General features: G+C 43.5%; 1 long non-coding RNA gene across 2 annotated transcripts; it reads left to right on the forward strand.

Moving 5' to 3' along the window:
- Positions 1 to 2,724: 2,724 nt before the first annotated feature.
- On the forward strand, positions 2,725 to 80,149 carry LOC140096773 (uncharacterized). Of its 2 annotated transcripts, none has more exons than XR_011850076.1 (3): positions 2,725 to 2,787; positions 78,515 to 78,735; positions 79,594 to 80,149. It is a non-coding gene; the product is annotated as an uncharacterized lncRNA (long non-coding RNA). The 2 variants fall into 2 exon arrangements; XR_011850075.1 differs by lacking the exon at positions 2,725 to 2,787 and adding an exon at positions 4,131 to 4,229.
- The last annotated feature ends 64,030 nt before the right edge of the window (positions 80,150 to 144,179 follow it).

A 144,179-nucleotide genomic window follows, 5' to 3' on the forward strand; every position in this document is an offset into this window, starting at 1 on the left:
ACTGGCTACATGCTTTGTCGAACGGAGGCTATCCAACCAGCACCGTAAAAGCTGCCCTCTAGAAAGCTGCTGCAGTTCCCTGACGGAGTTTATTTTCCAATGGCAAATCTCATAAGAAAGGAAATGAGATGAGATTTGTTTTCTCTTGATTTTTGAGGATGCAGCCATTTTATAGCTCAACGCTCAGCCCCATTTTTTGTATTCTGACTTGCGTTGCTTTATATGGTTATAACTTTTGAACACTGTTACTTATCAAAGGGATTCTGAGAAAGTTTTTTTCCCCACATGTTGTACTTCATTTTAGTGGTAAATTTTGGCTGATAAGTTTTGCGATTATTTACAGAAAAAAAGAAAAATTTATGAATTTTTAAAAAAAAATTGCCATTTTTGAAATTCGAAATCATTGCGTTTTCAGGCAGATAGATTTACCACCTAAGTTGCTGAATAACATTTCCCATATGTCTACTTTACATATTCATAATTGTTGAAATGTCTGGATAATTTAGTTTGATGTCACACGGCTTACAAATCGAATATTGTTTTTCTGTATTTTCAGAATTGACTAGTTTGGGGATAAATACCGTTTTCAATGAAATCAAAACCTCCTATGTAATCAACCCATTTTCAAACATGCACCCCTCAAACTATTAGAAACTATATACTGTCTCTATATGTTATGGGGCTTATGGGCATTTTTATTTATTATTTTTTATTGAATAACATTTTTTCTTTTACTTTTTTACTTTTATATGGGAAAAATCATCTGATTGCTTGTTCATGATAATATTGGACGCAGAGAGCAAAGGGAACATTGGAACATCAACCAAAATTGACTGACCTTGTATCATGTAGACCTTTGGTCACTTTCAGACGTTGCCTCCCTTTTGAAAACTGAGCTAATTCGGAGTAGGTACTCTGTCCCAAGACAGAATTGGCTATGTGATATTATTCCTAATGGAAACCACAAATGTGGACACTGCAACTTCTGCAAATATAACATGCAAGCTAAAACGCTGTAACTAGGAGGTATTAGAGTGGATGTCAGAGATTTTATTACTTGCAGAACCATCTTTCCAGTCTACGTCCTCTGCAATAGGTTTTACATTGGGAAGACAATTAGAAATATTCTTGTTAGATTCAGAGAACATCTTAACTCCATCATACAACACATTAGAACACATCATCCCAGTGACCTTACACTGCTTTGCTTTTCTGGCATTGAAAGGGTAAAAAAGGATCCTAGGGGGTGGAGACCGCCAGAAGGACTTACTACGCCATGAAGCCAAGTGGATTCTAAAATGTGATGCACTGGGTGTCTTGGGATTGAACGATCGCAATGATTTAAGTGTGTTTCTGTGAGTCTTGGGTTCCTTCTTATCTAGTGATATTGTCATAATGAATTGTTGTTTAAAAGTTCTGCTGTCTCTGTGTAGTAACGGATTATTCTGCGATTCCCGTTTATTATATTTTAGTATGTCACTTCATGTATAGGTATTTTTATATTGTTACTTTATACCTAGACCCATGTATCCATGATTGTAATACTGATGTTGTGTTTCTATGACAACTTTCCTTGAGCTGTGCTTAAATTGCACATGCTCCGGGGAAGTGACGTCAGTGGCTCGAGAAAGCACTTTGCAGCGCGAAATGGCCCCTTTGTCTTAACGCATGTTGGCGTCCTTTACCTGCTCTTACACCAATTAAAGTTTTATAGTACTGCATCGGTGGGTGCCGCATCTCTTCTTTACATGCAAAATAATCCTGGTCCAGACTATATCCAGGTATATTTTGCATAGGCCAGAATATATCCCGGGGTATAAAGTAGCCTAGCTGCTTTAGTGTGTACACACTTGAAAACAAACCCGCTCAACTCCAGGTACACAAGCCTTTCTTTCCCCGGACAACACAAACTCGAAATGGGTGAGGTTGGCGCTCACTTGTTTTTAAATAAATGTGAATGCTTTATTGGTCCACGGTAAAACAACAGTTACAGGTTCATACAGATGGATAAAAAAGCTTATTTGAAAAGTTTCAGACCTGTTCAGTCTTTAGTCATAGTTCTTTAGTTAGTTCTTTTCCTCTCCTCATGATGGTTTAGTATATTCTATCCCTTCATTTATTTTGTTTTTTGCCTGGTACCAGCACTCCACCCCATTCGACCCAGGTGCTTTTAAATTAGCAGGAGACTGCATGTAGGGGCTGCCTACTTCTTCTCAGCTAGCGCCTGAGACTACATGGAACAGTGAGTATTCAACTCCTGTTCACACATGGTGAGCCTTTTTCCTGTTCACATGGTGCGGTGTTGCATGGCGTTCGCTGCTTCTGTTGTGCGGTGCTGGTGGGGACCTGGGCCTGGAGCCATGGGGGCTATGCCTGCCAGTATGGGTGCTGGGGGGCAACCAGGTCTTGGTCCCTGCCGGCGCTGTGCTGCAGCGGTGGTGGACGCCATGTGATGCTGCACACAATAGCGTAGGGACCCACCAAAAAGAGGTCACCTTGAAGTGGTTGGTGGGCTTATATAATTTAATCAAAATGTAACTAAGAACCTCGAGTTCGTTATATAATGTAGCCTAGCGGCAGTAGATCATTGTGTGATGTGTGGATGTGCGGTCCAGTTCTTTTTCTCTCCTCATGTTGGTTTAGTATATTCCATCCCTTCATTTATTTTGTTTTTTGCCTGGTACCACCACTCCACCCCATTTGACCCAGGTGCTTTTAAATTAGCAGGAGACTGCATATAGGGGCCGCCTACTTCTTCTCAGCTAGCGCCTGAGACTACATGGAACAGTGAGTATTCAACACCTGTTCACACATGGTGAGCCTTTTCCTGTTCACATGGTGCGGTGTTGCATGGCGTTCGCTGCTTCTATTGTGGGGTCACCTTGAAGTGGTTGGTGGGCTTATACAATTTGATCAAAATGTAACTAAGAACCTCGAGTTCGTTATATAATGTAGCCTAGCGGCAGTAGATCATTGTGTGATGTGTGGATGTGTGGTCCAGTTCTTTTTCTCTCCTCATGTTGGTTTAGTCATAGATAGCATTCGTAAAAACATTCAGAGTGAATATACCTTGTTCACCGTTTTTTTCTTAAATCTCCACCCCTATTGTTAAGTTTAAGCTTTTCCAGGCCACAAAAAGAAAAACTGGATAAATCTCTTCCATGATGTTGTATGAAGTGTCTGGATGCAATAGATTACTGTGTTCTATATTAGTGACCCCACTAAAATGTTCTCGTATGCATTCTTTAAGCGTCCTGCTAGTGCAGCCAACATAATCTTGATAACAGATCATACTGGTGATACAATAGACCACATTTGTAGTATTGCAATTTATAAAGTCACGGATAGGCAAATTTACAAGCTCATGCAAAATGGCAACACTTAGGCCATTTTCACACTTGCGTTTTTCACACGCGTGTTCTGCGCGTGCTTTCGACGTGCAGAACTTGCAATGCACTCTGACCCATTGTAATCAATGGGCTTTTTCAGACTTGCATTTTTTTTCGCGTGCGCACGCACCAAAAACACATTGCACTCTGGGACACATGCAAGTGCAATGCGTTTTTCACGCATCAATTGCCATAGAAAAGATAGAGCTCAGTCCTGAGTACTTTTCACGCGCATTATCTGCGCGTGAAAAACGCATTGAAATTGCATTGAAAACGCAACCTGAAAACCTTGATCAAACTCTGACGTGATCTGCAACGCAAATGTGGAAGGGGCCTTACAGATGTTGGCCCCACATTTGAAGAAACCACTGGTAATGAGCCATGTGCGTTTATGCTGTTTTGTGCTTATATTTCTCAGGGATAACATTCCTCCTATGGTGGGAGCTCTTCTAGTGGAGAAAGAGTAGCCTTCTTGTAAAATTTCATGTAACTCATCGTCTTGATGTAAAATTGGTAAATGTGTTCTAATGATACATTGCATATGTTTAAGTTCTTCACTATAGGTAGTTACAAAGGTAGGTCTAGATTTTTCTGCATGTATGAATGGGGGTTTATCAGAAGCAGAAAGCAGATCTGAACAGATCTTTCTAGCTCTATCTAAGTTCCATTTAGCATATCCTCATTCTCAGTGTATTTTCTATAAGGTCCACCTCCCTTCTGAAATCTGTTTCAGTAGAGCAGTTTCTCTTTGCTCTTAACATTTCTCCTGTAGGTACTCCCTTGATTGTATGTATAGGATCACAAGAGGAGTTATGGAGTGTTCCTAGCAGTTGTTTTACGGTATGTTGATCTATAAATACATTCTGACAGTTGTTTTACGGTATGTTGATGTATAAATACATTCTGGCTTGTTATTTTGCGTTAAGAGTTTTACCTTTTCAGGTTAAAATAGCATAGTGATAGAAACTTTTTCCTGTGGGTGAACGTGATTACATTGGTGATTCCCCCACTTATTTAAAATTAAAAAGTTTATGCAGTTCACTGTACATGATCAAAAAACATGCTAAAATTATTCTGTAAGTAACTATGATTTGGCAAAAAAAAACACCTCTTTGAGAAAACTGGATAACTCATTGAGGGTCATTTACTAAGGGCCCGAATCACGTTTTTATAGCGGGTTACCCGAATTTTTCCGTTTTGCAACTATTTTCCCTGAATTGCCCTGGATTGTGGCGCATCAGCGCCGGCATGCCTGGGACAGAAATGGGGGGGCATGGCCGTACGAAAACGCAACGGATTCGGAAAAACCGCCACATTTAAAAAAAAAAAAAAAAAAAAGTGTCGCTTGACACACACTTACCTGCACCCGGCCTGGCTTGGTGAACTTCAGTGCACTCCGATGGAATTCAGCGCAGCAGTGACACCTAGTGGACATTGGGGGAACTACCTTAGTGAATCGCTGGAAGACCCAAATCCTCCACACAGAACACGCCGCTGGATCGCGAATGGACCGGGTAAATAAATCTGCCCCATTATGTATTGCCATATTCTTTTTTTTATTCCTCAATTATAAGAGCATTATTAGGGTTTAACTTATTGTGGTAATGGTAAGATAGGGTAGGTAGTATTTTTAATTATTTCATTATTTTTTTATTGTTAAAAACTATCTTAACTTTATTTTTGTGTCCCATTAGGGATACCTTGATCTCTTGTTCAGATCTTTGGCAACTCCTGCCACAAAGGTGGGGGGGGTTTGGGAAGGTGGACTATAAGAGACATCTCTCTCCTTAGCTGACGCAATGATGCTTGATCAGTTAAAGGGTTAAACTGTCCTGCATGGAATGACGTAGCAGGGGCCAGGCTGTGTGAAACAGTTTGTCTCCTGCTGTTGATGGGGCTGATACTCAGGGAGATTTATCAGGCATGTATGCCCGTTTTCTGACATACAAGCCCTGAATTAAATGCAATATGCAATGGGGGTCATTTACTAAGGGCCCGATTCACGTTTTCCCGACGTGTTCCCCGAATATTTCCGATTTGCGACGATTGTACATGAATTGCCCCGGGATTTTGGCGCACGCGATCGGATTGTGGCGCATCGGCGCCGGCATGCACGCCACGGAAATCGGGGGGCGTGGCCGAACGAAAACCCGACGGATTCGGAAAAACCGCCGCATTTTTTAAAAAAATTGTGTCGCGAAAATTTCACTCACCTTCATCCAGGATAGGCCGGTGTATTTCAAGGCATTCCAGCGGACTTCAGCGCAGCAGCGCCACCTGGTGGACGGCGGAGGAACTACCATCATAAATCCCGGCCGGACCCGAATCCACCGCAGAGAACGCGCCGCTGGATCACGAATGGGCCGGGTAAGTAAATCTGCCCCAATATCTCCAGCAATTGAGATCATTATCTCCTTTATGTAAGCTCTACACCAGTCACGTTAATGCCTTCATGGAGGGATTGGCTGCAGATGAAGGTTTCTCCCTGGGGCAACCCTGATTTAGAGATAGGGATCCCAAGTGGTGGTGAATGCGGTGACGTGATGGTAATAGCCTTGCAGAAGGACTCACTCAGAGACAGAGTTTGTAAAGCATTCAACCTACAGTTCATTTATTGGAACTTAGCAACGGCCACAACAGCAGTAATATCAACTGGATCAAGATGGATGGTTGAATATATAGTTTCACAGGAGGTGCTCACAGCCTGGTAAAGGTAGCTTCAGGAGAGGATAGTTTGCTGCTTCAGCATCAGGATGAGACAGATTCCTGAAGGTAAATGTCTGCTGGGGGCCTGGTCTCCAGATAGGCCAAGTAGGAGTTCAAAGGTTATCCCACCAGCAAACATATGCTGAAACTAATATGCTGAAACAAACATTACATCTGATTGGTCCTGCCTCTCAACTCTTAGCACTTCTCTAGGTATTTTTCAATATCTAATTTTACCAAGTCTTCCTTTCCACTTTCAGACTTTATCGTCCTTTCTGTTACTTTCAATAATTCTTCACCTTCTCTCACCTTCGGTGTGGGTGTTTATGAGGACAGGCATGGAGATCAATCTGTCATGATTAAGTAAGAATCACACCACTGGACACTTTAAAAGGAGGCTGGTGCTTGGCATCATTGTTTCTCTTCTGTTAACCATGGTTATCTCTAAAGAAACATGTTCAGTCATCATTGCACTGCACAAAACTGGCCTAACAGGGAAGAGTATCGCAGCTAGAAAGATTGCACCTCAGTCAACAATCTATCGCATCATCAAGGAATTCATGGAGAACCGTCCCATTGTTGCCAAAAAGGCTCCAGGGCGCCCAAGAAGGACCAGCAAACCCCAGGAATGCCTCTTAAAAGTGTTTCAGCTTCGGGATCGGGCTACCAGCAGTGCAGAGCTTGCTCAGGAATGGCAGCAGGCATCTGCACGCACTGCAAGGCCTGGTGTCAAGGAGGGCAGCAAAGAAGCCACTTCTTCTTTCCAGAAAAAACACCAGGGACAGACTGATATTCTGCAAAGGTACAGGGAGTGGACTGCATAAGGCTGGGGTAAAATCATTTTCTCTGATGAATCCCCTTTCCGATTGTTTGGAACATATGGAAAACAGCTTGGTCGGAGAAGACAAGGTGAGTCTTGTCTCATGTCAACTGTAAAGCATCCTGCAACCATTCATGTGTGGGGTTGCTTCTCAGCCAAGGGAATTGGCTCTCTCACAGTCTTGCCTAAAAACACATACATATAGCAACACGGAAAATACACGTATGTACAATATCAAACGATTAGAGATGAGCGAGCACTAAAATGCTCGGGTACTCGTTATTCTAGATGAACTTTTCCCGATGCTCGAGTGCTCGTCTCGAATTACGAGCCCCATTGAAGTCAATGGGAGACTCGAGCATTTTTCAAGGGGACCAAGGCTCTGCACAGGGAAGCTTGGCCAAACACCTGGGAACCTCAGAAAAGGATGGAAACACCACGGAAATAGACAGGAAACAGCAGGGGCAGCATGCATGGATGCCTCTGAGGCTGCTTAATCGCACCATTACGCCAAAATTATGGGCAACAGCATGGCCATGACAGAGTGACCGAATGAGGCTAGATAGCATCTAAAACATGCAATAATTGACCCTGACACTATGGGGGACGGCATGCAGAGGCAGCGGCAGCAGCGGCAGGCTAGAGAGTGTCATGGCGACATACGCTAAATGGACTCAGGCTTCACCAAAGGAGGTGAGCAAGAAGTGCTGAAATGATTTCCTATGTGAACAAAAGTTTGACGGTATATTTAGTCGATAACACAGCATGGTGGCGACATAGTGACCAAGTTCCATAACGTATCTGGTGAAACACCCGAAAAATGAGCCTGACACAGTTCTTTTGATAAGGGGACGACCTGTGGAGGCAGCCATGGAGACGACTTCCATGATTAAGAGCGACAGTATGGGGCATTCATATTGCGCTGCTATGATTGCAACTTCAGGTCTCCAGCATGGCGGCGACAGATGGGCCGAGTTCCACTATGTATCTGGTGAAACACCTGAAAATTCTGCCTGACACAGCTCGTTTGATAAGGGGATGATGTGCTGCATATCCTCTCGTGCTCCAGTGTTTGGGGTATAGAGAGTTGAAATGAGACATTGGTGGACGCTGTGGAGGATCGTGGAGGCAAAATGGACAGGAAACAGCAGGGGGAGCATGCATGGATGCCTCTGAGGCTGCCTAATCTTGGGATGGAGCTGGCGGTCCACTGCCAGGCGAGCTTTCGCCTGTCCAAGCCCCTGTCTCTCGGCTCCTCCCCACCCAAAATGGGCCTGGGGGCCAGAAGCGTTTACTTTGAAAAAATTATAATTTTCAAAGCAGGCCGGGTCGTTTGAATATTTCACCTAGGAATAATGGAATAGCATAGTGGTTCTATTTTCAATTGTTTTTACGGAAATGGTTCCATGATTAAGAGCTACAGTATGGGGCATCCATATTGCGCTGCTATGATTGCAAGTTCAGGTCTCCAGCATGGCGGCGACAGATGGGCCGAGTTCCACTATGTATCTGGTGAAACACCTGAAAATTCTGCCTGACACAGCTCGTTTGATAAGGGGACGATGTATGGAGGCAGTGAACTAGTAGTAGATTAAAGGTGCTGCAGTTAAAACTATGTTAGTTGGATCTTGGGATGGAGCTGGTGCTCCGCTGCCAGGCAAGCTTTCGCCTATCCAAGCCCCTGTCTCTCGGCTACTCCCCAAACAGCACTTCTAAGAACCTTTTGTATAAGATCAAGTGTAGTAGCGTTCTTATAAGTTTGGGATATGGCGGGTGAGGGGAATGTAAACAGATGCGCAAGAAGCGCTGAATTAATATCGGTAAATGATAAAAGTTTGCCAGTATATTTTGTGGATTACACAGCTGGGTGGCGACAAAGTTAACAAGTTTGATGTGGAAGCCATGAAAACAACCCAAAATTCTGCCTGACACAGTTCGTTTGATAAGGAGACCATGTATGGAGGCAGCTATATGGACGACTTTTGGAGGCAGCTATGGCGATGACGTGTGGAGGTAGCAATGGAGACAAGGTGGGGAGCCAGCTAAAAAGACGACATGTGGAGGCTGCTATGGAGACAATTTAATTTGGATAGTGCCTGTATGTGGCAGTCCAAAAAAGTTTTCAAACCAGAGGAGCAGGTAGGTGGTCCTCCAGAAAAATTACATAGATTGAGTGCCTGTATGTGGCACTCCCAAAACTTGCTTAAAACAGAGGACCGGGTAGGTGGCCCTCCAGAAAAATTAAATACATAGAGTACTATAGCTGGAGCCAGTTGGCCCTGGCAAAAAATAGCCAGTTTCCTCTGCTTTACTGTACAAAGAGGAGGAGAAGGAGGACAATGAGGAGGAGGAGTGCATACATTTATTCAGGTTCAGCTTCTTTCACCTGGTGGAGAATGAAAATCCGGAGAAATCCAGGCTTTATTCATCTTGATAAGCGTCAGCCTGTCAGCGCTGTCCGTAGACAGGCATGTATGCTTATCGGTGATGATGCCACCAGCTGCACTGAAAACCCGCTCGGACAACACGCTAGCGGCAGGGCAGGCAAGAACCTCCAAGGCGTACAGCGCCAGTTCGTGCCACATGTCCAGCTTTGAAACCCAGTAGTTGTAGGGAGCTGTGTGATCTTTTAGGACGATGGTATGGTTAGCTACGTACTCCCTCACCATCTTTCTGTAAAGATCAGCCCTACTCTGCCGAGACTGGGGACAGGTGACAGTGTCTTGCTGGGGTGACATAAAACTGGCAAAGGCCTTGTAAAGCGTACCCCTGCCAGTGCTGGACAAGCTGCCTGCTCGCCTACTCTCCCTCGCTACTTGTCCCGCAGAAGTACGCCCTCTGCCGCTAGCGCTGTCAGAAGGGAAATACTGTTTCAGCTTGTGCACCAGGGCCTACTGGTATTCATGCATTCTCACACTCCTTTCCTTTCCAGGGATGAGAGTGGAAAGATTTTGCTTGTACCGTGGGTCCAGGAGAGTGAATTCCCAGTAATCGGTGCTGGAATAAATTCTTTGAACGAGAGGGTCACGGGATAGGCAGCCTAGCATGAAATCTGCCATATGCGCCAGAGTACCAACGCGTAAGAATTCACTCCCCTCACTGGCCTGACTGCCCATTTCCTCCTCCTCCAACTCCTCTTCTTCTGCCCTTACACGCTGAACAGTGAAGGACTGAACAATGGCCCCCTCTTCTGTCTCGCCAACATTCTCCTCCTCATCCTCCTCAGATTGGGGTATATCTTGAGGAAACGCTGAACTATGAGATTTAACACATGGGCCAGGCATGGCTCATGTGTCAGTCTGCCGAGTTGCAGAGCCGCCACCAGGTTACGGCCGTTGTCACACACAACCATGCCTGGCTTCAGGTTCAGCGGTGCCAGCCACAGATCAGTCTGCGCCGTGATGCCCTGTAATTGCTCTTGGGCGGTGTGCCTTTTATCGCCTAGGCTCAGTAGTTTGAGCACCGCCTGCTGTCGCTTAGCGACGGCACTGCTGCTGTGCCAAGAGCTACCGACTGATGGCGCCATGCCCACGGATGGTCATTCGGAGGAGGAGGTGGAGGAGGGGTGGGAGGAGGAGGAGGCATAGTAGGCCTTTGAGAACTGGACCGAGGTAGGCCCCGCAATCCTCGGCGTCGGCAGTATAAGACCAGCCTCAGGGTCAGACTCGGTCCCAGCCTCCACCAAGTTAACCCAATGTGCCGTCAGCGATATATAGTGGCCCTGCCCAGCAGCACTCGTCCACGTGTCCGTGGTCAGGTGGACCTTGTCAGAAACGGCGTTGGTCAGCGCACGGATAATGTTCTCTGACACGTGCTTGTGCAGGGCTGGGACGGCACATCGGGAAAAGTAGTGGCGGCTGGGGACCGAATACCGAGGGGCGGCCGCCGCCATGAGGTTTCGAAAGGCCTCGGTCTCTACCAGCCTATAGGGCAGCATCTCCAGGCTAAGCAACTTGGAGATGTGGACGTTGAGGGCTTGGGCGTGTGGGTGGGTTGCGCTATACTTCCTTATGCGCTCCAGCGTCTGGGGTACGGAGAGCTGAACGCTGGTGGATGCTGTGGAGGATCGTGGAGGCGAAGATGGGGTTTACGCACGGGAGGTGTTTGGGCCGGGGTCCTGGGCAGGGGGCTGACTAGCAGATGACACAGGGGAAGGAGCAGTGGTGTGCCTGGCCGGAGGTGAACGGGCTTGGTGCCATTGAGTGGGGTGTTTAGCATTCATATGCCTGCGCATACTGGTGGTAGTTAAGCTAGTAGTTGTGGAACCCCTGCTGATCCTGGTTTGGCACAGGTTGCACACCACAGTCCGGTGTTCCGGTGTTTCTTTAAAGAACCTCCAGACTTCTGAAAATCTAGCCCTCGCCACGGGAGCTTGACTACGGGAAACATTTGGCGCTGATGCACCAGCTCTGGCCCTGCCTCTCCTTCTGGCCCCACCACTGCCTCTTTCAACCTGTTCTGCTATAGGACTCGCCTCCGTCTCAGAAGCACTGTGTTCACCCGGCCTATCAACCCAGCTTTAAATTTTTTTTTTTTTTTGTTTATTTTTTTTTATTATTTTTATTTTTTTAAACAAATGCAAATTATTTTTTTAAACAAATGCTATGGCTAGTTTCTAACCTACGCTGACAGCACACAACTGGATTTTGTGCTGTGCCTGATGACTTTGAGTTATAAAAAGAAATAAACGTAAAAAAATATAAATCAGCAGACTGTGCCTAATTCAAATCAAACCCCTAATAAATTGTCCCACTTCGGTGTTTGAGGTGGATATGTGTGTCACTAAGAGCTAAACACAACAGTAGCAAGTCTCCCTGCAAATTCCTCACAATATGGTACTAGCTGCACTACTAATGGCAGCAAGCCCAGCCACAGGCAAACCAAAAAAAAGTAAAATAAAACGTTATTGTAGCCCTAAGAAGGGCTGTTGGGTTCTTGTAGAATCACTCCTGCCTAATAGAACACCCTAACGCTTTCCCTGACCAGCAGCAGCTCTCTCCCTAGCGGCATCCAGACAGAGAATGATCCAAGCAGCGCGGGCAGGGGCTAGTCTATTCCAGGGTCTCCTGATCTGGCCAGCCAACCACTGCTATCGACGTGTAAGGGTACCACGTCATGCTGGGTGGAGTGCAGAGTCTCCTGGCTTGTGATTGGCTCTGTTTCTGGCCGCCAAAAATCACAACGGCGGGAGATGCCATTTTCTCGAGCGGGCGAAGTATTAGTCCGAGCAACGAGCAGTTTCGAGTACGCTAATGCTCGAACGAGCATCAAGCTCGGACGAGTATGTTCGCTCATCTCTACAAACGATACATTAATTGCAGTAGCATGTTTGTTATCTACATTATCAAGTGTACAAAATGTCAGAAATTATATGTGGGCAGCATGATAAGACAACCTAAAAAGAGATTTCTTGATCATCTAAATGATATTGGTTTTCTTAAGAGACATAATACCGAGGAAGACATAAGCTATAATGGCAAGAAAATTTATCTCCAATGTAGCCAAACACTTTTATGTGGAACATGAGGGCAACACGGAGGGATTACAGGTCTATGCTGTATAACAAGTTTGTATGAATAAGACCGGTGGTGATAGAGAAAAGATACTAAGAGATCGGGAAGCCTTTTGGATCTTCCATCTCAATACGAGATTCCCAAAGGGATTGAACTACAAGAATGAAATTATGTTTCATTAGAATACAGCGTAATTTATATTCGTACCTATTATACATCTATTTCTACTATAGCCTGTAGACTTACCGTGCTATACTTCTGGTGAAACCTGAGTAATAATGTATTGGAAGCTTACGTGTGGATAGATATGCAATTATTTAGGGAAGTTCCCCTGCAATGTGGTATAGGATTGGTGCTTCCCAATCTGCCTCTTGATGTATCGGGCTGCCAGTAGCGCAGCGTTTATACTTTTCGTTTGAAAAGTTGCCGGCAGCAGCGAGTGCGGAGGCGCGGGGACAGTAACGCCCTGCGCCGGCCCACTCCCGTTCAGCCGCGCCCCCCCTCTTCACGCCCCACTGGTGTGAAGGTGGCGGATTGAGGAAAATAATCGCAAAAACTAGCAATAAGCTAGCATTTGCGATTATTTCAGGGCCTCTGCGCCAGTGGCGGTGCGCAGAGGTCCTGATAAATATGCCCCTTTGGGTCCATGGCCTGGAAACTCCCCAGATCTTAATCCCATTGAGAACTTCTGATCAATCATCAATAGACGGGTGGACAAACAAAAACCAACACATTGGGGGTCATTTACTAAGGGCCCGATTCGCGTTTTCCTTACGTGCTACCCGAATATTTCCGATTTGCGCCGATTTCCCCTGAATTGCCCCGGGATTTTGGCGCACGCGATCGGATTGTGGAGCATCGGCGCTGGCATGCACACGATGGAAATCGGGGGCGTGGCCAAATGAAAACTCGACGGATTCGGAAAAAACGCCGCATTTAAAAAAAAAAAATCTGTCGCGGAGCTTGCACTTACCTTCACTCAGCCTGGCTCGGTGAACTCCAGTGCGTTCCGATGCTTTTCAGCGCAGCAGCGACACCTGGTGGACAGCGGAGGAACTACCTTAATGAATCCCGGCCGGACCGGAATCCGGTGCAGAGAACGCGCCGCTGGATCGCGAATGGACCGGGTATGAAAATCTGCCCCATTGTGACAAAATGCAAGCATTGATTGTGCAAGAATGGACTGCTATCAGACAGGATTTGGTCCAGAAGTTGATTGAGAGCATGCCAGTGAGAATTGCAGAGATGCTGAAGAAGAAGGGTAAACACTGCAAATATTGACTTGCCACATTAACTCATTCTGTTGTTACTCATAATATGATTGCACTTGTATTTCTGTATGTGATAAAAACATCTGACAAACACACATAAAAACCAGAGGGCAACAGATCATGTGAAAATATAATATTTGTGTCATTCTCAAAACTTTTGGCCATGACTGTAGATGAGATGGCACCACTCACTATCTGAAATTTTTAACACAGACGCGGGCAACCTTTGCACACCCAAAAAACTTGTTTTATTTGTCAGTGCTTCAGGATTGCTGAACGTCTGTGGCAAAAATTGCGCACATCTGCAGACTTTCTACACTCCAAATTTATGCTAAAAACCTATAACTCTGCCCTTCACCTTGCTGCACAAGTCTATTTTACCAATGTAATATCCCTTCTCTCTAACAACCCCAAAAGGCTCTTTGATACTCTTTACTCCTTACTAACACCAAAGGTGCAGCCATCAGTCACACACATTTAGGTTGAAGATCTGGCCACCTACTTTATAGATAAAATTGATTGCATTTGTCAGTAAAAAAGTGCTCAATGTCATGGCCGAACCCGCAATCCTCGTTGTGGAACGCGGGTACACCCATGTGGCTTAAATAGTCTTCTAGAAAATGGGTATCACAAAATAACGGCGCTGGCCCTTTAAATCTTCTAAAGCAGGCGTGCGCGAGCCCGAGCCCTAGGAGTCGGAAATGCGCATGCCTGGAGCTAGCAACGTGCTACGAGCAGAGAGGGGCACGGGTGAGCCCGCGACCCGCGATATGGGGCCGTGACAACTTCTCAAAGTTGCTCCTAAAGAAGTGAAAGCCACCAGCATTCCTACGCACCTGTTTCTCCTTGGATCTTCCAGGGTTTCCAGACCTAGCTTTCCAAAGCTGCTCCTAAAGTGAAAGCCTACAGCGTTCCTACGCTCCTATGTCTTCAGCGTTCCTAGGCTCCTGTTTCTTCAGCCTGCCTCCACGTTCCTCTCCAGCGTTCCTGTGTCTTCAGCCCTCCTCCGTGTTCCTGCTGTTCCTCCCAGGGTTCCAGTCCAGCGGTGTCTCCAGTCCATGCCAGCGTTACTAGTGTTCCTTCGTGTTCCTGAGTTCCAGAGTTCCTCTCCAGTGCTGTAATGTCCTGCTGTCTTCCTAGGCTCTGACTGTTTTCTGCATTGTTACCTTGGCTGCCATCGCGGGCATAGAACAAACCCCCACGGTGGTCCAGATGGTCCACAGACTCTTTCGAAAGAGACTCCTGGCTACTCTCCTAACAGTAGCCATCAATCCTGTTGACTACTCCAGTATTGTGACTAACTCAATCCTTCTGACACTCAATTCACGCACCCCACTAATCCCCATTCCTCCAGTACTTTATCTTGTTCAGTCTCTTCCTTCAAGCCAGTCACAGAGGAAGAATTGTCCAGGCTCTTTTACCCTGCTCGGACCACTACCTGTATCGGTGACCCCATCCCCTCACATCGCATACAGTCTCTCTCCCCAGCATACACTTCTCACCTCACTAAAATTTTCAACCTCTCTCTCTCTTCTGCTCTCGTCCCCTCTTCTTTCAATCAGGCGGTTGTTACCCCATTACTAAAGAAACCTTCCCTGGACCCATCCAGTGCTACTAACTACAGACCAGTTTCTAACCTTCCTTTCATCTCCAGACTCCTATAATGTCTGGTCTATCCTCGAGTAACCCGCTATCTCTCAGCTAACTCCCTCCTTGACCGCCTACAATCTGGTTTCCATACAATGTGCTCCACTGGAACTGCTATTTCAAGAATCTCCAATGATCTCCTCACTTCTAAATCCAAACGTTGACTATTCACTCCTAATTTTTCTGGATCTTTCGGCAGCGTTCCATACTGTGGACCACCAGCTCCTCCTCAGGATCCTTTGCTCCATTGGCCTAAAGGACACCGTACTATCTTGATTTTCTTCCTATCTCTCTTGTCACAGTTCGTAGGGGCAAACTGTCAGAGAGTCTCTTAAGGAAGAGTCTGTGGACCCTCTGGACCACTGCGGGAGATGATGGCACTAGCCAACACCAGGGACCGGAGTCTAAGTGGCACATGGTCTTCACCAGAACACGCCGCAAAGCGGGATGGTCGTGCTGTGGCGGGGTGCCACCAGTTCTTTCCACGGGTGTGACTAGGCCCATGCTGGCAGCCGAGGTAGTACGGCAGGAAATGCAGGAAACAATCCAAGCCTGAAATGACAGCAGGAACACGGAGGAATACTGGTAACACAGGAACACAGAGGAACACCGGTAACGTTTGGCACTGAAGGCACTGCTGGACACAGGAACTGGCACGTGGTAAAGGACCGGAGGAACAGGACCATGGGAACACAGCAGGCACAGGAAACACAGGAGCAGGAATACTGGAATCACAGGAACACTGGAGGGCTTTCACTTATCAGGAAATGATGCCGAAGATCCGGTGAGGCAGGAAGGGAGATGCTGGATTATAAGGCAGAGCCGGATTAACAAGCGGCAATCAGGAGGACGCTGGCCCTTTAAGCCTTGAAGAGCCAGCGTGTACGCTCGCCCTAGGGAATCAGGAGAGTGGAGAGATGAGTCCGGACCTGGGAACGGGAATGCAGGAGCGGGGAACGCGCCACATAGAGGGGCACGGGTGTGCCCGCGATCTGTGACATGAATCGTGGGTGCATTCGTGACATCTCTGACTGCACTTTCAGTGTCTCCTTTTCTGGATCTTTTTCTTCTCATTTTCCTCTGTGTTGGGGTTCCTCAAGGCTCAGTCCTAGGTCCTGTTCTTTTTCCTCTATACTGCCCCATCAGGCAAACCATCAGCATATTTGGCTGATGATACCCAGCTTTATACTTCTGCACGTAAAATCACCCCTGGCTTAATCCAGAACACTAGTGAATATCTCTCTGCTGTCTCAAACATCATATCCTCTCTCTTCTTCAAACTTAATCTTTCCAAGACTGAACTTCTTGTCTTTATACCATCTACTAAGCAACCCAACCATGATTTCTCCATCTCGTTCTGTGGGATCACTATAGCACCGAGGTAGCAGGCCCGCTGTCTTGGGGTTGTGCTGGACTCTGACCTCTCCTTTTCACCATGTATTCAATCTCTTGCTCTCTCTTGCCGTACGCATCTCAGAAACATCTTTAGAATCTGACTATTCTGGCAATTGAAACTTCTAAAATGCTAATTGGTGCGCTGAATTACTCTCGACTAAACTACTGTAACTCCCTACTAATTGGTCTTCCACTCAATAAACTCTCTCTTCTACATTTTATTCTTAATGCAACAGCCAGGCTTGTCTTTCAGACCAAATGCTACACGGATGCCTCCAGTTTGTGCCAATCCCTACCCTTCCTTTGTTGAACTTGATGGACAAGTGTCTATTTTCAACTGTATAAACTATGAAACTATGAAACTAATCACTGCACTGGCTGTCTGTTTTCTTCTGAATTCACTTTAAAATAATACCCTTCATCCACAAAGCTCTGAATAATGCTTCACCTCCCTATCTCTCTTCTCTCATCTCAGTCTATCCGTCCAACCCATGCTCTTCGATCTGCCAGTGATATTAGATTAATCTCTACCTTAATTCAAACCTCTCATGCATGTCTCCAGGACTTCTCCCGAGTTGCACCAATTTTCTGGAATGCCCTTCCCCGGACTCTGACTAATACACCCTCCAAAGTTTCATGCTCTTAAAACCCATATCTTTAGGCAGGAGTATCATACTGGCTAACTGCATGACATGTCAACTCTCTCTTCATTAATCCATCCTATGTCCTCCTCCCATCTGTCAACCACCAGATAAATCCCAAGTTCCAGGCTTCTCTTCAGTCACTTTTACCTTGGACTCTGTATATAAGATGGTGGCTAATGGCTGGTTCAAGCTGAATTTTTATTTATTTTATTATAATGGTCCCTAATAAATAATGGCTAGCCCAGTGATGGTGAACCTTTTAGAGCCAGGGTGCCCAAACTTCAACCAAAAGCTTACTTATTTACTGCAAAGTGTCAGCGCAGCAATTTAAGCAGTAATTTATTTCTCCTTTTTCTTTGACAATTTTCAATCCTTCTGCCTTCCAAGGACACCAATGCAGTTGAAAGGAGGAGGGCAAATTCATCTATTATTGTAGGAAGATTCTCCAGTAAGATTCTTTGAGTTCTGTCTGGTGAACTTCATTCTGGGGTAATGGCCTGGGTGCCCACACAGAGGGCTCTGAGTGCCACCTCTGGCACCAGTGCCATAGGTCCGCCACCACTGGGCTAGACCATTATACAATCTCTTTTACCTCTTGTGTGACCCCTCATCCTCATAGGTCATCCTCATAGCTTTTGTGAGCAGGGCCCTCACTCCTATTGTTCCATATGAATGTTTGTACTTTGTAATGCAATATTACATATGTATATTTACCTTGACTCTGATTCTGCCTGCTGATTCTGTAATTCGCCTTGGCCACCACCGCAAGCAAAGTCACACCTGTGGAGTGAGTTGGTGGATACCAGCTGCAGAAAGCCCAACTAGGTGCCACTTAGACACTGCTCCTAGGTGTCGACTTATGTCATCACTCGTGGTGGTGGTTCAGTGGGTCAATCACCACCGACCCTGACAGTAAGAAGGGCCATGGATCCCACCAAGGTTCCGCTACCTGAACTGGCTGATCTCACCACCATCGTGGCTCAGCAGTCCCAGCATATTGCCTTGCAGGGCCAGCAACTTGGCCAGCTCACCACCGTCAAGCAGCAGTTGTTGGCTACCCAGCAGCAGCATCCATTTCCTGCTGCACCTTCCGCTACACCGTCTTCTACACAGTTTGCCACAGAATGGTCTAATGTGGCATCCATGATCAGTCTTCTCTCCGGGAAAACCCTGGCATAGGCTTCCCCTCTCTGGGACAGGAATGACCCTGTCACGGCTAATCTCACCATATTCCTCACTGAATTCCGGTCCGTCTTCGAGGAATCAGCCCAGGTATCTTCTGCTAAAACCGCCTTACTGAATCTACATCAATGCAACCTGTTAGTTGGTAACTACGTGGTTTAATTCTATACTCTAGCCTCCAAGCTTTCTTGGAATAAAGAGGCTTTGGCCGCCACCTTTAAGAAAGTACTGTCAAGCCGTATCAAAGATGCGCTGTTGCACGGAATCTGCTGTCTTCTCTGAGTGACCTCATCTGGACTCCAGTTTTCCAAAGACCACCACAGTTGCCTTCCTTGTCTGCTGCAGAGGAGGCCATGGAGTTGGATAAAGCTCGTCTGACACCACAAGAGCGCTCCAGACAATGACAGGAGAATCTATGTCTCTTCTGTGTTAGAACGGAGCCCTTTCTCAGGACTTGTCTACTTCGTCATCAGCATCCGGAAAACGCGTGCACCTAGGTCTCTAGGAGACGCTTCACTAGGTTAGAACAAAGCTTCTCCATGCCTTAATATTCCTGTTCTACTTATCTCCGGAACAAGTTGCCAGTTTCAAGCTCCCGCCTTCCTGGATTCTGGCTCTGCAGGAAACTTTTGTCAATGCTGCCCTGGTCTCCCAGCATCATCTTCCTGCGGTCAGTCTTGAGAAGCCACTGGTCATCTCATCCGTCAGTGGCCAGATTCTCTGCAACCTGGTCCGATACCACTCCAAGCCTCTGTGCCTCCAAATTGGGGCATTACACAAGGAAAGATTTTGCTACCTCTGTATATGACTTCAGTTCTGTTGGGTCTCTTATGGTTGCAAAGTCACGCTCCTGTGCTCAACTGGCAGACTGGGGATATTCTTTGCTGGGGCCCAGAATGCCAGTCACGCTGTTTGCTGGTACCTCAGCCCGTATCCACCACAGCTTCTCGAGTGTTCTCTAAGCCTCTGGTGGGTCTTCCTGCTTCGTATATGGTCTTTGCGGATGTCTTCTCTGTGAAGCAAATGGAGGTAGAGCTGTTGCCGGGTACATCTCCTGCACGGGGTTGAGTGTACCCACTTTCTGTGCCTCAAACTGCAGCTATATCGGCCTATGTGAAGGAGACTCTGCAGAAGGGGTTCATATGCAAGTCCTCTTGCCCTGCCGGTGCTGGATTCTTCTTCGAGGACAAGAAGGACGGCTTACTCCGTACATAAATTGACTGTCACGTCTTAACAAAATTACTGTGAGCGACATGTCAGGGTCAGTGGTAGTGGATCCTCTGTACCACCGTGGACGACGATGTAAGCCAACACCTGGGACCAGAGTCTAAGTGGTACCCGGTTTTCCCCAGAGCCTGCTGCAAAGCAGGTTGGACTTGTTGCGGCATGGTACCACCCGGTCGTTCCACAGATGCAACTTTGTCCGCGGTGGTGGCCAATACGAAGTGGAAAATCCTAAGGCAAGGTCGTGGTCAGGGACAGGCAGGAGGTCAAGACAAGCAGCCCAGGATCAGCGTTGGGGACATAGCGATAGGTCACAATGGGAAATCAGAATAATCGCACAGGGCATCAGACAAGCTTTCTCTAAGGCTATGAGGCACAAAGATCCGGCAAGGGAGACAGGGAGGGGCTGGAATTTATCAGCAATTATCGGTAAGCTGGCCCTTTATAAATTTTACAGAGCCGGAGCATGCGCCCTAGGAGATGGGGGCGCACGTAACGTAATGTGGCCACTGCAGAGACCGCGGCTGGCGCCGGGAAGGGTAAATTTACGTACAGACTGGCTCTGGGGCCCATGGATGTACACGAGTCACAGGGGCACCCATTATAGACCGCTACCCAGTACCTCTGATCACAAAATTCTTCGACAACTTACGTGGAGCCAAGGTCTTCACCAAATGGGGCGTATAATGTCATCTGCGTTCGCGAAGGTGATGAATGGAAGATCACCTTTAGAGATGAGCGAGCACTAAAATGCTCGAGTGCTCGTTATTCGAGACGAACTTTTCCTGATGCTCGAGTGCTCGTCTCGAATAACGAGCCCCATTGAAGTCAATGGGAGACTCGAGCATTTTTTAAAGGGACCATGGTTCGGGAATAAAATGTGTTAATTAATTGAAAAAGAATGTCTTCTGATAAGTTAGCAGATGTGAAGAATAGAATAAAAACAGTGAACACAGTGACCACAGGATCATTTAAGTGAAAAACACAGTGAAGAATAGATTGCAGATGTTCGGCACATCTGCTTACTTGTCGGGAGATACGCTGTCCCGGGATCCGCTGCTCTTCTTCCACTGAAGTCTCCCTGATGTCTCCGTGCCCCGATGTCACCGTGCCCCGATGTCTCCGTGCCGCTCCGTGCCACTGCCCGATGTCTCCGTGCCGCTCCCCGGTGTCTCTGTGCTGCTCCCCGGTGTCTCTGTCCTGCTCATATATATATTGTTCTTCACATACTATTTTGTTCGCACCGTTCCGCGCGTATCTTCCGACAAGTAAGCAGATGTGCCGAACATCTGTAATCTATTCTTCACTGTGTTCTTTACTGTGTTTTTCACTTAAATGATCCTGTGTTCACTGTTTTTATTCTATTCTTCATTGTTCTTCACTGTGTTTTTTTAATTAAATGCTCGATCTCGAGCAGGGGAAATACTCGTCCGAGCAACGAGCTGTTTCGAGTACCTTAATACTCGACCGAGCATCAAGCTCGGACGAGTATACTCGCTCATCTCTAATCACCTTCAATACTCATGATGGACACTTTGAGTATCTCATGATGCCATTTGGATTCTGGAATATTCCAGGAATTTGTCGAAGAAATTTTCAGATACTTGCTATATACACTCACCGGCCACTTTATTAGGTACACCATGCTAGTAATGGGTTGGACCCCCTTTTGCCTTCAGAACTGCCTCAATTCTTCGTGGCATAGATTCAACAAGGTGCTAGAAGCATTCCTCAGAGATTTTGGTCCATATTGACATGATGGCATCACACAGTTGCCGCAGATTTGTCGGCTGCACATCCATGATGCAAATCTCCCGTTCCACCACATCCCAAAGATGCTCTATTGGATTGAGATCTGGTGACTGTGGAGGCCATTTGAGTACAGTGAACTCATTGTCATGTTCAAAAACCAGTCTGAGATGATTCCAGCTTTATGACATGGCGCATTATCCTGCTGAAAGTAGCCATCAGATGTTGGGTACATTGTGGTCATAAAGGGATGGACATGGTCAGCAACAATACTCGGGTAGGCTGTGGCATTGCAACGATGCTCAATTGGTACCAAGGGGCCCAAAGAGTGCCAAGAAAATATTCCCCACACCATGACACCACCACCAGCCTAAACCGTTGATACAAGGCAGGATGGATCCATGCTTTCATGTTGTTGACGCCAAATTCTGACCCTACCATCCGAATGTCGCAGCAGAAATCGAGACTCATCAGACCAGGCAACGTTTTTCCAATCTTCTACTGTCCAATTTCGATGAGCTTGTGCAAACTGTAGCCTCAGTTTCCTGTTCTTAGCTGAAAGGAGTGGCACCCGGTGTGGTCTTCTGCTGCTGTAGGCCATCTGCCTCAAAGTTCGAGGTACTGTGCGTTCAGAGATGCTCTTCTGCCTACCTTGGTTGTAATGGGTGGCGATTTGAGTCACTGTTGCCTTTCTATCAGCTTGAACCAGTCTGCCCATTCTCCTCTGACCTCTGGCATCAACAAGGCATTTCCACCCACAGAACTGCCGCTCACTGGATGTTTTTTCTTTTTCGGACCATTCTCTGTAAACCCTATAGATGGTTGTGCGTGAAAATCCCAGTAGATCAGCAGTTTCTGAAATACTCAGACAAGCCCTTCTGGCACCAACAACCATGCCATGTTCAAAGGCACTCAAATCACCTTTCTTCCCCATACTGATGCTCGGTTTGAACTGCAGGAGATTGTCTTGACCATGTCTACATGCCTAAATGCACTGAGTTGCCGCCATGTGATTGGATGATTAGAAATTAAGTGTTAACGAGTAGTTGGACAGGTGTACCTTATAAAGTGGCCGGTGAGTGTACTTGTGTTGTGGTCTGCCTGGATGACATCCAAGTGTTCCTTTCCTCTGGTATATCATCTCTGACAAGAACTACAGATGGATCCCATGAAACTGTCTGCGGTCCATCATTGGCCTCGCCCAGTGGGACTTCATGCTATCCAGAGATTTCTTGGGCTCTGCTAATTTCTACCAGCAGTTCATTCCACATTTATTCTCCCTCGTGTCTTCCATTGTGGTACTGACCAAGAAAAACGCCAATCCTAAACTGTGGCCTCTGGCAGCTGAAAAGGCTTTCTCCAAGCTGAAGTCTGCCTTTGCTTCTGCTCCTGTACTCACAAGGCCTAATACAGAGAAACCGTTCCTGCTAGAGGTTGACGCCTCATCGGTGGGAGCTGGAGCCATTAGTATCATAGTATATATAAGGCCGGAAAAAGACGCAAGTCCATGAAGTCCAACCTTTAAGCATTCAATAAATGTTTTATCCCCATACCCCGTGATATTTTTTCTCTCCAGAAAGTCATCCAGGCCTCTCTTATACATGTACATAGGGTCTGCCATAACAACCTCCTGCGGCAGAAAGTTCCATAGTCTCACTGCTCTTACAGAACAGAACCTTTGTCTATGTTGATGGTAGAATCGCCTCTCCTCTAGGCGTAGTGGATGCCCCTTGTCCTGGTCACAGGCCTAGGTGTAAAAAAATCTTTGGAGAAATCCTTGCACTGTCCGTTCAGGTATTTGTACATTGTAATGAGGTCTCCCCTCGGTCGTCTTTTTTCTAAACTAAATAATCCCAAATTTTATAATCTGTCTGTCAGGGCTGGGAGTCTGTGGACCCTCTGGACCACCGCGGGAGATGGTACTAGCCGACACCTGGGACCGGAGTCTAAGTGACACCTGGTCTTTACCTGAGCCCCCCACAAAGCGAGCTGGTCTTGCTGCAGCGGGGTACCACCAGGTCGTTCCACAGGTGCGACTAGCCCGCAGTGGCTACCAAGGTAGTAATGCAGGAGACAGACTATATCCGGGGTGATAGCGGGACTCACGTCAGGAATCGCAGGAGCTGGCACTTGGTTCAGGAACACAGCAACAGACTGGCACACGGATCAGGAACACAGGATCAGGATGACTTGAAGATCTGGCAAGGGTCACAGGAAGGCGCAGGCATTTTGCGACAATTATACGCCAAGAAGTTACATAGGACTAATGATAAATCGCCCCCTGTGTGCCTGGATATTCTTTATAGATAATTAAGTAAATGTTCTCTAATTTTGGTCTGTGTTCTTTTACAATTATCTAATTTTTATTCTGCGCTTTAAAATTTGTGCAGTTTCTAAAATAAACTTAAAATGCTGCTATTTTACTTATGCTAGGATATATTCATAAAGGACTGCCCAATGATATTGACATTTAGGGAATTATGTTTTGGTTGATTGCCAGTCTATATTTACAGCTGGTTGGTAATCAGCTATGCCCCCTCACTTCTTGTGTGACATAATGTTGCCATGGATGCTGTAAATAATAGAGTTAAAATACATGAATAAAAACAATTCCAACAAAAATATCTGTGTATTAAGGTGGGACTCCAGTACTCCTGTATTCCTGTATGGCAATGATGTAATAGCCGGATATGTCTCTGTAAACTAGTACACGTTGTTTTTGTTTTGAGACTTTATCCCTGCGAAGGGTGAAAATACATACACCCTGGAGATAGAGCTTACACTGATGAGTGAAGTTATTGTTTACCTACATATAACCCCTACTTTTCATCCATTTGAGGGGTTAAGCTGTTCACACCCTGAAGGTGGAACCAGTAATGAAAAGTGGAGCAGTGGAGCGGTGGAGCTAGTGTTTATCAATATATGTGATTGCAGAAGCACATACTTCCCAACTTTTGGCAGAGAGAAAAAGAGGCATTGTGTATGGCGCAGTGCAAAGAGCATTTTGTGCCCTGGACCACGCCCATTACCCACCCTTAATCATAGTATTCTATTTACCTTAATGGCTCCCCACATAGTATAACAACCCCCTTTTTGTGGCCAACCTCCCTCTGGAGCCATATAATACCGCTTCTTTATTTGATCACCCTTTGTATGTAGTCCCACACACTTATAATAGGTCTTCTGTCCTCTCTCCTCCATTCTTAATGGACAATCTCCCAACCGCCCAGGATGGCAGGACAAAGGTGGAAAACTTTGCCTCCGAATCCTGGACAGTTGGGAACTATGCAATCAGGCTATTACATCCTTTCCATATAGAGATACAAAGGAATGGGAGACTAAATCCCTTCTTTTTAAATAGATAATTTTGGTTGAATTATTTTATTCATGTGTAATGTCCTGCCGGTTTACTCAATTCAACACCCAGTTGGTTGAGGCTGGGAAGGTACTAGAGACCTCTCAAAGTCACCTTTAATCTTTCAACCCATTTTAGAGTCATTTCCGCGATTTATGACCTGCTCAGCTACCCCATAGTAATGTATTGCTGTCATCTACTGTCTAAAGGGTGCATGTACAAGTACTTCATGTTGTGTTTGCCACTTAGGATTAAATGATTTTGTTTATCTTATGCCTAAAGTTAATGTATCCTCCCTGCATATTATCAGGCTAATGATTGGTTGACAAGCCCAGAGTGTAGATGGACCAAACCTGTAAATACAAGGTCTGTCTAGAGCTCTGGTCCTTTTGCATTTGTCTCACGTATGAGATTGTCTTAGTCTCTGTCTTGAGTGTTGTGCTGTGAACACACTGCCAAATTGTATGCTAATCATCAGCCAGCTAATGCAGCAGAGCCCACCTGGCTCCCAGTGAAACTGACGCTGGTCTATACTGAGGTTCCCAAAAGCCACAAAAAGAACAGAGGCATGAAAATTAGATCAAGCAAATAATATCTTTATTAATAGAAAAATACACCACAAAACATGCTGAACACATGATAATGTGCACTGTTCCCGGAACTCCATCTCCCCCTACTGGCCACAATATAGTATACAACAATGTACAGAAATAAATATTATAAATTGTGAGCTAATCAAATCTTTTGACAAGTCCATACAAATGCAAGATAACAACAAGAGGGGTGAAACACAATAATGGATGGTCACACAATTCAAGGATCAGCACAAAACCATGTACAAATTGTATACCCAAATGCTCAGGCCCTGAGAGCGGGGTGCTGGGGATAGATGCCCCACGCGTATCGCTACCTCGTGGTAGCTTCCTCAGGGGTAATCTGTCGATTTGATGCTAGCTTCTTTTATGCTCCCACTCGTAGCATCAACTTCCGGTATTGTGCTCATTAATTCAGTCCGTGTAGAAACAGTGATGCCTGCACAGTGCACATTTGGATTGCCGTGACATGATAGTACCTAGCTCATGCGCAGTGAGTGTGTTTCACACAGATGTATCAGTCACAAATAAGAGTAAGAGCGCATACATGGACCAAGATACAGATAATTATAGGTGACCAATTAATAGTGTTTTTAAAATATGCAAACCAAATTATGATGAGGTGTTCATGACAAAATGAAGTCCTCTAACACTACTATAAAAATTGTGTATGCACATAAACCAATATAATCATAAAGTGTGAACTCTACCATAGTGTGAAAAATTCATATCTAAATTATATATATTATTGAGTAAAGAATTTTAGCAGTAAAACATGAAAGTGCTGGTGCTTCTTAAAGTTATAAAGTGTGTGGGAGATTTGGCCCAGTAGAGACCGTGGTGATGCAGTTCACGACAGTGACACCAAAGTACAGTCCAAAACAGGTCTAGCCTGTGTTTATTTCAGCAGGAAAAATAAAACAGCCTTTACATTCAGGCATCAAAACAAAATAATATCCTACCCGTCAGGGTGCTAACTAAACAATGGTTCTCTGACTCCCCACTAACAAAATCACTTGGCTGCTCCAGGCACAGAGGTCAAGGCTGCGTGCTCTCCAGCCTCCTTCCAGAGATACAACCCTTTCAGGTCTGCTCAGCGGCTTTATGCAAAACTGATTAGGCTGCTCCCATCACCTGTGTCCAAGGTGCTGGACAACACAACCTCAGCACTAAGGCCTTGCATAATAGCAAAACCTAGGGGAAACATACCGCCCATCCACAGTTAACCCCTTCAGTGTCTCACATACCCTCCCCCTCTGTTTGACCCTGTGGGGGCGAACACTTTTGGCCATCAGACAGTGGGTACGAGACAGGGCATCGGCATTCCCATGCAGCTTTCCTGCTCGATGTTCCACCGTGAATTTGAAATTCTGCAACATTAGGAACCACCTTGTGACCCTGGCGTTCCTCTCTTTGGCCTGACTCATCCAGGTGAGGGGAGAGTGATTGGTCACTAGTGTAAACTGTCGCCCTATCAAGTAATACTTCAGGGATTCCAGAGCCCATTTTATCGCCAAGCACTCCCTCTCAACTATACTATAGTTCTTCTCAGGGGGTGTGAGCTTGCGGCTCAGGAATGTCACGGGATGTTCCTCACCCTCCACTACTTGGGACAGTACAGCCCCTAAACCCACGTCAGAAGCGTCAGTCTGCACAATAAAAGTCTTGGTGAAGTTAGGGGTGATCAGTACCGGTCCCTCGCACAAAACCGTCTTAAGTCGCTGAAACGCCCCCTCAGCCTCTTCACTCCACTTTACCATCACCGCCCTGCTACCCTTGGTCAGGTCAGTCAGGGGTGCCGCTATGGTAGCAAAATCGGGGATAAATCGTCGATAATAGCCCACTATGCCTAGGAAAGCCCTCACTTGCTTTTTGCTCATAGGTCGTGGCCACTGCTGGATCGCCTCTACTTTATTTACTTGGGGTTTGATGACACCTCGCCCAATACGGTACCCCAGGTAACGGCCTCTTCCAGACCCAGTGCACATTTTTGGGGGTTCGCTGTCAACCCTGCTGCCCTCAGGGAGTCTACCACTGCTTGCACCTTGGCCAGGTGACTCTCCCAATCGGTATTATAAACTATGATGTCATCCAGGTAGGCCGAGGCATATCTCCGGTGAGGTTTTAGCACGAGATCCATTAACCTCTGGAATGTGGCGGGAGCCCCATGTAGCCCAAAGGGAAGTACCACGTACTGAAAAAGCCCATCAGGAGTAACAAAAGCGGTCTTCTCTTTGGCCCTGTCAGTAAGGGGTACCTGCCAATACCCTTTCGCCAGGTCAAGGGTGGAGAAGAACCTATCCTGTCCAAGTCGTTCTATCAACTCGTCAACCCTGGGCATGGGATAAGAATCAAATTTGGACACCTCGTTCAACTTCCTAAAATCATTGCAGAACCGTAGGGAACCATCAGGTTTGGGAATCAACACAATAGGACTCGACCAGTCACTTTTAGACTCCTCGATAACCCCCAGGTCTAACATCTGCCTGACTTCTTCGCATATGGCAAGCCGGCGCGCTTCAGGGACCCGGTAGGGTTTTTGGTGTACCCGGATGTGGGGTTCGGTTATGACGTCATGCTTGATGACTGAAGTACGTCCCGGTAACTTAGAGAACACATCCACATTTCGGAGCACAAACTCCTTCGCTTCCTGAATCTGGGCCCTGGAGAGGGACTCCGAGATCCGTACTTCAGGCACCTTGCCATCGGGTACACCTACCTCCGGTGTCCCCTTCTTGGGGACAGACGCTTTTTCTACTCCCATGGCCATCAGGGACTCTCTTTCCCTCCATGGCTTTAGGAGGTTCACGTGGTATATCTGTTCGGGTTTCCTCCTCCCCGGCTGAGATACCTTGTAGGTTACCTCCCCCACTTTCTCCATGACCTCATATGGTCCTTGCCATTTTGCCAAGAACTTGCTCTCAACGGTGGGCACCAGAACTAGCACTCTGTCGCCTGGGTTAAAGGTCCTGAGTCTGGCTGACCTATTGTAGACCCTAGACTGGGCCTCTTGTGCCCTTATCATGTGCTCCTTTACAAGGGGCATTACCGCCGCTATGCGGTCCTGCATAAGGGAGACGTGTTCTATCACACTACGGTGGGGGGTCCTCTCCTGTTCCCAGGTCTCCTTGGCTACATCCAAAAGCCCACGTGGGGAACGGCCATATAACAGCTCAAAGGGTGAGAAACCCGTGGAGGACTGGGGAACTTCACGTATGGCAAACATCAAATAGGGCAACAAACAATCCTAGTCCTTCCCATCTTTGCTGACCACCCTCTTTAGCATCCCCTTCAAGGTCTTATTAAACCTCTCGACCAGGCCATCTGTCTGAGGATGATACACAGAGGTGCGGAGCTGTTTTACCTGCAGTAACTTACACATCTCCTTCATTACCCTAGACATGAATGGGGTACCCTGGTCAGTCAAGATTTCCTTGGGGAGGCCTGTGCGTGAGAACACCTGGAACAGCTCCCTAGCAATATTTTTGGAGGAGGTGTTCCTTAATGGTATCGCCTCGGGATACCGCGTAGCGTAGTCCAGGATAACTAGGATGTATTGGTGCCCCCTTGAGGATTTGACTATGGGGCCAACCAGATCCATTGCAATCCGTTCAAATGGCACCTCTATGATTGGTAGCGGGACCAAAGGACTCCTGAAGTGGGAGACCGGGGCAGTAAGTTGACACTCAGGGCAGGAGCTACAATACCGGTTTACCTCCTCCCACACCCCGGGCCAGAAAAATCGCTGCAGGATCCTCTCTCGGGTCTTCTCAGCACCTAAATGCCCTCCCAGCACATGTTTGTGTGCCAACTCTAGCACCAGCCTATGGTGAGATTGGGGTACTACAAGTTGCTCAACCTCCTCACCCCGTATCTGGTCGACCCTGTACAACAGTTCCCCAACAATCACCATTCGGGGGTATATTTTGTCAGCCCCTGGTATTTGGAGTACCCCATTTATCACCTTAACATTCTCCCGTGCTTTAAACAAGGTAGGGTCCTGTAGCTGTGCAGCCCCAAAATTTTCACGGGAAATCTCAAAGTCCAGCATGTCGGCCACCTCCTCGTGGCCCTCGACCTCACCAGCTAGGACCTCTAGGGGAGAGAATTCATCACATGGGGTCACCCCTACTGCTGGTGTGGGTACATCGGCCTCAAAGGGTTCAGGGGCCAAGGCCGGACATACCTGATGTCCATTATCTGCAACAGCACCTGAGGTGGGTGTTCGTCTCCAGAGATCCCAAAACACCGGTAAGTCTCTGCCGATAATAGCTTCATGAAACAGGGTCCCCACCACCCCCACTTCATGGGCAATAGTACCACAAGGGGTATGAAGGTTGATGACAGCAGTGGGATATTCGCGAGTGTCCCCATGTATACACAACACTCCCACTGTATAGTCCAGGATCAACCAAAGTTCCCCGCACCAGGGTGACCAGACTCCCTGAGTCTAGCAAGGCTTCCACTGTGTGACCACCGATTGTGACCATGCACACTTGGGGTTCTGCATCCGTGACTGACTCGGCCGCCAGAACCGGCCGGGCAAACAGTGACACTCGCCGGGTCTGGTTGCAGTCCATTGGCTCCACTGACAGTGGACAGTTGGCAGCAATATGGCCCATTTCATGGCACCGCCAGCACTGGATACGGCCATGACCTCTGTCATGAGCCTCACTGGGTTTCTGGGTATCCACGCCCCCCAATGAACCCCCTCCCAACCTGACATGTCTCCCCTTTTCCGCAGTAGCAGTCTTACCAGCTGGTTTGGTGACCCTGTCACTGGCACTGCTTCGTGTGGGAGAGGTAAGTAGAAGGTCCTCCGTAGCCCGATACCTCTCTACTAGGGACACGAGCTCCTCAGCTTTTGTGGGACCGGCCTGTCCAACCCACCGCTGGAGCCGAGAGGGCAGAGAACGGGTGAACTTGTCGAGGACCACTCTCTCCACCATCTGTGCTGGGGTGCAGTCCTCTGGTTGTAGCCACTTCCGGACAAGATGGATTAGGTCATGCATTTGGGAGCGTGGGGGTAGTTTTTCTGAGTAAGCCCACTGGTGGACCTGGCTGGAGTGAACTTGAACGGTGACCCCAAGACGAGCCAGAATCTCCGCCTTTAGCTGGGGGTACTTACGGGCCTCCGTTTCACTCAGGTCGTAGTAAGCCTTCTGCGACTCGCCGGTCAGGAACGGTGCCAGGACATCTGCCCACTGCTCAGCCGGTAACTCCTCTCGCTCAGCTACTCGCTCGAACACAGTGAGATACGCCTCCACGTCGTCGGTCGTCACCATTTTTTGTAAAGCTTTTTGTACTGCAGCCCGTGCGGAACGCTGGACAACCGGGTACCCTTGCAGACCAGTATGGGACCCCTCAGTAGTCGTCGCTTGCGGTGCTGCCATAATGCCAGAAAGCTTCTCCATCATCAGCTGGAACATGGCTCGGGACTCTTCCTGCTGCTGGCGGGACCTTTCCTCCTGCAGCTGGAACATGGCTTGCTGCTGGCGGGACCTCTCCTCCTGCTGCTGGAGCATGGCTTGCTGCAGCTGCCGATTCGCCTGGGACTCTTCCTGCTGCTGCTGCCGATTAGCTCTGGCCTCCTCTTGCAGGTATTTAATAAAGTCCTCCATCTTGGCTGTATCCTGCAATTTGCCTGCTGCTTTCACCCAGGCCATGCAATGTTGCAGGATGTAGCAAGCCTTTCAGGTGTATGTCTTTTTGAACTGCCCGCAATCCGAAGCAACATATGTGGGAGATTTGGCCCAGTAGAGACCGTGGTAGCGGGGTGCTGTGATGCAGTTCACGACAGTGACACCAAAGTACAGTCCAAAACAGGTCTAGCCTGTGTTTATTTCAGCAGGAAAAATAAAACAGCCTTTACATTCAGGCATCAAAACAAAATAATATCCTACCCGTCAGGGTGCTAACTAAACAATGGTTCTCTGACTCACCACTAACAAAATCACTTGGCTGCTCCAGGCACAGAGGTCAAGGCTGCGTGCTCTCCAGCCTCCTTCCAGAGATACAACCCTTTCAGGTCTGCTCAGCGGCTTTATGCAAAACTGATTAGGCTGCTCCCATCACCTGTGTCCAAGGTGCTGGACAACACAACCTCAGCACTAAGGCCTTGCATAATAGCAAAACCTAGGGGAAACATACCGCCCATCCACAGTTAACCCCTTCAGTGTCTCACAAGTGCTAATTATTATGTATATAATGGATCACATATTGAGGGCCCTTGATATTAGCATAACATGTCCCGACAGACATGGGCAAACCATTATTGTATATGCATCAACTCTTAAAGAGCGGGAGCTTGAGAAATATTTTTTTAGGAATGAATTATAAACAATAGAGATGAGCGAACATACTCGTCCGAGCTTGATGCTCGTTCGAGCATTAGCGTACTCGAAACTGCTCGTTGCTTGGACGAATACTTCGCCCGCTCGAGAAAATGGCAGCTCCCGCCGTTTTGCTTTTTGGCGGCCAGAAACAGAGCCAATCACAAGCCAGGAGACTCTGCACTCCACCCAGCATGACGTGGTACCCTTACACGTCGATAGCAGTGGTTGGCTGGCCAGATCAGGTGACTCTGGGATAGACTAGCCGCTGCCCGCGCTGCTCGGATCATTCTGTGTCTGGATGCCGCTAGGGAGAGAGCTGCTGCTGGTCAGGGAAAGCGTTAGGGTGTTCTATTAGAATAGTGTTAGGCAGGAGTGATTCAACAAGAACCCAACAGCCCTTCTTAGGGCTACAATAACGTTATACTTTTTTTTTTTTTTGTTTGCTTGTGGCTGGGCTTGCTGGCACTAGTAGTGCAGCTAGTACCATATTGTGAGGAATTTGCAGGGGGACTTGCTACCGTTGTGTTTAGCTCTTAGTGACACACATATCCACTTCAAACACCAAAGTGGGACAATTTATTAGGGGTTTGATTAGAATTAGGCAGAGTCTGCTGATTTATTTATTTTTTTTACCTTTATTTCATGTTATAGCTCAAACTCATCTTGCAAAGCAGTGTGCTCACATTGTAGGCTACAAAATAGCCATAGGAGAACCCCAACGGCTTACTTAGGCCTACAATAGCGTTATATTTTCCTTTTTTTTGTTTGCTTGTGGCTGGGCTTGCTGGCACTAGTAGTGCAGCTAGTACCATACTGTGAGGAATTTGCAGGGGGACTTGCTATCGTTGTGTTTAGCTCTTAGTGACACACATATCCACCTCAAACACCAAAGTGGGACAATTTATTAGGGCTTTGATTAGAATTAGGCAGAGTCTGCCATTTCCTTTTTATTTTACGTTTATTTTTTCATAACTCAGCGTCATCTCATCAGTGTGCTTTCATACTTGGCTAGAAAATAGCCAAAGGAGAATCCAAACGGCTTACTTACGCCTACAATAGCGTTATATATATATTTTATTTCTGGTTGATCTGCTGGTGGCTGTCCTTGCTGCAGTGCATCTACTAGCCAATTGTGAGGAATTTGGAGTGAGACTTGCGACCGCTGTGTTTAGCGCTTAGTGACGCACATATCCATCGCAAAGACCGAAGTGGGAAAATTTATTAGGGGTTGGATTTCAATTAGGCACAGTCTGCCATTTCCTTTTTATTTTACGTTTATTTTTTCATAACTCAGCGTCATCTTATCTGGCATAGCAGTGTGCTTTCATACTTGGCTAGAAAATAGCCATAGCAATAGGATAGCATCGTTTGGTTTTAAAAACTAAAAAACACAAAAAAAACCTAAAAAACACAAAAAAACACAAAAAAAAGTTAAAAAAATTAAAGTTATAACTTTCATTTTCAAAATGTTTAACCCGAGGGCTAGGGGTAGAGGATGCGGGCGGGGACGTGGGCGTCAAACTACTGCAGGGGTCAGAGGCCGTGGTCCTGGGCGGGGTGAGACACCACCTGCTGATGAGGGAGCAGGGAAACGCCGCAGAGCTACACTCCCTAGGTTCATGTCTGAAGTTACTGGGACTCGTGGTAGAGCACTGTTGAGGCCAGAACAGTGCGAACAGGTGATGTCGTGGATTGCCGACAATGCTTCGAGCAATTTGTCCACCAGTCAGTCTTCCACGCAGTCCACCCATGTCACCGAAATCGGCACTCCTCCAGCTCCTGCACCTCAGCCTCCTCCCCCCCAGTCTGCCCCCTCCCATGAAAATTTGGCATTTGAACCGGCATACTCTGAGGAACTTTTTTCTGGACCCTTCCCACAGTCACAAACCACTTGTCCGGTTGCTGCTGAGCAATTTTCCGATGCCCAGGTTTTCCACCAGTTGCAGTCTGTGGGTGATGATGACCTTCTTGACGTAGTGGAAGAAGTGTGTAAAGAGGTGTCCGACGATGAGGAGACACGGTTGTCAGACAGTGGTGAAGTTGTTGTCAGGGCAGGAAGTCCGAGGGGGGAGCAGACTGAGGGATCGGAGGATGATGAGGTGACAGACCCAAGCTGGGTTGAGAGGCCGGGTGAACACAGTGCTTCTGAGACGGAGGAGAGTCCTCGACCAGAACAGGTTGGAAGAGGCAGTGGTGGGGCCAGACGGAGAGGGAGGGCCAGAGCAGGTGCATCAGCGCCAAATGTGTCACGTAGTGAAGCTCCCGTGGCGAGGGCTCCCGCGGCGAGGGCTAGATTTTCAGAAGTCTGGAGGTTCTTTAAGGAAACACCGGATGACCGACGGACTGTGGTGTGCAACCTTTGCCAAACCAGGATCAGCAGGGGTTCCACCACTACTAGCTTAACTACCACCAGTATGCGCAGGCATATGAATGCTAAACACCCCACTCAGTGGCACCAAGCCCGTTCACCTCCGGCCGTGCACACCACTGCTCCTTCCCCTGTGTCAGCTGATAGTCAGCCCCCTGCCCAGGACCCTGGCACAAAAACCCCATCGTCGCCTCCACGATCCTCCACAGCATCCACCAGCGTTCAGCTCTCCATACCCCAGACGCTGGAGCGGAAACGTAAATATAGTGCAACCCACCCGCACGCCCAAGCCCTTAATGTCCACATCTCCAGATTGCTTAGCCTGGAGATGCTGCCCTATAGGCTAGTAGAGACCGAGGCCTTTCGCAACCTCATGGCGGCGGCCGCCCCTCGGTATTCGGTCCCCAGCCGCCACTACTTTTCCCGATGTGCCGTCCCAGCCCTGCACCAGCACGTGTCAGACAACATCATCCGTGCCCTGACCAACGCTGTTTCTGACAAGGTCCACCTGACCACGGACACGTGGACGAGTGCTGCCGGGCAGGGCCACTATATATCGCTGGCGGCACATTGGGTTAACTTGGTGGAGGCTGGGACCGAGTCTGACCCTGCGGCTGGTCATATACTGCCGACGCCGAGGATTGCGGGGCCTACCTCGGTCCAGGTCTTTCAGGCCTACTATGCCTCCTCCTCCTCCCACCCCTCCTCCACCTCCTCCTCCGAACTACCATCCGTGGGCATGGCGCCATCAGTCGCTAGCTCTAGGCACAGCAGCAGTGCCGTCGCTAAGCGACAGCAGGCGGTGCTCAAACTGCTGAGCCTAGGCGATAAAAGGCACACCGCCCAAGAGCTATTACAGGGCATCACGGCGCAGACTGATCTGTGGCTGGCACCGCTGAACCTGAAGCCAGGCATGGTTGTGTGTGACAATGGCCGTAACCTGGTGGCGGCTCTGCAACTCGGCAGACTGACACATGTGCCATGCCTGGCCCATGTGTTAAATCTCATAGTTCAGCGTTTCCTCAAGACATACCCCAATCTGTCTGATTTGCTCACGAAGGTGCGCCGCATCTGTGCGCATTTCAGGAAGTCCAGCACAGATGCTGCCACTCTCAGGGCAGCGCAGCGCCGCCTCCAACTGCCCGCTCACCGACTGTTGTGCGACGTGCCCACGAGGTGGAATTCAACATTAACCATGTTATCCAGAGTTTACCAGCAGCGCAGAGCGATTGTAGACTGCCAGATGTCAACTTCCACCAGAACTGGTAGTCAGGTCAGTCAGCTTCCTCAAGTCTACAATGAGGAGTGGACGTGGATGTCTGATATCTGTCAGGTGCTGAGTAACTTTGAGGACTCAACACAGATGGTCAGTGGCGATGCCGCCATCATCAGCCTCACCATCCCGCTGCTTGGCCTGTTGAAAAACTCTCTGATCAGCATGAAGTCGGAAGCTTTGCGCTCGTCACAAGAGACGGGGGAAGAAGATTCCCTTGTTGATAGCCAAAGCACCCTTAGGTCTGTTTCTCAGCGCATATCGGAGGAGGTGGAGGTGGAGGAGGATGAGGAGGAAGAGGAGGAGAATGTTGGCGAGACACAAGAGGGGACCATTGTTGAGTCCTTCACTGTTCAGCGTGTATGGGCAGAAGAAGAGGAGTTGGAGGAGGAGGAAATGGACAGTCAGGCCAGTGAGGGGAGTGAATTCTTACGCGTTGGTACTCTGGCGCATATGGCAGATTTCATGCTAGGCTGCCTATCCCGTGACCCTCGCGTTCAAAGAATTTATTCCAGCACCGATTACTGGGTATTCACTCTCCTGGACCCACGGTACAAGCAAAATCTTTCCACTCTCATCCCTGGAGAGGAAAGGAGTGTGAGAATGCATGAATACCAGCAGGCCCTGGTGCACAAGCTGAAACACTATTTCCCTTCTGACAGCGCTAGCGGCAGAGTGCGTAGTTCTGCGGGACAAGTAGCGAGGGAGAGTAGGCGAGCAGGCAGCTTGTCCAGCACTGGCAAGGGTACGCTTTACAAGGCTTTTGCCAGCTTTATGTCACCCCAGCAAGACACTGTCACCTGTCCCCAGTCTCGGCAGAGTAGGGCTGATCTTTACAGAAAGATGGTGAGGGAGTACGTAGCTGACCATACCATCGTCCTAAATGATCACACAGCTCCCTACAACTACTGGGTTTCAAAGCTGGACATGTGGCACGAACTGGCGCTGTACGCCTTGGAGGTTCTTGCCTGCCCTGCCGCTAGCGTCTTGTCCGAGCGGGTTTTCAGTGCAGCTGGTGGCATCATCACCGATAAGCGTACACGCCTGTCGACTGACAGCGCTGACAGGCTGACGCTTATTAAGATGAATAAAGCCTGGATTTCTCATAATTTCCAATCTCCACCAGGTGAAGGAAGCTCAACCTGAATAATTTATGCACTCCTCCTCTTCCTCATTTTCCTCCTTTTCCTCCTCTTTGTACAGTAAAGCAGAGGAAACTGGCTATTTTTTGACAGGGCCCACTGGCTCTAGCTATAGTACTTTATGCATTTAATTTTTCTGGAGGGCCACCTACCTGCTCCTCTGGTTTGAAAACTTTTTTGGACTGCCACATACAGGCACTCAATCTATTTCAATTTTTGTGGAGGGCCACCTACCTGCTCCTCTGGTTTGAAAACTTTTTTGGACTGCCACATACAGGCACTATCCAAATTAAATTGTCTCCATAGCAGCCTCCACACGTTGTCTCCATTGCTACCTCCAAAAGTCGTCCATATAGCTGCCTCCATACATCGTCCCCTTATCAAACGAGGTGTGTCAGGCAGAAATTTGGGTTGTTTTCATGGATTCCACATCAAAGTTGTTAACTTTGTCGCCACCCTGCTGTGTTATCCACAAAATATACTGGCAAACTTTTACCATTTAGGGATATTATTTCAGCGCTTCTTGCGCATCTGTTTACATTCCCCTCACCCGCCATATCCCAAACTTATAAGAACGCTACTACACTTAACTTGGTGCAGGCTGGGACCGAGTCTGACCCTGGGGCTGGTCATATACTGCCGACGCAGAGGATTGCGGGGCCTACCTCGGTCCAGGTCTCAAAGGCCTACTATACCTCCTCCTCCTCCCACCCCTCTTCCACCTCCTCCTCCTTCGAATTACCATCCGTGGCCATGGCGCCATCAGTCGGTAGCTCTAGGCACAGCAGCAGTGCCGTCGCTAAGCGACAGCAGGCGTTGCTCAAACTGCTGAGCCTAGGCGATAAAAGGCACACCGCCCAAGAGCTATTACAGGCCATTCCACATCAAACTTGTTAACTTTGTCGCCACCCTGCTGTGTAATCCACAAAATATACTGGCAAACTTTTATCATTTACCGATATTATTTCAGCGCTTCTTGCGCATCTGTTTACATTCCCCTCACCCGCCATATCCCAAACTTATAAGAACGCTACTACACTTGATCTTATACAAAAGATTCTTAGAAGTGCAGTTTGGGGAGTAGCCTAGAGACAGGGGCTTGGATTGGCGAAAGCTCGCCTGGAAGCGGAGCGCCAGCTCCATCCCAAGATCCAACTAACATAGTTTTAACTGCAGCACCTTTAATCTACTACTAGTTCACTGCCTCCATAATAATAATAATCTTTATTTATATAGCGCCATCATATTCCGTAGCGCTTTACAAATCATAGGAAACAAATACAAATGTAATGTAACAGAGCACAACATTTGTATGGAACAACAGGAGTGAGGTCCCTGCTCGCCAGAGCTTACGGTTTATGAAGATGATGGGGTAACACGAGGTAAAAGAATATTTAATGGTCAAGCCATTCTTCTTAGGGAATAGAACAAAATATAATAAATGGAATTGCTGTCGCTTGAACCACTCAGCCGTCATCTTATATACCAGGTCCAGGGTGAATGGGACTGCAGAGAAGTCTGGTGCCTGTTGGTTGCTGGATAACAGATGGGAGGACGACACAGGACGGGTTAGTAGAAGAGTTAAAACTTCATGCAGTTAATGAGTGTTATAGGCTTGCCTAAAGAAATGGGTTTTAAGAGCACGTTTGAAACTTTGGAGGTCAGGTATTAGTCTGATAGTCCGGGGCAGAGCATTCCATAGAATTGGTGCAGCTCTAGAGAAGTCTTGGAGACGCGAGTGGGAGGTCCGCACTAGGGTAGAGGTTGATCTAAGATCACTGGCGGATCTAAGAGCACGGGTTGGGCGATAGACTGAGATAAGAGAGGAGAGGTAGGGGGGTGCAGCATTATACAGAGCTTTATGGATGAGGGTTATTATTTTAAACTGTATTCGAAAGGAGACTGGCAGCCAGTGCAGCGACTGGCATGAACTGTAGGCATACATGGTCCCCTTATCAAACGAGCTGTGTCAGGCAGAATTTTGGGTTGTTTTCATGGCTTCCACAACAAACTTGTTAACTTTGTCGCCACCCTGCTGTGTAATCCACAAAATATACTGGCAAACTTTTATCATTTGCCAATATTATTTCAGCGCTTCTTGCGCATCTGTTTACATTTCCCTCACCCGCCATATCCTAAACTTATAAGAACGCTACTACACTTGATCTTATACAAAAGGTTCTTAGAAGTGCTGTTTGGGGAGTAGCCTAGAGACAGGGGCTTGGATTGGCGAAAGCTCGCCTGGCAGCGGAGCGCCAGCTCCATGCCAAGATCCAACTAACATAGTTTTAACTGCAGCACCTTTAATCTACTACTAGTTCACTGCCTCCATACATGGTCCCCTTATCAAACGAGCTGTGTCAGGCAGAATTTTGGGTTGTTTTCATGGCTTCCATGTTAACTTTGTCGCCACCCTGCTGTGTAATCCACAAAATATACTGGCAAACTTTTATCATGTACCGATATTATTTGAGCGCTTCTTGCTCACCTCCTTTGGTTCCTCTCTGCCACCCATTGGTTTGAAGCCTGAGTCCATTTAGGTGTCAGGGTCAATTATTGGATGTTTTAGATGCTATCTAGCTTCATTCTGTCACTCTGTCATGGCCATGCTGTTGCCCATAATTTTGGCATAATGGTGCGATTAAGCAGCCTCAGAGGCATCCATGCATGCTGCCCCTGCTGTTTCCTGTCCATTTCCGTGGTGTTTCCATCCTTTTCTGAGGTTCCCAGGTGTTTGGCCAAGCTTCCCTGTGCAGAGCCTTGGTCCCCTTGAAAAATGCTCGAGTCTCCCATTGACTTCAATGGGGCTCGTTATTCGAGACGAGCACTCGAGCATCGGGAAAAGTTCGTCTCGAATAACGAGTACCCGAGCATTTTAGTGCTCGCTCATCTCTAATGGTGAGGGAGTACGTAGCTGACCATACCATCGTCCTAAATGATCACACAGCTCCCTACAACTACTGGGTTTCAAAGCTGGACATGTGGCACGAACTGGCGCTGTACGCCTTGGAGGTTCTTGCCTGCCCTGCCGCTAGCGTGTTGTCCGAGCGGGTTTTCAGTGCAGCTGGTGGCATCATCACCGATAAGCGTACACGCCTGTCGACTGACAGCGCTGACAGGCTGACGCTTATCAAGATGAATAAAGCCTGGATTTCTCCGCATTTCCATTCTCCACCAGGTGAAAGAAGCTGAACCTGAATAATGTATGCACTCCTCCTCCTCATTGTCCTCCTTCTCCTCCTCTTTGTACAGTAAAGCAGAGGAAACTGGCTATTTTTTGACAGGGCCCACTGGCTCTAGCTATAGTACTTTATGCATTTAATTTTTCTGGAGGGCCACCTACCTGCTCCTCTGGTTTGAAAACTTTTTTGGACTGCCACATACAGGCACTCAATCTATTTCAATTTTTGTGGAGGGCCACCTACCTGCTCCTCTGGTTTGAAAACTTTTTTGGACTGCCACATACAGGCACTATCCAAATTAAATTGTCTCCATAGCAGCCTCCACACGTTGTCTCCATTGCTACCTCCAAAAGTCGTCCATATAGCTGCCTCCATACATCGTCCCCTTATCAAACGAGGTGTGTCAGGCAGAAATTTGGGTTGTTTTCATGGATTCCACATCAAAGTTGTTAACTTTGTCGCCACCCTGCTGTGTTATCCACAAAATATACTGGCAAACTTTTACCATTTAGGGATATTATTTCAGCGCTTCTTGCGCATCTGTTTACATTCCCCTCACCCGCCATATCCCAAACTTATAAGAACGCTACTACACTTAACTTGGTGCAGGCTGGGACCGAGTCTGACCCTGGGGCTGGTCATATACTGCCGACGCAGAGGATTGCGGGGCCTACCTCGGTCCAGGTCTCAAAGGCCTACTATACCTCCTCCTCCTCCCACCCCTCTTCCACCTCCTCCTCCTTCGAATTACCATCCGTGGCCATGGCGCCATCAGTCGGTAGCTCTAGGCACAGCAGCAGTGCCGTCGCTAAGCGACAGCAGGCGTTGCTCAAACTGCTGAGCCTAGGCGATAAAAGGCACACCGCCCAAGAGCTATTACAGGCCATTCCACATCAAACTTGTTAACTTTGTCGCCACCCTGCTGTGTAATCCACAAAATATACTGGCAAACTTTTATCATTTACCGATATTATTTCAGCGCTTCTTGCGCATCTGTTTACATTCCCCTCACCCGCCATATCCCAAACTTATAAGAACGCTACTACACTTGATCTTATACAAAAGATTCTTAGAAGTGCAGTTTGGGGAGTAGCCTAGAGACAGGGGCTTGGATTGGCGAAAGCTCGCCTGGAAGCGGAGCGCCAGCTCCATCCCAAGATCCAACTAACATAGTTTTAACTGCAGCACCTTTAATCTACTACTAGTTCACTGCCTCCATAATAATAATAATCTTTATTTATATAGCGCCATCATATTCCGTAGCGCTTTACAAATCATAGGAAACAAATACAAATGTAATGTAACATTTGTATGGAACAACAGGAGTGAGGTCCCTGCTCGCCAGAGCTTACGGTTTATGAAGATGATGGGGTAACACGAGGTAAAAGAATATTTAATGGTCAAGCCATTCTTCTTAGGGAATAGAACAAAATATAATAAATGGAATTGCTGTCGCTTGAACCACTCAGCCGTCATCTTATATACCAGGTCCAGGGTGAATGGGACTGCAGAGAAGTCTGGTGCCTGTTGGTTGCTGGATAACAGATGGGAGGACGACACAGGACGGGTTAGTAGAAGAGTTAAAACTTCATGCAGTTAATGAGTGTTATAGGCTTGCCTAAAGAAATGGGCTTTAAGAGCACGTTTGAAACTTTGGAGGTCAGGTATTAGTCTGATAGTCCGGGGCAGAGCATTCCATAGAATTGGTGCAGCTCTAGAGAAGTCTTGGAGACGCGAGTGGGAGGTCCGCACTAGGGTAGAGGTTGATCTAAGATCACTGGCGGATCTAAGAGCACGGGTTGGGCGATAGACTGAGATAAGAGAGGAGAGGTAGGGGGGTGCAGCATTATACAGAGCTTTATGGATGAGGGTTATTATTTTAAACTGTATTCGAAAGGAGACTGGCAGCCAGTGCAGCGACTGGCATGAACTGTAGGCATACATGGTCCCCTTATCAAACGAGCTGTGTCAGGCAGAATTTTGGGTTGTTTTCATGGCTTCCACAACAAACTTGTTAACTTTGTCGCCACCCTGCTGTGTAATCCACAAAATATACTGGCAAACTTTTATCATTTACCAATATTATTTCAGCGCTTCTTGCGCATCTGTTTACATTTCCCTCACCCGCCATATCCTAAACTTATAAGAACGCTACTACACTTGATCTTATACAAAAGGTTCTTAGAAGTGCTGTTTGGGGAGTAGCCTAGAGACAGGGGCTTGGATTGGCGAAAGCTCGCCTGGCAGCGGAGCGCCAGCTCCATGCCAAGATCCAACTAACATAGTTTTAACTGCAGCACCTTTAATCTACTACTAGTTCACTGCCTCCATACATGGTCCCCTTATCAAACGAGCTGTGTCAGGCAGAATTTTGGGTTGTTTTCATGGCTTCCATGTTAACTTTGTCGCCACCCTGCTGTGTAATCCACAAAATATACTGGCAAACTTTTATCATGTACCGATATTATTTGAGCGCTTCTTGCTCACCTCCTTTGGTTCCTCTCTGCCACCCATTGGTTTGAAGCCTGAGTCCATTTAGGTGTCAGGGTCAATTATTGGATGTTTTAGATGCTATCTAGCTTCATTCTGTCACTCTGTCATGGCCATGCTGTTGCCCATAATTTTGGCATAATGGTGCGATTAAGCAGCCTCAGAGGCATCCATGCATGCTGCCCCTGCTGTTTCCTGTCCATTTCCGTGGTGTTTCCATCCTTTTCTGAGGTTCCCAGGTGTTTGGCCAAGCTTCCCTGTGCAGAGCCTTGGTCCCCTTGAAAAATGCTCGAGTCTCCCATTGACTTCAATGGGGCTCGTTATTCGAGACGAGCACTCGAGCATCGGGAAAAGTTCGTCTCGAATAACGAGTACCCGAGCATTTTAGTGCTCGCTCATCTCTAATGGTGAGGGAGTACGTAGCTGACCATACCATCGTCCTAAATGATCACACAGCTCCCTACAACTACTGGGTTTCAAAGCTGGACATGTGGCACGAACTGGCGCTGTACGCCTTGGAGGTTCTTGCCTGCCCTGCCGCTAGCGTGTTGTCCGAGCGGGTTTTCAGTGCAGCTGGTGGCATCATCACCGATAAGCGTACACGCCTGTCGACTGACAGCGCTGACAGGCTGACGCTTATCAAGATGAATAAAGCCTGGATTTCTCCGCATTTCCATTCTCCACCAGGTGAAAGAAGCTGAACCTGAATAATGTATGCACTCCTCCTCCTCATTGTCCTCCTTCTCCTCCTCTTTGTACACTAAAGCAGAGGAAACTGGCTATTTTTTTGCCAGGGCCAACTGGCTCTAGCTATAGTACTCTATGTATTTAATTTTTCTGGAGGGCCAACTACCCTGTCCTCTGTTTTAAACAATTTTTGGGAGTGCCACATACAGGCACTCAATCTATGTAATTTTTCTGGAGGACCAACTACCTGCTCCTCTGGTTTGAAAACTTTTTTGGACAGCCACATACAGGCACTCAATTTATTTAATCTTTTTGGAGGACCAGCTACCTGCTACTCTGGTTTGAATACTTTTTTGGACTGCCACATACAGGCACTATCCAAATTAAATTGTCTCCATAGCAGCCTCCATGCGTCGTCTTTTTCGCTGCCTTCACACGTTGTCTCCATTGCTACCTCCACATGTCATCGCCATAGCTGCCTCCAAAAGTAGTCCATATAGCTGCCTCCATACATGGTCCCCTTATCAAACGAGAATTTTGGATTGTTTTCATGGCTTCTATGTTAACTTTGTCGCCACCCTGCTGTGTAATCCACAAAATATACTGGCAAACTTTTATCATTTACGGATATTATTTCAGCGCTTCTTGCGCATCTGTTTACATTCCCCTCACCCGCCAGAACCCAAACTTATAAGAACGCTACTACACTTGATCTTATACAAAAGGTTCTTAGAAGTGCTGTTTGGGGAGTAGCCTAGAGACAGGGGCTTGGATTGGCGAAAGCTCGCCTGGCAGCGGAGCGCCAGCTCCATCCCAAGATCCAACTAACATAGTTTTAACTGCAGCACCTTTAATCTACTACTAGTTCACTGCCTCCATACATGGTCCCCTTATCAAACGAGCTGTGTCAGGCAGAATTTTGGGTTGTTTTCATGGCTTCCTCATCAAACTTGTTAACTTTGTCGCCACCCTGCTGTGTAATCCACAAAATATACTGGCAAACTTTTATCATTTACCGATCTTATTTGAGCGCTTCTTGCTCACCTCCTTTGGTTCCTCTCTGCCACCCATTGGTTTTAAGCCTGAGTCCATTTGGGGTATGTTGCCAAGACACTCTCTAGCCTGCCGCTGCTGCCGCTGCCTCTGCATAGTTCCCTATAGTGTCAGGGTCAATTATTGGATGTTTTAGATGCTATCTAGCCTCATTCGGTCACTCTGTCATTGCCATGCTGTTGCCCATAGTTTTGGCATAATGGTGCTATTAAGCAGCCTCACAGGCATCCATGCATGCTGCCCCTGCTGTTTCCTGTCCATTTCCGTGGTGTTTCCATCCTTTTCTGAGGTTCCCAGGTGCTTGGCCAAGCTTCCCTGTGCAGATCCTTGGTCCCCTTGAAAAATGCTCGAGTCTCCCATTGACTTCAATGGGGCTCGTTATTCGAGACGAGCACTCGAGCATCGGGAAAAGTTCGTCTCGAATAACGAGTACCCGAGCATTTTAGTGCTCGCTCATCTCTAATAAACAATTATCAAACAATGTCTATAGTAATGAATCATAATATAAATTAAACTGGAAGAATCATGCGCTGAGAAGTAGATAGATGGATGGAGAGCCAATTCGATCATGGATGCGAAGATAAATCCCATTTTTCTTAGCCGACCAATACAAGAGAAGAAGATCATAGGCCAAATCTAAACTGGTGGTAAGGACATCTAGTAAACAAGGAATTACAGAATAATAGAAATACCCAACCTGTATTAATTTAAGCATGCGCCAAAAACTATTGAGGCAGTGGGTGGTAAGCCCCGCCCAGTGCACAGTGAAATGTGACCCCAGATTGTGAAGTGTGAGTGTATATACTCATCTGTAAGGGAATACTTACTAACCCTTAGTCAAGAAAACACATGACCCAAAAAAAAATGCATAACCTGTTGGGGTGACCAAGAACACACAAATTATACAGGAATAAGGGTCGCCAAGAGCCAGTGAGAATGAGGTGAAGAAAAGAAACCTCATCTAGTGCCCCCCAAAAGTGGAGAAACGAAAATCGAATGTGTGAAGTTAAAAATAGGATATACCAACCCCAGTGAAAGTAAAGAAGTGAACAAGTTTAAGATTGTGAAAAGCTTTTATTATACATGTCAAACACCCAATAGATCTGGAGAAAAGTTAAAGCATGCATCAATACCGTTTATAAAAACCTGTGAACAGAAGGTCTTCATTTATGCCTTGTGGGGCTATACTTTCCAGTCGGAAAATCCACCTGGATTCTGCCCGCAACAGAGCAGGTGTGATGTCACTACCACAAATATTAGACTGTAATTTCTCCAAACCAAACACCCGGAGGCCCCTCGGGCTTTAGTGATGATCGTAGACATGTGTTTCTGGATCCGTTTACGAAGTTCTTGGGTTGTCTGGCCCACATTCAGTTCCTGACGTTCCTGCAAGCAAACAGCAATCATTATCACCATATACCTAGCAAATCTAAGGCCTGATAGCCTCTAAAGAAAGGACTTATTGCCACCCTGCAGTTTGCTGCTGTTTAGAGCATATAGATTCTACACACTGTCTCCCAATATTGTTTCTACTGACCTGCCAGCACAGGTGGGTGCAAAAGAGGACTACTACAGAACCCAAGGATTTCGCACCTGCGGCTTAGATGCAATCATAGCCAGGATTCAAGTTCCTGCTTCCCCTGGATGCTGATAGCCCTGGAGGGGATGCAAGTCGTGCCACAAATGCTGCTGCTTTGGGAGCAGTAAAAATATTAACGTACGCAGCTAAATTTCTTTCTCCCAAAACACTGCAAACGGGAAAGACTGTTGCAGTTGCTTTACCAGAGAAGAGTTTAATTGGCCATCCTAGATTTCCTACATGTTGAATCTCCCTCACCCAATTCAGCAGGATCCTTTCATCATACTTGGTCTCAATGGGGCACAATGGGGACCCGGTCCTGTCGCGATCCCCGATCCGGATGGTCTGACGAAAATGAAGTCCGGCGCGATTCACCAACATCGTGAGCCCCCTGCATGTGTCGCTTCCCCGCTGAGGACCGCTGGAGTTTACTTTCTTCAAATAAGCTGAACACGACTGCCATGACTGAAGGATAGTCAGAAAAGGGTCTGGCTCCACCCGCTGCTCCTGTAGTGGTCTCTGTGGGACATACAGCGCCATCGTCAGAACCCTCTGGCTCAAGCTAAAGCTACAGATTCTTGGAGTCCCTTGCCAGCTGTTCGAGATCCTACCGGTTCCTGAAGTCCCTCCTGTCCCTGCTGACATTTCCCCTACAGTAGATGATTTCCAGGTGGTGAGAGTTCCTGAACAGCACCAGCCCTTAAGGAGTCTACATTTCCAGAGCCTGGTCCAGATGCCCTTATTGGGTAAGCTAATATCAGGTACTGTGAATATGACATTTCTATTTTTAGCAGGTTGGTCTTATTTCCCATTCTGTTGAGCCAGAAACTTTCCTGGACTAAACCTAGTTATGCTTTTGGACACTTCTCTACTTAAAGGACACCTGTCATCAGGTCTGTGTCACTAGTCCTGTCACTACTACCTGTTGGAGCAGCTCACAAGGATCCCATCCCAGCCTTTTATCTAGTTATTTCATACATTAATCATTGTAAAATCATCTATTCTTTATTATGTAAATGAGGCTGGTCACATGGTCAGAGGCAGTGATGTCACCCCTGTTACCCCTCCCCTCTCCTCCCCCCGCTCATGTCTGTGTGTAATGTATAGTAAAGCATGGCTAGTGTGTGTGCTGCATCTGCTGACATGCTGCATCCTCCTAATATACAGGTGAGAGACCCAGACATCAGCTACACATGAATCTGACATGTTCTGCTGTAACATGGCTGCCTGGAGCTGCTGTATCTTTCCTATACACACACACATGCACACACAGGCTGCAGGGGGTGTGGCCACCAGCACCAGGAAGCACATCATTATACAGCCTCACTCCATTATACAGGCTGTCAGTCATGCACTGCGGGTGTGGCTGTACCTCCCACTTATGAATAGAGTGGACAGCTTGAATATGCTAATGCTTCATTGGACATTTCACAGGTCATTTGCATACAGCTTTAGGACCTCATTGCTTAGGTTTACAGGCATGTAGAGGGACAATGAAGGGATAGAGGCAATGCTCTCTAATGGCAGTTTATGAAAATATATTTAGTTTATTTATTTTGCATGACGGGTTCTCTTTAACACTGAGTATCGTATTAGTGACTTTGCAAAGATCTTTATCCCTTCTCTCCTGTTATACATCCGGACTGTGCCCAGGTACTCTATCTTGTAAGAGACCCCAAGAAATTTTTGTTAAAAAGAAAAAATGTTTGCTTTTAAAGTAACATTTGTTTAGGATATTTTTACACATTCTTCTAGGCTAAAACGGCTTGCACAGTTATTTAAGAAGTGTCTTTGCTGATTTTGAGCCTTTTGTGGTGCAGCTGCACTGGCTTCCATGTGACACAAATAAGAGGGCGTGCCGTTGGTCGGTCCAACTTATTCAGACCGAGCGCTGTATTTAACTTGCAAATTGTGTAGGGGCACCACAAAAAGATGGTGAACTCTGTCAGGCCAGGGAAGATCTTTCGGGCACAAGATCTTAGTGAATCGCAGCAGCATTATACACCAAAATGGCACTTTTAGTACATTTTCCGAATTTCTAAGTAAATGTGCCCCATTGTGCCTGTTGAGGAATATATAACTGATAAAATTTCACCTCCATTTTGTTTTAATCTCTCTGAAAATCTTCCTGAACAGTGTTTTCTTTGAGGGTTGCAGATTTGAAAATGGGGTTTTCAATAAACTGCATATACTCGAGTATAAGCCAAGATTTTCAGCACAATTTTTATGCTGTAAAAGCCCCAATCGGCTTATACACTAGTATATAAAAAGAATATAAACTTAGTACTCAACCTCCAAGCGCCGTACCGGGCGTCCCTTTTCTCCCCACAGCAAGTCTTCAGGTTATAGACATGCATCTGCCATGCCGACCAGGAAGACCTGTTGCGGGGAGAAGAGGATGCCAGGGGACAGCACCGGAGCATAAGTACTAACCTCCTTTTTTGTTGAGTACTGTGGGCATTACACTGTGGGCATTACACCCTGCTGTGGGCATTGCACTAGGGGTGGGCACCTTGCTGAAGGTATTACACTAACATGGGCACCCTGCTATAGGCATTGCACTAGTGGGGTCACCATCCTGTAGGCATTACACTAGCGTGGGCACCCTGCTGTGTGTATTACACTTGTGGGGGCACCCTTTTGTGGACATTTTTGTGTAGAGTAGCGGCTGCATTTCCCACCCTTGGCTTATACTCAACATGTATTGCCAGGTTTTTTTGTGGTAAAATTAGGTACCTCAGCTTATACTGAAGTATATATTTCAATATATATTTGCACTTTCCAGACAGCCCTTTTTTAAAATCGGACATGTGTCACTATATATGGTCATAACTTTGGAATGCCTTAATGTATACAGGTGATTTAGAGAATGTGTTTTTTTTTCCGTGACTCATTCTACTTCATGTTAGTTGAGAAATTTAGCCAATGTGTTTAGTATTTATTTATGAAAAAACTGAAATTTGCCGATAATTTTGAAAAAAACAATGGGGCAGATTTACTTACCCGGTCCTGTCGCGATCCAGCGGCGCGTTCTCTGTGGAGGATTCAGGTCTTACGGAGTTCACCAAGCTATCCTTGGTGCAGGTAAGCGTGTGTCAAGCGACACTTTTTAAAAAAAGAAAATACGGTGGTTTTCCCGAATCCGTTGTGTTTTCTTACGGACACGCCCCCTAATTTCTGTCACGTGCATGCCGGCGCCGATGTGTGTGCCAAAATTCAGGTAAAATCAGCGCAAAATGGTGAAATTCGTGTAACCCGACAGAAAAACGCAATTCGGGCCCTTAGTAAATGATCCCCAATGTTTTCCAACTTCAAAATTTTCGTACTTTTTGGAAAGTTAGTCATATCACCAAAATAGCTTGAGAACTAACATTTTCAATATGTCTGCTTTTACTTGACATAATTTTTGAAACATAATTTCCTTTTTTAGGATGTTAGGAGGCTTATAACTTTAGGTGCGTTTTTTCAGATTTTCCTGAAAATCCTCAAAATCTATTTTTGTAGGGACCAATTTAGTTAGGAGTAACTTTATAAGGCCTAGTTGATATAAATCCCCCACAAATTATGGAATGGAAGTCTATAATGGAATTCAAAACAGAGGAGAACCCCAACAAAGGACACCAATTTGGAAAGTACACCCCTTGGAGAATTTAGCAAGATATATATAATATGTGTTATTGCATTACAAGTGTAGTATCCAATAAGGTCCCAAGCCACAAGGGAAAAGAATTAAACACAGTATGGGTGCACAGTAGAGGGAAAGAGGGATGTTGGCCTTTTAAAAGCCATATTTGACAGAAATCCTTTTTATGTGTCAGAATGCATTTAGAGAGCCCTAGTGGTACAAAACAGAGACAAACCCCAAAAGTGACCCTAATTTTGGAAAGCAAACCCCTTGGAGAGTTTTGCAAGTGTAATATGTTAATTATCAAGTGGTATATTGAGCATTTTAAACATACAGGTGGTTTCCAAATATGATGTGCAAAGGATGCCCAAAATGGAAATTACAATTATTTCTGTAAATACACAAGTTCAGTGCCCATTATGTGATGCCCAGTTTGTGCCATTGTGAAATGTCAGCTCTCTTGTTTAAAATCATGTTTCCTGAGGTGAAAAAGACCCAACATGTAATCGTAAAGGCTAGCCAAAAAATACAACAGGGCTCCACAATGATAAAGCACCATGTGTATTTAAGGTACAACTTGAAGAATTATGAAGGATGTACTAACAAATCCAGAGGCTTGGAGGGAAAATACTTCATACAGGTGTGAGGGTGCTGGAGTCCCAATGAATTGTGGTAAGAATAATATACTTGACCAACATCATGATTGCAGAGTGTCTTGATGTGCCCATTTTCTAAGTGGCTGCCTAACAAAGTATCCAGGGAGGCCCCTTTGGTTTTTGCGTAAAGTGCTGCATGCTACAGTACCTTTAGAACTAAAGGATTGGAATAATGGAACACTGGTATAAAAGTTATCCATATACATGTGTTAACCCTGCAGCAGTGAGTGCACAGATTGGCATATCTGGGAATGTGTTTTAGACAGCACCAGGCAACATTGTGTTCTTGCCCCCATTAGTCCTGTGATGCCCATTGTGCCAAGTATTGCTGGTGGTATTGGCTGGTCTGTATCTACCAGCCAATAGCACCAATTTGATGAAACAAGTTTTCCAGGTTTTTTTCACAGCTTTCACCGAGCAAGTCCAATAATGATTCTGATTTATTGTACAGATTGTTACAGATGTGGAATACCAAGTACGTGTTATTTTGTGACTTGGTGTTTTTTGTACTTTATTAGTTCTGTATAGAGAATTGTGGTGTTTAGGTGACTTTCACTATTTCATTTTATTGTTTAATTTTATTTTAAAAAAAACTTTATTGTTTTAAATGTGTTTTTTTTACATGTTGGCTTGAACAAGCGATCTTCTGATCTTCTTCATGCTCAAATAGTGGTAACACAGTGCAATACAGAGGTTCTGTTTTCCACTGAGCATGCTGCGCATGCTTATTGTATTACAGCTGGGTCCTACCAGGAAGCCAGAAATCTCTGGTCTCGGGTGTTACAGAAGGGTGCATTTTGCAGCTGGCACCGGTTCTGTGTTTGTGAGCCATCACACAATGGGGCAGATTTACTTACCCGGTCCGTTCGCGATCCAGCGGCGTGTTCTCTGCGGTGGATTCGGCTCCGGACGGGATTCATCAAAGTAGTTCCTCTGCCGTCCACCAGGTGGCGCTGCTGCGCTGAAAAGCATCTGAACGCACTTGAATACACCGAGGCCGGCTAAGTGAAGGTAAGCGCGTCCCAAGCGACACTTTTATTGTTTTAAATGCGGCGTTTTTTCCTCGGGTTTTCGCTCGGCCACGCCCCCCGATTTCCGTCGCGTGCATGCCGGCGCCGATGCACCACAATGCGATCGCGTGCGCCAAAATCCCGGGGCAATACAGGGGAAATCGGCGCAAATCGGAAATATTCGGGTAACACGTCGGAAAACACGAATCGGGCCCTTAGCAAATGACCCCCAATGTGTACCATTATAGTACGGTGCTCGAGGCATGTATTTTCTTGCCGCGTCGAGAAGGGGTTAACAACAAAAATTACATGCAACATCAAAATATAATATCCAGATGTATTAAAAATTATTAAAACTTAAAGCAGACATATGGGAAATGTTAGTTAGTTTTACCACCCAAATTAGGCACTGTCTGAAAAGGAGATAATTTTGAAAATGACACATTTTTCTAATATTTGGTCAATATTTAATTTTTATAAATAAATGTTAAACTTATCAACCAAAATGTACTTTTAACATGATGTACAACAATCTCAAAAACACTTTGGTAGGTTAAAAAAGTGTTCAAAAGTTATAACTATTTAAAGTGACACATCAGATTACAAATAAAAGGGCTGAACCTTAAAGGGAACCTATTAAAAGGGAGCCCTATTAACTAACTTACAACCTTCTTTTAGCTGAAAATGATTTCATTACATCCCCATAAATCAACTTTATGTTCTATTACCTGCTCGGCCAGCCTCTCTACTTCTCCCCATCTCGCTATGTCAGCATTCAGAAGAGACCAGAGTGTCCTAAGGTTCTTTACCCAGTTACATTTGCCATCCATTTAGGGATAAAGGCAATACTTTTAAATCATAGTTTTTAATTAGGTATTTATTTTGGGTGGGTTAATTTAAATGGCAGGTTCTCTTTAATCTACAAAATGACTGTCCTTAAATAAAATCACTATCACGACCTATTTAATTACAAATACTTACCTATGCTCCTCTTCATGTTGATCCTGGAGGTGTCCTTCTCTAATCTTGACACTAGTTTCTTTACCTTGAAAAGAAACTTATTATGATGAGATGTCCGCTGCTCCGGCCTGCTAATTATGCATGCCTCCTGCTTGACGTCACCTTCTTCTCCAACATAGTCGTGCATACTGGACATCTGTTCCCGGCGCTATGGGCTGTTAATTATAAGTTTTAAACGGCCCCCTGCATCTGAACTTTTGTGGGCAGAGGATGTATTGCTCTTTTAATTATAATCTATCTATTGTTTATCTACCTATCTCATATTATCTATCAATCGATATTCTATCTCTCTTCTACTGTATCTTTTTCATCTATCTCTCATATATCCATCTATAATTACTTATGATCTATGCATCTTAAAATCTATAATTTATCTCTAAATCTATATCTTTCATATTTGTGTGTAAACTACATGGTGTTATTATTGTGCAGGACTAATGGATCTCTTACTGACTGTAAATGTTCGTAAAATAGTTTCATTTTGGGGCCCCACTTTAAGTTTTGCCCAGGGCCCCACTTTGTCTATCACCGGCCCTGTCTGTATATTTGTGTATTGTACAGTATAGTGGAAAGAATGGCCTCTGAGGATTATTGTACTTAGCTTTTAGGCATGGAAACAGTAGTGCTTCTCCATTTAAGCCATAGCATATTGCAAATGGGCGTTTCAATCTTCCTTGTGTAGTTAGCTGATTAATACTGTGGCTGCAGAGCAATTTAGATACAGGCGGTCCCCTACTTAAGAACACTCGACTTACATACGACCCCTAGTTACAAACGGACCTCTGGATATTGGTAATTTATTGTACTTTAGTCCTAGGCTTCAATAAACAGCTATAACAGTTATCACAGGTGTCTGTAATGAAGCTTTAGTGTTAATCCTGATTCTTACGACAATCCAACATTTTTAAAATCCAATTGTCACAGAGACCAAAAAAGTTCTGGCTGGGATTACAATGCTAAAATATACAGTTCCGACTTACATACAAATTCAACTTAAGAACAAACCTACAGACCCTATCTTGTATGTAACCCGGGGACTGCCTGTATTTGATATCTCCTTAATCATATTTGTTCATTGAATAAAGGGAATGGGTCTTTCGGATAACATAGTGAAAGCAGTATGACAACTGTTTTTTATTGTGACGATTTCACTGCATATGGAGTTTTTCTCCCAGCTTCCTACTACATTGTATGGAATATTGAAATGAGTCACTGGAATGTATGTGCGAGAATAGAAAGACTGGATTGACAAAATAGAAAATGTATGACATATGAAATGTGGTGGAAGACAGAAACATAAAAGCAGTAATTAGTTATATCCTTGAGTGGTTAGGGATCCTTAAAAGATTAATTGCATACATAAATAGTGAAGATTATATTGCAAAAACTAAAATAATTAACAATATTCTAGCAATACTACATGCAACAAGGTTTAAAGAAAGATTTTAACAGTACTCTCCTAAGGGATAATTTCACCCTTCCCCCTTTGAGCACCTGTTGCTCTATGTCTGAGTTAGTGACACCAGCTCTGAATCACAGAAACATTTGACTTGTGGAAGGGGTTATGGTAAAGAGGTGAATGTTATTTAACCCCCAATCACTAACTAATTTGCAACTGTCAACAGCGGCTGAATCCTGTGTGATTCCAATCTCTGTATGTTTATGTTTCTTATTTTTATCCATAAACTTTGACAATATTTTATCTTATTTGGGTGCCTAAAATGTTATACAGTAATTAAATCTATACATTTATAAGGAGTGATTCACTTAACATTGGTTAGATTCACTTCCCAATTCCTTTACTTATATATTTAGTTTTTGACCCCTTACCTTATGATTTCAATAGTCTTTTCTTACCTTAACATATCCAAGGGATTTTGAGATTGATTTCTCATGACACATAGTACTTGTATTAATTTGAAAAAGGGGAAGTGGCCTCATCTCCACGCCAGCCAGGATCTCAGTCCTGCAAGCCGCGCTGAACATAGTCGCTGCACATTCCCCACTCCAAGAGAAACTATAGCCTCCAGGTTGGCTTTATCGCCCGATGACTACAAAGCTCCCTCCCAGATGCCGCTATTTGCCTTGCATCCCCGGCTCTCTCACCATCCAGGATGGTGGCACCCAAGGCTCAGAGTACAGCTGCATCAACACTTTCCCCCATGGAAAGCAACTCGCTGCCCTGGCCCCTGGTGAATTTATCTTGCCCTCGAAGGGCATCAGGGGGACCAGGGCCCTGCACAAAGTCCTTTCTCCCATACCTGAGGACAGAGAGGCCCGGTGTTCAGCCATAGAATCCTGGCTACCGTCACCTATCATACAGACCTCCACCCTCTATTGCCCTATATCCCAGTGAGCATTGTGACGTCATAAGCACTGTCCGCAAGAGTCACTAACCACCCCCCTCTGGGCTTAACCTGGGGCAATTGTGCACGTCCTGGCAGAACTATACAATCTGTGCTCTCACCTGCACACCATTCCAACTAGGGAAGATATGGAGAGTTATGTTGCCAGATTGGAACAATCCTATAGTGTGGAACTGTCTGATACATGAGGATGACCAAACTATCCACCTACTCCTTTCAGCTTCAATTTTTAGCAGATCACATGGATGACCCAGAAAATACAGGGTGGCGCAACAATATACAAGTGCGGGGCCTCCCTGAATCAGTTGAGAAACCTGTGCAACATGGGGCACAATGTGAAATCTTCAACTCCTTACTTGGGGCTGCACCTGAGAGGACCCACTGATCCTTGCAGGCTCAACCATCTCTGCAGGACCCACCAAGGGACATGATTTGCAGGGTCCATCACTTTCAACTGAAGGACACTATAGTGTCTAAAGCCCATTCAGCAGGAGATATCTTATACCAGTATTCAACTACTTCTTGACTTATCCCGCTTAACCCTTCTTTAAAGCAAAGTGCCAAAGCCACTGCTGCATATGCTATGGCAACACAATATCATTTACACCTGGGGGGCCCTTCCATGATGCCCATGAAGAGCATCCTCCAGGCTAAAATCCTGGGCTTTCCGAGGCTGGGGCTGGCTCTTTATATTTGTCTAGGGATTTGGGAAAGATATCTCGGTTCCCAGCCACTGGTGGGGATGTCCCTTAGTTGACCTGTTTGTCCCTTAGTTGACGTGGATCCTGTTTATGTTTTTCTCTCTCCTTTTCTGGTTATCTTGTAAGAAAGACTTAGAGTCCACGTGTTTAGGTAGAAGATTGGAGCCCTGTTGGCTGCTTTGTTCCTCCTATATCTCCCCTTGTCTCCTCTGCTCCTCCTTAGCTGGAATTTCATTACCTTCAGCTGAAATAGATTTACGGGACTAGGCTGCCTGAGTTGGGTTGGTGTTGTTCGTAGTCAGTCTGTCTCCATTGAGGCCTATGCGTCCAGCTGGTCTGTTCGCAGTTTATTGGAGTTGCCTCCCATGTTCTTATTGGCCATTTGACCTACTTTGGGGTTTATTCCCACGTTTTCCCCTCCCTTTTCTTTCCCTGAACTATATTCAACATCCTGTTCTAAGGCTCTTCCCTCTTCCTCCCAGACACACTTCCTTTTCTTAGTTACACTCATGACTCCTATCATCTTTTGCTCTCTGAACTCCAGAGATCCGATTGCACCACAAAAACGCAGATATACAAATTACTGGCTAACTTTCTTTTCTTACAGGGAACCCATTTCAGCTTTGTCCACATTTCCAACATCAAGGATAGAAACTACAACTACTGGTTCCATACGAATTCTGACAGCAAATCTAAAGGAGCGTCTATCACAATCCATAAATGGTTCCCCCTGGGTCAGCTACTCACTCAAGCCTCTCTATACTTACCCAACTGCGACCAGATTTGGGAGTGCAAGACCGATTAGACCTACTACTCCCTATCCCATAGCTCCTATAGCCGCATTGACATGTTCCTGATTAGTCATCATGCCCTTTCATTATATCCCAATCCTTAATTTCCCCCGCACTGTGCTCAAATGATGCTCTGATCTCTCTCTCTCTCTCTCTCTCTAGATGTCCCTGGAGCTTTCTCCTCACCTTTTGAAGTTGCGATTGACTGATAATTTGCTCAAAGACTTGGTTTGTATGGCTGATTTACGCAAACAAATCACTGAGTTTCTTTCTACTCATACTGAGGCTTCTAGGCCACATGCTGATCCTTTAGAGAGGTTCAGAGAGGTTTGACTGTAGTAACAGTCACCGTTACCTCCAAGTGGTGTAACTAGGAATGAGTAAGCCCCACCCATAGCAAACTTTTGGCTGGGCCCCAGCGACGACAGCACTTCCTCCAACCCCCTGCCCATTTTGAAAATATACAAAGGTTTTTTATTGAATTATACAGCTTTAAAAGTAATTACAATAAGGGGTTAGGAATGATGCACTAAACACCTAAAAGGACCTCCCTTCACAAATAAAATGACCAGCAGCGGCCGCCCTTCACTAATAACATGTCCAAGCAGTAGCCTCCCATTTTAAATAAAATGCCCCAGCAGCAGCCTCCCTTTACAAATAAAATGCCCCAGCAGCAGCCTCCCTTCGCAAATAATACATTTATATACTCGCCAACCGGTGATTGTGTCTTCTTCCCTATGTCTTTACTCCCACCAAAATGGCGGCTTGGCTCCTCTAGGCTGCACTGCACTCCTCTGGTCCAGTGACTGACCTCAGGTCGCGTCGAGTCACGTGACAAGCGGTGCATAGTGAACCCTGGAGGAGCCGAGCCGCCATTTTGTCTGGAGGAGCTATGGACAGTGGGCGGACCGGACTGTCAGAGGGGGCAGGAACAGAGGGGCAGGGGGCAGGAATAAAGGGAAAGGGGGGGAGATGATTGTTTATACAGCATTGCGCCATATAGCAGGGTGGCGGCCGGACTGGGTTGGGAAATGCAGTGATTGAGTCGCCGCCACGGGCCCTGCGGCAGTAGTTACGTCACTGCTTACATTTGCAACATCCCTGCCAATACATAGGCAGGCTGGTAGTTACAAATAGCGCCCTCTCCAGGTCAGGAGCTGTTCGGGGGAGTTGCGAACTGTCTATGAAGATTCCAGAACCTGGTCTTTATGTAATAGCAGCTGTAGCCTCTGCCTGGAAAGGCAATAAGTAAATGGGTATAAGATGTTATTCAATTATGTGGCTGTATTGTAAACTGGAGTGTGATTGGAGAGGTGCTACCACCTGACCAGGGGGTATAAAACCCCTGTCCAGTGGGAGCACATGGTCCAGTCAGCTGTTCTGTCTGACCTCATGGTCCTTCTTTGCCTGTCAGCAGTCTAGACCGCATGGTCTGAGTGGAGCACACCTTCAGTGCTGCCACAGATACCAATCCCAGGATCTGACTCAGGAGACTCTAACCCAGAGCTGCAGCTTCCACAGTTTGGACTCAGCTCCATCTCCATTATCCCAGCCTGCATCTATCATCAGGCTGGTGCCTTATCCCTCTCCATGACCACTCCAGTACCAGAATCCAAATTTTCTGTTTGAACATTTTGGCCCATTACCTACTACCCGTTGTTCAATAAAGAACTGTGAGTTGATTTGCACAACGTTGCCTCTGTCTTATACCTGGGTAAAGCTGTCTACCACCACGGCTTCCCTATTCATTAACCAGGGACCTACCTTACAGACACTCAGGGGTTGCCCCACAGAGAAACTAGTACATCAGCCTCTCCCTCCATATTTCTTACACACACCACCTGCTGGAGACCTGCCAGGTTGTAGGACAGCCCTCCTGTCCCCATGGCAAGCACCATCAGCATGCCCTAATCCACAATCGCCTGCCACTCTGGCATTCTGGGCCTCGGCTGCCTCCAGGCCCCAAGAAAAGGCTAAGCCCCGGTGGGGGATGTTGCACATCCCTCCTCTTTTTCTCTTTCCTTAGCCTTTCCCGTCCCTCCCTTTCCTTCTTTCATTTTCTTTCTTGATCTTTTTTTTTCTCTTCTTCACATTTCACTTTTTTTTTTTTTTTTTTTGAGATTTCATTAACTAATTATTGTAGGAGTTAAAGAAAATCATCAATTCCTTGTTTTGATTGTGAGCATCACCATACTATAAAAATATTATGTTATCTTTATTTTTTGGGTCACTATAATTATGGTGATACCATATACTTATATATTTATACTGTATATTTGCCCAATTTTAATGAATAAAAATGCAACATCACTGCAGGTCTTGAGCTGCTAGAACTGATATTCTTCTGCTGCTGATCCTGAGAGTGCATGTGCTAGTAACTCATCCCAAAAACACTCACCCACCTTTCTCACCTCAATCTAGCTACGAATTCCCATGACAACCAACCAAGTGAGACAGCCAGAGGGAGAAGGTAACTGCTAGCTTCCAGCCTGCTAGCTGACAAATGGCTGCAGATAGCTAATTAGTGTGAATTAGAGAATTGCTTAATTTGGCGTAGTGCTGACCTAGGCAAAAGGTTTTATACTTTACAGTTGTATTTTAAAGGAAATCTACCATGAAAAATCAAGCATGATAAACCAGGGGCACTTACTCATAATTCTAAGCACAGTGACTTTGGTAATGTTCTTTCATTTGTTATCTGTAGCCTTCTTCCTTCTAAAATTAACTAAAATAATGCTAATGATACCAAAATGCAAGGCACTACCGTGCTGTAGCTTCATAGGCTGTTGAATTGTGCAGGATCATCCCCCTTCCCACTCTGCTCATTGTGTACTGAAACTTCCTCTGAGGGGTCTGAGGGAAAGGGACTGCTGTGCCACAGTGTAACAACATGTGAAGACAGAGTGCAGAGGGGCTGTTGTAATGCACCCAAGAGCTCTTCTGGCTCAACAGTATCATTTTAAAATTTGGTTTTAGAAGTTTGGCCATAAATAATAAATTGAAATAATTGGATCCGATGGATCCGGACTGAGCGCTGGATTTAACATTTGAATTTGTGTCGCAAGTCATGCACTTACATGCACTGGGAAGAAGATGGTGAATGGTTATCGTCCATGGTTATCGTCCACAACTGACGGAGAAGGAGGATTGGGACTAGATATAACTGGCTCAATATACCGTTTAAGAACTTTTGTGAAACGTGTTGTGTACCGGCCACCCTGTAGGAAGAGAAATCTTAAAAGAAACCGGATTAATCACCTGGGAAACAACGAAAGAGCCAACAAACCTGGGAGCACATTTTAGAGAAGGAACTTTCAGTTTTAGGTTTCTTGTAGAAAGCAAGACCTTATACCCCACCACAAAAGGATATAGTGCGTTTTTTTCCAAGTCTGGTTGACCATCTGAGTTTGTGCCTTTAGTAAACACTGCTGGACCAGTAACCATAGATGTTATGGATTCTGCCCAGGGAACATCAGATGGGTACCTAGATTACTCCAGTGCCCATTGCCCATTATAAAAAATGGATCCAGAATATCCCTTTTTTTCTCAATACAAGAGAATAAGAAAAAATTGCACAAACATACACAACCACAAACGTTTATAACACCCAAGCAAAAGTGCTGAAAGATAGGTTTCAGGAGAAAGGATACCCCGATGGTCTCCTGAGAACAGCATATAACAAAGCAAAATCACAAAGTCAAAAGGAATGTGTAACACTGAAGAATAAGACAGTGTCCAATGTCAAGTATGAAACTAACTTCATCACGAGATTTAATTCCCAACATAACAACAACATAAGAAAAATTTTAAAAAACCATTGGCCAATTCTCAGAAGAGATACTTATCTAAAAGAATACCTCTCTAGTTGCCCCAAAGTTACCTACAAGAGAGCAGCTTCAATTAAAAACATTATAGCGCCAAGCATTCTCAGACAGCACAAAAAAAGGAATAACAATAACAGTATTAGCCTTGTAACAAAATGCAACAAACCAAGAAGCCTCTGTTGTAGCACCAATAAGACAGGATCTATATCGAAATTCAATAATACAGGCAAAATATTTCAAATCAAAAATAAAATGTCTTGCACAAGTAACTATGTCATTTACCTGATTGAGTGCAAAATATGTATACAATATGTGGGTCGAACAGTCCAACCACTCCGTAATAGATTAAATAAGCATAGAGAAAACATCAAGAAAAAATTTCTATTACATGGAGTTTCGAGACACTGCACACTATGTCATCCTAAAAGAGGTTGTTCAATTTCTATCATACCAATAGACCACATTCCCACTACAGTATCCAATAGATTTCCCACTCTATGCAGGCGGGAAGTCTATTGGATATACAAGTTAAATACTCTAACACCACACGGCCTAAATGAAGTCCAAAAAAAACTATCCTATAACCATTATAGGCCCCTAAAAAAGTAAAATGTTATATACTCACGGGATTTTTAATCATTAAAATAGAATGGACACACACTTAAAATAAATTACCCGAGACATCTCTTAAGTGTCCAGAATAACAATACAGCCAAATGTCCTCTCCCTTATTGAACACACATACAGCAGATCCATAGTAAACCTGCCATCTACTATATATATTTACATCATAGAAGAAATTCCCTAAGAATAATAACTCACCTCATCCATATACGTCCTCAGAGTCCGTTCACCTACTGGCTCAAATTCAAATCTATCTCCGGAGCAATTTTGACATATAACCACTAGATGTCCTCTGAGAGCAATTACACCTACACAGAAACCAGTTCAATTTTGACCCCTCCAGGCTTCCGTATCTGTAGTTTCATGAACAGCTCTATCTTTGTAGTTCGAGACTCCTGTTATACAACCCCAGTCACCTCAATCGATACTGGTTTGGTCCTTCCAGGCCTCCGTTTATTTAGTCTCACGAGCAGCTCCATCTTTGTAGTCCAGATCTCCCGTGAAAGTTTCATGATAAGTATTAAAATATTTGATTCTAACAGTGAACTTTAAACACCAAATATTTGAACTAAATAATCAAATAAGCAAAAGTATGTATAGCAAAAATGAAAATTTTATTAATCACAAAAAATATTAAAATACAATTAGAGGCAGAGATAAGTAGACCAAAAGATTAAAAGTGGCTGTACACAAGTAATAATCGCCAAAAGAAACAAAGGGTAGGTTATACAATCCCTAGTAGGAAAGAATATATAAGGCACAGAAGGAAGATAAGGTTAAGGGAACCATACTCGCACAGCCAAATACAGAACCTATATCGGATTGTGAGTATACCATACCAAGAAATGGATGCACATGCCCCAGACCCCGACACGTGTTTTGCCGCAAGGCTTTATCAAGGGGAGTGCTGTGTGTTGGGGGTGTCAAGAGATTGATAGGGTACTTACGGATGCCAGGGGAGGCAATTGGAGACGGATTCTGGCACAAAGAGAATCCAAATTTTTCTCTTGGATACAGTTACGCCACATGGTCTTAACGAGAATCTTAGCTTTGCGCCCTTGCTTTGAACCCCTTTTGAGTACGTTTTCTCATTCCTCTCCTACCCCCACCCCTTTTCCTTCTCTTCTTCTGGTTCCCTCATTTTATTCATGTTTTGTGCTATTCGGTGTTGGAGCCACCCTGGTGGTCTCTTTTTAATATTATTTTATTATTATTATCGTTTGTTTCATTTTTTGTACTAGTTGGTGTCTTTTATGTTTTCTTTTTTCTCTCCACAGATGTCATTGGACCAAGCTGTTTCCCCCCCTTTTTTCCATTTGCCATGGATCTATAACCTTTGGTCTCTCATGAGCCCCTTAACCTTACCTCAAATTAATAACTTTTATCATGATATATCTTGGTCTGCATATGAAACTTCCTATGCTTGGATTGTATAACCTGGTTTCTTCATTATATATATATATCTGGTTTTACATCATTTATCTCCAATGCACTATATATAGGGCTCATGTGCAATATATATACATGATCGGATATATGTACTACACTTTTACTTAATATGTATTTTCTGTATTTTTTTGTATGTGATATCTCCTATGTTTGGATTGTACAAAATGGTTTCTTTATCACATATATATCTGGTTTTACATCACTTATCCCCAATGCACTATATACAGGGCTCATGTGCAATATATATACACGATTGTACATATGTACCACACTTTGACTTAATATGTATTTTTTGTATTTTTTCATGTTGTGATTATTTATTCTCAAAGTCCGTTCTATATGTAATATACTTGTGGTCTTCTTAATATACACTAGCCGCACTGTACTTATTGGTGCACTAGCAACTTCTAATGTATAACACACAGGGCTTATGTGCAATATGGCATTATGTGCACATTATGTGAAGGGACCTGTTATGCTGTCCCTTCTCGTACAATAGCTCTTTGCGCGTGCGCATAAACCACTTTCCCTGCTGTGTGTCGCTCTCGGCTGGTGTGCACATGTTCTCGCGATTCTTGCCAACTCTCGCGCACCGCGCCGCCGGGCCGCGGCCGGTGCCGCACACGCCAGCATCTACATACTCTTGTGGTAGGTTGTGCATGTTCTCACAGCATCATTCCCTTTCAGGTGGTCATTATTCAGCGTACCCTGCAATTGGTCCATGGCCTCTTAAATACTTGACACCCCCAACACACAACACTCCCCTTGATAAAGTCTTGCGGCAAAACACGTGTCGGGGTCTGTGGCATGTGCATCCATTTCTTGGTATGGTATACTCACAATCCGATATAGGTTCTGTATTTGGCTGTGCGAGTATGGTTCCCTTAACCTTATCTCCCTTCTGTGCCTTATATATTCTTTCCTACTAGGGATTGTATAACCTACCCTTTGTTTCTTTTGGCCATTATTACTTGTGTACAGCCACTTTTAATCTTTTGGTCTACTTATCTCTGCCTCTAATTGTATTTTAACATTTTTTGTGATTAATAAAATTTTCATTTTTGCTATACATACTTTTGCTTATTTGATTAATTAGTTCAAATATTTGGTGTTTATTTACTGTGCCAGTAATACATGGCCCCGAAACTGGCTTTTTTCTTTCTTTTTGTGTTTACTAACAGTGAACTTTGTCATATACTTTATCTGCTATTACTTTATTAATATTCTGGTATGTTGTAAGCAAGTAATTGATGTTACTCTTTACATTATCAATGTTTCTCATGTCTCCATGTGCTTTAGACCCGGAATTTTCCCGGTAAACTTCCGGTAGAGTACTCTATGTCCCCTATAAATTTCAAGCTGTCAATTGTATATATAGGAAACTGAGGAAGCGCTTAGTCCAAGCGTGAAACGCGTCATTCCGTTTTTAAATCTTTTATTGTTATATTACTTTTATTGCCATTTGTGGCTTAAATAAAAAAAAAATTAACAAAAAACGTTCCGAGCAAGCCAGCGCTTTTTTCACGTCCCAGAATTGGAGGAGAGGTCTAACGCACCCAGATTGGATGCTTTTGAATACTGTACACTGTCCACAGGAGAGCGAACAGTGGGATTGGGCAGCGGCATTAAGCTTCAAAAGGAGCTGTGCCCTTTGTGCACAACCCCTAAAGGTGAGTGTAAGACCACATCATCGATATTCATTTCACCAAGCGTAATACGCCATAGGAGCACTCTCTGTCTCTCCTTGTCTCTCCACTCTATTCCTATATTTTTAGACCCTGGCTGGTAGGTGACTACAAAATCAAGGCCCACCTGGCCTGTTGAGCATTCAGCGTTTTGCCGTGTCAAGATAGACCAAGTTTTTGTGGTCCGTGACCATGGTTATTGGATTACAGGCTCCCTCCAGAAAGTGTAGCCAAGCTTCAAATGCTCACTTAATGTCAAGGAGCTCAAGGTTGCCAATATCATAATTTCTCTCACAGGAGGAGAACTTCCTGGAGAAGAACGCACAAGGTCCGTGTTTGGTGAGGGTAGTAGTCCCTGAGACAATACTGCTCCCACGCCAACCTCAGAGGCATCTACTTCTACAATAAAGGGTTGAGTGAGGTCTGGTTGTACTAAGACCGGATCTGTAGAAAAAGCTTCCCTTAGCCTTTCAAATGCAAAGTATGCTGCGGGTGACCAATCACTTGGGTCAGCCCCCTTAGAAGTAAGATCCGCCAACAGTTTGGCAATCACAGAAAATAAAGTTGCTGTAATAATTAGCGAAATCCAGGAACCATTGTAGGGGCTTAAGGTTGGTGGGTCGAACCCAATCCATGAGTGCCTGAACCTTATACGGATCCATTTGAACATAGGGAGTAACCACATAGCCCAGAAAGAAAACCTTTTGTACACAAAAAATACATACGTTTTTCAGCTTTATTTTGTTTAACTCCTGGTTGTCTGTACAGGGCCGTAAGCCACCATCTTTTTTTTTCTACAAAAAAGAATCTGGCCTCAGCGAGTGACTCAGAGGGACGGATATGGCCAATGGCTAAACTCTTGTCAATGTAATTTTTCAATGACTCATGCTCAGGTACAGACAGGTTATAAATTTGTCCCTTGGCATCAGGGAAAAGGTCAATCTGACCAAGTCTGGGAGTTTAGGGCTTTTAGTCTCCACAGACTGTAGTGTAACCTTAGACAAAGGGTCCTTGCATTGGGGACTCCATCTTACCAACTCTAATGTTTCCCAGTTTATTGTGAGTCTTTAACCAGGGCAATCTCAGAACCACGTTTACAGTTACATTTTTCATAACTAAGAATGAACACATTTCTTCATGAATATCATCAATTACTAGTTTAACCTGTGGAGTTCGGAATTTGACCAGTCCCGTTTGTAGGGGGTCGAATCCACACCAGACACCTTTAAAGGAAGAGATAATGGATTCAAAGAAGGGAACAGTGGAAATACAAAATCAAAGAAGTTTGCAGCAGAACCTGAATCCAAAAGGGCCTGTCCAAGAACTGAGGCCAATTAAGACTTAAACTATACATGGCAATAGCAATCTAGATTTTACAGGGAGTACCTGAGCTCCCAGGCTGCACTCCTGATCACAGCCTAGGAGCGGAAGTTTTCCTGCTGTGGCTTCTTAGGACAAGTGTTAAGCAGATGTTTGGAACTGCCACAATAGTAACATAGTCGTAGTCTCCATCGCTGCGCCCCCCCACTAACCTGCAGCGACATTGTCGATCTCCATGATTTCTGGCTTGGTTAGATTAGAGGGTAGTCTGCGGGTCAAAGGTCGGACTGAAGAACCTTGTGGCGGTAGTCTGGACCTTAAACATCGGTCAGCCCGAATGACAAGAGTGGTAGCCTCATACAGAGTCCCTGGTTCTGCATGGGCAAGTAACAGGTCACTAACACGGTCTGAGACACCAGTTAAAAACTGATTCTTGAGGGCCAGATCGTTTCACCCCGAGTACGTCATGTACTGTCGGAAAGCAGCGCAGTACTCCACTGCTGTCAGTTTACCCTGTCGCAGAGAATGAATACGAGAGACAGCAAAAGTGCGACGGTCTGGTCCGTCATAAATCTGTCCAAGAGCAGAAAAAAAAGTGTCAAGAGACTCGGAGGGTAAAGAAAAAGCCCAAATTTGTGGGTCACCGTGCAGAAGAGAAATGACTAAACCCACCCTCTGTGTCTCTGTCCCAGATGAGTTGGGTCGTAAAGAAAAATAAATTTTACATCTCTCCTGAAAAGAAAATTTTTAACGGTCACCGAAAAACAGCTCGGGGAGGGGAAAACCTTAGGCTCAGAAACCTTAAACAAAGCCGTAGGTGCAGGAACCGAGGCCAAAGCCTGTTTAGACTCCTGTACCTGGAGCCGGGCAGCCAGATCCTGCACCAGCTGAGTTAAGGTCTGAACCTGGGAGACCACTACAGACAAAGGCTCCATAGGAGAAGTAAAAGTCGCTGGTCGACTCCAAGATGCAGACCAGTTACTGGCCAGTGTTTCTGTTAGGAAAACCCACAACTGGAATACTGTACACAAAAATCATTGCAACACAAGCCTTGGTGCAGGCTGACCTTAGCCTGCACTGATCTACAGACTAGACCCTACCAAGGCAGAAACCGCCTTGAACTGCCGCTACCCTGAAAGGCCCTGGGAGGTGAGAGGAACCCAAATAGGTCAACCGCTGTGAGGTGGTACGGATAGAAAACTGAAGTGTGAGGGTTAGGACAGTATTCAGACAGAGGGAAAAAACAGGACGAACAATGATGAAACAAACGGGATTCAAGTCAGCAAAGAAAACTAAAGCAGACGCAAGAAAAGAAAACTAAAGATTAACTGACACAGAACATAGAAGAGTAAGCAGAACTGCCTGGTCACACTCTGGTGTGAAGGTCGGTAAAGGTCGGAAAATGGTAGTCAAGGAATAGTAAACTAACTGGCGAAATACAATACCGGGGAGAAGCAAACAACGCTAAGGGAGAACAGGAGATCAGGAATCCAGCTAGGCTGTGAGTTCTAGAAGGACAAACACTGGCACAGGTGAAAGTACCAGAAAATGGTCGGAAAATGGTAGTCAAGGAATAGTAAACTAACTGGCGAAATACAATACCGGGGAGAAGCAAACAACGCTAAGGGAGAACAGGAGATCAGGAATCCAGCTAGGCTGTGAGTTCTAGAAGGACAAACACTGGCACAGGTGAAAGTACCAGAAAATGGTCGGAAAATGGTAGTCAAGGAATAGTAAACTAACTGGCGAAATACAATACCGGGGAGAAGCAAACAACGCTAAGGGAGAACAGGAGATCAGGAATCCAGCTAGGCTGTGAGTTCTAGAGACAAAATTGCGGAGATAGCAGCCCAGGGTCTGATTAACCCTCCAAACTTGTCCATTGGACAGAGGATGGTAAGCAGATGAGAAGTCCAGCTTCACTTGTAGTTGAAGGCACAGGGACCACCAGAAACGGGAAACAAACTGGACCCCCTGGTCCGAGACAATGAGCAGAGGAAGTCCATGAAGCCAGAAGATGTGCTGGAAGAACAGGCTGGGAAGACACAGAGGCAACGGCAGGCCTGGCAGAGGAAGGAAGTGGGACATCTTGGAGAAGTGGTTGGTTAACACCCAGATGGTATCACCCAGGGAAGATCGGTGATAAAGTCTATTGCCACGTGAGTCCATGGGCAGCTGGGTATCGTTAACGGCAACAGAAGACCCACGGGTTTAAGACGAGATGGCTTGTTTCGGGCACAGGAAGTGCAAGAACCCACAAAATCCCTTACATCCTTGACCAGATCTGGACACCAGTAGTGTCGGGAAATGAAGGCGGCAGAGCGTTGCACCCCAGGGTGCCCAGCCACACGAGAGCAATTTCCCCAAGTCAGTATCCTTCTCCGAAGGGCAGGTCAGACATATATCTTGCCAGGAGGAAGTTGCCAAAGGTCCACAGGAGCAGCATGAACCAGCCGTTCAGGAGGAATAATATGTCTAGGAGCAGGATCCTCCCCAACAACATCTGAGGCACGAGAGAGAGCATCGGCATTAACATTCTTCTCCACAGGACGGAAATGTATCTGAAAGTTGAAACAGGAGGTTTTTATGATGAGTATAGATACTGACTGGATGACGAGCACCCTCCAGAAGATAACACCATTCTTCCAGAGCAAGTTTAATAGCCAAAAGCTCCCAATCACCAATAGAGTAGTTCCGTTTTACAGCTTAAAAGGTCTTGGAAAAGAACCCACAGGTGAGGGTTTGGCCCTTGGGACCCTTCTGTGTGAGAACCGCTCCAGGACCAACGGATGAGGTGTCAACCTCTAGCAGGAACGGTTTCTCAGAGTGAGGCCGGATGAGAACGGGAGCAGATAAAAAGGCAGATTTTAACTTTGTGAAAGGGTCTTCAGCCGCCGGAGGCCAGTGTCTTCTTGGTCAGCACCACAATGGGAGATACCAGGAAAAATGTGGGATGAACTGCCAATGGTAATTGGTGAAGCCCAGGAATCTCTGGATAGCTTGTAATCCCACTGAGCGCAGCCACTGAAGTACTGCAGACACCTTGGCAGGATCCATCTGAAGTTACTTGTCAGAAATAATGTATTCAAGGAAATTCTGATGGTATTGACTATTCTTGAGCTTGGCATATAGGTGATTGGCCCTTAGGCGCCTGAGAACCTGCCGTACATGGGTCTGATGGGATTCCTTGTCTGCAGAGAACACCAGGATTTTGTCCAGGTAGACCACAACACAGATATAAAGTCCTGGAACACCGCTGGTGCATTATAGAGACCAAAGGGCATGACAAGATATTCAAAGTACCCATCTCGACTATGGAAGGCTGTCTTCCATTCATCACCTTGATGTATGCGAATGAGGTTGTATGCCCCCTTGCAAGTCCAACTTGGTGAAAATCTTGGCACCACGTAGATGATCCAACTGTTCAGTGATAAGGGACGTGCCCACTAACTGACGAGATGGCCAGAGGGTTCTCGAGGTGGACCACAGAAAGATGGTACTGAGAGACCAAGGCAACATCCACAAACTTTCCTGCTGAGCCGGAATTCAGGAAGGTAGAGGCTGGAAACGGATCACTCTTCCTGGAGCTGAGAAGGACAGGTATGTTCAGATGTGTAGAAGCTTTGTTCTCACCTAGGGATGCTTCTCCCAAGAACCCTAGTTGTTTTTGTTTCCCGGACGCTGAGGAAGGAGTGGACAGGTCCGAAGGAAGTGCTTCGGGCTGGCACAGTAGAGACAGAGGTTCTCCTGTAGTCGCCTACATCATTCCCGGGAAGACAGCCAAGCTCTTTCCACCTGCATAGTCTACTCTGCAGACAGTATGGCCGGCGAGTGAAGTGGCCTTTGGAAAGCAGGAGCCAAGCGAGGTAGGCATCGTGGACGGACTTGGGGTTGCTCTTGACGTAACTCCTCGGTACGCTCCCTTAACCGCACATAAATTCGAGTAGCCAAGGTGATGAGACCACTCAGGGTAGATGGCAGGTCACGGGCGGCCAATGCGTCCTTGACTTGAGCAGAGAGCCCTTTCCGAAAGGTTGTTGACAGGGCTGCATCGTTCCAGGAGAGCTCCGAGGCCAGGGTCTGGAACTGGTTAGCATATTCTCCCACAGAAGAGATCCCCTGATGAAGATTCAGCAGCGCAGTCTCAGCAGAGGATAACCTTCGAACACGGAATGGAATTCTGCCAGAAATGCCATATGAGTAGCAGTGACCGGGTCGTCTCTGTAGCCCAGGCCAGGGCTTTCCCGGAGAGGAGACTGATGATAAATGCCACCTTATATTGCTCCATGACAAATTGCGATGGCATGAGTTCAATGTGCAAGGAGCACTGGGTAAAAAAAGCCCCTGCACAGATTGGGATCCCCATCATATTTGTCGGGCATTGACAGTCGAAGTCTGGGCTCTGCGACAGGAAGACTAGTAGGGTAGTAGTAGACACTGCAGGAGCAGTCTCAGGAACCTGATGCTGAGTGGCTAGCAGCTGTTGCAGCATGGCGGCGACTTGTCCCAGTTGTTCACGTTGTGCGGCAATCTGCCGGGATTGCTGGACCACGATGGTGGCAAGATCGGGCTGACCAGAAAGCAGAACCTGGTCTTCACCAGAGCCCGCCGCAAAGCAGGATGGTCTTGCTGAGGCAGGGTACCACCAGGTCATTCCACAGGTGCAACTAGTCCGCGGTGGCAGCTGAGGTCAAGGTGCCTAAACGGAAGACAGACTCGTGGTCCAGGCACAAGGTTAGGGCAGGTGGCAGCGATGCAGGTCAAGTCCAATCCGGGGAGATCCAGGCAGATAGGAATGGGAACTCAGGCACACTGGAGACAAGAACACAGCAACGCAGGAACACCGCAACACGAAGGAACTCTGGTAACACAGGAACACGGAGGGACTCTGGTAACACAGGAACATGGAGGGACTCTGGTAACACAGCAACACAGGACTCAGGAGCAGGAATACACTGGAACGCAGGAATACTCAGGAATTGTCGCAAGGAAGCTTTCTCAATGGCAAAAGCACAAAGATCTGGTAGGAAGGGCATGGATGCGCCTGCAACCCGGGCGATGGGTTACAGGAGCACCCGTGACACGTGGTAGTAGATTTCTTAGTTAAATGGGGATTATTTCGGTGAGCTTTTTTTAATTACAAGATGCGTATCTTAAGACATTAATGGTGCGATAAAAGTGGGTATCAGATGTTAGGAATATTTCTGATGCTCAATAGAGAGAGATAATAGAATAGTGAGTCACACCATCTAACTATATGAATAGTGCACAGAGTTTATTTAATGCCAGCCAGATTGTTTCAAATGCACTGTAGGGGCGATGATCTTTGTCCCAGATATTATGTATCTGCAACACCCCTGCCAACATATAGACAAGGGAGTAGTTGCAAATAGGTCCCTCTACCTGTCAGGATCCATCTGGTGAGCCTCCACAACTCACCCAGGGGATAATGCAGAGAGATCTTAGGTAATAGCAGTTGTAGATCATGCCTGAATAGGCAATAGTTAATTGACCAATGATGATGCTGCATTGCAAACTAGAGTGTGATTGGAGAGGTGCTACCACCTGACCAGGAGATTAAAACCCCTGGGCAAGGAGGAGCATGGCCTCTTGGACCTCAAGTTCCTTCTCAGAAGCCTGCTCTTTACCACGAGGTCTTTTCTTGGCACATGTTCAGAGTGGTAAACTCCATCTTGGAGTCAAGCCTGCAGAGACAGAGTGAAGAGATCCTATGGACAACCATGCCTCCAAAAACTTATTGTTCAGTACAGTGTACACCTTTAGTCCTGACAACCTAATCCCAGGATCAAAGTCAGGAGACTCAAATCCATAGCTGCAGCTTCCACAAATTGGACACAGCTCCATCCCAGCCTGCATCTACTACCCTCTCCACGACCACTGCAGTGCCAGAATCTGCTGTTCAAGAATCTTAGGCCCCTTCCACACTTGGGTTGCAGATCACGTCAGAGTTTGATCATGATCAAACTGACATTTTGCATCAGAGTTCAATCAATTTTCAGTCAGAGTTTGTTCAGTGTCTCACTTTTTCATGTGCATTTTCAATGCAATTTCAACGCAATTTCAATGCATTTTTCATGCACAGATAATGCGTGTGAAAAGGACTCGGGACTGAGGTCTATCTTTTCTATGACAATTGATGCGTGAAAAACGCATTGCATTTGCTTTGCACTTGCATGTGTCTCAGAGTACAATGCGTTTTTAATGCATCTCCATAGACTTGTATGGTGCGTTTTTCATGCGCGTGACTTGCAAAAGTATAGCATGCTGAGATTTAAATGCACGTTAAAAAAAATGCGCATGTGTGCGTGAAAAAAAATGCAAGTCTGAAAAAGCAAGTTCTGCACGTCAAAAGCATGCGCAGAACACATGCGTGAAAAACGCAAGTGTGAAAGGGGCCTTACTTTCAACCAACAATGGTGCCGAATCCATATTGATTTTCCTACCAAAACAGATGATCATCTCCTGCATTTGGTAAATTGTGGTTCATGTCATGTTTTTCACATTCCTCATAGGTGCCACTCCTGCACAGGGAGAGTGGAGAGTGTGGAGAGTGGGACTTCAATGGGCCTGGAAAGGTGCTGCTTTTATTCAACTGACACCAATGCTACTCTTCAGGAACAAAGAAGGGCTCATTAGTATGCATTTCTTCAAGAGGTATCCTGAACTGCATATGTGTGTGGGGGATTTCCTGCTTGTAAAAGGGACACAATAGATAATTACATCTGTCCTCTTTTATAGGAGAGGGTTAAGGGCTTTTGATCCCTCTATCTGCTGAATTTCAAGAATCTAGCTAGGAGGGAACTGGGTCAATTCATGGAACACCCCTGATTTTAAGACTAGCCATCCCAAGTTTGGTATATGGTGAGAAGTAACGAGATACCACAATGATTGGAGGCATGGTTGTCACATCTTCCAGGGTTTTTATCAAAGTCATCTAGAGTGTACCTTACTGAAAGGAGGGGGTAATGCAAACTTTCCCTTCTCAGATTTAAATTAGTGAATCCAGGGGCCGTCTGTGTCAGTTCTCTGGGGAATTCATATCACATGGATAAGCTGCATAAGCTTCTGTTGAACACCAATGATGTGTATAACTTGAGCTATTTCATTAATAAGGTTATTATTTTTTCTTCCCTTTATTTGTGTAACTGTATTGTATGTACCGTATAATATAATATAAGCCGACACGAGTACAAGCCGAGACCTCTAATTTTAACACAAAAAAATTGGAAAAACCTATTGACCTGAAGCTGATGGTGCGAAATGCATTGGTCACAGGATCCCCAGATATAGCCTGCCAGCCCCTGTAGTATACAGCCAGCCCCCAGTAGTATATAGCCAGCCAGCCCCCTGTAACATATAGTCAGCCAGCCCCCTGTAACATATAGTCAGCCAGCCCCCTGTAGTATATAGCTTGCCAGCCCCCTGTAGTATATAGCCTGCCAGCCCCCTGTAGTATATAGCTTGCCACCCCCTGTAGTATATAGCTTGCCAGCCCCCTGTAGTATTTAGTCTTCCAGCCCCCTGTAGTATACAGCCAGCCCCCTGTAGTATATAGCCTGCCAGGCCCTTGTAGTATATAGCCTGCCAGCCCACTGTAGTATACAGCCAGCTCCCAGTAGTATATAGCCTGTCAGCCCCCTTTAGTATATAGCTTGCCAGCCCCTGTAGTATATAACCTGCCAGCCCCTGTAGTATATAGCCTGCCAGCCCTAACAAAAAGTTAACTCAGTACTCACCATTCCGACAGCCCCGGCAGCTCTTCTTCCATCTTCACGCTTGTGGCAGGTCGGAGATGTCGGAATAAAGGTCGGAATAAAGAGGCGCTGCAGATGGAGCTGTCGCAGACCTGCCACGAACATGAAAATGGAAGAGGAGCTGCCCGGGCTGTCGAAATGGTGAGTACTGAGTTAATTTTTATACCCGAGTGTAAGCCGAGTGAGGAATTTTCAGCACAAACATTGTGCTGAAAAACTCGGCTTATACACGAGTATATATAATGGTATATTATTTTATAATTTTTTTTATCTGACAAGTTTATATTTTATTTATGCATTGTACTTTGAATAATAAAGTTTAAGCATAATAAGTCTCTGCCAGTAGCATTAGAGAATCTAAGTATCTGAAGACAGTTTGTCTGGACTACAAAATTCTGCCTGAAATCAGAGCTGCCATGGACCATTCACAATCTGCACTACCTGCGGTAGTTTCTTTTTTGTGAGGTCTATGAGGGGCTTGGCCAGAATACTGTGGATGGGGACGAAGATACGGTAGTACCCGTCTATTCCTAAAAATGACCTGCTTCCTGGGGGCGTGCCAATTGGCAATGAAATTTACTTTCCCTGGCTCTGGCTTAATTGTCCACCCACCTACCAGATGTCCTTAGTACTGCATCTAAGACATGTCTATGACACTTCCCAGGGTTGATGGTCAGATCAGCTTCATGGAGGTGCTTAAGCACCATGACAGGTAAAGTGCTGCTCTGAAGTCTGGGTAAACACTGCACTCTAGTCCAGGTTTGCAACAGCAAACCCTCCGACTAACTGCTGGTAAGTGGCAGGAGCATTTTTTGTCCCAAAAGGGGTGATACAAACAGACCTTTCATGCGCCTCAGCTGTCATGGGAATATGCCAATACACCCTACTCAGATCTATGATAGTGATGTGCTGGGATCTGGCAAATCGATCCAACAACTCATCTATGTAGGGCATTGGGTACACATCAAAAACTGTTTTCTGTTTCAGCTTCCTGTGTAGTCCTCACAGAAGTGTGTGTCTTGTCTTTTTTGGGGACAAGCACTACTGGTTATGCGTGCGCGCTTTGAGTCTAATGGATCACTCCCATATCCAACATCTCATCAACCTGAGTGTCTTATCTGATTTTCCATGGTCTACCTGTGAAAATGTCAATGAAAGGGGTTAAGTGTCTCTCTCATCTGGGATTTCTGAGATCCAGACAGCTGGGTGGTGATTACTACAGTCTCCATTTTAGGACACGTTCAGGAGTCAGAGTCATATAATGACATATTTGATATCTAACTCTGACACCTGACTCTAACGCCTCACATCGATGAGTCATAGGCTTCTGTAAAGAATACACTGCTATACTTCCTGCCTAGTAGACATACTTAGATAATGGGGCAGATTTACTTACCCGGTCCATTCGCGATCCAGCGACGCGTTCTCTGCGGTGGATTCGGGTCTGGCCGGGATTCCTTAAGGCAGTTCCTCCGACGTTCACCAGGTGGCGCTGCTGCGCTGAAGAGCATCGGAACACACTCAAGTTCACCGGCCTATTCCTAGTGAAGGTAAGTGCAAGTTCCGCGACACATTTTTTTTTAAATGCGGCGGTTTTTCCGAATCCGTCAGGTTTTCGTTTCGGCCACGCCCCCCGATTTCCGTCGCGTGCATTCCAGCGCCGATGCGGCACAATCCGATCGTGTGCGCCAAAATCCCGGGGCAATTCAGGAGAAATTGGCGCAAATCGGAAATATTCGGGTAACACGTCGGGAAAACGTGAATCGGGCCCTTAGTAAATGACCCCCAATGTGTGAGAACGATATCTAAAAATCTTTAGACCTTGTAGTGTTAGAGACTTGTATACCAGATACATTGGGGGATATTAATTATTCTTGATGCACGTTTTATGCCTCCACAAGGATCTAGTGAGGTTTATCTTTCATCTACTTCAAATCTTGGTTTCTATGATATCCCTAGATCTTCTGGAATGAATCAAATTTCTGCCTCGAATGTTGAAGTTTCAGAAGATCATGCTGATATTTGGACTGTTAATTCGTCTAATTCAGATGTTGGGAAAAAAATGGCAAAGGAAAAAAAAATGTCAATCTTGAAAAGAAAATTTAAGTGAAAGGTATTCTCTAGTCCAATGTATATATTTAGTAATGTACATCCAAAACTGTGTTCTGTCAGCACTGTGAGTCTCTGGACCCTCTGGACCACCGGGGGAGATGGTACTAGCCGACACCTGAGACTGGAGTCTAAGTGGCACCTGGTCTTCACTAGAGCCCGCTGCAAAGTGGGTTGGTCTTGCTGCAGCGGGGTACCACCATGTCGTTCCACAGGTGCGACTAGCCTGCGGTGGCTGCCAAGGTAGTAATGTAGGAGACAGTCTGTACCCGGGGTGACAGCGGGAGAACAGCACAGGAAGGCACAAAAGGACTCACGTTAGGATTCGCAGGTGCTGCCACACTGATCAGGAACACAGCAACGGACTGGCACACGGATTAGGAACACAGTAACGGACTGGCACACGGGTCAGGAACACAGGAAAGCAGGATACACAGAAACGAAGGATACACAGGATACACAGGGGAGCTTTCTCTTAAGGAGATGGCTTGAAGATCCGGCAAGGGTCACAGGAAGGGGCAGGAATTAATGTCAGGCCAGTGCCAATTACCAGTAAGCTGGCCCTTTAAATCTTTGCGAGCCGGTGTGCACGCCCTAGGAGACGAGGTCACTCCCCACCTTCAAAAATCTATAACTTTTTTATTTTTACACATAAAGAGCTCTGTGATGTTTTGAATATTCCATGCCTTGTACTGGGTAGTGGTAAAACAATTCCAAATGCAGTGAAAATGGTGAAAAAATGCATTTGCGTCGTTTTCTTGTGGGCTTGGATTTTACGGCTTTCACTGTGCACCCCAAATGAGATGTCTTCTTTATTCCTTGGGTCGGTGACAGAGATACAAAATTTGTATAGGTTTTATAATGTTTTCATACATTTACAAAAATTAAAACCTCCTGTACAAAAAAATTTTATTGATTCCGTGTCATTTTGTGCAACTTTTGATGACGTTTTCAATGCTACAATTTTAAGGATTTTACGACCTTTTGATCACTTTATATAGAATTTTTTATATTTTTCAAAATTTCAAAGTGCCGTTTGGGTCGACTTTGGGTGCTATTTTCCGTTATGGGGTTAAACGCAGTGAAGAACTGTTATTATATTTTGACATATTAGAATTTAAACTTTTTTTTATTTTTACTATTTTTCAGACTCCCTAGGGTACATTAACCCTAGGTTGTCTGATCGATTCCATCATATACTGCCATACTACAGTTTTTTTCCCACCTCATTCATTAAAATGTGCAAATCCCACATTGTAATGAATGGGTTAAAACGAGACAGCCTCATGGCGTCCTTGCGCCACCATCTTTTTATCGATTGCGGATAACACAGGCAAAGACTTTCCGGATAACATCCGCAATCGGTTCTAGCACCAATCGCGGATGTTAACGGTAAGTCTTTGCCGCAATATGCTTTATTCTTTACTCAATAGAGGGAAGTAATGGAAAGAAGAAACGGTAGTGTGAAATGAACCTTGCATTGTCATCAATGGCATTTTTACATTGATATCTTAAACTTTCATTAACCGCGATTCTTTCCTTTTTTTAATGAGGTCAGGAATGGTATTGTGAAGTTAACCTCATGCATTAAATTTTGCAAGTCCACAAAAATCTTTTTTTTTTCTATCAATGGTTGACCATTAGTGTGTTTATATATTTCCTTTTTTCTAACTATATTTTTACTTTTTTAAACAAGGTTTGTATAAATGACATAATTACACACTGCAACGATAAAGTTTTTCATAAAATGTCTTACCAAAAAGCAAGTACTTGTTATGCCTCATGAAATGGAACAGAGTCCTGCAAACAATCATCCATTTTCTTGTGCGGAACATTCTGTTTGTGCGCTATAGGTATGTATGTTCTGTTTTACTTCAATAATGCATATATATTTAAAAAATGACGGACACAGCCAATGGTGTAGCTAACCTTGGTCAGGGTCAAGCCTTAATTACATGTTGTCTAATTATATATGGACAGATGATGTCTTGCCCTCGAGCTGGTGATTCTTTAGCTGCAAGGGAAAGCACAGGGATCAAAAATAACAACAGGGGTTGTGCACTGTGTTCTCATCTATGTGTAGACAGCAATGATTAATGAGTTGCCTTTTTATATAGATGCAGAATTACAGTTTCAAGGTGACCAATGTGACAAATACGGGCTCATTTACTAAGGGTTGCAGATCGCACTTTCGTCCGATTGTTCGCCTTTTTTGGGGATTGCATGGCTTGGACAGGTATTTAACAGATGTAGGTGCTGGGATTGTGCCGCACGCGATTGTTTTTTGGCGCAGCTGCACTGACTTCCATGTAACACAAATTGGGGGGCGGGCCGTCGGACAATCCCACTGATCCGACTGATTCGGACTGAGCGCGGGATTTAACTTTCAAATTGTGTCGCAAGCCCATGCACTTACATGCACCACCAAAAAGATGGTAAACTCTGTCGGACCTGAGCAGGGAAACGATACAGGCAGGATATCGGCCGCACGATCTTAATGAATCGCGGCACAGTGCATTATTGTCAATGAACTCCAGTGGACGGGTAAGTAAATGTTGCTCTTTGTTAGTCAAGTTATTTTCAAAATATGACCTCATTTGCATGGCATTACATTGACAGTTGATTTTGCATTTCCTCCTCATGCTTTTGACATCAATTTTTCTGAACAAAATATACAACCTGAGTTTCATAAACAGCTGAAGACAATCTTCAAATATATTTTTTGGAAATTGACATTATATATTTCGTAGTTTTTTTTAGTTTACTTTTTTAAATCTAGCAGATTTACTGTATACCGGCAAATACCCTTTACAATTTAACCATACTATCCTTATCTCTTCTTATAACATCTTTTTATTAATTATATATTTTATGTTATCTACAATATTTTGCACCTTTTATATGCATTTGTATGTGTTTTTCAGGATAATTTAAAACATGCAGTGTGTGAAAGTGTTTAAAGGACATTACCAAGGATTGTAAATCAAGGATCAAGGATTGTAAACCCAGCACACTGACCTACTGGTGTGTGTTCCCTTTGTTTTTGTTTTGCATCTTATTCCCTGTTTTTTTTTTTTTTATTAGATTATTACATGATGCTCCCAGCATAGGTTTTAATGGTGCTGGGAGCCCCTCAAGCTAATTTACATTATTTGTAAAGGCTTGTATTATTCCAAACCAGGGCATAAGAAACTTAAATAGAAGTGGATTCTGCCAAAAGGAGCATATATTAGTATGTTAGTGTGCTTGGTTTACAATCCTTGATCCTGCTGGTAGATTTACTTTAACCCCTTCCCGACATTTGACATAATAATACTGCATGGCGGGAGGTGCATTCCCGCATTTTGCAGTATTATTACATCATACATATTTAATAAAGTAAAAAAACCACAAAATCTCCAGAAAAAAACTACAAATTTGGTATCGGCGCGTCCGTAACAATCTGTACAATAACGCAGTCAATTTTTCATAAAATCCCTTCACAAAAATGTTCTAAAAAGTAATAAAAGTTATGTGCGCCAAAATGGTACCACTGAAAAGGACAACTCAACACATAACAAATAAGCCCTAAACCATCTCTGTCAACCAAAAGATATTAAAGTAATGTCTCCGATAAGATGGTGATAGGAAAATAATTGATTCTTTATTCTTAAATTCTATAATTTATTCTTCAATAAAATTGTAAAAATATAAATATAAAAACTATATAAATGATGACTGCGCACCTTCCCTTCAATGCCCTGGCGTGTGCCCATAAAGCAGTTTACCACCACATATGGGGTATTGGCGTACTAAGGAGAAATTGGGAATCAAACTATGTAGGGTTTTTTGGTATTTTATTCACTGAGAATTTGTAAATTTTTTGAAAAACACATTCATTTAGCCAAAAAAATTACCTATAGACTTCTATTGCCTTCTGTGTTCTGCAACAATAAGACATAATTCATGATTTTTTGCTACAGATCATTGAAAGTACAAGCCAATGTGAAAACACCCAATGAAAATAATGCCTTTGAGTGTCATCTGTGGAAATCACGGAACCATTGGACCTGACAAACAATGCCAATGTAAAATAGCCGTAAACATTCAGTTTTTGGGTGGACATGGAGACAAAACAGATGATGGCCACAAAATAGAAGAAAAATGGAGACACAACGTAAACTAAATGGATGTGCAACTGAAGGTGAGCTAAAATGCATATGTGAATTCACCCTTTGTTTGAATATCCTTTTAAAATTAGTCTTGATGAACTGCTGAGTGTGTAAATAAGACATAGTTCACACTATAAAATCTCTTAATTCCCTCATTTTTTTTAAAAACAAAAGCTTTTTAGGGATTAACCCCTTTCCGTCGCAGCCCTTTTTCGTTTTTGCGTTTTCATTTTTCACTCCCCACCTTCAAAAATCTAAAACTTTTTTTTATTTTTCCATGTACAGAGCTGTGTTATGGTTTATTTTCTGCATAACAAATTACACTTCAAAATGGTGGTATTTAATATTCCACGCCGTGTACTGGGAAGCGGGAAAACAAATTCCAAATGCAGTGAAATTTGTAAAAAAAAAATGCATTCTTGCCGTATTCTTGTGGGCTTGGATTTTACGGATTTCCCTGTACGCCCCAACTGACATGTCTACTTCATTCTTTTAGTCGGTACGATTACGGGGATACCAAATTTGTATAGGTTTTATAATATTTTCATACATTTAAAAAATTAAAACCTGTACAAAATTTTATTTTTGGGGATTTTGCCGTCTTCTGGCACTAATAACTTTTTTATACTTTGGTATGCATAGCTTTGGAAGATGTTGTTTTTTGCAACTATTGATGACGTTTTCATTGCTATAATTTTTAGGACCATGCAACCGTTTGATCACTTTTTATTGACTTTTTTTATATCTTTGAAAATGGCAAAAAAGTGCCATTTTTTACTTTGGGCGCTATTTTCCTTTACGGGATTAAACACAGTGACAAAACTTTACTATATTTTGATAGATCAGACATTTTTGGATGCGTCGATACCTAATGTTTATATTTATATCAGTTCTAGATCATTGCAAGACCCAAGGCTGTCATGTCACGGGGAGCAACGATCCTCGGCAAGATGGCGGCGGTTGAAAACAGATAACTTAAAAATAAAACAACAAATAGAATTTTATGTCATCTGTTATGTTTGTTTAAGGCATGGATATATGCGTTTTTCTTACCGAAAAAAGGACAGAGTTACTTTTTCTACTGTAATTTATTATTGAAGCATTAAAAGGGTTTTCAATTGAAAGAAAATTCTCACTTTTCAGTCCCCTAGTGATGTTAACACAATAAAGATCATTTTAGCCCTTTTGTTCACAATTTTACTCAGTTTTATTGCTGTTTTAGCTCCTATCACTCCCTAGGCTGGTCAGTGCAAAACTCCGTAGTGTGGGTAGGGACTCTTTAAGCAGACACATTATGATCCATCTTGTCTCTGAGCTGACTATGTGGTTAGATTACCAGGGTACAGGTTTATATAGGCGGTCCCCTACTTAAGGACACCTGACTTACAGATGACTCTTAGTTAAAGAAGGACCCCTCTGCCCACTGTGACCCCTGGTGAAGCTCTCTCAATGCTTTACACTTGTCTCAGACTGCATTGATCAACTGTAAAGTGTCTATAATGAATCTTTATTGATAATCCTTGGTCCAATTACAGCAAAAACTTTTGAAACTAGAATTGTCACTGGGGCAAAATTTTATTTTTGTCTAGATTACAATTATAAAATATACAGTTTCGACTTACATAAAATTCAACTTAAGAACAAAGCTATGGAACCTATCTTGCATGCAACTCGGGGACTGCCTGTATACACTTTCATCTGGTCACACTTCTGAACATTGTACTAGTATCTGATGATGACCTGAGTGAAGTTGGCCCTCTCACCTTGTTCAAATCAAACAAAACTGGTGTGAACCTATCTTGTATGCAATCTGGGGAATGCCTGTATACACTTTCATCTGGTCACACTTCTGAACATTGTACTAGTATCTGATGATGACTTGAGTGAAGTTGGCCCCCTCAAACAAAACTAGTGTGAAACGTTAGTGCTACGTTTGTACAGCAAAAGTTTTTGTTTGCGCTGCTCTTATTTTTAATATATTCATAATTTTTTCCAGACATCATCAGAGTTCATTCATTCCAAAGTTCAATGGGCAGATTTATCAAGTGTCTGAAAGTCAGAATATTTCTAGTTGCCTGTGGCAACCAATCACAGCTCTCCTTTAAAATATTCATGAGCACTGGTAAAATGAAAGCTGAGCTGTGATTGGATGTCATGGGCAACTAGAAATATTCTGTTTAAATTCAAAACAAAAGCAGCACAGACAAAAATTTGAGCAGCACAAACATAGCACAATTGTGTTTCATCAGTTTTGTTTGACGGAAAGTGTGTGTGTGGGGGGGGGGCTGGTTGACCTCTGATGACCTCTAGAAACTTTTATTAATATGTTAAAAATGATAGCGGCACAACGAAAATTTCTGTTGCACAAACAAGCAAAAACATAGCACAAACATTTGATTTTGTTTGATTTGAACAAGGTGTGGGGGGCAACTTCACTCTGGTCTGATAATGAGATGATGAGATCCATGAGATCCCTGAGTCAGAAGTTACAGGGTCATGTCTAGGGGTAACTAAAATTGTGTACACCAGGACTGATAAAGACAGGTTGGACTTATATGCTGTATTTTTTGTTAATAACTGTGAATTAAAGAATGTGTTATTTTGCTTTCCTGAGTATATTTAAGAAATTTGTCTTTGTGGGAATGTCTTTTTAACTGTCTTTTCGTTACAAATCTACTTTAATATAAAGAGATTCCAGCTCCAGGACAAGACTAGGTAAGGTTAAAAAAATGTATTTTTCTTTATTGCAACATCCAAATTTCACACAATGGCAATAACAGAGGGAAACACAGCTTTACGGTCTACGTGTTTCGGAAAAAAAACATCCTTATTCATGACATAACACGATGTGTGTGCAGGTGTGTATAAATCACCCCCACCTTCTTCTTATTAAAGGAGACACACACAAACTTAAAATCTAAATAGTTCAAATTATTTAAAAGACCTGGGTACTGTATGGAAGAAGAGGTTGTGACCGAACAGAGCAAGCTGCCGGAGAGAGAGAACGGGATATAAATAGACATACTTTAACACCTTGCCGACCGAGGACAAACTATATCGTCCTCGCGCGGCAAGGGGTGTATGGAGAGAGCTCACGAGCTGAGCTCTCTCCATACACAGCGGGTAATGGCTGTATAAAACAGCCAACACCCGCCTGTCACTGCTGCGGTCGGTGCTGGCAACCGCAGCACCTAACTTACCTTTACATGGGCGCCGCCATCTTGGATGCCCGATCGCCGCCCCCTGGAATGTCATCGGAGGGCAGCGATTGGTTGCTATGGCAGCCTAGAGTCTCATTGAGACTTGTAGGCTTGCCAGGTGCATTGATTTCTAATAGCCACCAGAGGGCAGGCTATTAAAAATCATTGTAAAATAGGTATATACTGCAATACAGTAGTATTGCAGTATATAGTATTAGCAATCAGACCCTGCAGGGTTAAATTACCCTGGAGGATCTAAAATAATGTTAAAAAAAAATGAAAAAAAAAGTGAAAAAATAGTAAAAAAAGTAAAAGTTTAAATGACCCCACTTTCCCTAGAACTGATATAAATATAAATAAACAGTAAAAATCATAAACACATTAGGTATCATCGCATCCCAAAATGTCAGATCTATCAAAATATATTAGTGATGTTTCCCAGCGTTTAACCCCATAACGGAAATTGGCGCCCAAAAGTTATAGTGCCAGAACATGGCAAAATGAAGAATTTTTTTTTTGCACAGGTTTTAATTTTTTTAAATGTATGAAAACATTCTAAAACCTGTACAAATTTGATATCCTCGTGATCGTACCGAACAAAGGATAAAATAGACATGTGTTTTGGGGCGCTCAGTGAAAGCTGTAAAACCCAAGCCCACAAGAAAATGGCGCAAATGCGTTTTTTCATCATTTTCACTGCATTCTGAATTTTTTTCCCGCTTCCCAGTATACGGCATGGAATAATAAATACCATCACTATGAAGTTTGTTATGCAGAAAACAAGCCCAAACAGAGCTCTTTACATGGAAAAATAAAAAAGTTACAGATTTTTGAAGGTGGGGAGTGAAAAATGAAAATGCAAAAATTAAAAAGGGCCACGTCCCTAAGGGGTTAAATTTGAAATATCATGTCTTGTGTCTTATTCAGACCATGCGGTACTCTTGTATCCAAAGAAAATATTCAAAAACTCTCTCTATTAAACAGCTTGCGTCTGTGGTTGCCACTTCTTATTGGATTATTCACTTTCTCTATAGCAGTTACGGAAAATTCTGTACAGTTTCCATCGTGTGCCATTTGGAAATGTTTTCACGCCATTGATATGTTAACAGCTTGTTTGTTCTTTAAATCTGATAAATGGCATCTAATTCTCACATTTAAAGCAGATGTGGTACATCCCACATATTGTATCTTACATTTGGAAATCACTTTGTCACTAGGATGAGCATATTTGCAACAAGTACATATGTTGTGGCCGCATTTAAAGAAAACCTTTGATATACAACCATTGTGAGGGACTGGATGTGGTAGAGGAAAGAAGACTGGGAGAAAGCATTTGTCCCAAAGTGGGTGCTTTTTTAGAGACAAAATTCACCCCTCCCTTAATGATTTTGGAAAGATTTTCATCATAAGACAATAACGGTAGATACTTTTTTATAATCATTTTTATCTCCTCATATTGTTCACTGTAAGTAGTGACAAATGTGATGGAAGGATTCATGTTTTTATTTCTTCTTTTGCCAACATTTTTTTGGGAAAGATAACAGATCTTTTCTGGGAATTTTATCAATTATATTGGTCGCTTGTTTCAACATCCAGTTTGGATAGTTTCGCTGTCTGAGTTTGTCACAAACTCTTTTTGATTCTGTTGTGAAATGATTCATATCTGTGCAATTATGCTTCGTACAAATCAATTCCCGTACCGGAAGATTTTTTATGACATGTCGAGGGTGACAAGAAGATGCTTGCAGGATAGAGTTCGTGGCAGTAGGTTTGATAAAAGGTGATATATATACTACATCTTCTGATTGTAATGTAATATCTAGAAAATTAATTTTTTGAGAATGAAGGTGAGGCGTGAATTTCAAATTAAATGTATTTTGGTTGATATACAAAACAAAATCCTGAGCCTGCTGATCAGTTCCCCCCCATATACGGAGGAGGTCATCTATATAGCAACCATACTACCTGATATGGGGGAAAAATGGATCAGCATCAGCAAACAGAAACCTCTTTTTCCCAAACTGCGATGTAAATATTGGCTAGCGACGGGGAGCGACATTATCGCCGCTCCACATCTCTGCATGTAGAAAGTCTTATCAAATTAAAAATAATTATATTTCAATAAAAATTCAACAGACAAATACAGGAACTCTTTAACCGAGTCAGAATACTGGCTGTACCTATGATAAACATTCTAATGCGGTGTGGTGATCCAAAGAAGGATAATGACTCACCACATCGCATGAGAGCCAAGAAAGGTCCTTATGCCAAGGGAAAGAATCCAATAATGTGATAATATGTTTAGTATCTTTGAGATACCCTGGGAGGGCAACCACCAAGGGTTGTACATGATGATCCACCCACTCCCCAAGACGCTCCATCATAGACCTAATTCCTGCCACAATTGGGCGTAAGGAAACTGATTTTTATGCATCTTGGGGAGTGAGTAGAAAATGGAAACCATTGGAAATTCAACATACAGGTAATCTGCAATCTGTTCCAATATGGCTCCCAGGGAAACCCCAGTCATAAGCAGTTTTTTTATTGCTATCTGTAAATCAGATGTAGGATTATTTTTGAAAGTGCGACATATACGGTTGTATCACTTAGAATATTCAAATTCAATTGCTTGTAGTGCTTCAGTGTTCATAAGAACAACCCCCACCCCCTTATCAGCCTGTCTAACTAATAGATCTTTATTGGCTTGTAGCTGTTTGATGGCTTTTCTTTGTGCTGCTGTTACATTTTTGGTGGATTTTTCATTATCTACTATTATTCTTTTATTCAATCAAATCTCCTTCCACCCAATGCTGAAACACATCCAGAATTGGTGGACGGGACTGTACAGGGTAATAAAACAGTTTAGACGTTTTGAAGGAGGCATTGCTTCCAATTATACAGATATCTTTAGTTTCACTTTCTAACTGTCTCAACATTATTAAACGACATTGATCTTCAAAAGTATTGGAGTCTACAGTCATGCTCAAACAATTGTCCAAAATAGGATCTTCCTCCGTGTTATCAGGAACTGATGGTGTGAGTTCCGGAGTTTTTGAAAAATGATGTTTCAATGTGATATTTCTGGAAAGTCTATTGACATCTAACAAAGTAGATGTAGGTGAGAAGCCGAATCCTTTGTAAAGAACCTCTTGCTGGTCCATCGAGATAATATAGCGTGAAATATTGATTATAGGAGTCTCTTTTACTTCTGATGATGCAACACATAACGATCTCTTGTGTTTTTTTCCTGCTCTCCGTCGTATGACAGTGATACTATCTTCTAGTGTCCTACTATCTTCAGGAGTGTTCACAAATTTCTGTAACTCCAATTGTTTCTGTTTAATTGAAGTTCTGATATTTTGTAAAAGCAGTTCTTCTTCTTTGACAATAAGTTTTATTAACGTAAGTGAACAGTCCATAAGTATAGCATTCCATTCGGTCTGGAACTTAGGGGCGTAAACTGTTGTAGGGAATTTTTTAATTCGCAATCCTCTAGGGACCATATTGTTTTCAATATATGATGTTAGGGTCAAACTATCCAAACTGGATGTTGAAATGAGCGACCAATATAACTGATATCTGTTATCTATCCAAAAAAATCTTGACAAAAGAAGAAATAAAAACATGAATCCTTCCATCACATTTGTCACTACTTACAGTGAACAATATGAGGAGATAAAAATGATTATAAAAAAGTATCTACCGTTATTAAATTGTGATGAAAATCTTTCCAAAATCATTAAGGGAGGTTTGAATTTTGTCTCTAAATTGTGTCTCTACCACATCCAGTCCCTCACAATGGTTGTATATCAAAGGTTTTTCTTTAAATGCGGCCACAACATATGTAATTGTTGCAAATATGCTCATCCTAGTGACAAAGTGATTTCTACAGTCACGCAACAATCATATAATATAAAAAGTTACATAAATTGCAACTCTACATATGTTGTTTACTGCATTACCTGCAGAAAATGTAAGATACAATATGCGGGATGTACCACATCTGCTTTAAAGGTGAGAATTGGACGCCGTTTATCAGATATAAAGAACAAACAAGCTGTTAACATATCGATGGTGTCGAAACATTTCCAAATGGCACATGATGGAAACTGTACAGATTTTTCCGTAACTGCTATAGAGAAAGTGAAAAAACCAATAAGAGGCCGCAATCACAGACGCAAGCTGTTTAATAGAGAGGGTTTTTGGATATTTTCTTTGGATACAAGAGTGCCACATGGTCTGAAAAAGAGACAAGACATGATATTTCAAATTTAAAGTATGTCTATTTATATCCCGTTCTCTCTCTCCGGCAGCTTGCTCTGTTCGGTCGCAACCTCTTTTTCCATACAGTACAGTTATGTGAACTATTTAGATTTTACGTTTGTGTGTGTCTCCTTTAATAAGATAGGTTATGTGACCGTAGGTGCGGGCGATTTATACACACCTGCACACACATCATATTAGGTCATGAAAAAGGATGTTTTCCGAAACGTGTAGACCGTAAAGCTGTGGCCGTGTGTTTCCCTCTGTTATTGCCATTGTGTGAAATTTGGATGTTGTTGGACTTGGAACAAAGTTTATCCGTGCTCGCACTCTCGGTATCACGCTGCCAAGCTCTCAGGTGAGCTGACTCTCCTCCTTGATATTTACAAATTTACTTTGTTACAAATTTTATGTAAGGAATGAAAGTTGTAATGGAAGTGTGAACGCTGTTTGTTGCTTTAGATTCTTCATAGAGTCAAAAAAAAATCCACAAATCCAAAACAGATGTAATGTGCTCATTTCAACACTAGAGGGCACATTACGCTCACATAAATAAATATGTGGAGTCATTTTGTGCTGAAAATTTTTCATTAATACCTTAAATGGGTATTCCCACAAAGACAAGTTAGTTTATATGTACTCATCACATCAAAATAACACATTCGCTAATTCACTGTTATTGACAAAAGTCCTGGTGTACACAATTTCAGTTGCTCCTAGATCCGACCCTGTAACTTGGATTTCTCTGAGATGTGTGAGATTGTGAAATTTAGCACCAGAGCTGAGAGACACAGACACTGATTCACTTCTTGTGAGAAGAGACAAGCTGCAAACTACAAGCTACAAGGAGATAAATGATCTGTGGGAAGGGGAATGCAGACAGGCACAGCTCTGTGAGACTGAGAACAGAGATGTAGCAGAGATGACTCTGTAATAGGCATCTAATGGATCTTATGCATCTTTGAACCGTCTCATCTCTCTCTCTTTCTATGTGTCAGTGTGTTAGTACAATGTCAGAAACCAGATGAAAGTTCATATACACCTTGTACCCTGATAATCTAACCACATTGTCACCCCACAAAACTAGAAGGAACATAATCCCCAAAAGTCTGGCTGGAATGCACTGTGCCTCGATTCACTAAGATCAACACCAGGGCCGGCGCTCTGGGTAGGCAAAGGTGGCAATTGCCCAGGGCCTTTCTTTCAAATGAATCTTGAATTTTGTTCCTAGGTGCTATGGATCCAGAGATATTCAGGTTTAAAGTGAGAATATCAGGTGCCATTTTTATATATAAAAATCACTCCCAACGGCAGTTCAACAGTTATTATCTCCATTTTCCTAAAACTTAGAAACACAAATTTAGATTCATATAAAGCAGGAGACTCTCTTCTTTCATAGGAAAAAAGAAGTGAGGTTCTATGTGTCACAGAGCCAGAGATACAGCCCCCTGACGTGTCCCCCCCTCCAGATTCTTAGCCATCAGGCTGCAGGGAGCATTTGCTGGACACAGGAGCTGCTGCACCTCACAGATAACGGAAATATTCACTTTATATGTTACTACATTCTGATAAGGATAATATCAACTAATATTCATGTTTTTAACCCTTCTCTATGCAGAACTATCTAAGAACGCACTTTCTCTCTTATTCCCTTTTATTTTGTGATAGTTTTTTGTTGTTGGGAAAATTGACTGATACGATGAACATTCAATCCTCTTCGCCTAATGTGACTACACCGCGACCAGAACATGTTCATAAAGTTATATGTAACACCAAAAACACACACATGTTCTGGAATAAAGTTTTTATTTCACACCATCCTCCATTATTTACACCTATGTTATGATGTTTTCACTCTCATTCTTATGATCCGCAGAGGGTTCTGTTATTGTGCGGCTAATACAATGGTGCACATCTAAAAGTGACTTTATTATCTCATTAGCTGGGTTTATGGATACATAGTTATTTATTTGGGTGACCATTGTGTAAGGAACATACAATGATAGATTTGTGTGAATTTTCTAGCTGAAAAGCAGATATCTAGTTATTACAGTGTTAGTGATATTATGATGATTCGAACATATCAATATGGGACATTTGTGAACTCTACACATATCCATCTATTACATTTAGGAGATGTGAAGGTAAATAGTTTCTGTTTGGAGCACATTTTTTGCCATCAAAGTCAAATTTTAAGTATTTTTTTGTAAAATGTTTCATTTCGAATCAAAGTTGCATGAAGGCGCCTATGTCTATAAACTCTTTGATGCTATTTTGAAAATCAGCTATCTATCTCCTATAAAATTCTCCAAAATTACAGTTAGTTTTACCATACTAAAGGGAGCCTCTTGCTGACTGTGACTGGTCATAAAATAGTTTTATTTTGGGGCCCCACTTTTAGTTTTGCCCAGGGCCCCACTTTATCTAGAACCGGCCCTGATCAACACCATATCCTGCATGTGTCACTTCCCCGATCAGGTCCACCGGAGTTCAACTTCTTCTTCCCGGTGTGTGTAAGTGCTTGATCTTGCAATTGCAATTTGAAAGTTAAATCCCGCGCTTAGTCCGAATCAGTCGGATCGTCCAACGGCCCACCCCCGATTTCTGTTGCATGAAAGCCAGCGTAGCCGGCCACAATCCGATTGCGTGCGACACAATCCCGAGTTAAATACAGAATGACAGAATGGACCTCGCACTGTCTCTGGATAATGCACGTGTATACGGTGGCATACGGTGCACAACCGTATGCAGCATGTATGAAACCTATAATATGTTCCCATTTACATGTTCCCATTCTGTGCATATGGAACAGAACTACATTAAAAAAACGGACATGTTCTATATTTTTAAACATCTCTAAAACGGTATATTCTGGGACGTTGCACAGTATGCCCATTGAAATGAATGGGGCTCTCTGCTCTCTGTGTAGATGCTACACATCTATACGGCCGTTTTCATACGTTTGTATGCATGAGGTATTTTTGCAAAATGTAGTGTGATCTTAACATGGAATGTTTAAAGATGTTTGTGTGACCTTGGAGAAGTATGTATATAATTGTTTTTTTTAAATTTTTGTTTAACGTTACATTAACAACAAAATGAAGCGACAGGGAAGGCCAAGGAAAACAAGCTGCACTCAAGTTAATGGTTTGTTATAATGTTTTATTTTCAATGGATTTGTATATTTTAACAATTTTAACAATTAACAAATATTTTAAGGGTTAGTCTTTTTTAAAAATACATAAAATTAAAATGTTAAAACGAACATTTGAAAACAAAGTGAGTTGATGATGGTTATTAGAGATGAGCGAGTATACTCGTCCGAGCTTGATGCTCGTTCGAGTATTAAGGTACTCAAAACGGCTCGTTGCTCGGACGAGTATTTCCCCTGCTCAAGATTGAGCATTTAATTAACAAAAACAGTGAAGAACAATGAAGAATAGAATAAAAACAGTGAACACAGTGAACACAGGATCATTTAAGTGAAAAACACAGTGAAGAACACAGTGAAGAATAGATTACAGATGTTTGGCACATCTGCTTACTTGTCGGGAGATACGCGCGGAACGGTGCAAACAAAATAGTATGTGAAGAACAATATATATGTGTGAAGAACACATTGAAGAACACGGTGAGCAGGACGGAGACACCGGGGAGCAGCAGCACGGAGACACCGGGCAGCAGCACGGAGACACCGGGGAGCAGCAGCACGGAGACATCGGGGGAACAGCAGCACGGAGACATCGGGGGAACAGCAGCACGGAGACACCGGGGAGCAGCAGCACGGAGCGACCGAAGGAGCAGCAGCAGGGAGACATCGGGGCAGTGTATCTCCCGACAAGTAAGCAGATGTGCCGAACATCTGCAATCTATTCTTCACTGTGTTTTTCACTGCGTTTTTCACTTAAATTATCCTGTGTTCACTGTTTTTATTCTATTCTTCACTGTTCTTCACATCTGCTAACTTGTCAGGAGATAATATACGCGCGGAACAGTGAAGAATAGATTGCAGATGTTTGCATACATCTGCTAACTTATGAGAAGACATTCTTTTTCAATTAAATAACACATTTTATTCCCGAACCATGGTCCCTTTCCCATCAGGAAAAGCTCGTCTCGAATAACGAGCACTCAGGCTCGCTCATCTCTAATGGTTATCCCAAAGTTTGCAATACAAAAAAAGAAATAAACATCTGTCTAACTAGAAACAAATTCATCTTTGCAGATGGCAAGGACATCAAGAAAATATGTCACATAAATCCACCTTTTAAAAAAACAATCTTATTTGATCTTGTGGAGATTCTGGATGAAAGAAGCTATAAGGGCCAATATGGGAAACTAACATATAATAGGAAGACTGCAATCCTTCAAGAATCTTCTGACTTTGGCAAAACTAAACAGAGTGTGTCCTTGCCAATAAAAGGGAACTTTCTACATGATTTTAAAAAGATGTATTTAATGTAAAATTTTTAAACAGACCTGGCAATGTGACAATGTTCATATTCAGCAAATTGTTATGATTGGCATCATTCCCCAAATGTTTAAGAAAATCTACAAATGAGTGTTAGGGGCTAACTTTGTTTTTTATGCTGATCCCCTCAGTGCTGTATCTTGTGATCAATGATCAGAGCATCTCTCATATGCACCATGACTTCTTGTGCAGCAGAATTACATAGGCATAGATGAGGGAGAGAGCAGGGGGGAGGGTGTTATATGTTTTGGTAAAAGCCAGACAGTATGCATCAACCATACACCAGTCCAACAACGGCTCATTATACGTAATATGTAAAAAAAATATTTCAATGAAGGAGCCCATGTATAAGAAAAGAAATTTAGTTAACACAGTCATGGTGCCAGGATCAATAAGCAAGTGCAATGAGTTTTTCACAATAGATGGGTATGAAAAGTTTGCAATTACGGTATTTTTCGGACAATGAGACTCTTCTTACTATAGGACACACCTCAGATTTAGGCTTCCAAAAAAGGAAAAATATATTTTACACCAATTAAAATATCCCTGTTTGTCACACTAAAGCACAGCTCTGAAGCTCTGCTTCATCCATACATTTACACACACAGCTCTGCTGCATCCAAACATTTACACACATCTCTGCTTCATCCATACATTTACACACAGCTCAGCATCATCCATTCAGTTACACACACAGCTCAGCATCATCCATACAGTTACACACAGCTCTGCATCAACCATACAGTTACACACACAGCTCTGCATCATCCATACAGTTACACACACATCTCAGCATCATCCATACAGTTACACACACAGCTCTGCTTCATCCATACAGTTACACACACAGCTCTGCTTCATCCATACAGTTAAATACACAGCTCAGCATCATATATACAGTTAAATACACAGCTCAGCATCATCCATACAGTTACACACACAGCTCTGCTTCATACATAGTTACACACACAGATCAGCATCAGCCATACAGTTACACACACATCTCTGCATCATCCATACAGTTACACACACAGCCCTGCATCATCCATACAGTTACACACACAGCTCTGCATCATCCATACAGTTACACTCACAGCACAGCTATACATATAGAACCCCCCACTTCCCCCTTCCCCTCTTCCCCTTCTTCTTACCCTGTCCCAGTGCAGCATGTCCCCATTATCAGCTGTATGTGATGTAAGAAGCAAGTGATCAGTCACATGATTCTGTAGGACACCTAGGATAGGAGAGAGCAGTGTGGAGGCTCCTCTCTGGGAGATCGGGAGCAGCTCTATATCAGGGCATCACCCAATCTCCATTATAGCGGTCAGGAGGGTCTGGCAGTTCTGGATGCTCCTGACCTTCGGTCTATTAGATGCAGGCACTTTTTAGCAAAATTTTTTCTTGTTAAAAGGGTGTCTTATAGTCCAAAAAATACGGTTACTACATAGGTTACTTGAGGAACTAATATCAACAGTGGAGACACAAGAACCAACTACCTCAAAATAAGAGGAAGATCAAGCCATGGACTTGGAAAATTGTGAGTCAGGTGTGTAGAAAGTTTTTTACAACAATTGTAAAAGAGCAAAAAAATCCAACAAATATTACATTATCCTTTATATTACAGGAAGAAGATATTAAAGGAGATACATCATTCATTCTTAATCTTGAGCCCATTGCTAAAGAGACCTTGATTGTTTGTAAGCAGATCACTTTATTGAAAATGTATGTAGAAACACAATTGTCAAATGTGAAATTTTGTTTATCTTTTATTTTGGTTTGTATACAGTCACAGCCACATTTAACCCCTTAAGGACGCAGCTAGTTTATAGCTTAAAGGGATATTCTCGTCTGGGCATTCACATTCAGTTTGATTAATCTGCCATATATATACATTTCTTCAATTAGATGTTATTAAAAAAAATCTTCCTGTGTGAAGATAATTTCCCATAAATGTAGTCATATGGTCCCTTAGAAACGAGATCAGCTTCCCCGGATACGGCCACCTCTGCTGGAGGTATAGCACAAATAAACAAAAAGGTTTTGTATATGAAATATCTGGGAATTACTACATGTCCCACAGCCGCCCTGTGGTAATGAACGCTGAATCCAGGCAGGACTCAATAGCGCATGTCTAGCCATCGCTGCCAGAGTGTGACGTGGTCGTAACCGAGGAAGCTATCTCGTTTCTAAGGGACAACATGACTACATTTATGGGAAATTATCTTCCCACAGAAACATTTTGTTTAATAACATCCAATTGAAGAAATGTTTATACATGGAAGATTAATCAAACTGAATGTGAATGCCCAGACGAGAATACCCCTTTAAGGCTCAGCCACATTTTTTGGATTCTGACATGCATTGCTTTATATGGTTATAACTTTTGAACACTGTTACTTATCCAAGCAATTCTGAGATAGTTTTTTCCCTCACATATTCTTAATTTTAGTAGTAAATCTTGGCTGATAAGTTTAAAAGAAGAAAAAATGCATAAGAAAAAATGCCGAATTTTTAGAAAAATTTGCCATTTTCAAATTTCAAAATCATTGAGTTTTGAGGTAGATTGATTTACCACCTAAATAAGTTGTTGAATAACATTTCCCATATGTCTAATTTACATTTTCATAATTTTTAAAATGTCGGGATTTATTTTGATGTCACACGTCATTTTCCTTATTTCAGAATTGACTATTTTGGGGATAAATACTGTTTTGAATAAAATATTACATATTTAACATCAAAAACCTCCCTATATAATCAGCGCATTTTCAAATCTGCACCCCTCAAACTATCAGAAACAGCTATTTGGAAGATTGTTAACCCCTTGAGATCTTCATAGTAAATACATCAAAATGGAGGTAAAATTTAGAATGGTCAAATTGTGTTGGTTATACATTTATTTAGCCCTAAAATTTACAAATTTCCAAAAGATAAAAAGAGAAAACCCACCATACAATTTGTTATGCAATTTCTCCCAAGTATAGAAACCCCCCACATGTGGCCACATGTGTGCCCACATTGCAGGGCAGCTGCAAGGATTTTAGTTTTCTCATTGGCCCCTTTTGTGGGCCATGTGACGGCATTTTTTGCTGGATGAGATGCTTTTTCACTGTTACCATTTTGGGGTTGGTATCCCCTATTGTTGAAACTTTTTTTTGAGGGCAGCAGTAGAAAAGCATCATTTCTGTGCTGGATTTTTAACTTTTATTTTTTTGCTATTCACCGTATAGCCTAATAACCATGTTATCTTTATTCTATGGGTCTATATGATTACAAGGATACCATACATGAATATTTTTTCTTACGTTTTACTAAAATTTGCCAAATAAAACCTAATGTGGGGAAAATCTATAATTTTTGCATTGCTGTCTTCCAAGTACCAACCTTTAAGAATTAAATAAATGTTTTATCCCCATATAAGGGTATGTGCATAAGATACTCCAGGATAGCATCTCTAACAAACTCCTCAAATATTTTCCCCACCACAGAAGTTAGATTCACAGGTCTGTAGTTTCCATGATCGTTTTTAGATCCTTTTTTGTATATTGGTTCAACATTTGCTATGTACCAGTCCTGTGGAACATAACCAGTCCTCAGTGAATCTTCAAATATTAAAAATAAAGCTCTGTCTATAACGGTACATAGTTCATGCAGAACGCGGCGGTGTACGCCATCTGGCCCTGGTGAATTATCTATCTTAGTGGTTGCGAGGCGGCGCCGTACCTCTTCCTGGGTTAAACTGTTGACATTCCAAAGAGAATTTACATCATTCCTCATCATGTCTTCCACCAGGGGATTTTCCTGAGTAAAGACACTCGAGAAGGCGACATTCAGTAGATTGGCCCTTTTCTCATCTCCTTCCATGACCCCCCATGTTATTCCTAACAGGGCCCCCACTCTCAGTTTTTAGTTTCTTATCATTTATATACTTGAAAAATAATTTGGGATTATTTTTGCTCTCCCTGGCAATATTTCTCTCAGTCTCTATTTTTGCAGCTTTTATCTGCTTTTTACAGGATTTATTTTTATCTCTATAATCCTGTAATGCTTCATAGCTACCTTCGTGTTTTAGTACCCTAAACACCTTATCTTTCTCGCTTATTGCTTTCCTTACAAAACTAGTTAGCCACATTGTTTTTTTCTTGTCCCTCTTATGCTTTTTCCCATATGGTATATGTTTCTCACAGGAGTTTTTTATGTGAGAAAAAATGCCCCATTTTTTTTTGGGGGGGGGGGGGGCTTTTGTCTTTGAAAACATTGTCCCAGTTTATGCCTATAAGGTCTTCCCTTAGTTGCTGAAAATTTGCCCTCCTGAAGTTTAGAAAAATGTGCCTCTCCTAGTAAAGCATAATACAAAATCAATAATATTATGATCACTATTACCCAGGTTCCCCCCAACCTGTCATTTTGATACAAGATCAGGTATGTTGGTTAGGATAAAGTCGAGCAGTGCCCCTCCTCTTGTTGGCTCCAGGACTACTTGCGACAGGTAATTGTCTTTTGTTGTCGACAAAAACCTGCTACCTTTCAGTCAATATTGAGGTAATTGAAGTCCCCCATGATAAATACTTCACCATGCATTGAAGCCACATCCATTTCACTTATCATCATTTCCTCTGCTGCCTCCATTATATTTGGAGCCTCATAACTAACCCCTAGTAATATTTTATTATTCTTTTTCCCTCCTCTTATCTCCACCCTCTACCCTGCCTTCTACATGTTACCCAACTAGCTGCCCCCTCACTCTGCACCTCCATTCCTCCCTCCCCACACCCATCTTCCCCAGAGAGTTTGTGCTCCAGGAGCAGCAAACTTCACTCCATATTGTCAATTGTCCACAGCCTTGAAACTTGCTCATTTAGATCCAGAATATGGGCTTTCAGATGAGCAATTTTCACACATCCCACACAGCAGTATTCCTCCTCGAATGGCTGTTCAAGCATACAAGGCACAGGATGTACACTGTGTAGCATTGCCACTTATGAAGTCCATCGTGCTAATGGGGAATACGGAATAAAAGAAGAATTCACAGTAAAAGTAACACAAAATACAGCAGTTGCCTGCTAAAGTCCCTAAAACTTAAGTCCCTTAATCCTAAGTTCCACTTTGGAACACTGCAGACACTTAGGATCAATGCACACTCACCACAAAGCTTGCACACTTGCTTTTCTGAATGCTCTTAAAAAGGTTATTTGCCGCAATTAACTGCTGTTTACTGCAACAAGATCTGGCTGCAAAAGTGGCATAACATTTTTACTTTTACTATGGATCTGGTTGATGGCTTGTTTTTGTGGGACATGTTGTATTTTGAAACAGTATCATTCTGGAGTACATATGTTTTTTTCATCACTTTTTATTGCATTTTTTGTCACAAAAAATCTGTTGTTACAGATGCAGTGATACTATATATGTGGTGTTTGTGTTATGAATTAGACTTTTTTTACCGTTATATATCTATTTATATGTTATGGGGCTTATGGGCAATTTTATTGATTTATTACTTTATTTGTTATTTAAAAACATTTTTTTTTACTGTCAAGGAGATATTAATTGTGAATGTATAAGATTGGTTTAACTATAGGGTAATTACAAACTTTGTTTAAATATTTGGCATCTATTGAAGCGTCCAGGCAGCTTTTATGACATCCTGGAGCTTTAACAGCCTGATAACCTCTGAACTGAAGACTGGTCTGTTCAGACCCCAAAGGACATTTGGTCTCCCTACCCCCCTCTTCTGCATCAGGATTTGGAAACAAAAGACTGTTTAAATATTCCTGGACTCTCCCCCCTCATTAAAACTTTGCCCAATCCTGAATGACCCTCTGGACTAATTAATGAATGGGAGGTTCTGAAATCTGAACCAAACTGAGAAGTTATAAAACAATATGAAATCCAAAAATTGGTGTTCACATTTTGGGGGCTGCTTGACAAGCTGAGTGTGTTCCTTATTTCTCCCACCTCCAGGGAATCAGGATTTACTTTAAGTTGTTTTTCCTTTTTTTTTTTTTCCTTTTTCCTTTTTTTTCCTTTTTATTTTATAACTGTTGTGTGTCATTTTATTTTGTAATTCTTTTGTTTTTAATATCTTTTTTATGCACTGATCAACTTTTTGTAAGTAAAGCTTTTCACTTTAATTTTGGTCCCTGTATGCTCTGCGAACTCATAGCCTTGTGAAGTGTGGTTAGCTGTGTGACTGCTAGAGTGCTGAGTGTGCATGTCTAGTGGTGTGACAAGGTGACTGCCTGAGAAGCAAGAGTTGTTGTAGAGTGGGATAATTATTGGTCCCAGTATAAATGCAATAAGTGGTGGCAGCGGTTCTGGTGCTGGATCTGTATGAGGTGTTATTTATGCTCAATTTGTGTCCTGAGTGAAAGGTGAGTGCAAGTTTGAGTAGGCTAAATTAACCCGTACAGTTGCACCCCACGTCACGTGACGAGGCGGCGGCGTCCTCGCCGTGACATTTACTTTTTTAATATTTCCATGATGGGACATGAACAAGCAATCAGATTTATTAGGGGTGTGATTTGAATTAGGCACAGTCTGCTGATTTATTTTTTTTTACGTTTATTTTTTTTATAACTCAAAGTAATCTGGAAAAGCAGTGTGCTTACAAGTGTAGGCTATAAAATAGCCATAGGAGAACCCTAACGGCTTACTTAGGCCTACAATAGCGTTATATTTTACTTTTTTTTTGTTTGCTTGTTGCTGGGCTTGCTGGCACTAGTAGTGCAGCGAGTACCATATTGTGAGGAATTTGCAGGGAGACTTGCGACCGTTGTGTTTAGCTCCTAGTGACACACATAACCACCTCAAACACCGAAGTGGGACAATTTATTAGGGGTTTGATTTGAATTAGGCACAGTCTGCTGATTTATTTTTTTTTACGTTTATTTACCTTTATAACTCAGGCACAGCACAAAATCCAGTTGTGTGCTGTCAGTGTAGGTTAGAAACTAGCCATAGCAATAGGATAGCATCGTTTTGTTTAAAAAAAAAAAAAAACACTAAAAAACACAAAAAAACTAAAAACAAAAAAAATGTACAGTTTACACTTTAATTTTGAAAATGTTTAACAAGAGGGCTAGTGGTAGAGGACGAGGGCGTGGACGTGGGCGTCCAACTACTGCAGGGGTCAGAGGCCGTGGTCCTGGGCGGGGTGAGACACCACCTGCTGATGAGGGAGCAGGGGAACGCCGTAGAGCTACACTCCCTAGGTTCATGTCTCAAGTTACTGGGACTCGTGGTAGAGCACTGTTGAGGCCAGAACAGTGCGAACAGGTGATGTCGTGGATTTGGGACAATGCTTCTAGCCATTTATCCACCAGTCAGTCTTCCACGCAGTCCACCCATGTCACCGAAATCAGCACTCCTCCAGCTCCTCCACCTCAGCCTCCTTCCCCCCCAGTCTGCCCCCTCCCAGGAAAATTTGGCATTTGAACCGGCATATTCTGAGGAACTGTTTATGGACCCTTCCCAGAGTCACAAACCACTTGTCCGGTTGCTGCTGAGCTATTTTCCGATGCCCAGGATTTCCACCGGTCACAGTCTGTGGGTGATGATGACATTATTGACGTAGTGGAAGAAGTGTGTAAAGAGGTGTCGGACGATGAGGAGACACGGTTGTCAGACAGTGGTGAAGTTGTTGTCAGGGCAGGAAGTCCGAGGGGGGAGCAGACTGAGGGATCGGAGGATGATGAGGTGACAGACCCAAGCTGGGTTGATAGGCCGGGTGAACACAGTGCTTCTGAGACGGAGGCGAGTCCTATACCAGAACAGGTTGGAAGGGGCAGTGGTGGGGCCAGACAGAGAGGCAGGGCCAGAGCTGGTGCATCAGCGCCAAATGTTTCACGTAGTCAAGCTCCCGTGGCGAGGGCTAGATTTTCAGAAGTCTGGAAGTTCTTTAAAGAAACACCGGATGACCGACGGACTGTGGTGTGCAACCTGTGCCAAACCAGGATCAGCAGGGGTTCCACCACTACTAGCTTAACTACCACCAGTATGCGCAGGCATATGAATGCTAAACACCCCACTCAATGGCACCAAGCCCGTTCACCTCCGGCCGGGCACACCACTGCTCCTTCCCCTGTGTCATCTGCTATTCAGCCCCCTACCCAGGACCCCGGCCCAAACACCTCCCGTGCGAAAACCCCATCTTCGCCTCCACGATCCTCCACAGCATCCCCCAGACGCTGGAGGGCAAAAGGAAGTATAGTGCAACCCACCCACACGCCCAAGCCCTCAATGTCCACATCTCCAAACTGCTTAGCCTGGAGATGCTGCCCTATAGGCTGGTAGAGACCGAGGCCTTTTGAAACCTCATGGCCCCTCCTCCACCTCCTCCTCCGAATTACCATCCGTGGGCATGGCGCCATCACTCGGTAGCTCTAGGCACAGCAGCAGTGCCATCGCTAAGCGACAGCAGGCGGTGCTCAAACTGCTGAGCCTAGGCGATAAAAGGCACACCGCCCAAGAGCTATTACAGGGCATCACGGGGCAGACTGATCTGTGGCTGGCACCGCTGAACTTGAAGCCAGGCATGGTTGTGTGTGACAACGGCCGTAACCTGGTGGCGGCTCTGCAACTCAGCAGACTGACACATGTGGCATGCCTGACCCATGTGTTAAATCTCATAGTTCAGCAGTTCCTCAAGACATACCCCAATCTGTCTGATTTGCTCACGAAGGTGCGCCGCATCTGTGCGCATTTCAGGAAGTCCAGCACAGATGCTGCCACTCTCAGGGCAGCGCAGCGCCGCCTCCAACTGCCCGCTCACCGACTGTTGTGCGACGTGCCCACGAGGTGGAATTCAACATTAACCATGTTATCCAGAGTTTACCAGCAGCGCAGAGCGATTGTAGACTGCCAGATGTCAACTTCCACCAGAACTGGTAGTCAGGTCAGTCAGCTTCCTCAAGTCTACAATGAGGAGTGGACGTGGATGTCTGATATCTGTCAGGTGCTGAGTAACTTTGAGGAGTCAACACAGATGGTCAGTGGCAATGCCGCCATCATCAGCCTCACCATCCCGCTGCTTTGCCTGTTGAAAAACTCTCTGGTCAGCATGAAGTCGGAAGCTTTGTGCTCGTCACATGAGACGGGGAAGAAGATTCCCTTGTTGATAGCCAAAGCACCCTCAGGTCTGTTTCTCAGCGCATATCGGAGGAGGTGGAGGAGGATGAGGAGGAAGAGGAGGAGAATGTTGGCGAGACAGAAGAGGGGACCATTGTTCAGTCCTTCACTGTTCAGCGTGTATGGGCAGAAGAAGAGGAGTTGGAGGAGTTGGAGGAGGAGGAAATGGAGAGTCAGGCCAGTGAGGGGAGTGAATTCTTGCGCGTTGGTACTCTGGCGCATATGGCAGATTTCATGCTAGGCTGCCTATCCCGTGACCCTCGTGTTCAAAGAATTTATTCCAGCACCGATTACTGGGTATTCACTCTCCTGGACCCACGGTACAAGCAAAATCTTTCCACTCTCCTCCCTGGAGAGGAAAGGAGTGTGAGAATGCATGAATACCAGCAGGCCCTGGTGCACAAGCTGAAACAGTATTTCCCTTCTGACAGCGCTAGCGGCAGAGGGCGTACTTCTGCGGGACAAGTAGCGAGGGAGAGTAGGTGAGCAGGCAGCTTGTCCAGCACTGGCAGGGGTACGCTTTACAAGGCCTTTGCCACTTTTATGTCACCCCAGCAAGACACTGTCACCTGTCCCCAGTCTCGGCAGAGTAGGGCTGATCTTTACAGAAAGATGGTGAGGGAGTACGTAGCTGACCATACCATCGTCCTAAATGATCACACAGCTCCCTACAACTACTGGGTTTCAAAGCTGGACATGTGGCACGAACTGGCGCTGTACGCCTTGGAGGTTCTTGCCTGCCCTGCCGCTAGCGTGTTGTCTGAGCGGGTTTTCAGTGCAGCTGGTGGCATCATCACCGATAAGCGTACACGCCTGTCGACTGACAGTGCTGACAGGCTGACACTTATCAAGATGAATAAAGCCTAGATTTCTCAGGATTTCCATTTTCCACCAGGTGAAGGAAGCTCAACCTGAATAATTTATGCACTCCTCCTCCTCATTTTCCTCTTTCTCCTCCTCTTTGTGCACTAAAGCAGAGGAAACTGGCTATTTTTTGCCAGGGCCAACTGGCTCTAGCTATAGTACTCTATGTATTTAATTTTTCTGGAGGGCCACCTACCCGGTCCTCTGTTTTAAACAATTTTAGGGAATACCACATACAGGCACTCAATCTATTCAATTTTTCTGGAGGACCACCTACCTGCTCCTCTGGTTTGAAAACTTTTTTGGACTGCCACATACAGGCGCTCAATCTATTTAATTTTTCTGGAGGACCACCTACCTGCTCCTCTGGTTTGAAAACTTTTATGGACTGCCACATACAGGCACTATCCAAATTAAATTGTCTCCATAGCATCCTCCACACATCGTCTTTTTAGCTGCCTCCACACGTTGTCTCCATTGCTACCTCCACACGTCATCGCCATAGCTGCCTCCAAAAGTCGTCCACATAGCTGCCTCCATACATCGTCCCCTTAGCAAACGAGCTGTGTCAGGCAGAATTTTGGGTTGTTTTCATGGCTTCCACATCAAACTTGTTAACTTGTGTTATCCACAAAATATACTGGCAAACTTTTATCATTTACCGATATTATTTCAGCGCTTCTTGCGCATCTGTTTACATTCCCCTCACCCACCATAACCCAAACTTATAAGAACGCTACTACACTTGATCTTATACAAAAGGTTCTTAAAAGTGCTGTTTGGGGAGTAGCCGAGAGACAGGGGCTTGGATAGGCGAAAGCTCGCCTGGCAGCGGAGCGCCAGCTCCATCCCAAGATCCAACTAAAATAGTTTTAACTGCAGCACCTTTAATCTACTACTAGTTCACTGCCTCCATACATCGTCCCCTTTTCATAGTATCATAGTATCATAGTATATAAGGCTGGAAAAAGACGCAAGTCCATCAAGTCCAACCTTTAAGAATTAAATAAATGTTTTATCCCCATAACCTGTGATATTTTTGCTCTCCAGAAAGGCATCCAGGCCTCTCTTGAACATGTACATAGAGTCCGCCATAACAACCTCCTGTTCTATAGTCTCACTGCTCTTACAGTAAAGAACCCTTGTCTATGTTGATGGTAAAATCGCCTCTCCTCTTGAGGATGCCCCCTTGTCCTGGTCACAGGCCTAGGTATAAAAAGATCTTTGGAGAGATCCTCGTACTGTTCGTTCAGGTATTTGTACATTGTAATGAGGTCTCCCCTCAGTCGTCTTTTTTCTAAACTGAATAATCCCAAATTTTGTAATCTGTCAGTGTATTCTAATCCCCCCATTCCCCTAATAATCCTGGTTGCTCTCCTCTGCACCCGTTCCAGCTCTACTAAATCCTTTTAATACACTGGTGCCCAAAACTGTACACAATATTCCATGTGTGGTCTGACCAGCGATTTGTATAAGGGCAAAACTATGTCTTTATCATGAGAATCTATTCCTCTCTTGATACATTCCATAATTTTATTTGCTTTAGCAGCAGCCGCCTGGCTCTGGTCACTAAAATTAAGTTTACCATCCACCAATACCCCCAAGTCCTTTTCAGCTCCAGTTTTAACAAGTAATTGACCGTTTAGAACATAATTATACTTTTTGTTTCCATGGCCCAAGTGCATAACTTTACATTTATCTACATTAAATCTCATCAACCATTTCTCTGGCCACTACTCAAACTTCCACAAATCCCTCTGTAATGCTAAACTATCGACCTCAGTATTTTTTACTTTACACAGCTTAGTATCATCTGCAAATATTGAAACTTGACTGTGTAAACCCACTACAAGGTCATTAATAAAAATATTAAAAAGAAGTGGCCCCAATACTGACCCCTGTGGCACTCCACTAGAAACCTCAACCCAATCTGAGAATGTGCCATTAATGACGACCCTCTGTTTTCTATCACTAAGCCAATTACTTACCCAAATACACAGATTTTCTCCTATTCCCAGCAGTCTCATTTTATATACCAACCTTTTATGTGGCATGGTGTCAAATGCCTTTGAAAAGTCCAGACATACAACATCCACAGCGTCCCCCAGATCTAGTCTTGAGCTTACCTCCTCGTAGAAACCAATCAGATTAGTCTGACAGGACCGATCTCTCATAAACCCATGCTGACGCTGGGTTATAAGGTTTTGCACTGTGAGATACTCCAGGATAGCATCTCTAACAAACCCCTCAAATATTTTCCCAACCACAGAAGTTAGACTCACGGGTCTGTAGTTTCCAGGATCGCTATTTGATCCTTCTTTGTATATCAAACGAGCTGTGTCAGGCAGAATTTTGGGTTGTTTTCATGGCTTCCACATCAAACTTGTTAACTTTGTCGCCACCCTGCTGTGATATCCACAAAATATACTGGCAAACTTTTATCATTTACCGATATTATTTCAGCGCTTCTTGCGCATCTGTTTACATTCCCCTCACCCGCCATAACCCAAACTTATCAGAACACTACTACACTTGATCTTATACAAAAGGTTCTTAGAAGTGCTGTTTGGGGAGTAGCCGAGAGACCGGGGCTTGGATAGGCGAAAGCACGCCTGGCAGCGGAGCGCCAGCTCCATCCCAAGATCCAACTAACATAGTTTTAACTGCAGCACCTTTAATCTACTACTAGTTCACTGCCTCCATACATCGTCCCCTTATCAAACGAGCTGTGTCAGGCAGAATTTTCAGGTGTTTTACCAGATACATAGTGGAACTCGGCCCATCTGTCGCCGCCATGCTGGAGACCTGAAGTTGCAATCATAGCAGCGCCCTTTGGATGCCCCATACTGTCGCTCTTAATCATGGAACCATTTCCGAAAAAACTATTAAAAATAGAACCATTATGCTATTCCATTATTCTTAGGTGAAATACTCAAACGACCCGGCCTGCTTTGAAAATTATAATTTTTTCAAAGTAAACGCTTCTGGCCCCCAGGCCCATTTTGGGTGGGGACGAGCCGAGAGACAGGGGCTTGGACAGGCGAAAGCTCGCCTGGCAGCGGAGCGCCAGCTCCATCCCAAGATTAGGCAGCCTCAGAGGCATCCATGCATGCTGCCCCTGCTGTTTCCTGTCCATTTTGCCTCCACGATCCTCCACAGCGTCCACCAATGTCTCCATGCGCAACTTTCAACTCTCTATACCCTAGACGTTGGAGCACGAGAGGATATGCAGCACATCATCCCCTTATCAAACGAGCTGTGTCAGGCAGAATTTTCAGGTGTTTTACCAGATACATAGTGGAACTTGGCCCATCTGTCGCCGCCATGCTGGAGACCTGAAGTTGCAATCATAGCAGCGCAATATGGATGCCCCATACTGTCGCTCTTAATCATGGAAGTCGTCTCCATGGCTGCCTCCACATGTCGTCCCCTTATCAAAAGAGCTGTGTCAGGCTCATTTTTCTGGTGTTTCACCAGATACGTTATGGAACTTGGTCACTATGTCGCCACCATGCTGTGTTATCGACTAAATATACTGTCAACCTTTTGTTCACATAGGAAATAATTTCAGCGCTTCTTGCTCACCTCCTTTGGTTCCTCTCTGCCACCCATTGGTTTGAAGCCTGAGTCCATTTAGGGTATGTCGCCATGACACTCTCTAGCCTGCCGCTGCTGCCGCTGCCTCTGCATGCCGTCCCCTATAGTGTCAGGGTCAATTATTGCATGTTTTAGATGCTATCTAGCCTCATTCGGTCACTATGTCATGGCCATGCTGTTGCCCATAATTTTGGCATAATGGTACAATTAAGCAGCCTCAGAGGCATCCATGCATGCTGCCCCTGCTGTTTCCTGTCCATTTCCGTGGTGTTTCCATCCTTTTCTGAGGTTCCAAGGTGTTTGGCCAAGCTTCCCTGTGCAGAGCCTTGGTCCCCTTGAAAAATGCTCGAGTCTCCCATTGACTTCAATGGGGCTCGTTATTCGAGACGAGCACTCGAGCATCTGGAAAAGTTTGTCTTGAATAACGAGCACCCGAACATTTTAGTGCTCGCTCATCTCTATTTATTACCCAATGCCTTACTTCCATGATCATAATCCATTTCTCTACCCCCCAACTTTGGCTGCCCCTCTCCAATCTGTCTTTAGTTGTTTTTACTACCCTTTCTTGCCTAGTGCTCTAGGAACCCAAATTCCTCTGCTCTACCCCATGACCTGAGCTTTACTCTCTGATCTCCTGTTTTCCTTTTGTTGTAGCACATGGCACAGGCAGTATTCCAGAGAATACTACCTTGGAGGTCTTTTCCTTAAGCTATCAACTCAGTTCTTTAAAATTATTCTTAAGGCTCCTCCATCTACCATCTATTATGTCATTGGTTTCCACATGGACAATGACAGCTGGGTCCATCCCCAGCCCCTCCTAGTAATTTATCCATTTTGAAACCTGGCACCAGGGAGACAGCAAACCAATATCAGTTCCTTACAAATACAAACTGGGTTTTGCAGCCAGATCTTGTTGCAGTGAGCTCTGCAGATTTTTGTGGCACATTACCTTTAAGAAAAGCATCAGAAAAGCGAGTGTACGAGCTTGGCGGCGAGTGTGCATTGATCCGAAGTGTGTGCAGTGTCTTAAGTGTGACTTAGGTTTAAGGGACTTAAGTTTGAGGGGCTTTAGCAGGTAACTGCTGTGTTTTGTGTTACTTTGACTGTAAATTCTTCTTTCCGTGCATATTTCTATTGTAATCCCCAATAGAACAATGGACTCCATAAGTGGCACTAACTCCATAAGTGACTCCATAAGTGGCACTGCTACACAGTGTACATCCTGTGCCATGTATGCTTTCCTTGAACAGCCGTTCGAGGAGGAATACTGCTGTTTGGGATGTGTGAAAATTGCTCATCTGGAAGCCCAGATTCTGGATCTAAATGAGCAAGTTTCAAGGCTGCGGGCAATTGATAATATGGAACGAAGTTTGCTGCTCCTGGAGCACAAACTCTCTGGGGAAGATGGGTGTGGGGAGGGAAGTATGGAGGTGCAGAGTGAGGGGGCAGCTAGTTGGGTAACATGTAGAAGGCGGGGTAGAGGGAAGAGTTGTAGGGAGTATAGTCCTGATCTGATGCACCCCAATAAGTTTGCCAGGCTGGCGGATGAGGGGGATATCAGCTCTGGGGTAGCAATGCTGCAGAAAGATGTGGCCGCTAGCAACCAGGGGAATGTCTGCTCCAGTAAGAAGGGTAATGGGAGCACAGGCAAGGTCAGACAGGTGCTGGTAGTGGGAGATTCGATTATTAGGGGAACACACAGGGCAATCTGTCACAAAGACCGTGCATACCGAACAGTGTGTTGTTTGCCGGGTGCTCGGGTTCGGCATGTTCCGGATTGGGTTGACGGTTTACTGGGAGGGGCTGGTGAGGAACCAGCGGTCATGGTCCACATTGGCACTAATGACAAAGTAAGAGGTAGGTGGAAGGTCCTTAAAAATGATTTCAGAGATTTAGGCCATAAGCTCAGGGCAAGGACCTCAAAGGTAATTTTCTCTGAAATACTGCCTGTACCACGTGGCACACCAGAAAGGCAGCGGGAGATCAAGGAGGTAAATAAGTGGCTCAAAAGTTGGTGTAGGAAGGAGGGTTTTGGGTTCATGGAGAACTGGACTGACTTTTCTGTCGGCTACAGGCTCTACAGTAGGGATGGGCTGCACCTCAATGGGGAGGGGGACGCTGTTTTAGGGGAAAAAATGGCTAGAAGGTTGGAGGAGTGTTTAAACTAGAGACCTGGGGGAGGGCAACTACACTTGTGCAGGGCAAATAGACAGTATACGTAGAGAGCTGGGAAGAGTCATAGTCCATGGGGGAGGAAGGGGGGCTGGAATGAGATTGGGGAATAAGGACAAAAGGAATACAGACAGGGAAAACCATATAAAGTGTATGTACACAAATGCCAGAAGCCTCACAAACAAAATGGAGGAACTGGAACTCTTGATGTTGGAGCGGAAATATGATATAGTGGGTATCAGCGAACCATGGCTGGACAGTAGCTATGACTGGGCTGTTACTATAGATGGTTATAGTCTTTTTAGAAAGGATCGTATAAATAAAAAAGGTGGAGGGGTTTGTTTATATGTGAATTCTTGCCTCAAGCCCGTCCTGCGAGATGACATCAATAACGCAAATGTGGAGTCCCTATGGGTTGAGATAAGAGGAGGGAAAAAGAATAATAAAATATTACTAGGGGTTTGTTATAAGGCTCCAAATATAATGGAGGCAGCAGAGGAAATGCTGATAAGTGAAATGGATGCGGCTTCAAAGCAAGGTGAAGTACTTATCATGGGAGAATTCAATTACCCAGATATCGACTGGGGGGCAGAAACCTGCAGGTCCTTCAAAGGCAGCAGGGTCTTGTCAACAAAAAAAGACAATTACCTGTCGCAACTAGTCCTGGAGCCAACAAGAGCGGGGGCACTGCTGGACCTTATGCTTACCAACAGACCTGATAGGGTATCAAAAACTACAGGTTGGGGGGAACCTGGGGAATAGTGATCATAATATCATTGATTTTGTATTACGCTTTACTAAGAGCGTTAGTGAAGGGGCAACCAACACTCTAAACTTCAGGAGGGCAAATTTTCAGCAACTAAGGGAAGACCTTAAAGGCATAGACTGGGATAATGTTCTCAAAGACAAAAGCCCCCCCAAAAATGGGACTTTTTCTCATATATTCTGAAAAAGTCCTGTGAGAAACACATACCTTATGGGAAAAAGCATAAAAGGAACAAGAAAAACCCTATGTGGCTAACTAGTCTTGTAAGGAAAGCAATAAGCGAGAAAGATAAAGCGTTTAAGGTGCTAAAACGTGAAGGTGGCGATGAGGCATTACAGGATTATAGAGAGAAAAATAAATCCTGTAAAAAGCAGATAAAGGCTGCAAAAATAGAGACTGAGAAAAATATTGCCAGGGAGAGCAAAAATAATCCCAAATTATTTTTCAAGTATATAAATGATAAGAAACTAAAAACAGAAATTGTGGGTCCCCTTAGAAATAACATGGGGGTCATGGTGGAAGGAGATGAGGAAAGGGCCAATCTACTGAATGTCGCCTTCTCAACTGTCTTTACCCAGGAAAATCCCCTGGTGGAAGACACAATGAGGAATAATGTTAATTCTTTTTATAATGTCAACAGTTTAACCCAGGAAGAGGTACGGCGCCGCCTCGCAACCACTAAGATAGATAAATCACCTGGGCAGATGACATACACCCCCGGGTTCTGCATGAATTATGTACGGTGATAGACAAACCGTTATTTTTAATATTTGAAGATTCACTGAGCACTGGTTATGTTCCACAGGAATGGCGCATAGCAAATGTGGTACCAATATACAAAAAAGGATCAAATAGCGATCCTGAAAACTACAGACCCGTGAGTCTAACTGCTGTGGTGGGGAAAATATTTGTGGGGTTTATTAGAGATGCTATCCTGGAGCATCTCACTGTGCACAACCTTATAACCCAGCGTCAGCATGGGTTTATGAGAGATCGGTCCTGTCAGACTAATCTGATTGGTTTCTACGAGGAGGTAAGTTCAAGACTGGATCTGGGGGTCATTAATGGCACATTCTCAGATTGGGTTGATGTTACCAGTGAAGTGCCACAGGGGTCAGTATTGGGGCCACTTCTTTTTAATATTTTTATTAATGACCTTGTAGTGGGTTTACACAGTCAAGTTTCAATATTTGCAGATGATACTAAGCTGTGTAAAGTAAAAAATACTGAGGTCGATAGTTTAGCATTACAGAGGGATTTGTGGAAGTTTGAGGAGTGGCCAGAGAAATGGTTGATGAGATTTAATGTAGATAAATGTAAAGTTATGCACTTGGGCCATGGAAACAAAAAGTATAATTATGTTCTAAACGGTCAATTACTTAGTAAAACTGAAGCTGAAAAGGACTTGGGGGTATTGGTGGATGGTAAACTTAATTTTAGTGACCAGAGCCAGGTGGCTGCTGCTAAAGCAAATAAAATTATGGAATGTATCAAGAGAGGAATAGATTCTCATGATAAAGACATAGTTTTGCCCTTATACAAATCCCTGGTCAGACCACACATGGAATATTGTGTACAGTTTTGGGCACCAGTGTATAAAAAGGATATAATAGAGCTGGAACGGGTGCAGAGGAGAGCAACCAGGATTATTACGGGAATGGGGGAACTTGAATACACTGACAGATTAAAAAATTTGGGATTATTCAGTTTAGAAAAAAGACGACTGAGGGGAGACCTCATTACAATGTACAAATACCTGAACGGACAGTACAAGGATCTCTCCAAAGATCTTTTTATACCTCGGCCTGTGACCAGGACAAGGGGGCATCCTCTACGTCTAGAGGAGAGGCGATTTTACCATCACCATAGACAAAGGTTCTTTACTGTAAGAGCAGTGAGACTGTGGAACTCTCTGCCGCAGGAGGTTGTTATGGCGGACTCTATGTACATGTTCAAGAGAGGCCTGGATGACTTTCTGGAGAGAAAAAATATCACGGGTTACGGGGATAAAACATTTATTTAATTCTTAAAGGTTGGACTTGATGGATTTGTGTCTCCTTCCAGCCTTATATACTATGATACTATGAACTGTCTTGGCTTACCTGCCATTCCATTCCCCCTACCACTAGCTGCATACCACCAATCTTGCTAGCCATTATCCTAGTTGCAAAAACTTTGAAGATTAGAAATTCATTATATAAAAAAAATGAAAGTACTGTACTTACAGCTATGCAAAATCTTCCTTTTGAACTCCACTTTTGGAACTTCACTTAAATCACAAGCCAATTAGAACCATAAGCAAAGTGAGCAAGATTTCAATAGAGGAACTGCTCTGCATAGGGCTTTACATATGTCACTTATGATAAGAATTAGCCATCACAATTATATTGACCCCTTAAGTACATATGAATGCTTGAAAATAGTTGTGCCTGGAAACAGGGCTGGATCAAGGTTGGTGAGAGCCCCTGGGCGCAAAATATGTTGGGGGCCCCCATTGAATGTAGTCCAGACAGGGAACAGCAATCGCTACATACAACTCCCCAGTAATCACTATATACAGCGCCCAGTATTCACAATATACATTTCTGTATATAGCTCACCCAGCATTCACTATACACAGCTCCCCAGCAACCACTGTGTACAGCTCCCCAGCAATCACTAAATACAGCTCCCCCCAGCAATCACTTAATACAGCTCCCCCAATCAATCACTATATACATCCCCCAGCAATCACTATATAAAGCTCCCCCAGCAATCACTATATACAGCTCCCCCAGCAATCGCTATATACAGCTCCCCCAGCAACTGCTACATACAGCTCCCCCAGCAATTGCTATATACAGCTCCCCCAGCAATCGCTATATACAGCTCCCCCAGCAGTCGCTAAACACAGCTCCTCCAGCAATCACTGTTTACAGCTCATCAGCAACCACTATATACAGCTCCCCAAGTAATCACTGTATACAGCTTCCCAGCAACCACTATATACAGCTCCCCTAGCAATTACTATATACAGCTGCCCCAGCAATCACTGTATACAGCTCCCCAGCAACCACTATACACAGCTCCCCTAGCAATCACTATATACAGCTCCCAGGAATCACTATATATAGCTCCCTACAATAACTATATGCACCCGCTATAACTATATACAGCCCCCCTATAACTATACAACCCCTATAATAACTATAAACCCCCTATAACTTTACACCCCTATAATAACTATATACAGTCCCCCTATAATAACTATACACCCCCTATAATAACTGTATACAGTCCCCCTATAATAACTATACAACCCCTATAATAACTATAACCCCCCTATAACTATACACCCCCTATAATAACTATATACAGTCACCCTATAATAACTGTATACAGTCCCCCAATAATAACAGTATACAGTCCCCCTATAATAACTCTATACAGTTCCCCCTATAATAACTATACACCCCCTATAACCACTATATAGACTCCCCCTATAACTATACATCCCCTCTAATAACTATATACAGTCCCCCTATAATAACTGTATGTAGCCCCCCTATAATAACTATACACCCCTTATAATAACTGTATAGAGTCCCCCTATAATAACTATACCCCCCTATAATAACTATATACAGTCACCCTATAATAACTATACACTCCCTATAATAACTATATACAGTTGCCCTATAATAACTATATACAGTCCCCCTATAACTATATACACCCCCTATAATAGCTGTATATAGTCCCCCTATAACTATACACCCCTTATAATTACTGTATACAGTCCCCCTATAATAACTATACACCCCCTATAATAACTGTATACAGTCCCCCTATAATAACTATACACCCCCTATAATAACTATATACAGACCCCCTATAATAACTATATACAGTCCCCTATAATAACTATATACAGACCCCCTATAATAACTATATACAGTCCCCCTATTATAACTATACACCCCCAATAATAACTATACACCCCTTATAATAACTATATAGTCACCCTATAATAACTATATACAGTCCCCCTATAACTATATACACCCACTATAATAACTAACTACATACAATCCCTTTATAACAACTATATACACCCCCCCATAATAAATATATAGTCAATCCCCCTATAATAACTATATACACCGCCCCATAATAAATATATACAATCAATCCTCCTATGATAACTATATACAGTCATAGGTAAAATAATAAAATTGTACTCACCTTCCAGCGTTCCCCCAATGTGCCGTCCTCATCTTCATTCTCGGTGTTGGAAGTAAACAAAGATGACGGCGCCGTGACGTCACATGCTGAGACCTCATGCACTGCACCGCTAGCGCCAGGGTGCCGGCGTCTTTGCTTATATGCGATCATCTATGGCAGAGCAGGAAACTTATTGTTCCCTTGCTCTGCCGTAGACGAAAGTCGGGAACATCTGCGCGATTTGGTCGGGGACCCCGGAGCCAAGGACACTGCCCACATTTGGTGAGGGCCCCTTTAAGGGTAAAGTGGTGGGGGCCCGGGGGCGCGAGCCCCCACTATGATCCAGCCCTGCATGGAAAACCCCTTTTACGTATTAGTGACTAGTTTATATAGATTTGATTTTTCATCTCACTACCCAAAAGCATTCACGTTAAAATATGTATTTTATCAATATAACATATGAATTTGGCCAATAGACCAAATACAAATAATATAAAGAAAAGTAATTAATAATGCAATTCATTTGAATTTTTAATATCAGAACGGGAAATTTATCAAAGCTTGAAAGCCACAAAACTGGCACCAAAACATGTTGTACATTACTCACTATACTTTTCAAAAGTGGGAGGAAAAATGGACATGATAAGCCTCTATTCACCACATTTACCATTGCAGCTTTTTAAAACGTTGCAACAATTGTCACAAGCTTATTAAGGTGCAAAGGAATTGGAGTCAAATTTCAGAGCAGATTTGCTAAATTTATCAGTGTGCACCATTTGATAAATTTGTTGCAAATTATTGCAACACAAAATACAAACTCTAACTCTTTTTTTTTGTTTTGTTTCTTTCTTTTAATTGTTTTTAAGAATAACATGTAATAAGTATTACAATGCATGTATTACAATGATTACAAGAGATAGCTTACATTGTCCAATTTTTCAAGATATAAATGTTTATCAAGTAATACATGTCATAATAAGAAGTAGATAACTTGTAACATAAAAAAAACATAAAACAAACAAACAATGCCCACTGAAATTCCTCCAAATGTTATGATAATCTGCAATATATTACTACTAGACCTTCAGTAGCTCGCATATTTGTCGTCATAATGGATGGGCAGACAAGAAGTCATTCCTAGCTGCCCATTTTTTCTCACATGAGCTGTGCTGGCCTTTAGTTTTTGCAATAAGTAACTCCATTTTATAATTATTATTAACCGTGCAAAAATTTTCCTGTATTGAGGAAAGGGAAGATGATTTCCAGTTTCTGGCTATTAGATTTCTGGTCGCGTTTAGGCAGTGAGAAATGATTGTTGCGTGGGAAAGTGGTAAATTTTCCATACCCAGAGACAGCAAGGCAATACCTGGATCCCAGGGGATTGGGTAAGGTATGATAGCACTTAATTTTGAGTAAATTGAATTCCACAATTCTTGGACATTTTTACAATGCCAGAAAATATGTAATAAAGCCTATTACTTTGTTGCATCTCCAACATAAGTTAGACGAAGGTGGCGGGGAAGGTGAGGGGGAGGTGGAGAATAGCATACTTACATAGGTCCCCGCTACCGGAGACAGCAGATCTCCAGCGGGAACTGCAGACCACGCGGCAGAAGTTGTTCGTGCCGCGTGGTCTGCAGTTCCCGCTGGAGATCTGCTGTCTCCGGTAGCGGGGACCTATGTAAGTAGGGTCCGCTGCCCTCATATAGGGCGCACCGGACTATAAGGCGCACTTTGGATTTCCAAGGAAATCCAAGGCTTTTAAGTGCGCCTTATAGTCCGGAAAATACGGTATTTTCTTCAATTATTGTTTCCATTTCAAGTGAAATGGTAGTTTGCCTTCATTATCAAGAAGAAGTATTTATTTGTATTCTTTACTAATGCCTTTTTTAAAAGCTTCTTTGTTATGGAAGAACGCATTATATAAAGGTCCTTGACATTTGGGATATGAGTTAAAATTTTGCAATATTTCCCTTATCCTTACGTATTTATGAAAATCACTCTTAGGAAGGTGATATTTTTCTCTAATACTTTGAAAGGAGTTAAGAGAGTTATTAGAGAACATACCGTATATTCCGTCGTATAAGACTACCTGGTGTATAAGACGACCCCCCTACTTTCCTGTTTAAAATATAGAGTTTAAGATATATTCGCCATATAAGACTACCCCTTTTCTAACGCATACAAAATTTAAAAAAAAAAACAGATTTGAATTTAACATGGTCCTTTTTTTAATTTAAATTCTTATGACATGCAGGTATATAGCAGGAAAACTGTTGCTCATAAACATAAAGCATACAACAACAACATTACCATCGTCCATTTTACTGTAAATGTTACCATACTGTACCTTAAATTTTTATTTTATTAAATATTCCATGCCCCATGTACTCAGAAGCGGGAAAAAAATTCCAAATGCAATGAAAATGGTGAAAAAACGCATTTGCGCCATTTTCTTGTGGGCTTGGATATTACGTCTTTCACTGAGCGCCCCAAATGACATGTCTACTTTATTCTTTGGGTCGGTACGATTAAGGGGATACCAAATTTGTATAGGTTTTATAATGTTTTCATACATTTACAAAAACGAAAACCTCCTGTACAAAAATTATTTTTTTGATTTTGCCAACTTCTGGCGCTAATAACTTTTTTATACTTTGGTGTACGGAGCTGTGGGTGGTGTCATTTGTTGCGAAATTTGATAATATTTTCAATTATATCATTTTTAGGACTGTACGGCCTTTTGATCACTTTTTATAGATTTTTTAATATTTTTCAAAATGGCAAAAAAGTGCCATTTTCGACTTTGGGCGCTATTTTCTGTTACGGGGTTAAACGCATTGAAAAACCGTTATCATATTTTGATAGATCGGGCATTTTCAGACGCGTCGATACCTGATGTGTTTATGATTTTTACTGTTTATTTATATTTATGTCAGTTCTAGGGAAAGAGGGGTGATTTGAAATTTTAGGTTTTTTTATTATAATTTTTTTTTTTAACTTTTTTTTATTTTTATTTATACTATTTTTCAGACTCCCTAGGGTACTTTAACCCTAGGTTGTCTGATCGATCCTACCATATACTGCCATACTACAGTATGGCAGTATATGGGGATTTTCCTCATTCATTACAATGTGCTATCAGCACGTTGTAATGAAGGGGTTAAAACGAAATAGCCTCAGGTCTTCGGAAGACCCGAGGCTACCATGGAGACGGATCGCCGCCCCCGATGACGTCACGGGGAGCTTTGCCGGCAGCCCTCGCTGTGAAAACACCCGCAATCGGTGCTAGCACCGATCGCGGGTGTTACCGGTAAGCCTTTGCTGCAATATGCAGCAAAGACTTACCGGCTATGGAGAGGGCTCAGCCTTACCGGCGTATAAGACGACCCCAGAGAAGACAGAAGATTTTTCTGTCTTCAAAAGTCGTCTTATACGCCGGAATATACGGTATTATTAATGGTGAGGATTCCCGATTTTATCCAATTTGAGTAGTCTGTTTTGGGCAAAACTCTTTGAATAGTATCCATAGGGATTTCTGGTATGTTGAGTTTGATTAATTTCTTTGTAGGGAAGTCTCTATTCCATAAAAGTAATCCTGCTTTGACAGAAGGAGAGATATTTTATGGAACTTTCTTTGTAATAGCTACCTGCCATAATAAAGATTGCATATTTGTTTGATTTGATAAATCAGATTCGATTTTGACCCACTTTCTAGAGACATAATTGATCCACCAAGCTTTTATTTGATCCAATATCATGGCATAGTAGTAAGCTTTGATAAAAGGACTATTTAGACCACCTTTTTCCATGGGTAAGTGTAGTATTTTAGCCGCTACTCTAGCCTTTTTGGATTTCCAAATACATTTCTGCAAAATTTGTTGGATTCATAATAAGGTGTTATTAGGTACTATGACTGGAATATTCCGAAAATAATATAATATTTTTGGTAGGAGAATCATTTTGGTAGTAGCAATTCTTCCTAGCCAGGATATTGGATAATTAGAAAAGGGTTGAATATCCTTCTGTAAGTGTTCTATTAGAGAGGAGTAGTTAGATGATATAATGTTTTTTATTGGGTAAGTAAGAAATATGCCTAGGTATGGAAGTTTCCCCTTGACCCATGTATAGGGGTATTTAGCTTCAATTAATTCTTTAGAAGCTTGAGATATGCCCATGTTCAAAATTAACGATTTAGCTTCGTTAACTTTATAATAACTAACCAAGCTAAATTATTTAATAATTTGAGATACATGGGGTATGGAATTTTCTGGGGATGTTAAACAAATAATTACATCGTCGGCGAAGAGACCAATTTTATGATTGGTAGAACCTATTTGAATGCCTGATATATGTGGAGAATTCCTAATTTGTTGTGCAAAGGGTTCCATCATGAGAGCAAATATTAATGGTGATAGGGGAAATCCCTGACGGGTTCCATTTTTTATTTCAAAATATTTAGATACAGAGCCTGACGTATAAGTCCTTGCTTTGGGGATACTATACAAGGCCTCTATTAGTAGAATAAACTGTTGAGGCAGTCCAAATTCCTTTAAGGTCTCAAGACCAATGAATTCTGTCGAACGCCTTCTCTGCATCCAAGGACAGAAGCAGAGAAGGCTTTCGAGTTGCTTCCGCTTTGGCTATTATGTTGATAAAGCGCCTAGTTGCATCTACAGTTTGTCATCCTTTGACGAATCCAACCTGATCCTAATGCACTATAGTAGGTAAGATATTCACCAATCTATTTGCTAGGATTTTTGCATAAACCTTTAGATCAGAGTTTAATAATGAGATTGGTCTAAAGTTAGCTGGGCATGTAGGTGACTTTTCTGGTTTCGGTAAAGTAATAATAACTGCCTCCAACATTTCATTTGGGAAGTGCTGTAACTGAAACACATTATTGAACCCCTTTGTCATGTAAGGAATAAGGAGGCTTTGGTATTTTTTGTAGAAATTATTAGTAAGTCCGTCTGGACCAGGGGCCTTGTTAAGTTTTAAAGTGACGATTGTGTCTCTATATGGTCCCTATGTAGGTTGTAAAGTGAGGAGTAGTAATTAGCGAACTCATTAGCAATACCTGGAGGATCCATTATTTTGTTTTTATTAGAGGAAATAATATATGGGATTTTAGTTTTTTGTACGTGTGATTTAAGTTGTTTGGCCCACAATGCTCCTGATTTATTGCCCTGCCAGTAATGGTTCATTTTTAATCTTTGAATTGCCATTTCATATTTAAATGTATTGATATTATGTAGTTGGTTTTGAAGTTTTGATATGTGTTTTGCCCTTTCTTGGGAAAATGTTACTTTATTCAATCTATGCAGATCAGCCAAATCTTTGTTAATTAGAAATGTTTGCTTGTTTCTTTTTTTCTTTTCGTGCGCTGCTATACTCATGTAATGGCCTCTTACTGAGTTTTTGAAGGCACACCACAGTTTGCTTTGTGAAATTAATTTTTTTAAAATTTTGTAATATATAGTTATGTAATCTCCATAGAGCGTTCGGTGAAGAGCTATATTGTTCATTTAATTGTTATCGAGATTGGGGCATGGTCCGATCAAGTAATCGTATGTATGTTAGAGTAGAGAATCCTATGTAGCAGATGTTTATCTGATAGAAAGAAGTCAATCCTTGAATATATTTTATGAGGGTGAGAGTAAAAAGTGAAATCTTTATCTAGAGGATGCTGGGTTCTCCATATATCGAATAAATTATGTTTATGTGGTAAGTCTGGAAGAAAAGGGAAATCGGGGTTTCTTTTATGGGAGGTCGTGTCTACTGTCGGCCAAATTGTGGAGTTGAAGTCCCCAACTTTTATAGTAGATTTTTGGTTATTGTTTTCTAATTTTCTTAGAATTTTTTCTATGAAGTTCTTTTGTTTTTTATTAGGGGCATATATTGTTAAGGAGTATGCTATGTTATTTATTAAGCAGTCTAATATAATGTACCTTCCTTCACTATCAATTGTTGAGTTATTTAGTAAATGTAAATGAAAGTGAGTTCCGAATGGCTGTGCCACTCCTCCTTTTTTGTTGGGTGCCGGGGCTACAAAAATATGTGAAATTTTTTTTATTTTTTAGTCTGACTAAGTCAGATTCTTGCAAACGGAGAACTGGGAAAAAAACGGGGGCACTACCGTAACTCCCCACGAGCCTGCAGTCAGTATGTGTCTTCAGAGATGGTATAGAAATGAAAAAAGTCTATGTGGGTGGTGCTCAGCATACAGATTACAGATATTGAAAATGGTATAGAAAAAGACGTTTGCGGCACTCACCCGTTAAAATATTCTTTATTGTAGTATCATATAAGATCAGTCCGACATGGTACAGCCAAAGTGCGGCAGAGCTGGGAGCAGGGGGTCAAACAAGGCGACAGCCGTTTCGCGCTGTCTGGCGTTTTCTATAGCCTGTGGAGTGTGGCGTCCTCACCTGATTCTTAATGCAGCCGGCAAGACGTTACACCCCCCTCGTTGCTCGGCAACCAAGACGCTGTTGTGCATAGCGGCATGAAGTTAGCCGAACTATGCACTAGAGCACCGTGCGGACAGGACAACATATACAGTATAAAAAACACATAGCAGGACGATTCGGACAGTAAACATGATTCTACTTCTCATAGATAAAATACCGTTATATATAAACATATAGAAGAACTCAATAGAGTAATAGTTTACAGCTAACATGGTACGAGCAGTGAGATGGACGGATGGGCTAATGAGCAAAGACGAACAAATAGGGTCGTAGGAAGGCGGGGGGAAAAAGAGGGAAAGAAAGATGGGATTATAAAAAAACCCCCATGTCATTTTTATCGTTCAATTCCAGGGGGCCGATAGCATTGGTTCTTAGAATCCATCTGGCCTCTTTCCTCAAAAGTTCCCTATGACGGTCCCCGCCGTTAGGTGGCACCGGAATGTGTTTGATGCCCCCAAGAGGAGGACACAAGTATTACCTCCGTGTATCCTATTGACATGCTCTATAAGTTTGGGGGATGAAGCTGGAGAAGACAACAACGACCTTCTAGTAGTCAATTTGACCGACACTGAACTAAGCCCGGAATGTACATCGATGCTGGCCAAGGCCTAGGTTTCTGTTTATCTGATAACTTCAATTTAGTAGACTTTGAAATCGATCTCTTCAAAGGGGTCCGTAATATTAATTTGAAAAGGTTTTTTTTCAATAAATGCATCTAAAAACACAAGTAGTACTGCTCAGCCCCTATAAAAAGAGGGCGAAACACCCATTCACATAGGCCCTTTAGGCTTTATGGTACACGACCCCCTAGAACAGTGGTGGCGAACCTATGGCACGGGTGCCAGAAGTGGCACTCGGAGCCATCTCTGTGGGCACTCAGACCATCGCCCCAGGACAAAGTTCACCAAATAGGACCAAATCCACCAAGTCCCAGGCAACTTAAGAGAGGCTGCTCTCAGCGCTATTTTAAAGCAAAACTTTATTGGCTGTTAGGAACTGCGGGAAAAGTGAGAAGGTGTTAACAGAACTGCAATGTCTTTGAAGGTCATCCTGCTGGACCAATCATTTTTCCTCTTCAGAGAGACCCTGGATAGAAGCTACAACGAGAGTCTCAATTTGCTCTCCTTCTTTCAACTGTATTTGTTGCCTCAGGGGGGCGATACAACTGAAAGATGTAGAAGAACAGGTAGCAATAAGTTACTGCTTCAAATGCCATGTTGGCACTTCACGGGAAAATAAGTGGATTTTGGTTGTAGTTTGGGCACTCTGTCTCCAAAAGGTTCGCCATCACTGCCCTAGAACCACAAGATCAAGAATGCCTACTAGCTCTGATGGATCTCGATGACCCGCATACTCACCAGGTTGAACCTGAAATAGGGACAAGTTTCAGAGGGGGGAATAGGTCTACATTTAACCCCCCATTAGTCCCGGGCGGAGCCCTTGATCAATTCCAAAAAAGAGTTTCACAGAGCCTCAAAGCTCTGGTTTATGAGAGAGACCCTGATAATATCACTAAGGAAGAAAAAGCAGCTTTGAATGGGCTTAGAGGTAATAAGACACTAGTAGTTAAAAGAGCAGATTAAGGAGGTAATGTGGTAGTGATGACCCGAGAATATTATAAAAAAGAGGCATATAGGCAATTGGATAACTCGGATGTCTATATAAAATTAACCTCCGACCCAACTACAAAAATCAAAAATAAGCTCTGCTCTTTTCTTAGAGCAGGTGTTGAAAAAGATATTCTAAGTAGATCTATGGCCGAAAAACTATTACCCCCTTTTCCCCAGAAACCAGCATGGTATTTTTTACTGAAAATTCACAAAACCCTGCAATCCCCCCCAGGACGCCCCATAGTGGCAGGGGTTGGCTCTGTCACCGAGTCTCTTTCTAGGTATGTGGATTGGATCCTGCAACCTATTCTGCAAGAGATCCCCACATACCTGAAGGACACTAATGATTTTTTGCGCAATCTAAAAGATGCCCCTTGTTAGGACGGGTTCACACTAGCAACCATAGACGTAGAAAGCTTGTATACGCGAATTCCCCATCAATTAGGGATAGAAGCTGTGCGCAAGGTCCTGGCCAACTCCAATAGAGACATCAGTTTTGTAAATTTCATTTGTGATGCGATACATTTTATTCTTACCAATAACACCTTTCAATTTGAAGACAACTGGTACAAGCAGAGAGATGGTATGGCCATGGACACGCCCATGGCCTGCACATACACCAACATATTTCTAGCTGTTCTTGAAGACAAATATATTTTTTCAAAGGGGAACCTTTCTGCCAAGCACATACAATCATTTTGGAGATATGTGGACGATATTTTTGTCATATGGTCAGGGACAGAGGCGCAATTTCATGAATTTATGACTTATATCAACACCAATAATATGAATATGTTTTTTACATTCAAAATCTCAAATATAGAATGTGAATTTCTCGATGTCTTGGTCAAGGTACAGGACTCTGCATTAACTACTACCGTTTTTAGAGAAAGTACAGCAACCAACAGCCTTCTGCATCATGATAGCTATCACCCCCAACATCTGTTCCATACGGGAAATTTCTTTTCTGTCTCAAGCGGACAATCTTAAAACAAGGCTATTTAAAAGAGGCTATCCCCTTCAGGTCATTAACAAAGCTTTTCAAAAAGCAGTGGCCCTTAAACGTGAAGACCTCAACCACACGAAACATAGACATAGAGAACATAAGTGCTTCACTTTCACATTCAACTGCAGTCCTATGGCCCAAAAAATTAAAAACACAATTCACAAAAATTGGTACATGCTGGCAGAGGATCCAGTACTCAAAGACCTAATTACTTCACCTCCCTTCACCTCCCTTGATCTCTTTCAGGAAAACTAAAAGTATCAAAGACCACCTAGTACGCCCATGCAGAAGAATTGTCTCGACAGAATGATCCCAGCAGGGAATTTCTGTTGTGGCCGCTGTAAGTTCTGCCCCCAAAATATTAAAAAACGCAAGCTGTGTATAGGAGGAGTCAGAGTGTCTCTACGACAGTTTAATTCCTGCAAATCGCAATACGTAGTGTATGTGGTCCTCTGTCCCTGTGGCCATTTCTACATTGGCAAAACTATTTGTCCCCTTAACGTCAGTTTCAGTGAGCACTGTCAGTCAGTGAGAAGTGGCAGGGGTGCCCCCAAACTTATAGAGCATGTCAATAGGATACACGGAGGTAATACTTGTGTCCTCCGCTTTGGTGGCATCGAACACATTCCGGTACCACCTAACGGCGGGGACCGTCATAGGGAACTTTTGAGGAAAGAGGCCAGATGGATTCTAAGAACCAATGCTATGGGCCCCCTGGGATTGAACGATAAAGATGACATGGGTTTTTTTTTTATAATCCCATCTTTCTTTCCCTCTTTTTTCCCCCACCTTCCTATGACCCTATTTGTTCGTCTTTGCTCATTAGCCCATCCGTCCATCTAACTGCTCGTACCATGTTAGCTGTAAACTATTACTCTATCGAGTTCTTCTGTATGTTTATATATAACGGTATTTTATCTATGAGAAGTAGAATCATGTTTACTGTCCGAATCGTCCTGCTATGTGTTTTTTATACTGTATATGTTGTCCTGTCCGCACGGCGCTCTAGTGCATAGTTCGGCTAACTTCCTGCCGCTATGCACAACAGCGTCTTGGTTGCCGAGCAACGAGGGGGGTGTGACGTCTTGCCGGCTGCATTAACCCCTTAACGCTCTGCGCCGTAGCTCTACGGCGCAGAGGTATAAGGGCGGTATGAAGAGGGCTCACGAGCTGAGTCCTCTTCATACAAAGGTGGGGGTTTTTGCAAAATGCATAAAACCCCCACCGCTAATAACCGCGGTCGGTGCTAGCACCGATCGCGGCTATTAACCCCCCCGTTGCCGCCGGCAAAGTCGCCGGCGGCATTTAAAAGACGGCGGCGCGCGGGCGCCGCCATCTTTTTTTCGATCGCCACGCCCCCGAACGTCATCGGGGGGCGGCGATCAGTTGCCATGGTAGCCTCGTGTCTTCTTTTGACACGAGGCTATCTGGCAGCTGCAGATTCGTTACAATGAGCCAGTGGCTCATTGTAATGAATGTGCTGCAAAAATGCCATATATTGCAATACAGAAGTATTGCAGTATATGGTAGCAGCGATCTGACCATCTAGGGTTAATGTACCCTAGATGGTCTAAAAGATAGTGAAAAAATAAATAAAAAAAAAAGTTTAAAAAATAAAAAAAATTAATAAAATATTAAAAGTTCAAATCACCCCCCTTTCCCTAGAACGGATATAAAACATAATAAACAGTAAAAATCACAAACATATTAGGTATCGCCGCGTCCCAAAATGCCCGATCTATCAAAATATAAAAACGGTTACGGCCGGCGGTGACCTCCGAGGCGGGAAATGGCGCCCAAATGTCCGAAATGCGACTTTTACACCTTTTTACATAACATAAAAAATGAAATAAAAAATGATCAAAATATCGCACAGACCTCAAAATGGAAGCAATGAAAACGTCGCCTCATTTCGCAAAAAATGACACCTCACACATCTCCGTGCGCCAAAGTATGAAAAAGTTATTAGCGTCAGAAGATGGCAAAAAAATTTTTTTCTTTTTTGTACACATTCGTTTAATTTTTGAAAATGTATTAAAACACAATAAAACCTATATAAATTTGGTATCACCGCGATCGCACCGAACCAAAGAATAAAGTAGGCGTGTTATTTGGAGCGAAGAGTGAAAGTCGTAAAAACTGAGCCCACAAGAACGTGACGCACGTGACGTTTTTTTTCAATTTTTCCACATTTGGAATTTTTTTTCAGCTACGCAGTACACGGCATGTTAAAATAAATAACATCACGGGAAAGTAAAATTTGTTACGCACAAAATAAGCCTTCACACGGGTCTGTACACGTAAAAATGAAAAAGTTATGGATTTTTGAAGTTGGAGAGCGAGAAATCGGCCGAAAAACCCTGCGTCCTTAAGGGGTTAAGAATCAGGTGAGGACTCCACACTCCACAGGCTAGAGAAAGCGCCAGATGGCGCGAAACGGCTGTCGCCTTGTTTGACCCCCTGCTCCTACCTCTGCCCCACTTTGGCTGTACCATGTCAGACTGATCTTATGTGAGACTTCAATAAAGAATATTTTTAACGGGTGAGTGCCGCAAACGTTTTTTTCTATACCATTAAGTCAGATTCTTGTAAGTGTGTCTCTTGAAGACAAAGGATATCTGCTTTTTGAGATTTCGCTTCTTTCCAAACTAATGATCTCTTAAAAGGTGAATTGAGACCTTTAACATTTAGGGATACTATTTTTCTTACCATTTTTTGTTAGAACTGGTTATGTAGTATACCCCTAGTAAAGTTTATTTTAGAATGTATTAGTAATTTAGCATTTGTGCAAAAGGTAGGAGGATGGGCAAATAAACAAATGAACAGAAACCAAATCAACGTAATGATCAATGTGTTGATCAGTAATAATAATCTAAATATATACATAAGTGTCACATACAGGGGACACTGTGAGTCCAGAATATAAGAGCGACAGCCCATACCGCCAGACCCCAAATGAGCTTGCAAGAGTATTTTGTAGAACTAGTGAATCTATTTTAAGGCACATGGTACACATGAAGTGAAAATGGAAAAAACACAATAGATTTTGAACAATATACGAGAAATTGTCCAGAGTTCCTGTAACAGAATTAAATGTAGTCGTATAGCAATATGTCAAGGAAGTGAGCGCCCTCTGGTTGACAAGTGTAGTAAAAAGAAAAAATTTGTATATCTCACCCTAGTCACATAGTTTTCCTTTTACAGTGTGAAACTGTAATCCACTCTTCTATCAAGCGTTGTGGAGAGGATGATTCATTGCCTGTAGTAGAGGTATCTTCTTCTGAAGTGAGATCCCACTCTTTGCACATTCTGATGGCTTCTTCCGGCGTATTGGCGATGTGTTCGTAATTATCAGTTTAACAGGGAAACCCCGTTTATACGCCACATTGTTGGAGCGTAGAATTTTTGTGCTTTGAGTAAACTCCCTTCTTCTTGAGAGAATTGCAGCAGAATGATCTGTGAAGAAAGCAATATTTCTGGCAGTTGTGAATTATCGCGTGAGATCTCCATTAATTTTTCTTTAATATGAAAAAAGTGGATCCTTGCTATCACATCCCTTGGAATGGATTGTTGAAGAGCTTTGCGTTTGGGTAAGCGATGAGCCCTGTCAATTGTTAGATCACATTCTGACGCATTGGGCAGCATACAGGTGAACACATCGGTTAGAAAAACATGCAGTTTGTCTGTTTTAATATACCCTGGAATTCCTCTAAATCTGATATTGTTCCTTCTGGAATGGTCTTCTATATCAGCAATTTTATTTTTGAGAGCTGTTATCTCATCTTCCACCGCGTTGGTGACATCAACTATTTCATTATGATGCAAACTATTTACATTCCTGATGCAAGCTGTAAAAGACAGACTGTAAGTCGGCATGTATAGATACAGACGGTCCCCTACTTAAGAACACTCGGCTTACATACGACCCCTAGATACAAACGGACCTCTGGATATTGGTAATTTATTGTACTTTAGTCCCAGGCTACAATAAACAGCTGTAACAGTTATCACAGGTGTCTGTAATGAAGCTTTATTGTTAATCCTGGTTCTTATGACAACCCAACATTTTTAAAATCCAATTGTCACAGAGACCAAAAAAATTCTGTCTGGGATTACAATGATAAAATATACAGTTCCGACTTACATACAAACTCAACTAAGGCCCGTTCCACACTTGCGAGTGTGATGCGATGAACTCGCATCACACTCGCAACGCATGCTGCCGGGAACGCACGGCCCGAACGCTGCACACCGGGAGTGAACTCAGCATGTCAGTTCACTCCCGCGGTGCAGCGTTCGGGCAGTGCGTTCCCGGCAGCATGCGTTGCGAGTATGATGCGAGTTCATCGCATCACACTCGCAAGTGTGGAACGGGCCTTAAGAACAAACCTACAGACCCTATCTTGTATGTAACCCAGGGACTGCCTGTACTTTTAAATCAGCAAGTAGAGCCCTCATAAAATTTTCAGAGATAGGAGTATTTTGTGACATTTGAGGGTTATCTTGTGACATGAATGATAAGGACATGTCTTGTTCCTGCTCTCCCCTTGATTTCCCCTTTTTACTAGATGGCTTACGTGTGCTGCTTGAGGGGGAAGGGGCTTGAGCTGCAGCAATGGATTTAGTGGAGAAGCTACTTGCCGGGGAAGAACTGGACGCAGTCAGCGCTGATTGCAGGCTCACTGGGGATGATCCTCCACTTTGTAGCAGGAGTTCCGCCTGAGGTGTCGCGCTGGCACTGGCGCCATTTTGTGGGGACTTGAGTGCAGGCTCAAATGAGGAGAGCTTCGCCGGGCTCTTTTTAGACCGTTTCATTGCTGCCGGCGCTGCTGGAGAAATCCTCCGTTCCTTAGCCCTCGTGGTGAGTCGGGTTCCGGCGGCGGAGATCGCTGTGTGCCGTTATTTAGCTGCCTCGGCCTCAGAGCTACTCGCTCAAGCGTCTAGCCCCAATGCGCCGCTAGGCCACGCGCCCCAAACGCTAACTCTTTTTTTTAATACCCACTAAAGACTAGTTTACATGTAAATACCCACAAAATATTTGCACAAGTGAACCCAATAAGTCACAAAACTTGCTGACATCAAATGCGATGGCACCAACTATATGAGGGCCCATCATTGGGGCCACCATCTTTGATCAGACTGGCACCCACTGTGAAATGATCAGGGGCAACAACAAGTTGCTATGATAACCGGGACCCTTATGGAGGGTTCTATGTCTGTCATAGTAGGTTCTGTAAAGGAGCCTGCTGTTACAGATGCAGTGTGAACACAGCCTTATCTACAGTACAAATTGTACTTCCTAGTGGCAGCATTTAATCCATGCTGTGTACCAGAAAAGTGGAAATAATTTCCATTTGTTTCCATTTGCAGTACAAAAAAAATTACAATTGCACCATTTTCTTGTGGGCTGTTTTTGTCAATATATAATACAAATTATATCTCCCCTTTAATCTTTAGGTCAATAAGATCAGGGGGATACTAAATGTTCTAACATATATGTAGGACTTTTTCATGCTTATGGAGCTTTATAAAGTATACAGTAATTTTTGCAGGATAAGATGATGTTTCCTTCAATACCATTTTAGGGATTTTAGGGATTTTTATGTGTGGTAAAATGGTTATGACTATATATAGACACAGCAGCGCTGAGTTGATCAGATGTAACAGAGGTGATGTGGGACTTTAATGCTGTAAAGAAGAGCTGCCTGGAACATCAAAAACTGGCCACCTTTACATGACAGCTCCTACACACAGGGCAGTGAGGGGTTAATGCAGGCACTGATGAGCACCAGCAGACACTAGGGGAGAGGAGGACACACACTGGATCTTATCTTATGCTGTCTGCAGTGTATCTGCTGTTACCTGAAGTCTCTTCTTCTGCTCTGGCTGCGCCACAAAAAAGGACGCGTGGGCCACAATCCAAGCAAACACACTTCCTATGCAAGTTGTTTGAGCCCAGAAAAAGGTGCACAGTCTGACTAAAGTGTGCAGCACTACCCTTAGTAAATGACTAAATGACCCCCATTGTGCAAATTTGTTATATTTGTCAATTTCACTGCATTTGGAATGTTTTTCCAGCTTCTCAGTACACGACATGGAATATAAAAGTCACTGGCATGTACAATTTGTTACACAAAATACAAGCACTTACAAAACTAAAAATAAAAAATTATTGTTTTTTGATGATGGGAAGTGAAAAAGCGAAACATAAAATGGTAAAAGTCCATTGGCGGCCAGTAGGCGTGAAATGGCTGTCTCCTCAGTGGGCTGCAAGTGAGTCCAGTTTCCTCCCTTGTATTGTTTCACCTATGTGAGTATTGGTTTTTAATGAAAAAAAGGAATGAAGGTTCTGAAGATAAATGACTGCCATCTTTTTCAGTTTTGATGTTTGCTTTAGAATAACTTTATTGGAAGATAGAGATCCACAGCTAAATTCAAAAGCCACTGTTGTAACTTGCTGTGAAAAAAATTTAATGGACATTTTTCTACGATGGATTCCATGATAAAAATGAAGGTAAACCGCTTATGTTTTTGTGGAAATGTATTACCAAAATTAGAAATTGTAGTGTAGAAATAAAGTAATTTTTGCCCAACTTACATCAGATCTTTTTCTAAATATTGCTAAATATTGTAAATACCACTTTCCTGTATGTATTGGCTGTATTAATGTTTTCTATACTAATAACAACTGATACAAAATATTTACCCACTTGTATGCAATTTTAAATGATAGCATGTCAGCCTTTTTACTATTTATCCTTACATTACAAGACATGTCAGTCACTTGCACCTTTGTATACAATATTTTATGTTGCTGTCATGTGTGTGCAAGGACTCCATTATAGATAATGGAGTCTCCCTGGTTCTGAAAATTTTCAATTATTTTCTGAAAGAAGTGGCAACTTTCATTTTCATAAACCCTTAAGATGAAGGGCTTCCCCCAGGAATACGCATATTTCATAGACTAGTCTATAGCATTCATTTTATGACAACTATTGCCCGTATATCTTCTCCATGTCTTTATAACATAATGTGACCCGGAGGGAATACTGGAGGTGCCAGCAGTTCAGACATGTGAATAGAGAATAACTCACAAATAGTTAAATGTTTGGGTTTGATGTTAAAGTTCCTTCCTTCAACAGACTTAATTAGTGTTGTTCAGACAAACACAAATGGATTGTGTGCTAGGAGAACAGTATAGGATTTTTTTCTTCAATCAATATGCATTCTGAGCGTCAGATACTTGACTAGAAACCTTCTCTTGATTTTGGCCATCCATAATATTACTGAGTTCCTCTTATATCTTGATCAGAGTATCATCCTTACCTGAAACAACTTCATTTTGAAAACATATTTAATGTTAAATTAACATTTTAATCATGCGTACTCAGTAGTGTACAAAAAATGATAAACAAATACAGCAAACTATGGTTGTACAACATTAGGCTACATGCAGCTTTGTTTGCAGCCTTTGTGTTATTGGCATGTCTCATGGAGAAACGACCATAAGGGTCTTTTGATTCACGAGGCTTTAACCATCCTCGTCCACATTGCAAAAGTGGGTTCCGAATTAAATGAGTCTGTGTCCAGCGCTGGAATTTGGCTAACTTGAAAGAAAAGACAAGACCTGTCCTTGCAGGAAGTTAGCAAACAACAAGACTAATAATTTATTGAGGGACCGACATTTATAGAAAACCATAAGGCACTTTACATAACGCGTGTAATTAGGAAAGCAGCAACTATAATTGGGTGTTCTCACCCAGGAAATGTAACACTATTGGATGTAAGCACACAAAGGAGTCTAATACTATTGGCTACATGCAAATACTGAAACTTCACATAAACCAAATGTCCAGATGTCCACCTGGATACCTTCCACTAGGTGGTGCTAGTGAGCACTAGGTCTTTGTGTGCTCTGCTAGAGGAATGAAACCCACCCAAACTTCAGTTATCAGTACACAAAGTTATGTGAAATAATGCTGAGTCTTTAAAATGTCCGACAATATGTAAGATGGCGTCTGAGTCCAGTGTAATATCTTTAACATTTCCCCCCTTTTGAGCTTTGCTGGCCTGTAACTCTGTCCTGAGTGACCTCCTCAAACTCCAGATACATACAGGTAGGCTAAACCCTTACCTGCTGGACTTTGTTAACTCTTCACCAGATCCCCTGGAGGCCAGTCACTCGGGGGTTACAGGCCTGCATACTCAAATTACATAATTGTGTTTCTGTAGTTTATGGGTTTATTAACAGGCTGGTTCTTCAACAAGACGGTATCCTCCGCTCCGGGCACTTCTCCTGTCATGGTTCTTACCACCTGGACGGCCATCTGGGACATGGTGGACTTGATGAGGGGGACCACACAACACACAATAAGTGACGAGAGCAAAATCACAATCCCCAATATCACCCCCACTTAAAGGAAACCCCTCCAATCCCCCAACTACAAAGTGAAGGACAAAGTGTCCACCCCAGAGTTTCTCTTGAGTTCCCTGGACAGTCCTTCAATCTCTTCAAGTGCATGGGTAATGGATCCATAGGGGGCGATGTCATCTGGGATGTATATGCGACAAGCCACTCCCACCATCTTACAGACTCCTCCCTTCTCAGCAAGCATCATGTCCAAAGCCATGCGGTTCTGGGAAGCATCTCGGATACAATCACAAATCTCTGTTGATTACAATAAAACCAGTTAACCCAACCAACATCTTTGCTCATAGCTCTCTGGGTAATAATGGACTCTAGACCTGCCCATATCTGATTGTGGGCCTTGTACTCATCTTGGACCCCCCCTGGTGCTCCCACTGTATCTATATAAACGTTGTCATCCTGGTCATCCCTACAGATACAGTGATAGTCATGGTTGGGGTGTCCCTGAGCATACAGTCAGTCAGAAGAGACCAGCTAGTAAGAAGAATAAGTAAGCATGGAATAGAAAGCGTGGAAAGCGTGCTGACTTCCCTCTAGCTTCACAGACGTGGCACTGGTCAGCAGGACTTGGAAAGAACCATCGTAGCGAGGCTCCAGACTCTCTCTCTGGTGTCTCTTTACCACCACGTAGTCTCCGGGCTTCAGGTTATGTGTCCTGAGGTCTCTGTCTGGATCTGAAAAAGGAATCAGAAACACTTTTGCGGCCCTTTTCCAAGGCCTGGCTCAACTGTGTGGCATGTTCCACCTGGTTTCCTGCCATCAGATATAGGGCCTGTGGGAAGTAAAGGCTTAGTCGGGGTGCACAGCCAAAAAGTACCTCAAAGGGGGACAATCCCATCTTTCTGGTGGGTGTGGTCCTAACTGAATGGTGGGCAGCAGGAAAGCACTCGCACCATGGTTTCCCTGTTACTTCCATGGCCTTCTGGATCTCTAACTTAAAAGTGCCGTTTATTCTCTCAAACGCACCACTAACTTGGGGATGCTAAGGGGTGTTCAGGGCCTGTTCTACACCCAGGAGGGACAAGGTTTCAGGTCTTTACCTGTCCAGTGAAGTGGGTTCTGCGACTGGACTCTATGGTCTCTAGAAATGCAAACCTGCAGAAAAATCTCACTCACCACCTTCTTGGCTGCGGCTCTGGCAGTAGCCTTGGTCATGGGAGAAGCTTCTGGTCACCCTGGAAAGAGATCAATGCACACAGGCACGTACTCCTACGTACCACTTTTTGGTAGCTGGATAAAATCCATCTGCAGTCTCTGGAAGGGATACAGCAGCTTGGGTGTCACCTTCCGTGGGGTCTTTACCACCTTACCCGGGTTGTGGCGGGCACGGACTACACAGGCTTTCACTAGTCTAGTGACAGGGGTAGTAATGCCCGGGGTAAACCACTTATGGTTTATGTGCACTAGCATGGCCATTTTGGATGTGTATGTGTCCGTAGGCTATTTGACTTACTGTCGGGTGCAGGGCTCCGGGCAGGCACACCCTCTCTCCCAGCATCCAGGTCCCATAGGGATCTGGGCTCCAGCTTTCCTCCACACTCCCTTCACTTTTGATGACTGTCGGGCCACCAGGGACTGGAACACCTGTGGATCAAACTTTTAGCTCAGAACTCACCGCTGAGACTTCAGGACAGTCTCCGGGCTCCATCTGTGCAGCTGCCTTCGCCATCCCATCGGCCACATACTTGCCCTTGGCTTGTGGAGTTACCAAATTGTGTGTGCTTTAACTTTTACTATCCTCACCTCTTGTGGAAGTAATAGAGCATCCATGAGCTCTTTAACCAGCGTGCCATGCTTAGAGGGGGTCCCTGCAGAGGTGAGGAAATCTCTAGCCTTCCATATGGGTTCATAGTCGTGTTTAGACCCCGGGACTATACCTTGAGTATAGATGTTCGCCCTTTTACCTTCCACCAGCTGTAGCACTTCCCTGAGTGCCGTCACTTCACCTCCTGCTCTGACCTGTGTGGAGGGAGTGGTTCTGCTTGTACTACCTCATGTGCACCACCGACCACTGTATATCCAGTGTAGAACCGTCTGTCTTCTCCTGCAGACCTGGAGCCATCTATGAGAAAAAACTCAACATCTGGGTTAATCACCCTTCTCTCCCCCCTCTCTGAATCCTGGAAGACTGGCGATAGAATGAAGGATTCAGAGCTGTGCACCTTATCAGTGTATCCTGGGGAATCAGGAGTGCACACTGGAGTCTGAGCTGTCTGGCCTTTGCTCAGATGCTTGGGCTGTACTTGGGTGAGGACACTGTGCAAGGTATATGGCGTTTGCACTGTAACTGAGTGATCTAGGATCAACTCACTGGCCTTGCTGCTGCACCTACTAACACATGAGGGGCTCCCCTCACGACTGAGTCTAACTGGGCCTTATAATGGGCCACTGGGGAGGCCACCACATTCCTGGGCTAGGACACATGTGGCGTGACCTAGATACTCAGTGCAAAATAAAACAAAAGTTTGATCCAGTGGGATGTGCCTAGGGCCGGGGCAGACAGGATTTCTCAGCTTAAGGCTATGGAATGCATCAATTGCCTCCTGACTAAGGGCAAATGGGGAAGAGGCAATGCAGTCAGAAAGGGGCAGCATTGGGCTGGGGCAGCAGACCTTATCCCAGGCTGCAGGAGCTGGCCAGTCCTAGAAACAGGTGAAGAGGCTTAGGGCCTCAGGGCAGGGGCACATTCTGGACTGCCAGCTTTCTTCCCTCTGTCAGGTGTCTGCCTGTGGCTGAGAAGCAGTGGCCTAGGAAGACCACCTTCTCCTGGCAGTACTGGAGCTCATCTCCGGAAACTTTACAACCCTTCTGGAACAGAAAACACATAAGGTCAGTAAATGCATCCTGGCAAACAACAACAGTAGGTCCTCCGCATACTGAAAAGGAGAACATCCAGTAAGGGGCTAGTCTGCCAGTCTACTCCCTGTAGGGCCGTGTAGTATGGAGTACTGGCTGGGGGAGTTTTACCCCCCTTGTGGGAATCTGCAACAGGTATACTGGAATACTACACTGGTAAAGGCAAATAGGTACTGGTAATCCTCATGCAGGGGCACAGAGAGGAAAACATTTGCCAACAGGGAAGAGTTCTACAATGAAAGGCACTAACTCTATTTGGGGGGGCTTTCAGAAGAGGGGGACTGTTCTCGCTGACATCCTTGTCCGTTACCACCCCCCTTGTCCCGCCCTGTTGGGGCCGTCTACGTTTCCTAGAGTGTGGGAAGTCACTTCAGTAATGTCTCCTCCCTGTAACGCCCACTTGAGTCTCTCAGTCTCTTTTTGGCGCGGTCTGTGAAACTAGTCTCTGTTCTTCCTGGCTTTCTGCTAACACCGGTCTCCGCTTTATCTCATCTAGACATATAGGATTCTCTCAACCATCTCTAGTTCAGTGTTCTGTGCTCTCTATAAAGTTCTGGACAGACTCCAAGTCTCAAACAGAAGTCAGGTACACTTGTTGTTTTTTTTTTTTCATAAAAGTCAGTCGTAGGCTCTGTAATACAGTTAGGGGCTTCTTCTTGCTAAGTCTGTTCGTGGGGTACAAAGGAGGACGTCACATCATACTGTCTTTTTGTATTCTTATCACAAGCAAATTCCTTTAAATCTTTTAGGCTGTCAGCTCTGTCTCCCCCACTCAACACAGATGCTTTCTGTGTGCTTCAAGGCCACTTCTCACAGACATAGATAAGGCAAAGCAAAGCCCAGCTGCACAGCTGCACAGAAATCTCCCTGATTAACTCTTCCAACTCCAGAAAGCAGGTACCAGAGACATTGCAACACTTTTTCTAATAATTTTTCTGCAATTGTCAGAATCAAATAAGTTTTAAAATAAAATAAAAAGAATATGCTGTCTTAAGATGACCGCCACTGAAAAATGGTAAGGCGTGTCATCTTCTCTAACCCCCAGATACGGGGGTGGAGTCTAAAAGGGTGCTGGTCTAAGTCTCCAGTAATCAACCCCATCCACTTTCCTTTGTCATTAAGTCTCTACTTACATCAAAACAACCTTCTGCCTGGGTGTGCCACTCTTTGTCTTTGAGCCAGCCACCATTTTCATCAAGTGCTGTCTCCCACCTTTGCACACTCAGGGGATCATCTAACATACTCAAAAACTTCAATACCTCATAACTTCCTTTTACCCACTCTTTACCTTTCCTGTGTGACATTATGTCAGTTGCCTTTTTAGGTCTGCAGTGTCCAGCTACAGTCTTACTTTGCTCACTACCAATTTTGTGGAATCTGTGGAATACCTGATTTTGTTCAAGGGCTATAGATATCCTCCGTACATACAGCTCCAGACTACCCCGCTACCTATCAGTAAGTACAAATTAGAGACCTTCACACAATATTTCAGAAATCAAGGAGATAACGCTCAACTGTAAAATTCCCGTCAGTGTCCTTCCTGCCTCTGTTGTCCTTCCCGCATCACGGGGCCGCATCAATCCCGAAGGAATGCGTAAATTTGGCCAGAATTTGTCTCTGCAAACTTCCAGATTCTATCCGCGCTTACATGAACAAAACCTCAACACCATCACAAACTTTCTGAACTATCTCAACAATCCACAAGAGGGCACTGCAGACCTTTCTCTACAACATACACAGGTTCTCAAAAAGTTTTATAACACACTTTGCAAGGGTCCTTTATCATCATTACAGTGAACTCAGGTTATAGTGAACAGTTTAAATACATTGCACACACACAGGCAACCTTACTCTGTCTAACCATTTCACTTCAGTGACATATCAAGGTATTAAACTGCTTACCTCGGGTGCACCATTGTCAGTTCAGTTCACAAGAGCGGCACAGACTAATATGAAGCTTGCCTCAGTGGTCAGCTGTCCACACCTGAGCCCCGCGTCGGGCGTCAAATCTCATGGAGAAACGACCATAAGGGTCTTTTGATTCACGAGGCTTTAACCATCCTCGTCCACATTGCAAAAGTGGGTTCCGAATTAAATGAGTCTGTGTCCAGCGCTGGAATTTGGCTAACTTGAAAGAAAAGACAAGACCTGTCCTTGCAGGAAGTTAGCAAACAACAAGACTAATAATTTATTGAGGGACCGACATTTATAGAAAACCATAAGGCACTTTACATAAGGCGTGTAATTAGGAAAGCAGCAACTATAATTGGGTGTTCTCACCCAGGAAATGTAACACTATTGGATGTAAGCACACAAAGGAGTCTAATACTGTTGGCTACATGCAAATACTGAAACTTCACATAAACCAAATGTCCAGATGTCCACCTGGATACCTTCCACTAGGTGGTGCTAGTGAGCACTAGGTCTTTGTGTGCTCTGCTAGAGGAATGAAACCCACCCAAACTTCAGTTATCAGTACACAAAGTTATGTGAAATAATGCTGAGTCTTTAAAATGTCCGACAATATGTAAGATGGCGTCTGAGTCCAATGTAATATCTTTAACACATGGAAACTTTTTGGCATGATTTCTCCCTTTTAAATTTCTCATTCGCTCCCTACTGATCACCCACCTTCCAAAAAATACCTGGGTTGATTAAATTGGACACAGCAGCCATTTTATGAATGAAAAAAACATTCATTGACATCCAAGGCTCTGTAATTTCATTCTAGTCTACTGTGTAATTACATGGAGTCCTGAGAATCTGGTTCCCAACTGTATTAGATTTATTTATTGTTTTTACATTCAGCCGAAAGCTGGCTTGAAGGCTCTCAAACAACCATTTTAGAGCTTGGAGCTTTTGAAAAAGCACTTGCTCCCCCAACCAAAACCATTGGCACATTAATATTACTCTTTGGGTAGTCTAGAGCTTGGACCATCCCCCCTTTTTCACCCAACCCATATAACCCAATAACTACCTCCTCCAACTCCGAGAAGCCCTGCCTATGGCTTCAGTGACCATGGCAACCACATCTGAAACCAGTCCCTCCCCAAGCACTCATCCACCATAGGTCAACACCACCTTAACTAAGGGTAGGAGTGAGGGAGATGTTTGCTCTATGATGCCACACACATGACTGGCAGTTTTCTCCAGACCAAGAATATTTATAAATAAACTAAAAAGTGAAAAATACTGAGACATGTATCACAAAATGGTCAATATAATAATAAAGATAATATAGCACTCCCAAATGAAACTAAAGCCAAAAGAACAATTTATCAGGAAATACACTATTACACAGGATAGAATGAAAATTCATAAATTTAAATTTCATATTGTAGTACCATAATTGTTACAAAATTGGATAAAAATATGGAATAAAACCAATAAAGGCATAGCTGTTAGGGATTTCCCAAATTTCTATACAATATCAATAGTGAATGACAGATAAATTGACATAAAGTGTACAGAATATAATATAGATCATAAAAAGATGTCTCAATGGATCACAATGGAACTAACATTCCAGTCAGCCAAGCTATGGTATGAAGGGAAAGTCCCAGACACAGCATGCCGCCCGACAAGTGTTTCAGAAGAAAGTCCTTTGTCAGGGGAAAAAAATATTTAGAGATTTTTCCTGACGAAGGAGGAGACCTGGCCACATATAGACACATATAGACACGTAGATACTAAGGACCAAGTGAAAGATCAATGAAAAAGACCTGAGAAAGCATGCAACTGATCCTAACCGGGGTGGTAAACTCCCCACGCATATTGTAACATAAACAACTTTCTCAGGGGTTGTTGCATACCCCCTTGGTAATTGAATGAGCTGCCCATGGCTTGGCTAAGGACCAGATGGGGATATAGGCTGGGGTTGGCTAGTAGTACACAGCCTCCAGAAGGTCCATGCATGCTACCACCTGGCACTTTGGGTAAAGTGCTGGTAGCTTTTATAGAGTGGGGGAGACAAACCGCCCATAGTCCTAGCTATTGGAACCAGGGTTGATGCCAGATTAAGTACATTACATAGAGTACAATACAGTTGGTAGCTATCGCCCTTAAACCAACAGTTTTTTTAGGTAAGGTGTGATTTCATGTCCTGTATTCCACTCCTTGCACCAAAGTCTGAAATTTGTCTGAGGACACATCACCTAGGTTGCCTAATCATAGGACATATAATATATTATATCAGCTGTCTTACTCTAGTGTGCAACGTCTAGGTGTCAATGCTTAGACATCCCCGGTCCCCTAAAGACCTATGCTTTATAGAGGCCACACAAGTATAGAGTCCTGATTTTAATAAGAATAAGGGGATTATAGGCTCAGCCCAACTGGGAGAAAGCAAAACAAATCTGAAAAAGGTTGTGTTTCTACAAATCAATAGTACCTCAAAGTGGGCTTCAGCCCATCAGGGAATTATTCTCTGTCGTCAAGGCAATCATGCGGATCCCTTGGCAGAACTGCGCACAGTTGAAGGCACCCAGTGGTGGTTACTGGACAGCAGGTTCCTTCAGGGTGTCGTTGGTCTCAGCAGATCTATGAATAGGAACGCTGGTCTCTGGAATATCAAAGGCACAAGCCGGTAGATCTGCAGTGGTCGCAGCTATGGCAAGATCCTCGAATGGATAGATGGGTATTTGCGGCAGCGCAGTAGACCTTTCAGCAGCTTCCTGCTCATCTGAGTCCGGAACATTGCCCCACTCATTGGAGGCCACTCAGTGGGAGTCTCTCACCAGAGAATTTGGAGGTGGCTCATCTGCCGGCTCTTCCTCAGCGGAATAGCCCTAGGACCCGGCAACACTAGCTATAGAAGAACCTGGACAGTGGATGGCGTTGTGCCCCACACTCCCGATCACTGTAGATGGAGCAATGATGTGGGTCACCGCCCTGAGAAGTGCAGCCTAGGGAGATGTGGGAGGCTATGGCCAGAAGTCTTCCTCTGAGCGATTTTAATGCAAGGGCTCCTCAGGATCAGGAATGCCTGAAAGATGGCGTTGATTACATCATCTTAAAGGCACAGTGCTAATACCCTGCAATACATCAGTATTGCAGAGTATTATCATGAACAAGAAACAGATGATTGCTTGTTCATTTCGCATGGTGGAAACAGTAAAAAAGTTAAAAACAAATCTTATTCAATAAAAAATAAAGCAATAAATCAATAAAAATGCCCATAAGCCCCATAACATATAAAGAGACACATAGCACAAAAAAAGTCTAAATCATAACACAAGCTCCACATATATAGTATCACCGTATCCATAACAACCCATAGAATAAAACTAAATCATTATTCAACCCGCACAATGAACGCCGTAAAAAAACTGTAAAAAAACAGCCAAAAATTATGATTTTTACCTCTTGAATCCAACAAAAAAACATATGTACTCCAGAATGATACTGTTGCAAATTAAAACATGTCCCTCAAAAAACAAGTATGGTACCCCTGTAATCGTATTTACCCATAAATAAAAATACCCATAATGATTATTAGGCTATATGGCGAACACGAAAAAAAAAAAGGAAAAAATCCACTACAGACTTAATGCTTTTCTACTCCTGCGCTCAAAAAAAGTTCCTAAATTTTCAACAATAGTGGATACCAACCCCAAAATGGTCATCCCACAAAAAAATGCTATCACATGGCCCCAATAATGAAAAAGCTAAAATTTTATAGCCTGCAGAAGGGGCCAATGAGGAAACTAAAATCCTGACCATTCTAAATTTCACCTCCATTTTGATTCAATTACTATGAAGATCTCAAGGGGTTAACAATCTTCCTAAAAGCTGTTTCTGATAGTTTGGGGGGGGGGGAGGGATTTGAAAATGGGTTGATTATATTGGGGGTTTTGATGGTAAATATGAAAAATGTCATTCAAAAATGTCAATTCTGAAAATATGGAAAATCGATATTCGATTTGTAAGCCGCGTGACATCAAAATAAATTATTCAGACATTTAAAAAATTATGAAAATGTAAAGTAGACATATGGGAAATGTTATTCAGCAACTTATTTAGGTGGTAAATCTATGTGCCAGAAAACGTGATGATTTTGAATTTCGAAAATGGCAATTTCTTAAAAAAAAATTCATCATTTTCTCTTTTTTTTTTTTGTAAATAAACGCAAAACTTATCAGTCACAATTTACTACTAAAATAAAGTAAAACATGTGGGGAAAAACAATCTCAGAATCGTTTTGATAAGTAACAGTGTCCAAAGTTCTAACCATATATAGCGACGCAAGTCAGAATACAAAATTGTGGCTGAGCGTTAAGCTATAAAATGGCTGCATCCTTAAGTGGTTAAAACACTTATAAAGTGCTGAAGTACAACAACATACACCTCACCAAACATAAGTTATAATAATGGTGAACTTGACATGGGAAAATCACAATAAAAAAGTGCCAATGGCTTAAAGATTAAAGCAGTGTACTGCTCTTCTTAAAACAATGTATTTGCAATCGCTTTGCTTATCATAACAATTAGCAGGCAAATAACTAAAAATCTGAAAAATCTGAAAAAAGGTTCAAAGATAGAGACAGAGGCTGCATGTACTTTTCCAAATTGTCTTTTGCAGCTCCTTATGGTTTCTGGTTTCAGCTGACAGGCTAGAATAGGGGCTCCTGAACTCTGGCACCAAGATACACAATTCTGCTGTCCAATTAAAGAGGAGAATCACCCTTAATATATCAGGATTGTGTTTCTAGATGAAACAGGCAATATCTGGTAATTAAGATCTATATTTAAAAATCTTTTTTTTTTTACTGTAACTTGAACAGTGGATATATCAGTGATATTTGGCTAAAATGGGATTTTCTCCTCTTTAACCCATTAAGGACGCAGCCTGTTTGTAAGTTAAGGCTCGGTCCATTTTTTTTTAGAAATTTGAACAGTGTCTCTTCCTGTGGTAATAACTTTTCAACGCTTTAAGATATCCCTGTGATTTTGAGAGTGTTTTCTCGTGAGACATTGTAGTTTATATTAGTACAGGCGGTCCCCTACTTAAGGACACCCGACTTACAGACAACCCATAGTTACAGACGGACCCCTCTGCCCCCTGTGACCTCTGGTGAAGCTCTCTGGATGCTTTACTATAGTCCCAGACTGCAATGATCAGCTTTAAGGTGTCTGTAATGAAGCTTTATTGATAATCCTTGGTCCAATTACACCAAAAATTTTGAAACTCCAATTGTCACTGGGGCAAAAGAAAAAAAATTGTCTAGAACTTCCATTATAAAATATACAGTTTCGACTTACATACAAATTCAACTTAAGAACAAACCTCCAGACCCTATCTTGTATGTAACCCGGGGACTGCCTGTAGTGTCATTTCGGTGATCCATTCCATTCCATTTTTGGGGGGTAAAAATTCTAAAATGTTGGAAAAATTTGAAAAATTCAGTTTGGAAGTGCCCTATAAAGGCTTTTGTGCTATATTCCCCCACAAGTTAACACTATTTTATGAACTTAACATCTGAACCTATTCAAATCAGCATTCAAGAAGTCTGTTAACTTTTTAATTATTTTTCCATAAGCAAACGAAAAGAGATTTGAAATTTTGAAATTTCAATTTTTGATTACCATTATTTTCATTTAGCCCTAAAATGGACACATTCAGAAGGAACTCCCAAAATTTTTGCCCTGCTTATTCCAAGTATGGCAATACCAGACATGTGGATGTCAGCTGCTGCAATTTGTCGCACAGCGATGTCCAGAACAGAGTTCGTACTATTGCGTTTTTGGGCCAATTTGGCTGCAAATGTTTTGTGGTGCCACAGTGTAATTGAAGAGTCCCTGAAGTAACAGTACAATAGAAAACCCCTAAAGATGTCACCATTTTGGAAACTAGAGTCCTCAAAGAATTTATCTGTGGTTGTGGTGAGCATTTTAACTCCCAACATGCTGGCCAAAATCTAATGCAAAGTTAATGGTGCAGAGTAAAAGATACGTTTTATCTCAAAAATGTCACTTTAGTGCCTATTATATTGTGCCCAACCCATACCACTTTAGACAAACACCCCAAATATCATTCTGAGGGCTGCACATGTGCCAATATTTGACAGGCTGGGCACACGGCAGCGCTGAGAAAGGACAAGCAATATTTAGCTTTTGGAGCACCCTTTTCACTAGACTGATGTTGGGATGCCCCTTAGGTACCAGTACAATAGAAACCCCTGAGTAGTGACCCCATTTTAGGAAAGGGCACCCCTAAAAGTATTGATCTAGGGTTCTATGAGCATTTTCACAACCAAGATGCTGGCCCAGTGTAAAAATTGCATTGTTTTCTCAAATGTGTCGTAGTGACAAATGAAATCAGCCCAACTCATGCCACTGTGGATAAGCACCCCAAAAATCATTCTGTGGGTTATTACGGGTATGGCAATACCCCATGTGCGGTATTAGTCTACAGGATGGGGACCTTTGGGGACTCAAAGTATTGATCTAGGGTTTTATGAGCCTTTTAACCCCCGAGATGCTGGCTCAAATGTAATACACTATCATGACTTGTATATATGTTGAATCTGTAGGGGGCATGTGCCAATATGAAGTATATAGCCATATGGCAGTCATGAAGGGGTTAAATTATCAAAGTAATTTTAAGTTTGTTTTTCCTGATATGCAGTTAGTGGTAAATTTTGGTGTATATTTAAAAAAAACATCTTTATGTTTTCATAATTTTTAGAATGCTCTTTTATTTTGTTTATTTAGCCCTACAATTTACAAATTCACAAAAGGAAAAAGGAGAAAACTTAGATTTTGCTCTAATAGTTTTCCCGTACTATGTCACATTTGCAAAGCCACCAATATAACAGGAAATCCCAAAAGAGAGGCCTACATCTTCGAAACTACATCCCTCCAGAAATCAAAGGGGTACAAACAGTATTTTGACACAGCTATATCTATAGCTCTATATATAACAAACAATATCTCTATACAAAATCCAATGTATAGGCACCAATAGTTCAAAGTGCAAAAATACTTGGATTGACTTTATTCCATATCAAGAGCAACATTTCGTGATCACATGCAAATATGTGTACAAAACGCAGGAGGGCACATGCTTACAATTTACCAATACAAGACATAGTTCAAAGTACATAATGCATAAGATGTACAGTAAATATATTAAGATACATCATACAATATAAAAAATACAGGTATACATTTAAATTCATACGAGTGAAAAGTGCAGGTGCATAATCATGAAGTGTGCATGAATCCGAAGCATCCATCACACCCAGGCATTTCATAACTCTGGCATAAGTGGAGCAAAAAAGAGGCAACACCTTCAGGGTATATTACAAATCGTATACTTTATTAAAGTCATAAAAAGACAGTAGTCAAAAAAGCAATGGACAGATACCAATGTAATAATTGAAATGCATGTGTCCAAGAATAATCGCCTTCAAGGGCATACAGGTAGGCAAGGCAAAGTCATTACACAATAATGTTAACCCATAAGATAGGGAGATATAGAGTGATGAATAGCACTTAGTAGACATACAAATGATAAGACTAAGCTAAACAAAACCATACCAAACAGAGAGGACCACATGCAGCTGACCCCGACACGTGTTTCGCTGTCGCGCTTTATCAAGGGGAGTGTCTAGTGTCCAAGGCGTCGGCTATTTAAGTCACTGCTGGCCAATAGAGAAGTTGCAATGATGGCCTCACCTGGTGGAAGTATTAGGCACGATAGTAATATGTTGTGTCGCAGCTGCGCCTAAAAATGCGAGTGCGCCAGAAAGTGTCCCGGTACAGATGGACTGCGCAAGAGCGAGAGTAGCAAAGTGCGCGGGACCTCACACAAGGCAGGAAAACCCGGGGACATTGTGGCGCATGCGCACCTAGTACCATAGGAGACGATCAGGCACTGAAAGAGGAGTGCACGCGCAGTGGCATTAAAGTAATGTGATGGTTAAAAACAAATAACTACAATATCTCCTATAGACCCTGGAAGAATATATACATAGGTATTATTGCACATAAGCCCACACTAAAAAAATATTTATATAATTACACATAAAAAAGCACACATTGATAAAGTGATATATAAGCATATAATATGAAAAATGAAAGCCTGTATAAAGTGCATGCATACATATAAAATGTAATTACAGTAAAACACACATAAGAAAATATGTGTATAAAATTGGTGAGAATGGGAGAAAGAACCTAATTTCAGTTCCTGCAGTGACTCGATATATATATATATATAACGACGACTAAATAACATGATGTGAGAAAAGAAAATGGTGACAGAGTGCACAGTGCAACCCAGTGAACACACATGAGAAGGTGAATGTGGGAATGTGTGCATGGGAATGTATTGGGGGCAGACGCAGATGCTGGGAAATAATTTTTTGAAGATTGTGGGCATCATAAAGAAGGCAATGGAGTCCAGGGGTATCTGGAAGATAAAGAAAATCGTGAGAGACACAACATATAAACAAAAGTCAGCTGACAACCGACTACATAACAAAAACTAAACACAAAAATAAATGAATAAAATAGATTAAAAGACCCAGAAGAAAGTTATTATGAAAAAAAGGAAGAAGACCTCAAAAAAATGTAAATTACAGAAATGGCGCAAAACTGATATTTTCATTGAGACCATTGGGTGTGACTGTATCTAGCAGATAAATCCACTTGGTCTCCCTTTGTGCTAGTACACGTCTCCAGTTACCCCCTCTTGTGTCCGTGAGCACCCTGTCAATCCCCCTTACCTTCAGCAAAGACCCCTCGCAGTCATGATGTTCCTTGAAGTGCCGGGGGATGGTCTTTAGTTTGTTCAAATCCATGCTCTCAAATTCTCAGTCGAAACTCTCGGGCTGTGAGGCCGACGTATATAAGACCGCATGGGCAGGTGGCAAAGTAGATGACACTCGATTTAGTACAGGTGATAGAGTGCGTAATTTTGTATTGTCGTTGCCTGTTTGGATTGAAAAAAGAGGTAGTGGTCTCGACATTGGCACATGCCACACAGCCCCCGCACGGACGACATCCCCATTTTAGGCCCCGTGACCCAAACACATTGCGTGGTGTCTGGCCCGTGTAACTACTGCGAACCAAGTGGTCCTTTAAATTCTTGGACCGGCGATAGGTAATTGCTGGTCTGTTCTGGACATACGGTAGTAATGCTTGGTCGGTTCTGAGTATCTGCCAGTACTTCAATAGAGTCTTTCTAATCATGCCCCACTGTGAGTTGTACGTAGTTACGAACCTCACCTTGGTGTCTTTATCCCTGGTTTGGGTTTTGGGTGCCAGGAGTTCCTTTCGGGGTGTATGTTTCGCTCGCATGTAGCCCTTCTTAATGGCTCGATCCGAATAGCCGCGTTCTCGAAACCTTTGGCTTAGGTCTTTTGATTGGGTCTCAAAGTCTTCATCATTGGAGCAGAGTCTTCGGATCCTCAAAAACTGTCCAATTGGGATGCTTTCGATGAGTTTGTGGGGATGGGATGAATTTGCATGAAGCAGAGTATTGCTGGATGTTGTTTTCCTAAAAACATTAGAAGAGACATTACCCAAGTCGTCCACATCAAAAAGAATGTCCAAAAATTCAATATTATGTCTTCCAACTTTATATGTTAATTTGATGTTCTTATCGTTTTTGTTGAGCTCCTGTATGAACTCATGGAGTTCATTTTCTGTTCCACGCCACACCATGATCACATCATCTATGTATCTCGCGTACAGGTACACATTGTCCATGAATCTAGAGGGATTGGTAATGAAAATTTCCCTCTCCCACAGCCCCAGGAATAAATTGGCGTACGAGGGGGCGCATGCCGCCCCCATCGCCGTTCCCTGGAGCTGTAGGTAGAGTAAATCCCTAAATAGAAAGAAATTGTGTACCAAAGCAAATTCTAGCAATTGTAGAAGTAGGGTGGCAAAGAATTTTACCGCAGAGATACCGTCGGTGTGGCGTATTGAGGTGTAGAGAGCCTCGACATCGCAGGTCACAATGCACATGTCTGAATCCAAGTGGAGATCCTCAAATTTTCTTAGGACATCGGTTGTGTCTTTAAGATAGGATGGCAGTGTCTCGACTAATGGGCGTAAGTAGTAATCTATCAACTTACATATTGGCTCACATAAGCTGTCCTTTCCAGACACGATTGGGCGTCCCGGTGGGTTGTTCAAACGCTTGTGTACCTTCGGAAGCAAATAAAAGGAAGACACTTTAGGGTATTTAGGTACAAGTGTGTCAATATGTTTCTCCGGTAGAGTGCTATTATCTACCGCTTCCTTTAGAATGTCAATTAAATCCTCTTTAAATTTATTCAGAGGGTTGAATGTTAAGTGTTTGTAGCACATGGTGTCTATCAACTGCCGAAATGCTTCTTTCTCATATTCAGATGTTGGCCACAGTACAACATTCCCACCTTTATCAGATGGTTTAAACACCACTTCGGTTAGTTTACTCAATTC

The sequence above is a fragment of the Engystomops pustulosus genome, chromosome 1 (genome assembly GCF_040894005.1).
Source record: "Engystomops pustulosus chromosome 1, aEngPut4.maternal, whole genome shotgun sequence".
NCBI classification, from domain to species: Eukaryota; Metazoa; Chordata; class Amphibia; order Anura; family Leptodactylidae; genus Engystomops; species Engystomops pustulosus.